The following is a 144,179-nucleotide window of genomic DNA, read 5'->3' on the forward strand; positions in this document are numbered from 1 at the left end:
ATGGCAATATGTAAATCAATGGATGTGTAACTGATGTGATTCTGCAATCTGTATACGGGGTAAAAATGGGAGTTCATAACCCACTTGAATCAAAGTGTGAAATATGATATGTCAAGAACTATGTAATGTTTTGAACAACCAACAATAAAAATTTTTTAAAAAACAGTAAAAAAATTTTAAAATATTTTAAATATAATAATATTTTAAATATTTTAAATATAATAATATTTTAAATATTTTAAATATAATAATATTTAAAATATTTTAAATATAATAATATTTAAAATATTTGGGGATATGGCTCAGTGGTCTGCCTCTGGGTTTAATCCCTGGTACCAAAACAAACAAAGTTGGCTTTAAAAAAGACTAGTGGCTGCTGGACACAGTAGCACATGTCTGTGATCCTAGCTATTCTGAGACTGAGGCAGGGTATCAGAGGTTTGAAGCCAAACTCAACAACATAGCAAGACCCATCTCAAAAGGGTTAAGGATTTAGCTAAGTGGTAGAGCACTTCCCAAGCATGTGAAAGGCTGTGGCTTCAATCCCCAGTGCTGCAAAAAGCCTACAGTGGAATTTCCACTTCATACCAAGAGAGTAGCAGAGACTAGCTTTATGTTCCTCCTGAATAAACTAAAAACTTGGGTGAAATAGATGAACCAATGGTTATCTAAGACATTGGTTATCAGGCAATGGAAAGTAATCCCTGTGAAATGAACAAATTAGGTAAGCATTTGCCCTAGTTTATTGCCTTGTTTATCTCTAGATTACCATACAGGGAAGTGGGAGCCAGATAGAGAAAGTAAAGAAGGTTTCTGGGAGATCAAGATGGCAAGAGTTTGTAGGTCAAAGTGCCAGGAAAGAGCTGCACAGAGACCAAATCTGAATATGTGCAGGGGATTCTCTTCCAACTAGACTAAATAGAAGACTTCCAGACTTGGAGCATTGAATACAGAATTCAGAATGATTTTACCTCAGTGGTAATAGTAATTAGCCCTTCTTTACATGCTGCTGAAGTTGTACCTAACTAATCTTAAAAATTAGACCCCAAAGGATCAAACTCCTTCTAAGTAACTGTCCCAGAGCAAAGCCCAATAATAGTTGTAGAAATAAAGTAATATCCGGAATTCAACAGGGTGAAACAATGTCTCATTCAATCAAACTTATCAGGCATACAAATTATAAAAATATGACTCCAATTGAGAGAAATCAATCAACAGAAACTGGCATAGAAATAACAGATGTTAGGATAAGAAGAGTAGACCATAAACATAGCTATTTTCGTATATTCCATATGTTCAACAAGTTAGAAGTATTAAATATGTCAAGGAAAGACATGGGAAATATGAAAAGAAGCCAAATAAGCTTTTAGATAGAAAATCTATAGTCTAAAATGAAAAAATACCCTAGATGATATTAGCAACAAAATAGACTTTGCAGGAAAAAAAAAAAAAAAAGATCAGTGGACTTGAAGACATAATAGTAGAAACTATAAAATGAAATGCAATTTCATTTTTGAAAAATGAAGCATGAATTTTAGTAGACTGTGGGACAACTTCAAGCAGCCTAATAAATGTACAAGCAGTTGGAATCTTAAAAGTGGTTAGAGGGGCTGGGATTGTAGCTCAGTGGTAGAGCACTGGCCTAGTATGTGTGAGGTACTGGGTTTGATTCTCAGCACCACATAAACTAAAGGTCCATTGACAACAATTTTTTTTAAGTGGATAGAGGGGGATGCAGGAAAGAATACTTGAAGTGGCCAAAATCTCCTCATACATGATAAAAAGTCCTAAGTCCACAGATCTAAGAATCTCAAGCTCCAAATGCAAGAAACACATTGATTAAAACCAGTGGTAAAGAGAAAAATCTTAAAAACCAGAGGAAAAATACCTTAGGTATATAACAAAGATAAAAGTATGACAGCAGATTTCTTACAAGTGAGAAAATAGGTGTAGCATCTTTAAGAAATAAATTGTCAGCCTAGAGTTCTATACTCAATGAAAATATCTTTTTTTAAAAAGACCATAGAATTAGAAGAAGAGGAAAAGGGAGACTAAGTATGGCAAACTGTGAAAAGTTCTGAGGTCTGGGTTAATGGAAAATCATTATGCTATTATTGTTTGAAAACTTTGATACTACAGAGTTTTAAAAATGCTAATTTGAGTGTCTCAGACTGCAAGCTCATCATTCCCAGTTATACCACTTCCTTGGCTTTTTATTTGTTTTTGAACTCTTAGGGAAATTTTTAAAACTTATTTTAGTATTTATTTTTTAGTTGTAGCTGAACACAACACCTTTATTGTATTTATTTAACTTTATGTGGTGCTGAGGATCGAACCCAGGGCCTCACACGAGCTAGGCAAGCGTTCTACCGCTGAGCCACAACCCCAGCCCCAGGGGAATTTTTAAAAAATTTCTTTCCACATCTTTATTGGTGCATTATAGTTGTACATAATGACGGGATTTCTTGTTACATATTCATACATGCATGCAATATAACTATATAATTTGGCCAATACCATTCCCTAGAATTTTCCCCCTCCTTCTACCTTCAGGCTTCTTTGGCTTTTATGCGAGGCTATGTCCCAATTCTGTTACCTAGCTGGCTCCAGAAGGTATTTAAATTTGTATGACATTTAATAGAGCTTGAAATGACTATTTCTAAACACTGAAATTTACATTTCATTATAATAACTAGTAGTCCTATAAAACATTTTGATTGCAAGGACTTAACCCTAAAGCTTTTTGTTTTTATTCAGAAGGTTATGGTGGATACAGGCTTGCTTTTTGTTGTTTGCTTGCTTTTTTAAGTTTCCATGGATCATTGTGATGATAAACCAGGTTTAGAAATCACTATATTAAATAACTCATAAAATTCTTTCTAAAATGAAGGGTATAAGTCTTAAGATGACAGACTAATTGTACTGTTAAGCAATGGTTTGGGGAAGTGTATTTAGCTAAATTTTTAGTAAAATATTTTTTTGGGGGGGAGGTTCATCAGTAGTAGGAAGAGTGAAGAATAAAAAGAATAAAGACCAAGCAGCTCTTTACTTTAGGCCTAGCCTTAGTAGGTCATGCTCAACACCAAAGAAGGAAGATTTTTTTTTTTTTTTGGAAACAATTATGAAGTAAGTTATTATTTTGAAAATGTATTTTATCTCTGTCTCTCATAGATGAAAGTTTTAAAAGTAAAGATTTCTAAAAGACCTATTAAATATAAGTAGACAAATGAGTTTCGAGAAGCATTACTTTTTAAGTCTTTATGAACGAGATTGTACTATCCACTTGGAGAGGAAATAGTACAGAAAAATAGAGCCCCACACCAAATCATTCCCTCTCTCATTAGTACAATATGCATATACCAACATAACTTTAGAGTCTAAATGAGTTCAGAGAGCTCAGTCCAATTTATTAAAATGAGGTTTTATGTAAGTCATTAGAGATTGCAGACTAGGTTATAACTGTTGAATGTTTAATACTGATTGTATTTATGGAAGATAATAATGCTTCTATGCTTATAAATATATAATAGCATAATGGAAGCCCTCCATTAAATGTTACTAGTCTCTATAGCATGTACCTGGAATGTGCTTTGTCCCAGAATTCTATGATATGGTGGGAGGAAAGAAAGTGAAGAGGGGCATCAAAGAAGATACTTGAACACCTGGAACAAATGTCTTTTCCTCCACTTCCTTTGTATTTTGTAATACTGCAACTCATCTCAGTTGTTTCACTATTATCTGAAAAGGGGACAGAAATTATCTACTGAGGAAACTATTGAAAAAATCTAACTTATGGGCAATATTTTATCTCAAAGACTGATTTTCTTATTAACATTCTAGGTAATTAAGCAACTTGGATTTAAACTTCAGGACACCTAAAGTTATTAACCTTTTCCCCTTAAACACACACTATAAGATCACAAGTTCAAGGCCTGCCTCACCAACTAAGCAAGGCTCTAAAGCAACTTAGGGAGACCCTGTCTTAAAATAAAAAACAGCAGGAGATGTGGCTCAGTGATTAAGCACTCCTAGGTTCAATCCCATGTATCAAAAAAAAAAAAAAAAAAAGTGGAAGGGGGTGGAGCTGAGATGTGACTCAGTGGTAAAATGCCTCTGGGTTCAATCGTTATTACCACCCCGCCCACCCCTGCAAGAAAAAAAAAAAAAAAAAACACTACCTGCCTCAGCCAATTGAGGCCAAGTGAGATACTAGCCCATTTTCAAGTCTTACTTCCACCCTGTTGCTCCCTGACTGTGTACTTATTACAGTACTTATCACATTGTACCATAATTCTCTATTTACTGTCTGCTTTACCAAAAGAATGGAAATGCTTAGAATATATGACAGTATATGGCTTGTTAAACCTCTCGTGGGGAAAGAAAAAAAAAAAGTGCCAGGAAGTATCTCCCAGATCTGGTTCACAGAAAAAAATGCCTCAGCCTTACTGTCAAAGGATCTAAGAAAATGCCTGTGAGCTCTATTATCTCAATTCACTAACCAGTCCTAACAATGTATAATCAGTTCTATCAATGTAAACAAAAATTTAGGGCTATCCCCATTCTCCTGGGAGTGCCAACATATTTTACAGTCCAGAAAATCTTGCAAGTTTCCTTTCTCCATTCTCGCCTCAGAGAGACAGGAGTAAGCCAAATTACTTGGACTGTGATTTTGGCTGTCCGTGTATACCAAAGTCCTTTCATGATCTCACAAAAACTGGGCCACTGAATATAAGATTTATGCCCTAACAAGTAAACTGGCTTTGGAGTTGTACCACTACTGGTACCAAGTAACTCTTCAAAAGAGCCCTTGAGTCTGTAAGAAAACAGACACACCAGAGTCCCTACAGAACTAAGACACATTTTCCCAAGCCAGGATTCACCTGCAAATCAGGCTTAGATTTTTACCTAGAACTAAACAACCATTTCCTGTCTTTGAGCTGCCTTCCTCTGAGCTCCCTCAACGTTGGCACACTTTGCTTCTCTATATTGAAATTGCCTATTGATAATATTTGCCCTGCCAAACTGCACCATGTAGTTCCTGAGCATCAGGGAACTGAATCATTTTCTGTTTTAGATTCCCAATGCTTACATGGTAGGTGCTAGCTAACATCTGTTGCATTGAACAGAACTGAATTCTTCTAAGCAGATTTCTCTGCCCAACCTCTCAAGGCACTGGAGAAGTAAACAATCAAGACTCCACACCCAGCAATGACCCTGTTCTGGTGACCTTTAGCAAGCCATTCCCTATGCTGGATCTAATTACTATGTATCACAGGAATCATAAAATTTCCACTCAGATCAGCAGAAACAATAAAAATAATGTGTACCATTCTATAAAGTGTCCAAAGCTCTTCAGAAGAGAGGAAGGAATGTTCAAGCTTTCTATAAAAAGGGGGACAGTATATCAGACAGCTGAGCAGAATCTCACAAATAGGATAGGACTTTACTACATTGCTCATGCTTGCTTTTTTAAAAAAGTAAACTTTTTACATGAGAACAGTTTTAGATTTACAGGAAAAAAAAATGCAGAGTTCCCAAATACCCTTGGCCCAGTTTCTTCATTATTAACATCTAATATTAGTGTGGGACATTTACTATAAGTAATGAACTCATATTGATACATCATGATTAACTATATTCATATTTACTCAGGGTTTTTCCTGGTATTCTTTTTCTGTTCCAGGACTGCATCTAGGATACTAGCTGCTTTCAGTCATCATGTTTCCTCTTGGCTAGGAGAGTTTTTGAGATTTTCCTTGTTTGGATGCCTTGGACAGTTTTAAAGAGTACTGGTCAGGTATTTTGTAGAATGCACATCAACTGGGATTTGTCTGCTGTTTTTCTCATGGTTAGATTGCAGTTATGGGTTTGAAGGAAGACAATGACAGAAGTAAAAGGGCATTTTCTTCCTTTCTGCTTACTAAAAGTCCTGTGTCAATCCCACCCCGTGCTCCCGTCCATTGCCCCAAAAGCTCTTATTATGTCAGTAGGGCCTGCTAGGATCCAGGACAGAAGGCGTTATTGCAGTGTATATTATGGAAAGTCATGCTTACCCTGTCGGATATCACTAGCAGCAACACAATCCTCAGAAAAACTTTCCTGAAGGGCTGACCTTAGACTCTCAGGCCAGAGGTTCTCCGTGGCTTTTGATAGTGAGCTGAGCTGACAGGCACCCCAACCAAAGGCAACAAGCCTCTGGCATGGAAGACCCAGCAATCCTGCTAACTAAAGTGGTAGAAAACAATCCTTTCTAAGTGATGCAAGACTGGAGTGTGGAGTAACAGGGACATTAATATGACCACAGTCAAAAGCACCTGGCAAAGAAATACACTCAGGTGCAGCAGAGTGGCAAAGCCTTGAAAAGTAAAGGCAGAAAATTTAAGGATATACAGGGGAAAACAGGTGGTGTCTAAGAACCTGGACTCTGACTTGGCTCTGCCACTGCTTTATCCAGTTACTGAGTCAGTCACTTCACTGTTTGGGCCTCAGCTCTGAATAGTGGGTATAATAGTACCTTTGCCTTGTAGAGTTTTATGAGGATCAAAGAGATAATAAGGAAGCACTGACAGGCTGCCTCATGCCAGTGCTCAATACATATTAGTTGTTATCACGATTATATTAAGATTGGAGTAGAGCTAATCTCCGAGGCATGATAGAGTTAAAACCCTAAGATTCAGAAGTTTCTAGATAAACTAGCTGGGGGAAAGAATTCAGAGCTCTTGAAAAAATTCAGGAAATTCATTTTAAAAAGCAAAACACAATCAAACAAAAAACTTCAATTACAACCCCCCACACACCTGCTGACACACGGACTCAGTCACTGGGAGAAGGCAGATGCTTGGCATTTCTTGGATGGCTGAGTCATACTTCCTCATGTCCCCTCCCACACAATTTCAATTTATAATCATATTTACAGGGCAATTAAACAGGGATAAGTATGCTGCACTGTCGAGGGACATGAAACAGATCCAAGCCAACTTGGCCCTTCTTGAAACAGTGTACTTGGATTCAAACTGTAGAGGCAGCCAGCTAATGATTTGCCACTGCAAACAAGCTTCTACATTTACTTTCATCCTGGAAAGGATTAGACCAATTCAGGTATATTAAAGTGCTTGTAATCTGTGAAGTAATTTTAATTGATAAACACGGTAGGTTCTGTTAAAATCTCTGGCCAGGTCTGGGACTGAAGAAGGTGGTAAGAAATGCAGTGATTTTTTTTCCCTCTTCATATATCTTCTGCAAATTTGATAAAAATAATAAAGAGGACTAACTGAGCCCTCAATTTGTGCTGGTTACAGTTCTATGATCTTTACATGTATTAACTCATTTAATCCTTGTAATGACTCTGAGTCGATACTGTTATTATGCCCCTTGTTAAAAATGTAAATAACTGGGGTGCAAAAAAAGTTAAGTGAATTGTTAAAAATCAAACAGCTAAATGTAGCTATTTCAGCTGGGACTTGGATTTGGTTGTATGTAACATCAAACTCAACATGGCTTAAACAACTTATAGTTTAATTTTCTCTTGAATAAAAGAAGGAGGGAGGTAGGAATCAAGAGTTAGAGTGGCAGCTCCACCAGTTACACTCAGACTCATGTCTTTCTTCTCTCATCTTCTTACTGCATGATGTCCAATTTTAGGTTCTCCTCAGTAGCCCAAGACCCTGTGCCAAATAGCAGAACTGTATGTCAGTTGAAAGAAAAGAAAGAGGGAAAAAGAGGGCCTCTTGGCTTTTCCACAAGTCCCACCTTAGAACTTCCCATAACATCTCATTAACTACCCCTTCTGCAAAGAAGGCTGGAATATACATTTTTAAAAGTTGGGCACATTTGTCAAGGTTCTGTACCAAAGGAGGAGGATCCATGCACCATAAAACACTGCTTCTCAGACTATAACTGTGCTTTTGGTTGGCAGATGAAGAGAAAGCAATATTATTGTCTTTACTTCCCACTTGGAGTAGTCACTTTGAAAATACAAACAAGGTAGGGCACACAATTTAAAAAATTAGAACTTTCCCTTGTCCACAATTTACTCATAATTGATTAAATTCTGTAATTTCATAGAACTTAAATGGTCACTTTAGAGTCTTACAACCAAGATTAAAGGAAAGAAGTAATATAGCCAGATGTAGTGGTGAATTCCTATAATCCCAGCAACGCATGAGGCTGAGGCAAGACGATCTCAAGTTGTAGGCCAACCTCAGCAATTTAGGAAGAACTTATATCTCAAAATAGAAAATAAAAAAGGATTGAGGATGAGCTCAGTGATAAGTGCCCCTGGTTTCAATCCCTATTACTGCAAAATAAATGTATTTGTGTAAAATAATTTTCCCCCATATTTTTATTCTGAAATTTTAATCTGAAGCGTACCACCCCTGCAGACATTAGTCTCAGATTTCTCTTTCAAAGAGTAATTGTCCAGTTTTCATTTGTCTTTCTAAGGGAGAAAAAGGAAAATAATATTTGAATTATATATTTAGAGAATTTCCAAATTGAGTTATACTAAATTATGGCTAAAACCTTTCTTTGACCTCAGTTTCTTCAGTTGTAAAGTACATATATTCATTTGTTCATTTGTTCATTCATTAATTGAATAAATACTTATTTGGAACTTTATAGATATCAGATATTTTATATTTGATAGTCATTTTTGTTTTACTGTTAACAACATAATGGGGTAATGTAAATAAAAGTTTGTTACTTCTATAAGTATTTTTATGGTTAAATAGAAAGTATTTCTTTTCATACAAGTAAACCAAACTGGTCTTGATGGTATATTGAAAAAAGAAATTTAAAATTTCTCTTGAAATTATATGACATAAATATTTCAACAAAATATTTTTACCCAGAAAAAGTATATTTTATATTATGAATCTTTACATATTAGAAGATAAATATTAACAATTTTCTTTTTTAAGAGTTAACATACTGTGAAGTGCCTTTCTGAAACACAAAGTTCTCCCCTAGCAAGCTGATGCAACTCTAGAATAAATATATTTGCAGAAAACAGTTTTCTCATTTATACTATTATAGCCATATCGCTTCTCTAAGGAAATATAAATATTGCTACTATGTGCATAAATGTATTAGGAAGAAAATCATAGTAGAAGAGTTGCCTATGATGGAAAATGTAATAAAAATGTTTCCCCTGATAGAATTAAAAACTATGCATGTCACTGTAAATGAAGAGAGAGAACTTCAGAATCAAGAGTTTGGGGCTATGGCTGGGGTGCTGTTGATTATTCTTAGTTTGTTACTAATTCTGATTACCTTCAGGCACTAGGGTAGTCACACAAATAATTGAATGCATCTTTCATTTGCAGAGTTCACAGTTCACAGCGACTGTGGGAAGAACTCAGAGCACCTGGATACTGTAATACCCCAGCCAGAGACCTATGACCTGGTGTCGGCATTGGGGGAATGGGTCCCATAAATGGTTGGTGTTCTTAAAATACAGTATGTTCGCTTCAATTCACAAAAAATCAAACCCCCCATTTCAAATGTGGATTCCAAAAAAGAAGCAAATATTGTAAATCTGAGTTCATGAGGAAAGCTTCAAGAACAAAGTCTTGTAGAAAGGGAATAAATATAGCAGTTATTTTTTAAAAAGCAGACACAGGTTAATACAATTTTCAACATGTCTTTCCTTTGTGTCCTTCATATTATTCAGAAAAGGGTTATTTAAAAAAAAAAAAAACATACCATAGCTCTTTATCTTGCCTTGGCTGACCCACTTATAGTTTGTAAACAGGTGAAAATGTGCCTGGCCAAAAGCTTGTCCTTCCTGTTCCTCAAAGTCAGTATTATTTTTATGGTATGATGCTTACAGACTCCCTTTCTTAGCACTTTTTCTGCTTTGTGAATTTCTTCCCAAATATTTTCCCTTCCCATAATGAAAGAAAAGTCCCCAAGCCCTACCAAATACTTGGTTTAATCAATGAATCATTAGCCTGTATTGATGGTGTTCTTAATTTTCACTTAATGGCAAGATGAACCATGTGCCCTTTGTTGGGGAGCTCTGCCACAGAAGAAGGAATTTTTAAAAGTATGTCTCGGAAGTAAAATAGAAAAAATAGTCATGCTTAATAATGTTTGCGCCAGCTAATGAATTCCATATTTAATAAGTAGACAGTAGCCAGTCTTTTACTAATCAATACTTCCTAGTATATCCCATCTCCTTACTTAATGCCCCACTAAAAGTATTACTAGATCTGAATCTGAGATACTGTAAATTATCCCTCTTCCCTCCTCTCCATAGCATCCTTCCACCAACACTTACAAAGCAAACAATATTCTAAAATAAGTAAAGAACAACTGTAAGTGGGTTCCTAAAATCAGCCCATCTGTCTGATTCCCAGCACTTGTAGGTAACTTCCTTTATCTCTGGTTTAGAACTCTCAAAGCAACAATGCCAAAATACTTCAGAATGATTTTTTTAAAAAATTATGCTTATCTATGAAGCAGCAGAAGTAAGAAGTAGACCAAGTAAGACTGTAGACCTTTGTTCCAGGAAGATGACTGAAGTTCTGCTGGAAGATTCTTCAGTCTTGTGGAGTGAACTTTTGTGGCAGTAACACAACCAGGCCTGATGAGAAAAGCAGATCAAAGAAACTAAAAGTGGAGTCTGTGGTTCAATTATTTATGATGATACTGCAGCTGTATTGATCAGAGGCAGTTTTCTCTCTTGCCTTCCAGAAGCTGTCTACCCAGAGAATTGTGCTCCAGTCTGCAAATGCAGGTGGTAGCAGAGAGGTGTGAGTAGCTAACCAGGACCTTAGTTACAAGAAGACGGGTTACCCAATATAGTTCGACCATATCTAATGACAAACAAACTGATGATCTCTCCACATATCTCATTTCCTAAGAAAGAAATGGTATATCATTTCACCTTGTACCCTGCAGGAAAAAAAGGTTCTGCCCTACCTGCCAAGATCATATTACCTCAGCATCAAAAAGCTCAATACAAAATGGAAGCTTTCAAAACACAGCATGGGGGCTGGGGTTGTGGCTCAGTGGTAGAGTGCTTGCCTGGCATGCATAGGCACTGGGTTTGGTCCTCAGCACTGCGTAAAAATGAAGATATTGTGTCCACCCAAAACTAAAAAAAGAAAAGCCCACAGCTTGATATTAAAAGGACAGTAAGATTTTGCAAATTTTATTTATTGTATTCCCTGCTGAACCTTTACTGCCAGGCACACAGTAGGTGGTCAGCCATGTTTAATTAACTATTTATTTAATGAACTATAAAGAAATGTTGTTGGAATATTGAGATTTTAGGCACTAAAGGCCTAAATCCTTGTCTCACAGCTTGTCTTAGGAGGCCACTGGCTTAGCTACAAGTAAACCAAACTGGTCTTGATGGTACATTGAAAAAAGAAATTTAAAATTTTTCTTGAAATTATGACATAAATAATTTTTTATCCAGAAAAAAAGGCATATTTTCCATTATGAATCTTTACATATTACAAGACAAAGGATAGCTGTCCTAGCCTTCCTCCTAGGCAAAGTCCTACTTGCCAGAGGAATAACTTACTCCTGCAGGCTGAGGATGAATATAGGATAAGTGTACACAGTTTCCACTTTGCCATTTCAGAAACCTCTAAGGCAAGGATTGATCCTTTGCATTGATACAAACAGTCCCAAGGAATTTGCTATCCTCTTTGAGCCAAAGATTGGGATAAACCTCTGAAGAAAGGGAAGTATTAGAAGATACACTGTCATTTTCATCTCAAGGGAAGGGGGTTTTGAAAACTTTGTTCTTAATGCTACTGAGGTGATTAGCATTCCATTATTCTATTTGGAAGGTGAGGTTGAGGGGAGTTCCTGTTCTGAAGTAGAAGAAAAAAAAAATGTTGGTAGCTGACCAAACTGATTTATTCCAATAGGGAATTCTTAGAATTTACTCCAAATGATTTTTGGAAAACCACCTAGGGAAAGGCATATTGTGATATATTTCTATTGTAGACAACTTTGGCTAATGTACTGCCTTTCTTCCTAATAAAAAGCACCTTATGGAGTTAAATAAACAACCACATTATAGAAAGAGGAAAACATAGGTGTTCCTGGTGTTCTGATAGAATTTAAATTGAGTTAAGAGTCCAAGAAATAATCAGTTTCCAACAAAAGCCTATAATGGCATAAATTTTGGATCTTGAATCAAGATGACCGTCAAAGTTCATGCTAATATCTCTGCCTCTCCCACTAAAATTTCAACAATTGATGGATATTTAATTTTTAAATCCATAGCAGTACTAGAAATGCAAATGGAAACACTGGTTGGGACAGAAATTTTACAAGGAATCCCTAAAATATGTGAGGCAGATGAAATAATATCAACAGATTTTAATATATAAAAATAATATATAAAAATAATATATATAAATTAATATATTTTAGCTGGATATTAATAATACTCACCTAAAAGTGGTGGTGCTGACTCAGAAAGGGTACAGACAGAAAACAGCAAGAGCCCTGGGCTGCCAGAAAGTGGTCTCTAGACATTGAAGCAAAAATGCTCCATCCATCAGATTGAGGAATGTGTTATAGAATTAAAAAACCAAGAAGGATATAAACCAGGTGAAATTACACTGGAAAAATTATCAGTATAACACATTCTGTTTTTAGATTAAAAATGGAAACCATACAATCATGTAAATAGATGTTCCAAAAAGACATTTGATAAAATTCAGTATAATAAAAGTTTCGTTCACATACTAGGCTTACAAAGAAACTTCCTAGCCCCCCAAAATAAATGAATATATATTTAAATATATAATTTTTTTTAAATGGTATATAATTTTACCCCATGTTCAGCAAAGAACCATTTCCATTAAAGTCAGAAATAAAACAAAAATGGCTACTATGGCTTCTGCTATCCAACATTATATCAGAAGTTCTAGCAAGTAAAATATGGCAAAACATGTCTTCAAATATTGGCAAAGAGGAGGAAAAAATGGTCTATATATAAATTCAGATTATATAATTGTCTTTTTAAAGAATTTCCAGCAGAATCAACTAAAAACCACTAGAAATAGTAAGATTCCAACAAGAGGACCACAAACCAGATCAGCAGGCAAAATCCAGAGCTTTTCTAACCACTAGCACTTTCCATAAAGCTACATACTGAAAAAAATATCCTAGTAAGTTATAAATACTAATACTTGAGACCTTCCCTAAGGGTTATTATTATAACAGATGACCTGAATAAAAAGATATACAATGCTATGTTATTGGATAACAAGACACCACAGAGCAAACATCTATCTTCTTTTGTTTAAATCAATAAGTCTAAGATATTTAATTAATATCTCCCTTTCAGAAAAAAGTTTGCTGATTCCCACACTATACCACAAAAAGTCTCAATGTTTTAAAAAATATTGAAATCATCCAAAAGATGGTCTTTGTTTAAACGACTGGGTTAAAAATCAACACAAAAAATATAAGAAATCTAAAGAATTTGGAAAAATTTGGAAATTAAACAATGGACTTGTAAATAATCCATGTGTAAAGGAAAGATCACAAAGAAAAACTAGAAAATATTTCTAACTGAATAAAAACAAAAGCAAAACCTATGAAAGTTTATGGAATATAGCTTAGCTACATTCATATTACAATATGTAATAATAGAGAATGAATGCTTTTACCCCAAATTTTGGAATAAGGCAAGGATCTTGCCACATTCACTCAATATTGTACTAAATGTTCTAACCAGAGCAATAAGGCAAGGAAAATAAATTAAAAGCACCCATATTAGCAAGGAAAAAACTTAATTTTTCTTTAATCACAGATGATATAATAATCTACATATTATTTACTCCCAATAATATTTAAAAGAATAAAATAACTAGCAATACATAAATAAAAGAAGTGTAATATCTGAACACTAAAAGCTATAGGTCATTGCTGAAAGACAGTAAATAAAATCTCAATAAATGGAGATATTCCAATATTTAAAATCAGATTATGAGATTGCGTAACTCCACAATTTAATTATAAACACAAAACTATACACTTTCAACTGATTAACTTTATGATAGTAAATTATATACCTCAGTGAAACTGTTAAAGAACAGAGAAATATCTTTTAGCTTTTAAAAATGTTTTTATTAGTGCATTGTAGTTATACATTATAGTAGAGTTCATTTTGGCATAATCATACATGAATGGAATATAGTTTGCTCCATTTCGGTCTCTTGTACTTCCTTCTTCTCTCCTATACTTCCTCCTCCTATTTCCCTTCCTCTACTGGTCTTCTTTCTAGTTATTTATTGTTTTTTTCAATTGGTGCTTTACAGATATAAAGGTGGAATTCATTGTGATATATTAATATATGTACACAGCGTAATTTGGTTGATTTCATTCCAAAACTCCTCCATTTTCTTGTCCCTCCTCCCTTTTCCTCAAGCCCCTTCCTCTTCTTCACAGGTTTTCCCTCTATTTTTGTGGCATCTACCTCCCTCTTTTTCCCTCTTTATCTTCTGCATTTGAAAGAGAACATTTGACCCTGGACTTTCTGAGTCTGGCTTATTTTACTCAACATGGTAGTTCCACTCATTTACCAGGAAATGCCATTATTTCATTCTTCTTTAAGGCTATATTTACTACATTTTCTTTATATATTCATCTGTTTACGGGCATCTTGGCTAGCTTCATAACTTGGCTATTGTGAATTATGCAGTTATAAACATTAATGTTATTGTATAACTACAGTATTCTGATTTTAGCTCTTTTGAATAGATATCAAGGAATGGGATAGCTGGGTCATATGGTAATTCCATTCCTAGTCTCTTGAGGAGTCTCCTTATTGCTTTCCAAAATGGTTGTACTAATGTTCGTTTCCACCAACAATACATGACTGTATTTTCCCCCCACAGATTCGTCAGCATTTATTATTATTTGTATTCTTGGTGATTGCCATTGTATCTAGAGTGAGATAAAATCTTGATGTAGTTTCAACTTGCATTTCTATGATTGACAGGGATAGTGAACATTTTTCATATGTATTTTGGCCATTAAATAATTTTTATAGGTACTAGAATGTATTTATATTTTGAAATAAAAACTGCAGTAAGTGTGAGGGTTTATGAAAACTAAAATGTTTTAAGATTTCTTGTTTTAATCTCTTTAAAAAGTTAAACATTGATCAACATAGATTTTAACCTTAAAATCTTCACAATACAATTTCTTCATTTGATGAAATTTTCTTCATTTGATGGAAATTGTCAAGGAGCAGATTTTCCACAACAAGGAACCCTTTAATATTTTGGTCTGCTCAGTGTGAAAAATTCACACATCACATAATCCCTCTATTAACTATCTTCCTCTTAAGTGGGAAGTTCCCTATGAAGCAGCATCTGTTATGTTAATTTCATTGTTTTTTGAGGAATATGAATTAACTTTGGGTGAAGTAAAATAATCTATATGATATTAATTTTTGTTCTTAGAAGAAAGTGAAATTAAAAAGCAACTTTTATTGAATAGCTATTGACTGACCCTATGTCTTTGAAATCCATGCAAAGAATTTCAGGATAGATTTCAATGTGGTCTTCATTTTGTATACCTGTCTTTATTTATTTATTTTTTGGTACCAGGGATTGAACCCAGGGGGATTAACCACTGAGTCACATCACCAGTCCTTTTTATATTTTATTTAGAAACAGTGTCTCACTAAATTTCTTAGAGCCTCGCTAAATTGCTTAGGCTAGCTTTGAACTTGTGATCCTCCTGCCTTAGCCTCCTGGTTTTTGCTGGGATTACAGGTATGAGCCACTATGCCCAGCTACCTATCATCTTTGAAATGTCTCTAATGCTGTATGGTGTTCTTCACACACTGATGAGAAGATACCACCTGGTATCTGAGTAAATGCTCAGGACCAAACCTGTATTGTAACTTCTGGACACTGGCATGGACAATTTTATTGGCAATTTTCTGACATTGCAGCAGTTGATTCTAAAACTTTTTTGGCCTGGTGGAAGAATTTAGGCAACTGAAAAGGATATTTTGCTGGAGTATTTCCTAGAAGCAAGTGATTAGGTAGATAGCCCTTTTGTAATAGCATCTTCTTCAGAGAGGAGAGTGGCAGCTAGTGCTGCCAGGTGGCAAAGGGAACTTCAAATCAGATATCTTAGCATTAAGAGCAGGAAGTGGTTAGGACTAGTCAAAACCAGCCATTTTACAGAAGAGAACACTGAAACTCACAAAATTAAATGGACTTCACCCAAGGTGCAGCAGAAACTAAGTTTCCTATCCAATGTCTGTCTCCCCTTCTTCCTCACTAACCTAACTATTGATGTTGTTTCAGAGTGACAATATTCCCAGAGTACAATAATTACCCTCCCAGCCTTCCTTACAGCCAGGGGTAGACATATGACCCAGTTCTTATATTGAGGAGATGTAAGATAAGGTTGGATGTGGTTTGGGGGAAGTTTTTTAAGGGGAAACACTTGTTCTGTGTGACCTTGTGTCTCTCCCTTCCTCCTGCACGTAATATAAACATAAGAATAGCTGCTCAGATCTAACACAGTGTCTTTAATGATTCATTCTGGTTGTGAAAAACCTTTGCTTTTGAGCAATACCTCTTTCTGATAACCCATCAAGTATTGCTAATATTGGAAAGAAATCCATTTCACGGATGCTACAGATTGTTTATGAATTCTGCTGTTTTCCTTATGGAAGCAAGAGCACAAAAATTGAGAAGGACAAGAAAGATCTAAGCTCTAGTCCAAGAAACACTGCAATTGTGTCTTACCTTCCACAGGGCCCTAACTGTGAACATCCAGCACACTAACTGTTGTTGCTTGCTCTAAGAGGCTGTCAGCTCACAGAAGGGAGTAGCACTCTGAAGAAGCAAAGTTCTGGTAGAGCATTTGAGCAACATTACTGGAGCATTAAGGAGAAGGGTACTAAAGGGGTGAGGGGGTAGGAGGGGAGGAGAGGAAAGAGTATCTGGGCCAGAGAGGGAAAATTTTAAAAATTACCAAAAGAAGAAGCAAAACAAACAAACAAACAAACAAACAAAAAAACACCTATGATTCATTGAGCCTAGGAAACTCACAGGTGCCTGTAAAATAGGTCGTTTCCACACACTACCCTGCTTTCTGATGCCCAGCCCAGGGCAAACTCTGCCAACCTGCTTAAGAAAAGTGGTTTCACTCTTGTAGTAAATCTTGCTCTTGTCTAATCTAATTATCGCTGGCAGTTTTTTCCTTTTAATTAAAACTCAAGCCCTTATCCTTTTCTCCTTTTCAAGAAAGATAAGAGACTGCCCAGAGCAGAGTAATAGACTAGGGTTACTGTGTTTAGCCTTTTCTTTTCAGGAGAGGCAAAGATTGGCAGGTATGGTCTAAGAGGACATTTCAGCTGTAGTCATCTAGGTAGCTGCTATTATAAACAGAAGTATAAAATATAAGAAACTGCTTTTTAACTTAATCAACAAAATGATTGGAAAAGTGAGTGGACAGTAACTGAAGGTGAGAGCGTCTAGGAGCATTGCTGTCATGATTGTGTGTGTGTGTGTGTGTGTGTGGCTGTCGTCAAGAGAAAGTCGAGTATCAAGAGGATATGGAGATACTATCGACCTTACACACTTAGAGTGTTTAAAAATACAATCCTTGTATTTGTTCTCATCTCAGAAGCCCAGGGCTTGGTCTTTGTTACCTATTGGATTTCAGGAAGGTTGACTTGAGATGCGGTGTTGCCATTTCCTGAGCTTTTTTTTTTTTTTTTTTTTCCCGGAGCCAGCAGCCAGTTCCTTTGTTGTGTCTCCTCTGCCATTCATTCTTCTCTGCCCTCGCACCTCCAGACAGTGTGATGGAGATGTTTCCTGATCTTTTCGCTGGGAGCCCAGGACCATCAGCTTCCCTGGCATTCGATAAAGGACCGCTTTTAAAAGCCAGTGAATGTCGGGGGCTGGGTGCGCGCCACGCCGGGAGCCGACCCGCTTTGTGAGCGCGTTTGTTTGTCTCCACCGCGGTAGGACCGCTGGCGCTAGGCGCGGGCCGCGACCCCCAGGAGGCGGGGCCTCTGCGCGTCCGGCTCCGCCTGGAGAGGGTTTCATAGTCGTCGCCGCCCTCATTTGTTCGGTTAGATCGCGCTGCCCCGACGCTTCACCTACAGCCTAGTACACCAGACAAGGCAGCCCTGGAGTCCGCTATAACCTACATCCCACCCGACCCCTCTTCGGACTCTCGTCCTCCGCTTCTTCACTTTTCCTCATTAAAAGCGTACTGGAGGAGCGCTTGGCAAAATTCAAAGTAAAAACAGAGAAAGGAGAGGGAAGAGAAAAAATTCGATGAACCCTTTTTGGTTCTCCAGAGTTTGTGAAGGGTCGTAACCATGTCGGAGTCGGGGGAGATAAATGAATTTGGCTACATCATGGAATTGCTAGCCAAAGGCAAGGTGAGTGCTCGGGGGGCGCGCGGTGTCATGCCACGGGTCCTTACTCTGGGTACTGCCCGGCCTGGAGCCTGATCCGTTTTAGCGTCTGGGGAGGACGGGGGCTAGATCCCATGGTTCACGCCCGCAGCCCGGGCGTCCCAGCTGCTGCAGAATGCAAAGTAGCAGCCTTTTCTTTATTGAGAGGCGTCTCTGAAATGAGCTGTGGGATACTTTAGAGCGCGTTAGGAGCCAGCTGGGCAACAGCCCACTGTGCGAAGACATGGGGACGATGACCACACGTTGGTCAAGGGGACTCTCCCTTATGCACCTAGGGCTGCCCAAGCGTGGTGAGTTCGAGTGGGTGACCTAGTCTGACCAGGCGCGGAAGCGGAGGGAGGGTCCGAATAGGCCGGGAAGGCGGGGTCGGGCTGAGCTCTCCGACTGTTGTTGTGGAGGATAAATAGCAGCCAGCAACACAGTTTTCCCTTCCATTGCGTTTTCGGCGCTTTTTCCAGGTCTTTAGGCACTGCCCCAGGCAGGGAACATTTCAAACCGCCTTCTTTAGTGGGGAGAAGGGATGCTGGAGGAACCAGATGTCAGCCCCGCACCTGTCCTGAAGCCTTTTGGGGGCCCTGGCTGGCGCGGTGGGTGGCGCTCCACGACCACGCCCTCACCTCCGCGGGGAGGAGCCTGCCGTGGGTAGAGGACCTTGCGAGAAACCCGGTCTGGGCAGTATGCGAAAAACTGCCCAGAGAGGCTTCTAAGTCGTTTGCAAACTGTACGCGTCGGGAAATACCGAGGCAGCACCGCTCACTACCCACCCGACTCCGGTGATGAGAAGGTGGTAAATGGCGTTTGCTTTTGCCTTTTATGCCTGAGCTTCGAGAAAAGAGCAGAACCCAACTCCTTGCGCGTAGTCATCAGAAACGAGAGAGATGATTCTGTAGTCCTGGTCTGAGCCCTTGAAACTTCAGTTCCACACCCCATCAACTCCAACAGCCATTATAGAGCAGGGAGTAGTTTTACTTTCAGACCAGATAGTCCTGTGGTCTGATGGTCCTAAAGAGTCCCAGGTGAACTAACTCCTCCCTGACTTCTATTCTTCAACAACTGAATGCAATCATCTGAAATAGAATACTCGTTAACATTTCAAAGGTGTGGGGAGAGTGCTTCAGGGCGCCGCTTCAATTTAGAGACCGGGCAGAAGTACAAATGGAGGATCCTTGTTCTACTTCTTTTCCATCCTGAACCTCAATCTGTGTGTGCATGGGAACACCCTGGCCCGTCACAAATAACCTTTTGACCATCTCCAGACCTAGAATGTGCACGGCAGCCCCCTCCTCCCTCTAGGGAATGGACCCAGGGGAAAGAAGTACAGAAGAAAGGGTTGGCTCCTAGCGAGGAGGAGCACAGCCAGAGGAAGGCCAGAACGTGACCCTCTGGAGAGCAGGATGCACAGACGAACCCGGGCTGCCCAGTTCTAAGTGCTGATGCCTGACAGGAACATCTGCTTGGGAGTCACGGGTTGGAGGATGCCTTTTGTTTGTTTGTTTGTTTAATCTCAAACAAACCACTCTTGATGAGATGGGGAATACGATGATAAATTGGTGAATTTAGGTTTGTGTTCAGGCAGTCTTCAAAAGAAGCCAGAATTGTAGTAGTTGGTTAACTCCATATAATTGCATCCAACTAATCAATTGCATCCAAACCCAGAAATTCTGAGAGAATATTTCTGAGGTGGGCCTAGGGATGGGCATGTTGACAACACCCTGGGTGACTATGAAGCCGCTGAGCTTACCATAAACATTAAATGGAGAGGTAGGGTGAAGCATTTATGAATCTTGAAACTTTAGAATAAATTGAGGTACACAAAAACAGAAACAGACCCCTCAGAATAGCAATGTGTTCATCACAATATGCTCTTTGTAATGAAAACACAAAATAACTTTCTAGTTTCCTGCACTGGATTCCTCTGCCTCTCACTCTTGACTAATTAGAGCTTCTCCAGGCTTTAGCAGTGAGCCTGCATGAACATTCTTGCCTGACTTCCATAGGTGGAGAGGCCAGGTGTCCCTTGGACATCTTACAGGTTTTCCCAGTAAGAGCACTGGAGGGATCAAGAGTTGACTCCTAACCATCTCCACTTAAAAACCCCCTATTTTGTGTATGATTATATAGACTTTGGACACCTAATATTAGCCATGAAATAACCTTTGAGACTCACTTGCTTTATTTTCCTCTGGGGAGTTATATTTCACTTTGTAGTTCAGGTTTCTAATGTAATGAATAATGTGAAGCTGGTCTAATTATGAAAGTAAAAAGAGATCAGAGGCCTGTAGACTGCCAATGTTCTCCTGAGTCTCTCAAAGTTGAGACCAGTGCCTGACATCAGCATAATTTCCTTTACTTTCCCTCCAGATGTTGTTTAATCCTCGTAGGACTTCTCAAACTGTACATAGATTAATTTAAAATACATGGCTTTAAAATCTTACAAAATTAATACTTGCTTCTAGCAAAGTATCCTAACTTTTCAGAGGCTTTACAAGAGGAAACACTGGAGATTCATTCCCACTTCCAATCCCCTGCCCAGTGGCAGATATTTATGTGACTATTTCAAATAAATTAGTTTATTATGAATTCACTGATATGGGAGGTGAGCCTTTCCTCTTTGGGTAACCTAAAACCCACACACTAAACTTGATCAGCTGATTTTACTCTTATTGTGATATGCTTACTTTAATATTTAAAGTACACAGTAATCTCTATCATTGCAATCTTTCAGCTCATCAAACTATATAGGCACACAGTAGCAAATACTTATTTTTCAAGAGTTTTAAAAATCAGCATAAATGCATTTCCTTGTATTTCACTATCAGTGAAACTTTTACCATTTCTGAAATCTGTTTCTTTTGCAACTCATCTCTTTGGACTAAAGAAGAGCTTTTCAAATCTGTGGTCAATATCCAAGATTACTCAGGCAGTATTTTCAAACTGCTTTGATCTCTTCAAAGATTTGCCTCGTTAATTTTTTATCATCTTCATATACCTCTTCTCTTAGACTATCATGCATTATTTCAGATTCAAATAATGAAAATTTGATGATGAAGAATAAAGCAATTTAAGTTTAATATACCTCTTTATATTTCCAGTATTTATCATATTTATCAGTACATATAAATGTCCAAAAGTACTTCTTGTCTCCTATAGTTTAATAGTTACTGTTTGGACACATTCAAGGTTTAGAATAGTGTGAACAAAATTAAGGGGTTTTGGAAAGCTCACATTTAATTTTGTTAGAGAAATACATGGTGAATTATTAACTTTGAACATCTTTGAGGCACATAAAGTTTAATAATTTTTATAAACACAATATTGACTCTAGAACAAGAAGACACTTATACTCTGAAAGAATTAGGTTTAAGATATTCGTAAATCCAGAATAATGTAAAGTCTTAAACATCTCCTGGGACCAAAACAAAAATACCACCAAATGAGCTGTGTCAGAAGGCTGAGTAGATAGGCGCTCACACAACTGAAATTTAAACTGGGGTGATAATGGTAAGATTGTCTCCACTGTAAAGTATTCTCCAAAATATTTTTTTAATACATTGGGATTGAGTGAAATGTGGAGGGTAGGGAAGAAGATTTAGAGTTTTGCAATATAATTTGAAAATAGCTAATTTCATGACTATCATAATTTTTCTCTTTTTAAACTACATTGTTCTAAAAAGTTTTGAGGAAAAAGGGATCTCGTAAACTACACTGTAAAAGAATGAGCCAGATATTTTGTGAAATTATAAATTACATCTTTTATACATACCTATGGGCAATGCAATAAGGATGCTAGAGTAATATCCAGTTTTCATCCTGGGTGTTTGATATCTAGCCTTGCAATTGTGAGCATATTACTTAATCTCTGGGTAGAGGTGGGGAGGATTGGTGGTTGTTACCTGTATCTCTGAAGAAAATTATACCTGTTTCCACAGGATTATTACAAGGATTAATGAATATGTTATATGACCTTCCTATTATTGTTATTGGCACATAATAGGCCCTTAGTAAATAAAGGTTGTTACCATTAGCTATTATGATAACAGGGTTATATCTTGATATAACTTATATCCAAATTGCATGATCATTATTAGCAAGTGGAGGTAGAATTTCCAGATAAAATACAGAATATAAAGTAAAATTTGTATTTAATATCAACAACAAATAATTTTACTACTACAGATATGTTTCATGCAATTTCTGGGATATACTAAAAAATTTTATAACATCTGAAATTCTAGTTATACCATGTGCTTTGTTTTTATTTGCTGACTCTACAACTCTGAGGAGGGATGATAAGATTTGGTGAAAGGCAACCTTAAAATATTACCAATGTTGTTCACCTCAAGTTCATCAAGAGACCCCTTTGCCTACCAGTTATGCAGCAAGTACATACACTCTCACGATTATCAGAAAAAAGTCTGCAAGAGCAGCATTGTTTCTCCCATTTTCCCAATTTCAAATCGGTGGTCTGGTGCTACTGTTTAGTAGCTAAATGCCTACTGGATTTTGTCTTAAATAAAAGCTTAAATGGTCAGAGAGACGACTTACAAAATGTCAGACATCAGTGATATGAAATAAACAGTATGTAATTGTGTTAGCAGGAAGACCCTTAAGTGCTAAAGGGGTTACATTAAGAGACAATCAATGTAAACCAGATTAATGAAGGAGGCTCTAGAATCGTAGCTTGAAAGATGAGTGGAATTTGGTCAGGCAGTGGAAATCTGAACTTCCTGGCTCTCTGGACTCCTCTCCCCTGATTTTGTTCCCATAGAAACACTTTATGACCGGTTAGTTGGCATGTCAGAGGTTTGGGTCAACAATTGATAGACAGTGCCATTCATTGTGCCTTCACCTCTAACTTCCTAATTCCCAGCAGTATGAACAGTCTGTGTGCCAATCTACTACAACCCTGTGATTTACTTAATTTCTATTTTCCTTATTTCCCTTAAGAATCACAAGGACAGCATTGCCCGTATAGGAAGTCATCTAAATATCTAAGAGTCTATTGCCCTCTAGGCATGCAGAGAGGAGTCTCAGGTTGGGCAGGAGAAGCTCTCTTGATTTTATACCAGTGTTGCGGAATAACTAGGGATTCCTAACAGGGGCAAGGTGTAGGGGTCTTCTTACTTTGCTTCTCTTTCTTGCAGGTTATATTAACAGAACGGTACCCTGATTGTCTGATCTCAGACCAAACAGTTAATATGGGAAGAGACTAGGTCAGTTTAGTGAGTAGTATATAGCCTACAAGGTAACAAGTATGTATTTTAAATAACTGAGCCTCTGTTTTACCAAAAACTAAGTGGTGTGTTTATGTTCTAGGCCTAGAGGCCTAGAGGGGCTTGTTGACTTTTTGGACTTCATGAAGAAGGTAGATGTGAGACAGCTCACACTCCTGTGATGGAAGAGCGAATAAGTAACACCAACAAGTAAAAAGACATCACAGTAAATTCAAAAGTTGAAAGTCTGTGGACTTGGTGAGTGATAGGAATGGGTTAGACTACCTTCTCATGAATTTTGATCCAGATTTAAATTATGATCTATTGGGGTAAAAGGTGCTAGAATACTCCTAACTGGGAAGGGGTAGTTGCCAGGGGATAGCCATTTCTCTGTAAAAGCCTTTAAAATCTTCAACATCTACAGAAATCATGGTATTCCCAGCCATCTATCCTTTATCAGACTTATGTTATTGCAAGTTTACCATCCCTCCTAAAAACTCTGCCACCAACATACATAGGTATACACATACATATGTATCCCTCTCCTCCTTACATTCTGAAACCAAGCTGCTTGTGGTCCAGCACTATAGCTAATTCTGCCTCTGTCTGATTGGAATCACAAGGACAGCATTGCCCATATTGGAAATCATCTGTAAATATCTGAGTCTGTGGCCCTCTAGGCACGCAGAGAGGAGGCTCAGGTTGGGCAGGGGAATTAGACAGGAGGATGAGAAAGAACAGAATGTGAGAAGAAAAAAAGTATGATTTGAAGCCTGACAGAGGTAAAAAGGAAAAAAGAAAGGATGTTCACACACGCACACAGGATTTTAACTGAGGAACTGGGAAAGGTCTTGGTGCCTGTATGTGGGAAGCTAGATTGTATGGCAGTAGAGAGAGAAGTTGATGGAAGCAGGATAGAAACCCTGAGGGAACTGGGAAGTGGAGGTTTTAAATGGTTGTTTTCACATTTGCTGTCATCTTACCAATATATTCCTTCACTTTTTTTTTTTTTTTTTTTTGGCTTTAAAAAGTATATAGATTAGCTGGGCTGGGTGGCTCAGTGGTAGAGCGCTTGCCTAGCATGTGTGAGGCACTGGGTTCAATCCTCGGCACTACATATAAAATTTAAAAATTCATCAACAAATAATAAAAATATTTTAAAAAACCTTTTAAAAAAGTATACAGATTAGGGACTGGGGCTGTAGCTCAATGATGGAGCACTTTCCTTGCATGTGTGAGGTACTGGGTTTGATCCTTAACACTACATTAAAAAAATAAATACAACTACAACTAAAATTTTTTTTAAAAAAGTATATAGATTAAATACAAAGGATTTTTTATATAAAATGTTTTAGAAGCTAGCCATGCACATATTAATGCAAATACAAAAGTAAGCCCTGCACTTCTGACTCCATTCCCTTACTTCTCTGCAATAATATGAATATTTCTTGTGCTTTAGAGACACTTATTTTTATTTAGCTGCCTGTACAAACATATATACCTGCCTGAATGTTTTTGTCAAGAGCAGCAGCATACAGAATTCATATGACTTTACATTTTTAAAACACTGTATTTTAGGCATTCTTTATCATTGGTACATTCATTTTATCTCCTGTATAGTATTTTATGGTGTGAATGCTGATTACTATAAGTCCCCAAATAAGATCTTTGTATGCATATTTATGTGTACACATGCAAGTATTACAATAGGAACATTCTTAGATAAGAATAACTTTTGTCAAAAAGTTATTAACAATTTTTGCAAAATTTCCCTTCAAATAAGCTGTACCATCTATACTATCACAAAAAGTTTGAAAGTGCCTAGTTCCCCACATTGTGGCAAGTTGTTTTTTTTTTTAAGTTGTTCATGGACCTTTATTTATACATGATGCTGAGAATTGAACCCAATGCCTCACGCATGCTAGGCAAGTGCTCTTCCACTGAGCTACAACACCAGCCCTTGGCAAGTGTTTTAACATAATTTTTGGAACTTGTAAATTAGGTGAAAATGGTTCAGTGAAGTTTGATTTGCATAATGGAAGGCCTTTAAAATTTATTTTCACCAAGTATTGTCTAAAGTTTATCTTTAAATATTTTACATGAAATCATCCAATCTCTTTTACCTTTAAAATTAAATTAAAATTACCTTTAAATTTTTGGACCCACAACACTATTCAGGTGTTCTGATGTGAAACTACAGCTGATGGGGATTTATTTAACCCAAGAGTCAGTATTAGAAAGTCTTATTATTTAACTGGTTGAGCCTTAAAAAAAAAATCTATGTAGGCACTAAATGACATAGGCATTTGCTGTTTTCCTCATTTCCTTGTTGAATAGGATTCTTGGGAACCTGAGGGAAGGAAGAAGCCCTCTGGGGTCTAACACCTTCCGATATGTATCTGAATCAGAATAACCCAGTCATTAAGTGGTCAGGCACTTATCCTCTCTACCCGTCACCTGTAAACTGAGGATGTTCCATTAAAGATAATTGCAATAGCTCCTTGCTGTTCTCAATTCTACACTACTGCCGTCATTTAGCTGCAGGGTTGGAGAAGAGGCTACCACTGCTGACTCAGCTGTGGGAAGACGGTAGAACTTGCGACAGCAGAAACGCTCCCAAAGAGGAAATTAAAGTGGGAAGGCATTTCAAAACCTAAATATGCGTCTCTATAGATCTGTGGTCCCTTCACTCAGTTTAGGACTCTATATGATATTGAAAGAGATAAGGGAAGCTGGAAAAGCAATGGTGTGATCTAGTAATATACTTTGCAAATAACCTAGGTTAACTGATTCTCCGTGCGAGCTGGAAACATTTCAGAGGAAACGTGCCTGAATCTTGGCAGGTGAAATTAACTCCGCTAAGTCTCTCCGTGCATATGCAGCTCAGGACCCTCTGCCCTCGGTTCTCAGGGGAGAAAAACAAGGGGTGCTGCGGGGTTGTGGGCACTCCCTTGCCCCTATCCCTTCAACTCAATTCTTGGCCAGCACCCTGCAACCGAACTCCCTACCCTGAGGGCTGGACCCTTGCCACTGGGTAGGAACGTGTGGTGCGTGACGAGACCACGCCCAGGTGAGAAGCGGCAGGAAGCCGAAAGCAGTGTTCATTGATCTCTAGGGGAACTTGAAGTTCCACCCAAAACCAATCAAGTCGCGAAAAGAGGGTTCGTAGACCTGCGGTGGGTGGGGGGTTGCGGAATACTCAAAAAGGGCCTTGCAGCTGGTGGTAGGAGTGGGAGGTAAATCGCTCTGGTCACCTCCGGAGCGCGGCTCCGCGGTGCCCTCGCCCCCTCCTCAGAGCTCAGAGCCAGGAGATGTTGCTCTTTCGTGGTGTCTCCAACCGCGCTTTGGGAAAGCAAAATGAAGCGCAGAGGGGCCGCGCCAGGCGGGTGGCGAGGGATGCAGCCGGTTGCATCCTGCTGCAGCCCCGCAGGACTGCAACACCCGGGCCCCGCCCCGGCCCCGCCCTCGGCTCCACCGCCCTCACTTCCGCTCCTCGCAGCTTCCTACCCAGGCAGGGGGCAATGAGTCACGGCCTGGGTGGGAATGAGGGGCTAAGGAGCCGGAGAGGTGAAGGCGGAGTGCGCCCCGAACCCACGCGGAGCCCCACCCACCGCAGGCCCGGACCCTCACACCTGCCCCGGCGCTCCGAAGGCCTGCCGCCCCGCCCTCTTTGTGCGGAGGGCGTTGTTGCCTGGGCGACGGCCCCGCCCCGGCCCCGCCCCGAGGCGCCCCGCCCTGGTCTCCGCGCCGCGGTCGGCCCAGCTGCAGTCCGCCGCCGGCAGTGGGGCGGGTTTCCCGGGGCCGTGGCTGGGAGCAAAGCTGAGTCTCCCGCGCCTGTGCTTTCGCCTGCCCGCCCCGGCTTGTTCCTCGCCTCGTCGGTCCGCTGGCCGGATCCGGCTGACCAGCTTGCCCTCCGGCTCTTAACCGAGGCACCACTGCCGCCGCTGGGACCCGCCCACCAGACCCTGCTCGGGGCCGCCAGCCAGCCTGTTTAGACTCTGCCGTTGATGACACCTGGCAGAAGGCTACCATGGAGGGGGATGCTTCAGACTCTCTGGTGAGTGAGGGCCTAGGGGCTGCCTCCTCTCGCCCTGGTGGCGGCGCGCGGGGACCCCCGGGGCTTTTTCTGCCCTCCACCCTGAGCCGGGAGTGAGTCTCTCCTCCCGGAGTAGCCTGGGCTGTCGTGTGGTGGCTCCGCTTCCTCATAGCCTGTCCCCACCAGGCACTGGTTTCGCCACCCCCGCCCTTTATTAAACACGCTGGGAGGGAAGGACTGGTCATCCCCTGGGCCCCGAGGAGGGCGCGGGTCGGTGATTGCCCACCTGAGCACCTCGGGGAATCCGACTGGGCTCTTTAATGGGATCCAAGCTGGAGAATTCGCTTTAGCGAGGCGGGTGCGTGACCCATCCTCCTTTGTCTGGGAGCGTCTTAGGGCTCCCGCGGACTCTGACCAGGTGCTGCCGCAGTGAGCGAAGGCTGTTTGGCTTTGCCGGCTCGCGGGGTGGGGCCTGCCAGAACCCTGGCAGCCGTCGAGGTACTAGAGTTTTTGTTTGGAGATTCGTATGTACACTTATTCCGAAGTTTTCCAATGAACCCTTTTGAAGAGCGAATGAGCCTCCACATTACATTTCTTTTTAGATTGTGTCTCCTTCAATAAACAAAAAATGGACAATTAATTTTTCTTTCGTGTAAGAATTATTTTATTGTGATTATAAAGCTAAATTCAAGACAGTGAATGCTTCATGTACAAGAAAAATGGTTGTTAGATCTTCTTCCAATGAGAGGTAGACCTTAATTAAGGGTATTGTTTTCTACACAAATGGGGTATGAAAATCAATTTTGGACATTCAGTACAATATTTTCCTTTGAATTATTGTCGAACTCTTTGTGAAATGAGATAAACTGAATGTTCTGTATCTTTGGTGTGAATTGTAGGTGTGGTATCTCATTTCCAGATTTATTAAAATCCTGACAAATGGGCCTTTATTAAATATTTGACTGATGCAGCAAGAGAACTACAATGAAAGTGATAAAAGCATTTGTCTCTAGTGTTAATAAATCATTAAGGATTGTTAAAATTCTTTGTGACATTTTAAGGGAAATAGTTTAGCATACATTTTTGTTTAAGATAAATTATACTACATGCATATGTAGTATGTCAAAATACACTCTACCATCATGTATATCTAAAAAGAACAAATAAAAAAAAGATGTTAAAAAGGATGGGTGTATTAATTACATTTTAACTCTGTGTATTTCTACTAGTTGAAATCATTGTAAGGTTAAGAGTTGAAATGAGGTTGAGTCCTTTAATGTTGGACATCATTAAAATTGCAGAGATGCTGACTATAGATTCATAACATTTAAAATTCAGGTTACATGAGAAAACACATAGGCCAAGGAAGGGAAAGCAATATGAAGTAATTCAACTTTTTAGTTATAAGAATCTAAAATGTTTCTCATTTAAAATAAAGAAAGGAGGCTGATTCATAGTGAAATAGGCAGCGGGAGCATGGGAGGAATAGACGAACTTTAGAGGGCAGAGGTTGGAGGGGAAGGGAGGGGGCATGGGATAATTAATGATGGTGGAATGTGATGATCATAACTATCCAAAGTACATGTATGAACACACGAATTGGTATGAATATACTATGTATACAACCAGAGATATGAAAAAATGTGCTGTATATATAATAAGAATTGTAATGCATTCTACTGTCATATATAAATAAAAAAATTTACAAAAAGAAATAATGAAAGTCTATAGTATTGAAATACTTTTAATGGTGCCTTTTAATCCTCTACATCCTTTTAGTATTCATTAAGTGCTTTTATGGTAACGGCTTTGATATATAGCATGAAAGCATTAAGCATTTTAACTGCATTACAGCATATTAAAAATGGTGAAAAAATTGCTGATAATTCCACTTGTAAATAGATTTCAACTAGGATTCTGTGAACATATAGGCTAGCCTAGTTTTTATCAGCTTTTGTTATTTGCCACTCTCAAAACAATGTACCAAGTAAGAATACAATCTGTTCTTAGTGTTATATTTAAACTCCTTTTTTTTTTTTAAAGGAGAGAGAGAGAGAGAGAATCTTTTTTGTAGATGGACACAACACAATGCCTTTATTTTTATGTGGTGCTGAGAATCGAACCCAGGTCCCGCCTGTGCTAATCGAGCGCTCTACCACTGAGCCACAATCCCAGCCCATATTTAAACTTCTTTATTGAAGTAATTTTTTTAGAATATTACCGAGTTCCTAAATCATTGAGTTATTCATGATGATTTGAATGACTTTTTATTTTTTGATAGACTATTATGGTCTCCTGATATTTTATGCCAACTTCTTTTATACTTATATTTCTTTTTGTCTCGTGTCTGATCAGTTTTGCTTTTTCCAGTACTGGGGATTAAGCTTAGGCTGTGGCATGTGTTAGGCAAGTGCTCTACTGTGAGCTACATACCTTGGCCTTTTTATATTTTTATTTTGAAACAGGGTCTTACTACATTTCCCAGGCCAGACTTGAACTTGAACTTCTCCTGCCTCAGCCTCCTTAGTAGGTGGGATTACAGGTGCCTGCCCCCCTTGATTCTGATTTTTGAGCTATGGATATTGGAGGACAGTTGATGGCATAAAATTGGGTAGTCTGAGGGAGCTTCAGATTTTTAAAAATCTCTTAACTTTTTAAAGCATATGCTTTTCTACAAGAGCTATAAGCATAATAAAATACTGCCTTCTGTGAGCTTTTGACTCTTGATTTTGTTTTATTTTAAGGTGTCTATTAAGAATATCGAAAGAGAGCTCATTTGCCCAGCATGCAAGGAGTTGTTTACCCACCCACTGATTCTCCCTTGTCAACATAGTATCTGTCATAAATGTGTAAAAGAACTCTTATTGACTCTTGATGATTCATTCAATGAAGTGGGATCAGACAACTCCAATCAGAGCAGTCCTCGACTTCGGCTTTCCTCCCCTAGCATGGATAAAATTGACAGAATTAGCAGACCAGGTATGTGGCAGAACCTTGGTTGGGGTTGGGGTGGGGTACTTTCATGTTTAGGAATAACTGTGGAAAGAAAATTGTTTTTATCATTTTAAATGTTAAATTTTTCCAGGTGGATAAACTAAAACTATAATTATAAGAGATTACTCCCAGTTAAAATATGAAAATGAATTCTTGTTTTTTGATATGCCCTTAAAGCATATATTGGATATTGAACCCTATCTTTGTGATAAACCTCTTATTAACTGTGTCTATATTTAGGGGATATTCTGACCCTATGGTGTCTTTGATATGATAAAACATTGGATTAGTGATATACTTACCAGAGAAATATCCATATATGTAATACCCAAATAAATACTGCAGAATTAGAAATGGAACTACATAAAGGCAAGTCCTAGAAAACTTTATTTATAGACAAATTATTGGATATCATTTGAGAATTTTCTTTAACCATTCTTAATCCATTTTAAAAATAAGAATTTTGAACATCGCAAACAGCAGAATTCTGTAATAATATATAAAGTAGATCTGATTTAATATAGAGCACATATACTATTACTTTTATCATATTACCAACATGTAAATTGTTTCCTGTTGATGTAGTGTTACTTTTTCTTAGGTAGCTATTACAGGATTAACTTATTACAAAGTAACTTAAAAATCACTGGAGTTGCTGAAATTCTTTTTTGTGGGGGGCGGGTACTGGGGGTTGAACTCAGGGGTATTCTACCACTGAGCCACATCCCCAGCTTTATTTTGTATTTTATTTAGAGACAGGGTCTCACTGAGTTCCTTAGTGCCTTGCTTTTGCTGAGACTGGCTTTAAACTCATATTCCTTCTGTCTCAGCCCCCCAAGCTAGGATTTTGACTGGGATTACAGGCATGTGCCATTGTACCCGGCTAATGCTGAAATTCTTAGTACACAAAATTCTTGGTACTGAGGTCTGAGGTGGGTAAAAAATATGTTCTTGGTAGTATTTAAATGGCCATAAATTTCAGATCTCAGAGCTTCAGCTCTGTCCAGTTTGAGCTTTGAGATTTTAAATTTAATCCTTCTGTCAGTTTCTTTCTCTTATAGTATTAGGAGTAACTTTTTAATGATGTAAACTTTTTTCTTTTCCCCAGAGAAGGATGTCTTTCTCTAAGTCGCATATGTTAAAATTTTAGGTCACAAGCATAATAAACACAGAACAATTTTTCACTTTACCTTTTTGGTATAGAAATATTGTATAAATAGAAATATCATATATATATATATATATATATATATATATATATATATATATATATATTGTAAAATATTGTATTGTACAATACAATATAGATGCATTTTCATATTAGCTTAACCATTATAGGAAAACCAGCAGCCAGTTGATTCTAGACCTTCCTGTTGGAGACAGTGGGCCTTGGCTAGGATTAGAATGCTTGCCTTGTCAAAGAGGGCAGAAGCTGCTTGGCACCAAATGAATTTGTGGAATTGAGGGCACCAATCATCAGATTTACTATTTTGTCACAAACCTGGTAATGGTTTTTAAGTGAAAACATTGGCAGTTAATTCAAATTATTTAAGAATATTGTGCCAGCTCAACATAGTGCAGGACTGCTAAAACATGTCTTTGGCTCTGACTCCTCCAGCTTTTGTAGGTCATCAATGTATGCAGTCTTTATTTTAAATAATGTATGGGTGACCAATATCTGCTAGTATTGTAGAGGGGGATTCTGCTTCGAGCAGTGTGCTGAGCAAGTTCTGTCAACTGCCCGATTTCTCTAGCACTGAAGTTCTTTGCCTTATTGAATACCAGCTATATTCATTCAGTCAACAAATACTTTGAGTGCTCACTGGTTACCAGGTAAGACTAATTGCTGAAGAGGTAAATAAAATAGACCTATATTATGAAAAAGTGTACAATAACTAGCCTAGCATTGTACAATGGTTCATAAAGGATACCAGATTTAGAGTATAATTCTTTGTCAAGCACTCATACTGAGTAATTGAATAGATAAACTAGAGGACCCAAAGGGCGAGAATGCCTCAAATATGATAATCATTCCTGAAAGTTTGTATCGATGAATATAAATTTTAGGATTGTCCTCCACATGATCACATGATCATTAGGTTTAAACTAATAGAACTCATTCTATTACAGATGTAATGTTACTTATCTTCTGTTTGGACATTTGCCTGTAGTATTTTTTTGGACAGATTTATGGATTCATGGTTCAGTAATATCACTGCCCATCTTTTTTTCTGACAGGGTTTTTCTTTGTTTTTATCAGTTATACATACTTGAGAAGGAAAACAGAAACATTATTCACAGGTATCAGAAGGGGAAGAATAGAATTCTAAAAGTTACTTTTGCCGTTGGTTTAATAAAGAATTAGATTTGTGCTGTCCCATGTAGTAGCCATTAGCAACATGCAACTGTTGAGTGATTGAAATGTGGTTAGTCTGAAGTGAGATGTGCTGTAAGTATAAAATGAATTTTAAAGACTTAGGGTAAAAAAACATTAAAATATTTATATTGATTACATTTTGAAATGACAGTACTTTGAATATAGTGAGTTAAATAACATGTTATCAAAATTAATTACACTTGTTTCTTAATTTTTTTATGTGGCAACTGAAAAATTTAAGATCACATATATTTTAACTTTGGCTCCTGTATTTCATTTGGATAATGTTGCCTTAGACGTTTGATAGAGCTTTTTAGATAAAAGAGTTCCTTAAAAGGAGAGTAAAATTTGTGTGTAAAACATAATTGCATATTTTATAAAAAGAGCTATATTGTCTCATGCTTCTGATCATATATGTACAAGTTTTCTCTTTTTTAATTTTCCTGAAATAAAAAATGGAAAAAATATATTCAGTGCTAATAATGTTTATTTACAGAAAAAGATACCCAGTTTTAGTAATATTTGGGTCAGTAAAAGACAAACTTGAGAATTTGATTTACCTTTTTTTCTAACAGTTACCAGAAATAGGATTGTTTAAAAACATAAATGTATAGAACAAAGTATAGGTCCCTTAAGCACTGCACCAACAATGATGAATTCTGAATTCCAATAACTTGAATGTTTAAAAACCATGTGTACTGGGAAAAACACATTTTTACTGTTAATTCAATAATTGTATTATGTACAGGACACAGTTACTGCTTTATCTTTTGTTAACAAGTTGTGAATCTTCTCTTTGAAATTAAATTCTAAATCCAGCTTTCTGTTCATTGTTCACAGCTTCACAACGGAGATCTTTGGGGTGGAGAGGTAGAAAATGCTTTATTGCTTTTGTGGCCAAAGGCAGTATAGTGTTAAATTTAGATTATGTTATCTTGTGTATATATAAGGTTATTTAACATCAGTGGTCAAGTCTTCAAAATTATGTAGAAAATGAACAAATTGTGCTGAAACGACTTAAAGGTCAACATGACTAAAATTTCAAGCAAGTTCTGATGTTTTGAAGGGGGGAACACTGATTATTAGTGCTTGCATTTTGTCAGTATGCATGCAACACCTTTTTGAAGGAAATGATAAGTATTCCTTTTGCTTGTTCTTTTAAAAAATATATGGCACCTGAAAATTTCTTACATTTACTTAGTGGAACAAAGCTTAATATAGGAACATTGGGGAGACTAAATAAGCCAGTACTTTCTCATGTATTGGAAATTTTGATTACTTTGTTGATTATTTTTGCAGTTAATAACAATTGTTTCTTTTTTATGAATATGATGTCTTTTTATGTTTAAAGTATTGGCACCAGAGTTTTAACACCTGAGGTCTTAACCACTTGAGGTAGATAATGTACCCTCCTTTTTTTAGGCTTTCTGAAGTATTCTGTGTGAAAGATGGACCAACCTATCAAAAAAAAAAAAAATATTTTTTTTTTTTTTTTTTTTTTTTAAACTCTAGTTGACCTTTAAAGTAAAACGGACTACTTTTCTTGTGTAATGCTGGTGGTACCCTCTTGCTCTTTGGAGAATAAGAAAGACCTGAAATGTTATCCCTTTTCTGTTTTTCTTGCCTTCTTTTGCATCTGTTGTAAAGTTTTATAGCCATTCTTCAGTGAGGATTTAGTAAGTCTAAGACCATTTTAAATGTTGAAAATTAGTAACTAGAAGGAGAGAAATAGTTTTCCTAAAATAATTTTTTTCTTTGTTTTTTATTTTTGTTTTGGTACTAGGGATTGAACCTAGGGGAACTTTATCACTGAGCTCTATCTCCCCAGTCCTTTATTTAATTTTGAGACAGGATCTCACTAAATTGCTGGGGGTTTTGCTAAGTTGCTGAGGCTGGCCTCAAACTTGTGATCCTCCTGCCTCTGCCTCCTTACTTGCTGGGATTATAGGTCACCACTGTACCTAGCTTAAAATAAGTTTATTTCTTATTACCTTTTTGATTCAGAAGGTAGCTGAGAAAAATAGTTTTTGCAAGTTGAAGAATTCTAATATAATATTCAAAGAGTAAAGGTAATCATGGACATCAGATGGTCAGTATATGCCAAAAGAAACATTAATGTGGCAGTGTAAGGTATCAGCTCATTGCCAGACACCAGAAGCCCAACATGAATGCCTGGTGTGGGGAGTGGTAGTATACCAGTTGTTGGCTAGGTGTAATAGTGGGGAAGTTATATGCAGCCAGACTGTGGAAGAGGATGGTAACTAGCAGAAGTTTGGAACTTTTATTAATTGACTCTTTTTCTTTTGAAATACTTTATTTTCTCTTTGGTATTTAAATGGTAAAATATATGACTGAAAGTTGACTGTTTTGGAGAATTTGCTATAAATCAGTTTGCTTACATTTAATCAGTCTTTGAAGTGAAGATATATATATACAGGGAAAAGAATAAATTTTGCAAATTGATAGTATTAATATAATTTGCAAATATTGTGGTGCTACGAATTGACTATTGCTTGGCCTCCAATACTTCCTTCCCATTGCAAGCCATCATTAGTTTTCTTTTTCATTATATCATGCAATAAAGCAATATTGTAGTAGTGAGAATTGTCATTGTTTGGTTTCTTGATTTGGAAATCAAGAACATTTCTTTTTATGATAATGGAAATGTTCAGATTTGCACCATGCAATCTGGTAGCCGCTAGCCCCTAGTGCTCTTGCATATTCAAGCTGCAACTTGTGCAGCCAGAGAACTGAATTTTAAATTTTATTTAACTGAATTTAGATATCCACATTGGTTAATTACTATATAGCTATAGAAAGTTGAAAGTTGACTGTATGACATTGTATTCTTAGTTCCACTGTTTTAATTTTTTCATTAGGTTTACCTCCCCAGAATACCCTTGAATCTGTCCTGTTTAATTTTTTGCCCTAAACATATATTGCTTTTATCAAAACAGTGGTAGAAGTATAGGACAGATGAAATAAAATGTAAGTTTTGCAGCATTCATGAGAAAAAATTGAGAGCTTTCAAGATCTATATAGAAAAATAGCCAACATTTCTATTCAAATAAGTTAGGTTAAAAATACTCATGCCTTGATTTAACATTTTACCTGATTTAAGAAGTTCAATGTGATGCTTTACCCTTTCTTTTTGACTGCAAAAGTAAGTTAACAGGTATACAGAAAAGGGATGAAACATCTTTTTTGAAATTTCTAAACACGAAGACCAAAAATCTGAGTATCACCAGTAGTGTACATGTTAAAGCATGATTTTATTGTCATGATTTAATTTTGTTTTATCTCATTAATTGATCACAACCTTCATAAAACCAATAATAGCCTTCTTGTAAAAATAAAAATATTGACTATTGAGATAATTTATCCATTCATTTAAATTCCCATCACTTTGCTCATGTGTGGAAGCATGCAATTAATTGTGAATTTACATTTGTTAAAACTTGACCACTGCACTATACCTCTTCCAGAGTTGTTCAGTTTGTTTTTTAATTAAATGAAATTTTCATCAGCATGTGTTTTAAAAACAGCTTTGCTGCTTATTTCATTATATGCCTGCTGTGGTGTGAAACATCCTGGACTGAATTGCATGTTCTTAAAATTATTATAAGAAAATATATTTGGGTGGAAATTTCAAATTTTTATGAGAGATAAAATGCATATGTTTTCATATGCATTAAAGTTAAAATATCATTAGAGATATTAAAATATTCTGCATGTTTGTTTTATAAGTAGATTTGGGGGGCCTAATGCCATTTTAGCATGGTATTAAGTCACTTCAAATAAGTATTATTGTGGGCTGATTGTTATATTTTACCTATAGTGCTCTCATGCCAGGCATCAAGAGAGTGAGCATAATCATGTGCAAAGGCAGTATTAATGTAGACATTAAATGCGATAGACTGAGTTTAACCATTCATTTTCGGTATTAGATACATTGTAGTGTATAAAAGGATGCTGTAAATTATGAAGTTTATGTTTATATTAAGTGAGTTATTTTGTGGTCAATCAAGCTTACATACTTTAAAGAATAGGCTTTTAAATGAGAGGAAGGAATGTGGTGTGCATGCACCGATGTTCAGTGGACAACTGGATTTATGGGACCTAATTGGCGGTGAGAATTGTCATTGTTTGGTTTCTTGATTTTTTAAAAAATCAGGATGATAATATTAAACAAAATATGTTGTTTTATATTATAAAATTATTTGTAATATAACCCTTATATTTATAACAAATAAGTAATTTAATGATTCTTTGTTTCAGGTTATAAGAAGATAATAAATGGTTGGTTCCTCTTAAAGTTACTAAATTCTAGGTCTATGAATGAGTTTTTTACTCTTCTATAGATTGCACTCACTTAACCTAATGATATTGCCTAATGAATTTTTCTAGATAAAACAATACTACAGTGGGAAACCTTCTATTGTAGTGGTTCCTAAATTTTTGTGATCCATATATTCCTTTGAGAATAAAATAAAATTAGATTGTTCATATAAAATATGTATAAATAAATAGATGGGTGGAAAATTTTGTACATGGTATCAAAGAGTTTGTGGATCTGCCTGGAGATTTTCCATGGGCCTTAGCTTAAAGACCTGTGCTCTTTTTTGCATCCACCCATTTCCTCTCAGCTAAGACTGTGTTCATTTAAATGCCTTTGGATATAGTATATAAAAGTAACTGTATAAATGTCAATTATGTAATTTCAAAAGATCGTCCTCCCATGTAGTATTGTATTATGTTTTATCTTTATACCTGTATTTGTTTTAATATAGGTTTTATATGGGATTTACTGTATTTTCTTTTTCTCTTTGATCTGATAGCTATTTAAAAAGTTGAGCTTGTATTTTGCATATCAAATAAAAATAGTTTTTAGAAAAGAATGCAAATCAACTCAAATGGAACCATTTGGGGTATTATGCTTTTGGAATAGATTTGTAGATACATCTTTCTAAAACGTGACTCCTCTTTTCTTCATTTCAATCATTTTGCTACTGATGTAACTAAACAAGGATTCACTAATTATACAGGCTGGAAGCGCAATTCATTGACCCCTAAGACAACTACTTTCCCTTGCCCTGGCTGTGAACATAATGTGGATCTTGGAGAACGAGGAATCAATGGTCTGTTTCGAAATTTCACTTTGGAAACTATTGTCGAGAGATACCGGCAGGCAGCTAGGGCAGCCACAGCCATTATGTGTGACCTTTGTAAGCCACCACCTCAAGAATCCACCAAAAGTTGCATGGATTGTAGTGCAAGCTACTGCAATGAATGCTTCAAAATTTATCATCCTTGGGGAACTGTAAAAGCTCAGCATGAGTATGTGGGCCCCACCACTAACTTTAGACCCAAGGTAAGTTAGAATGTTATAAAATATTTAATGTTATAAAAATATTATGAGGACTGGGATTGTGGCGCAGTGGTCAAGCACTTGCCTGGCATGTGTGAGGCCTTGGGTTCGATCCTCAGCACCACATATAAATAAATGAAGTAAAAAAGCCATTGGCAACCAAAAAATATTAAAGAAAAAAAAAAGGTTGAGTCTGGAACTTGACAGAAAGAAAGTAACATTAAAAGGAATAGTACAAGAATCTAAGACCCAGTCCACTTATTTGGAGTTATGTAGTATGGGGCTAAAAATCTCCCTCTTAGAAGGCCAACCTTTAGATAAACTTGGGTTTCATTCTATTAGAATCCAGTGTAATCCAATATAATAAGTGAATCTTCATACTGATAACTCTGAGTAATAGGGGAAAGATATCTCTCTGATTGGAATGTTTTAGAAAGCTTTTATGCTTTAGTGTGATAGACTCAAAATTGCCCATAAGTTTTGGTTTGGAAACACATTTTTTTTTTTCTGATATTTGTAGTTAGCTTAAATTGTGCTATGAGTAAAGGGCAATTGCAGCTTGATATTCTCAATATTCTGAAGTTTAAAATATCTCAGGTAGAATATGCATTGTCTTAAACATTCTGGATAATTTGTTTAATAATGCTCACAAGAACCTTGTGATTTATCGTATGTTCTGCTATGTGACTATGTGACTGAAAAGCAGAATGGTTTTTGGATATCTTCATTTTCTGATTTATATAGATTTAAAAAAAACTTTAATTTGATTTTTTTTTTGGGGGGGGGGGGTACCTGGGATTGAACTCAGGGACACTTACCACTGAGCCATATCCCCAGCCCTATTTTGTATTTTATTTAGAGACATGGTCTCACTTAGTTGCTTAGTGTCTTGCTTTTGCTGAGGCTGGCATTGAATTTGTGATCCTCCTGCCTCAGCTTTTTAAGCTGCTGGGATTACAGGCGTGTGCCACCACACCCAGCTATAATTGATTGTTTTAAAAAATTTCTTACAGCATAGTAACTTGTAAGAATATGAAAGTATAATTCCATTCTTAAGTGTAAGACCTTCAATTTGTGTTAAAAAAGAGAAAAATCTCCAAAGTTATATGGAAACTATGAATTGTTTCTTTTTTTTTTTTTTTTTAAAGAGAGAGAGGGAGAGAATTTTTTAATATTTATTGTTTAGTTCTCGGCGGACACAACATCTTTGTTTGTATGTGGTGCTGAGGATCGAACCCGGGCCACACGCATGCCAGGCGAGCACACTACCACTTGAGCCACATCCCCAACCCCTGAACTGTTTCTTAAATAGTGTAGGACTGGTAGAGTAAAGCAGTAACAATCTACGCTTCCACATTTTGAATGACTCTTCTCAAACTTTCTCATTTGGCAATAGATTTATTAAATAGCTTTTTGTGTTCTTTATCTCATTTTAAACACTCAAGGTCATTGATTTTTAAAGATTTTTGAGTTCAACATGGTGTTTTAATATTTCTTTTAAAAGATTAATTAAATCAGTTAATCTATTCTATCATAAAAGGACCTATGATTATTAAATTAATTATATTTAGCTTGAGTTTTTGTGAGTTAAGGATTTCATTGTTTTGAGCATAAACTACATTTACCATATGCTGAAAGATTGATAAGAACCAGAGAAATATAAGTAAGGTTATATTGAAAAAAAGTATTTTTTCCCTTAGTAAGTGTATAATTTAATATAGTATAATTCTAAAAGGGGATGCATTGTGCTATAGAATATTTGCATTTAACTTTCAGGGTTTTTTCCCATATTTTTAGTTATAAATGGACACAATACCTTTATTTTATATGTGGTGCTGAGGATTGAACCCAGTGCCCCACATATGCTAGCTACCACTGAGCCACAACCCCAGTCCCAACTTTCAGGGTTTTTTTTTATCATTTCTTATAGAAAGCCAAACTTTGTATTTTACTTCATGTGTAATGATTTTTGAGAATGTAGGAATTTGAATATTCTGAAAAGCTTTGAGATATTTTCTACTGTTTTTTCTCCTGAATCTATATCAGTATTAACGTTTTCCATATTGTACTTTTTTTTTTTTAACTTGTAAGTTATCGGACCAATTTTCGTTTGCTAAAATCCAGTCTGTTGGAACCATAAACAACTTTTTAATTTCATTTACACACTAAAAATACCCCCTTGTTTGAAATGAAAATAATTATTTTACATAAAATTTCAAAAGTATAATGATAAATTACAAAATAAATAAAAATGTAGAAATGTGTAGAAAACACAGTTGGTCAGTGTGATTGTAATTGGTTTATAAAAGCTAACACATTGGAAGATTACATCATAATGTGTTCCAAGATTCTCTTAGCAACAGACTTTTTGTAGGAGTGGTCAGGCTATAGATTCTCATAAGTTGTTCTGGTGTCTTATAGAAATATCCATCAAGGTCATTAAGAATTGCCTCGTCTGTGTGGTTGGAGGGCCTTTCAAGCTTGGTTAATCTTTCTGCTAGGAGTGAAACTTTCATTTTCTTATCACCACATTTAAGAGAAAAAAAATCTCTAGATTTAAACTGAAAAATGGTAATTTAAATACAGAAATTTTTTATTTTTTAATATTTTTATTCACTAAGTGAATATTTACTGATTTTATAACACAAATGTTTATATTTTGGGACTTCATTAGATTACTGAAACCTAGATGCTTAATCATAGTTTATTCCTTACTCAATAGGTTTTAATGTGCCCAGAACATGAAACGGAGAGAATAAACATGTACTGTGAATTATGTAGGAGGCCAGTTTGTCATCTCTGTAAGTTGGGTGGTAATCATTCCAACCACCATGTAACCACTATGAGCACTGCCTACAAAACCTTAAAGGTAGGACTTGTTTGTTGTTTTGGAACTGAATTTTGATTCTTTGTAACTTTACCTTAAGCCTTTAAGTTTTTATTTATGAAATTATGGCTTGCAAAGTGAGCCATTTTACAGAAATGAGTTAACAATGTAAAGTATTACTTAATAATCTACTGATTGAATTACTTCCTATTAACTTTTACACATGAATCTTATAAAAACTTGTAAAGTTTGATTAGTAACAAAGTAAGCAGTGGTGTAGCCTCTTTTTTATTTCTTTTTTTCTATTAAGCAATATATTAAAGAGGAATTAATTCATCTATGAAACTACCACTCATTTTAATTATCACCTGGTTTTTTTTTAATATCATTATTATTTTTTTTTTAATGTGGTGCTGAGGATCAAACCCAGGGCCTCACGTGAGGCAAGCACTCTACCACTGAGCTACAGCCTCAGCCCCTTATCGCCTGTTTTTAACACTATGTATATATATTTTTTGGTCTATATCTAATTGCATATATACACAGTTTTATACTTTGTGTTTTATACCTATATCACACTTAGTATTCCCTCTGTTGTCTTTGAACTTGTAGAAAACAAGTATACTTATTTTAATTCTTTTTGTCTACTAATTCTCTCACCTTTGTTATGTCTAGGTTTGTTTTAATTGATTTTTCTCATTATTCTTCATATTTCCCTTTGATTACCTAGTAATTTTTATTGGCTGCCATGTATTGTAAATTTTACCTTGGTGTTGGATCTTTCTGTATTCTTAAAATAGTCCGTGTGTGTGTGTGTGTGTGTGTGTGTGTGTGTATGGTGGGGGGATGCTGGGGGTGGCCTATAACATGCTAGTCAAGTGCTTTACCACTGAGCTACATTCCCAGCCTCAAATATTCTTGAATTCTTATTGGGTATGTGATTAAGTTACTTGGAAACTTGCTGTTAAACCTTGTTAGGCAGGACAGAATGGCATTTTGTTCTAAGGCTAATTTTACATGGTTATAGAGGGTAAAACACTTTGGTTACCCTTTCTGATGGCCTATAATTTTGAAGGTTTTTAAGTTTAACTATTTTGTCTGGGTGGTGGGGAACAAGCACTACTTCCAGCCTTATGTGAGTTCCTGGAATTGTTCCCTCTTTGATCCTTTGGGTCATATTTTCCTTGTCCCCTGGTAATATCTTCATACACGAGTTGATAGATACTCTGTTTTGTACATTTCTTTACAGCTATCTCTTCTTCAGTATTAAGCCTTACAGACATGGGCTTCCTGTACTTCCAGCTCCATCTACATTCATGGGAGTCCCTGGTCCCCTTTTGAGTTCTCTTCTGTACTAGGCCTTAGAAACCTCCAGAAAGTAAGCTAGGGCAATTGTGGGCTCGTCTTTGTGACCATCTTTCAAGGAAAGGTTTTTCTTTGTTTTTGTCCAGTGTATTGAGCGCTGTTTTATATTTTGTTAGGTTGTTTCAAGTGGTAGAGTAAATCCATTTTTTGTCACTTTGCCTCCATAGCTTTCCCCACATATTACTATCTGTAATTAAATTTAACACCTTTTTAAAGGTTTCAATTTCTTGTTTTAACCTTACACAAGCTGTTCAAATTTTTTTTCTATTACCTGGAATCAGTCTTTAATAATAGCATACACTTAAGCTATTATGTTAGAGCAAACTGTGTTTCTCCTCTGTTTTCTGGTCAGAGGTGGGTTTTATAAACTTTTCACGCAGAGTTTGAAATTAAAGAACACAGAGGCTCATTTCAGTTTTCTCATTACAGAGAGTTGGTTGGCTCATCTTTACTTTACCCTCTCTACAGCTATATCTGCAATAGGTAATGGACATTTTACAGAAGAATGTTTCCTGAGGAATTTTTGCTAGTTTTGTTTCCCATTGATTTATTTCCTTTCATTTCTAAAGGAGGAATTTAAGAATCTTGTTCCTGTACTACCATCTCTTCTGGTTTTGATTTTAGAGAAGTTATTAACAAAGAGGACCTAGAAAAGTAAAAAATGCAAACATCCTTGCAAATAGTCCTCATTGAATCAGGAAGTAAATAATACTGCATTTGTGTTTTAGGGTATTTTATTTATACTGTTTTTGTGAAATTTGTGGTGAATAGTATTGTTTTCTGAAATAGCTTTGGCACTTGACTAATTGTATCATTGTATACTCTTTCTTCCTACCATTTTGTTTTGAACCTTTTCAAAGGTAGAGCAAAGCCATCATCTTTAAAATTGTAGAGCTGAGAGCAGGGACCATCCTAGTTATGTATCGTTTCTACATAAAGATATTCATTGTATTGAATGACTTCCCCTTCCTCTCATCCTTCTTTGTTTCTTGTCTCTAATGTTTCTATAGTACCTTTCATTAAGGACGTGATTCAAAGAGGAAAAGAGTGGCTCTCAAACTTTTGGGAGTGTTAGCCTCACCTGGGGCACCTGGTTACAACTACAGAGGCCAACTCTGTACACTTCAAGGGCCTTAGGCCTCTATGTTCTTTAATCGTGCTCAGGAGACTCAGATTTGAACCACTGTTCAGAGGAAAGCTTCTGAGAAATTGTGAGTCCTAGAGAAATTAGCCTCCGACCAGTTCCTGGAGAACTGGAATGTGGAGTTGTTAAAAATTACTTCCACTCTTGGGTAAGCTTCCTGCCTTGCCATTTTACATTTTACTTTTGTTGTCAATGTCTGATTCTTTGTTTGGAGGCCTATGAATAAATGATATATAACATACTGATTCTTGGTTTAATACAGTCTGCCTAGGTCTGAGGGCATTAAAAAAGAGTAAGGCTATCTCAGAGAAAGGATGTAATTGGCTGTAGACTTTTTCTAAGCCTTAAAACTCAGTGGGTGTGAATGATGGTGCTCTGAGACTGTGTTTCTGAATTTTATCATCTATTCTTGTCTGGTCCTTACATCTTTGGAAGAATCAACATTTGTTATCCCAATTAACTTATCTTAGTCTTCTTGTAATTTAGGCTGTCTTAGAACTTAGCCTCACTTGGATTTACATGACCAAATTCAGCTCTTTGCCATTAAAGTTGAAGAAAAAAATGAGTACCATCCACCAGTACTTAGTACTTCTGGTCCCATCCTGGGCCCAACAGGGACAGTATTAGAAGAACTGCTATTTGACTTGCAGCTTGGTGCTGGAGAAATGCCCCTCAGCCCATGGAATAGTGATTGGTGTCCTATGCAGTAAGGGGGTTTCTAGTTCAGTTATTGATTGTATGATGTGCTTTTATGAGCTTTTGTTTCCTCATCTGTAAAATCCTGGGTTAAAACATAAGAATTTATGTATTTTCTTAAATCCAATAATTTCTGGTCTCGTTCTTTCTTTAATGGCCAGAAATCTTGTTCCTTTGCTTAACAGGTCAGGTCCTCCTTCTCTCCAGTGAGCCATTAAGGACACTCACTGTGTCTAATTCCTCTGAAATAGAGATATGGGTCCTGCAGAACTCGTCACTTTTATTTTTGTATACGTTCTCTTTCCTTGTTATGTGGTCTAAGGAAAAAAAAAAAGAGGAAGATGCTGGGGTAGGAGACTCACTTCTTCAATTGCTAAAAGTGATCTGTCCCTCTTCCTTTCTTGCCTACTCTTCCCATTTCAGATCATCAGCAGTGACTGAGACACTGAATTGCTCAAATCCTGTCAGGCCAGCAGCTTGTGAGATGTTTCCTGGTTGTACTTATTGTTTTTCAGACTTCGAAAACTTTATCCAACTTTTTATGCTCTGGTGCTTTCAGGGCTTTTTTTTTTTTTTTAAAGATATACTTAAGATATAATGCATAGTATCTTTTTTAGGCTAGACTAGGGAACACACCAAAATCTATGGTGTTATTTCTATGGAAAATGATAGACTCCCTTGTAACTAATTATTCAGTAAACTTTGGGAATTGACTATTTTAAAAATAAATCTGTATTTTCATTATTGTGTAATTATTTAATGAATATGTAGGCTGGGTTAGGCTAGGAAGATTACTTTGAATTGTTATTTATTGCTTTTTCCATTATGGATGGGTGGGTGTGAGTAAATTATAAAATCTGATGGAAAACAAGACTGAATTTCTGCCCTTCCATTTACTTAGAGACCTTAGGAGGAAGAGTTCTGGGATTGCTAATGAAACAACAAAAATGTACTATTTGTATATTTAGAACTTTTAAAATTATGTTTAGAATTTTTGAATAAGTATCACTTTTATTTTTTCCAACTTGATTTTTTTTTTTTTTTTTTTTGTGGTGATACTAGGGATACTCTGCTTTTGAGCTACATGCTACATCCTAGCCCTTTTTATTTTGAGACAAGGTTCTGCTACATTGTCCAGGCTGGCCTTGAACTTGTGATCCTTCTGTCTCAGCCTACTGAGCAGTTGAGATTAGAGGTGTGTGCCACCATGTTTGCTTCCAACCTGATTTTAATCTTCCCCGTATCATTTGGCCTCTTTGCTTAAATGCTAGTAACTATTTACCTTGGGTTCATAAGGATTACCACCAGATGACTGATTTTACCACCTGTTCATCATAGAGGATGAATACTGTTTAATTTTTAAAAATTCTGCAATGCCTTTGGTAAGCTTGTTTTTGTACATTTATGTTATGAATATGTTTCAACAGGAAAAACTTTCAAAGGATATTGATTACCTTATTGGTAAGGAGGGTCAGGTGAAGAGTCAAATTTCTGAACTAAACTTGTTAATGAAGGAGACAGAGGTAAGTGACAGACTGGTTTGCATAGTTTTCATTTATTCATCTAGGCATTCATTTATTTGTTCATGAATTCCTGACAGTGTTATGTGAACTGGGAACACATAAAAGTTGTATTAGATCTCATTCCCACTTTTCTGGGACTAGCAAAACAAATGTAATTATAATTTATAATGTTACATAATCAGTGCTATGGTAGTGAGTGAGTGATATTGGAACAGAGGAAAGAATGATTGTGGGACACATAAGGTATCAAAAAATGATAATAATGGAAATATGATAGCTTTTACAATTATCTGTATTTTAATAAACTTACAGATAGCATTTGGAAAATGTAGTATGCTACATTGCATGGCTATATATTTTATATTGCATGGATAGGATCATTTGTTTAAAATTGCAGGTGTTCCTGAGTACATGCTCTGCATTTGTTTATGGAAAGATAGTATTTTGGTGTTTGTGGCTCCATAGTTTGTGATAGCCAGAAAGTGAAGATTGCCCAAATACCTGTTTCAGTAGTGAAGTACAAATAGCAATATGAGCAAAGGATCCAATAACCACACACAACAGTGTAGAGCAATCTAGCTATAATATTGAAAGGAAGATGCCGGATGCAAAGGAGTATATACTCTATGATGACATTTATAAAAAGTACCCCAATGGTGAGACCAGACCACAAGTTTAAAATTCAGGGTAGTCATCAATGATAGGGGAGAGTTAATGTGTGTGGAGGTTTCAAGGATAACTTCTAGGATGCCAGTGATGTTCTTTAATATGGATGTGATGTTAGTTGCATGGTGGTGTTTGTAAAGATTCATCTATCTTCATATTTTTTTGTAAATCTGTTTTTATATTAGGTTTCATTAATAAATAAGAAAAAGTTATAGTGAATTTAAAATATAGCTGAAGAGGGTAGGACTGGATTATTTTAAAATTCCGAATATTCTTCATTGGCTTTGATGTATACCTGTTTCTCTTCTCTATTTTAAACAAAGCTCAGAACCACTACTCCTGATCACTTTAAAAGTTATAATTGCTGGGTGTGGTGGTGCACACCTGTAATCCCAGTGGCTCAGGAGGCTGAGACAGGAGGATCTCAAGTTCAAAGCCAGCCTCAGCAAAAGTGAGGCACTAAGCAACTCAGTGAGACCCTATCTGTAAATGAAAAAGAAAATAGTGATGGGGATGTAGCTCAGTGGTCAAGTACCCTGAGTTCAATCCTGGATGCAAAAACAAAACAAAAAAAGTTATAATTAAAAATACCCTGCTAGTATGGGACTGTTACTTCTCAGAAATTTGTTTTTTTTGTCTTTGGTCATTTTGCCTTGTAGATTCTTTCAGTCATGCTGCCCTTCTCATCAAAGTAAAGGGAAACCCAGTATTTGTTTTGGGGTTTATCAGTAGATAGAAAATCGAGGAACTTAAGCATCAGGTGTTCATGTTGTACTGATTTCTTAAGATCCTGGGGAAATGGGTGAATGTTTTTCTATTTTTGGCTTATCAGTAAGAATCTTCTGCAATAGAGAATTTGTCTCTGTTTTTGACTTTTACTCAGTGATCATGTTGGCACTGTCTTTGTATCTACAATTATACTTGGCTGGAAAAAAGTCTTAATCTTTGTATAATTGTATTTCTGAGTTTAATGTTGTGATACGTCATGGAAATTCTATCAAACTGTCACTATTTTCTGCCCCTTCACTTTTTTAGTAAGTGTAACTTCTGGGGTTAAGGAAACAGAGGAAATCTGGAAAAAATTTTGTTCTATTATAATTGTTGGCCAGAAGCCACTTGAAAGCACACAGTGCACTGTTACCATAGATCACTAGCTTTTAAGAATGTTCTGATAGACTTCTTTTGGTTGGTTCTATTATTATAAGTGATCTGCTGTTCACTTTCAAAATTCTCTTGAGCTTTTGAATTCACAAATGTTTTAATAAACACTACAGATGGGATCATTTTATGACAAAGTACATAAAACTATGTATACAATGATAAGAATGTTTAGAGTGTGTTACGTTGTAGTATGCATTTTATGTAAATAATTTAGCTTTTTGTAATCTTCACAAAAAACAACAAAAATTACTTTGGTGGGGCAGGGGAGAGGCTCTGGGCATTGATCCCAGGGTCTAGTACATGGTAGGCACATGCTTTAACACTGAGCTGTAACCCCAGCCAGGCTCACAGTTTTCAAAAGAGAAAAACTCATGCATAGAGAAGTTAAATAATTTATATAAGGTCACATAGCTGTCAGGATTTAAATTATTTTTAAATTAATTTGAAGAGGAGACTTACGTTTTAGTTTTGTGGCTGTGATTTAACTTTAAGAAAATTAGAGTATTATAGAAAGGGTTAAAAAAACCTCTGAATTCAAAACTCTAGAAGTGTGTTTTCTTACATATTAACATATTTAGTTAAATCAGTTCATTTCTGCTTCAGATTTCTTCCTTTATATGTAACTGAAAATTATGTAAATTTATGTAAAAAAATAAATTGTCTATTGCTGGACTTCGGAGGGAAAAAGCCTAATGAAGTACAATATTATAAAATTACAAAGTAAGTGTAAACAAAATTTGTCAGTTGTTCTTTGCTAAGTATATTTGATGCCAAACTATTGTTTTGAAAATTTCAGAAATTTTTTTTCTTTGTAATATCTGGATTTGTTCTGTTGAATTTTGATAATTTCTTCATCATAGATAAATATGATTATGTAGGACTTTGTGAGAAGACATTTGGGTTTTGCTGATGAAGTAATGGTGTAAGTAATGCTTGTTTGTTTTATAATAGTGCAATGGAGAGAGGGCTAAAGAAGAAGCAATTACACATTTTGAAAAGCTGTTTGAAATTCTAGAAGAGAGGAAATCATCTGTTCTGAGAGCAATTGATGCATCTAAGAAACTAAGATTGGACAAATTTCAGACTCAAGTGGAAGAATATCAAGGACTTCTAGAGAACAATGGGCTTGTGGGCTATGCTCAGGAAGTGCTTAAGGAGACCGATCAGTCTTGCTTTGTACAGACAGCGAAGCAGCTCCACCTAAGGTATTTTCTTTTTCTGGTACTTTAGAATCTCTTTAGTAATGTCACTCAATGCCACTGTGTATTTCCACTTTGGCTCCAGAGTGATTCAAATGCTGTGTTAATGTGAAGTAATGCCTTTCTTCATTCTTAGCATGAGTGTTGAGTGAAGTGTAAGTTTTTCTTTTGTTCATCACATTGCAGATATTTAGTCTGATTTGCCTTTTTAAAGAATCATATTTATATAAGATGTATCTGTCTGCAGAATACATAAAGCTACAGAATCTTTGAAGAGCTTTAGACCCGCAGCTCAGACATCTTTTGAAGACTATGTTGTTAACACATCTAAACAAACAGAACTTCTTGGAGAATTGTCATTTTTCTCTAGTGGTAAGTCTTAGCAAAGGCAAAACATAATTTTAGTCTGAATTTACACTGTAAAGAAAAACACAGTTCTTGCCAGTGTATGCCTCTAATCTCAGTCACTTGGAGGGCTGAGACAGGAGGATTGCAAGTTGAAGACCAGCCTGTGCAACTCAGAAAGACCTTTTATCAAGATGAAATTTAAAAAGGGCAGGGTGTAGTTCAATGGTAGAGTGCTTGCCTATCTTGTACAAGTCCTGGGTTCAGTCCTCAGTACTACAAAAACAACAAAAACCACCACAATTTTCTTTATTTTGACATTAAAAAAGCAACATCTCAGTTGCCCAGGATTATTAAGTCCTGAAGTTATATCCCATTTATGTTTTTATGCATAAAAATATATTCTATTAGCTAATATGTTTTTAAATATTGGATAAATGACATCATGTTAAGTATCCCTTTTTTAAGTTGCTTTTTAAAAAATTAAGTTTAACTTATTAACACATGGAATTTCTGGTTCAAAGTTGTATATGTTTATAATATTTAATCAGTAAATAAATCATTTCCCTACTGAGAGACTATTTGTTTCTACTTTTTCTCTATTATAAGTGATGCTGCGTTGAATGTCTATGTGTCAGGCTTTTTTGGTACACATATGTGAGTTTCTCAAGGGCAGAAACCTAGAAATGGAATCTGGCATTTAGGTGTTTATATTGCTGTGTTGTTTTGCCGGGTCTGCCACAACACAGGGCCACAGATTAAGTGGCTTAAACAGCAGCACTTGGCTAAATGTCTAACTCCAAGGTGTTGGTAGGGTTGGTTTCTCCTTGGCTTATGGATGGTCATCTTCTCTCTGTGTCTTCACTTGGTCCTCCCTCTGTACAGGTCTGGGTCCTAATTTTTCCTTTTAAGGGACACCAGGGCCCAGTATAATGACCACATTTTAATTTAATTTCCTTTTTAAAGACCTAATCTCCGAATGCAAAAAAAATTTTAAAGACCTAATCTCTGAACGCAATCACATTCTAAGACCTGTACTCCATTCTGAGGGTTAGGACTTTTAGCCTTTGAATTTGGCAGGAACACAGTTTAACCCATATTACTCGCTTAGTTTTTGTTTTGCTACCTTCTCAGGAAGATCTTCCTTTTTTTTTTTCCTTCCCATCTTGTTTCTTTCCTGTCCTTCAGCTTCTAGTGATGGTGAATGATCACAGTCCTTAAAAAGTTTTAGTCTATTTGCTCTGCAGGTATAGATTTGTGGATTTGTACATTCAAAGGAAATTTGATTGTTAGATTACCGTTATCTCCTTGCTTTTTGAAGGCTATACTGAATCTGATATTGTTTATTATGAGTATCTTATTTTTCCAAATGGATATTTATTATTTCAAATGCTGATTCTACTTCATCCACTGTACTCCCTGCTTCTAAACTCTATACCTAAATTGTTTTTATGAGTTCAAGATCTTTCCTTTCCTCTGGATCCAAAAACTAACTAAAAGGATGAGGTTGCATGTGGATAATCTTGGATTATCCCCAGTGTATAACAAAGGCCCACTTAAAGGATGGGTGAGAATGAATAGTAATCACCCAGCTTCCTGTTAATGCATGTTCCCTTAATTTCTCCCTATGTACACATTTGTTTTTTTACAAGCTATGCTTCTAGAAAAGAAATGAAAGGCTATGGATATTTATGCTATTCTGTAACTTGTTTCTTTTTTAAACTTTGGAATGTATTTTAGATAATTATTCCATATCTAATTGTGGCTGTATAATGTTCAGGTGTATAAATGCACCCTTCACAGACATATTTATATGCTGCTTGTATGTAGCTGGGGAATAAAGAGAAGAAACTCTGTTTTTCATTTCATGTCCTCCTCTTGTTAACAAGTTGTCTGTGTGTGTGTATGTAGTGTATATAAGTGCATGCATGTGTAACTTTTATTGCATATTGTTCTTTTATCTTCCAAGTTTATAAATTTAGTCTTAGAATTATACTTATACACAAATATTTAACTGTAATATTTTAATCATTGCATTTTTAGTGAAATATTAGAAACCTGTTTCCTGAAGTAAATGTTAATATACCTATACAATGAAATATTTTAGAGCAAAAGTATGGATAAAAAACCATACAAAATTGTGATTATCTTTGAATTTCCTAAATTTTTTTGTTTGTTTTCTTTAATTTTTAGTTTTCTTGGTATGTATCATATTTGTACTAAGAAAAATTAAATTGCTTTGCAGTTCTGCAGAAGAGGATATGAAAGGAAATTACATAATGTCCATTGAGAATTTGTTTGAAATAGTCAGCACTTAGATTTCAAAATATTAGAATAATCGTTCATGGGAGAATGTATTGAAAAATGTCAAGTCCAAAGCTGTTATTTAGTACAGGGAAGGCATATAGTTAAAATATTTAGTTTATCAGAATTAATAATGATAATAAATGACTGAATCAGTAATTCAGTTTTAATTCTTGTCTTTTAAATTTTTCTCATTTTAGTTATAAATACACATACCTTCATATATATATATATATATATATATTTTTTTTTTTTTTTCTTACACATAGTATTAAAAAATTAGAAAATTCTTAGACAAGCTGGGGCTGGTGGCACACACCTGTAATTCCAGCTATTTGGGAAACAGGCAAGATGATTAGAAGATTTTAGACCAGCCTGGGAAAATTCTTGAGACCCTTTCTCAAAAATTAAAAATAAAAACGTCTGGGAATGCCGCTCAGTGATGATAGAGAGCTTGCAAGGTCCTGGGTTCAGTCCTCCGGTAGCACAGGAAAAAAAAAAAAATGCTTGGATGGTACAGAAGTCCTTATCCAGTGCAACATTTTTACTGGGGAAAAATACAGGTTTGGAAATATCAGTATTTTAACATTGTTTTCTATTTCATAATTCTTTCAGGCATAGATGTGCCTGAAATCAATGAAGACCAGAGCAAAGTTTATAACAATGCCTTGATAAATTGGCACCACCCAGAAAAGGACAAAGCTGACAGCTATGTTCTTGAGTATCGGAAGATTAATAAAGATGAAGAAATGATGCCGTGGAATGAGATAGAAGTGTGTGGCACAAGTAAAGTTGTCTCTGATCTTGAGGAAAACTGTCACTATGCTTTCAGAGTGAGAGCTTACAAGGGTTCCATCTGTAGTCCCTGTAGCAGAGAACTGATTCTTCATACTCCTCCAGCTCCAGGTATTGGGAAAACTGAGAATTTTAAAAGGGCAGACTTGGATGAGACCTTGATTGTATCAACTAGTCAGTGTCTCTACCTAGATAGACCTACATTGAAACCACCTTTTGCTTTTAAAAGACTATAGACAAGCTGGGCCTCGTGGTGCACACCTTTAATCCCAATGGCTTGGAAGGCTGAAGCAAGAGGATTGTTGAGTTCACAATTTAGTGAGGCCCTAAGCAACTCAGTGAGACCCTATCTCTAAATAAAATATTTTAAAAGGGCTGGGGATGTGGCTTAGTAGTTAAGAGATCCTGTGCTCAATCTCCAGTACCAAACCAAAAAAAAAAAAAAAAAAAAAAGGACTCCAGACAAGTAGATTCTATACCCAGCTGGGATTTAGAAATGAACTGAGTAGTTGAATTTCACCTTTTCACCTGGTTAGGCTGAGAACAGGATTAGATTTTGACTGATGTCAGTCAGAGAAAAACATGAAAGGAAGACATTTGAGTTAGCAGGGCTAAATTGAGGCTAAAATAGCATCAGTGCTACTTTAAAATCTTAAAATAGTCTAATTCTATTTTTGAGTCAGTTTATGAAAAGCTTTACCATGTAGGATTTAGGTACATATTTTTCAAATTTATTGGTATAGTATCCTGAAACTGAATTTCAGTTTAATCTGATTCAGAGTTGCCTAGGTTTTCTAACTCAGTGTGATTCTCAGCACATAAGGATGGGAGGCATATATTAGAACCACATGGATAGCTCCAAGTTAAAATCCACTGATACTACTTATAAAGATTTTCATGAATTAAAATGATTTACAGGCTAGTTGATGTTCATAAAGTGTGTCCATGGACGAGAGATTTTACTACTGAAGTTGCACTGAGTTTGGCTAGCAGGAAAACATTTTGCCCTGTAAGTCTCTGCCTTAGAGATTCTTCACTTGGTTTTTAGAATTCATTGCCCCTTGCCCATATTTGGTGGCTTATATACTTATATTTTTTGCACTCAGTCTTTCCTTTTTTTGACCAAAATAGAGAGGATAGCAGTGCAATATACATGCACCTTGTGACTTTAAAAAAAAATTAGAATACATATACATAGGATTGGCTTAATTTTTTTCATTAATTTTAATAAAATCTGATAGTTTTAGTCTGAATTTGCAAGTATTAAGTAAATATTTTAGGGTTATGCTATTTCCTCTTTCTTTTCTAGTGTTTTAACTAAAACTAGAAGAAAAAGAATCTTGGACATAGTTGCTGTATTCAGTGATGTAGTTGGGTGGGGGAGGAGGAAAGGAATTGGTAAGGGTCATTGTCTTTTCCTCCAAGAAAAGCCACATGAATAAGGTGACCCTTTAAATGTATTGTGCAAACCTGGGGGCTTTGTAGATAGGAAGCAGGAATAATTATGCTAGGACACTAGGCATTACCAGAAAGACTGGTTTGCCTATATTTAGGGAATGATTTCAGCTTGCTGGCAGTAATTTTTAAAAATTGTGGTATAACAGAAAATTTACCATTTCAGTCATCTTTCTAAATGTACAGTTCACACTGAGTACATTCACAACATTGTGCAACTATCACACCTCATATCATCCCAAACTGAAAGTCTGTACTCACTGAATGATAACACCCTGTTGCCCCTCCTCCTGGAGTTGGTAATCTCTTACTGTCCATCTATGAATTTGCCTGTTTTCAGTACATCATATAAGTGGAACTGCGCAATATTTGTCCGTTCACATCTGGGTTATTTCGGGTTTCATTCATGTTATTGCAGGTATCAGAATTTCCTTCCTTTTTAAGGCTTGATAATATTCTGTAGTATATGTCCACCACATTTTTCCCCATTCATTGTTTGATGGACATTTGTGTTGTTTCTACATTGGTTATCATCCAGTATTATGCTTAATAGATTTAAGTTGATAAGAGATTATGAGAGTTATATTTTCACCATTCCGTAGGTCAGAAAATTAAATTTTAGGTCAAATGTAGCTAAATGTTTGAGCAGGGTTGCAAACCTAGGTCTCTCTGAACCCAAAGTTTTTTCTTTCTTCTTTTTTTTTTAATAGAAACTACATTTCTTATGTTTGCCATAGTGATTCAGTAAGGAAAAGGCCTTATTAAAATAGCAAAAAATTTCCAAATTTTAAAATTTGGAATAGGTATTTAAGAAAATGAGTAGATTTTTAAAAATTAGAGCTTTATAGCTATTACATAGTAGTTGCGATCATCCTGACAAACTCATACATGCATGGATATCAGTTTCAGTTCACAATCCTCCCCCTTCTCTCTCCCGCTTTTCCTTCCCATCCTCCCTCCCCTCTCCCATTCTTGTTCCTCTTTCTAGTAGATTCCTTTTGTTCATCTATTAATTTACATTTGATCGGTTCTTTATGTTATCCTATCCTTCTCTTCCCCCTTCCCTTTATTTTACTGCAACTTTCACATATGAGAGAAACATTAAACCTTTGAGTTTCTGACGTTGGCTAATTTCACTTATCCATCCATTTATCAACACATGTCATAATTTCATTCTTTTTTTTATACCCAAGTAGACTCCATTGTATTATATGTACCAATTTCTTAATCCATTCATCTATTGACTGGGTTGATTCCATAACTTGGCTATTGTGAATTGTGCTGCTATAAACATTGGGTTGGCTGTATTGTAGTTAGCCAATTTTCGATCTTTGGGGAAAATACCAAGGAGTGGGATAGCTGGGTCATGTGGTGATTCCATCTCCAGTTTTTTGAGGAATCTCCATACTGCTTTCCAGAGGGTGGTACTTAGTCTGCAGTCCCACAGACAATGTACAAGTGTGCCTTGCCAGCATTTATTATTTTTGTATTCTTGATCATTGTCATTCTGACTGGACTGAGATGAAATCTTAGTGTAGTTTTGATTTGCATTTCCCTGATTGCTAGAAATTGTTGAACATTTTTCCATATAGTTGTTGGCTATTTGTACTTATTCTTTTGAGAAGTTTCTGTTTAGTTGTTTTGCCCATTTGTTGATTGGGTTATTTTTAATTTTTTCATTTTTTTTGGTGTTAAAATTTTTTGAGTTCTTTAATAGTCTGGATATTACTCTCCAGTTGAAGGAGCAGCTGGCGAAGGAGCTCTCCTCATGCTCTTAATCATTTCCTTTGCTGTGCAGAAGATTTTTCGTTTGACATCCTACTTAATCGAATTATTGGTTTTATTTCTTGTGCTTTAGGGATCTTGTTAAGGAAGTTGGTGCCAACACCTATATGATGGAGTGTTGATCTACGTTTTCTTGCAGCAGTTGTAAAGTTTTTTGTGTAATTTGATCCATTCCAATTTGAGTTTTGTACAGGGTGAGAGAGATGGGTCTAGTTTCATTTTTCTATACATAGATATACAGTTTTCCCAGCATCATTTGTTAAAAGGCTGTCTTTTCTCCAAGATATATTTTTGGCATCTTTGTCAAATATCAGATAGCTGTAGGTTTGTGATTTGTCTTTGTGTCTTTATTCTGTTCCACTGGTCTTTGTGTCTATTTTGATGACAATACCATACTGTTTTTGTTACTACAGCTCTGTAGAACAATTTCAGATCAGGTATTGTGATATCTCCTCCTTCACTTTTCTTGCTTAGTTTTGCTTTGGCTATTCTAGATTTCTTATTCTTCCAAATGAATTTAAGAATTGTTTTTCTTTTCTAATTCTTTGAAGAATGTCATTGGTATTTTGATGGGGATTGCATTGAATCTGTATATTGCTTTTGGTAGTATGGCCATTTTGACAATGTTGATTCTGCCTTTTAAGAACATGGATGTCTTTCCATCTTCTAAGGTCTTCTTCTATTTCTTTCTTCAGTGGTCTATTTTTTTTTTTTTTTTTTTTTAGGTTATTGTGAATAGGGTCGTTTTTTCTGATTTCTTCTTGGCCCAATTACTGTTGGTTTAAGTATGTTGATTTTGTATCCTGCTACTTTGCTAAATTCATTTATGAGCTCTAGAAGTCTTTTGGTGGGTTTTTGTTGTTGTTGTTGTTGTTGTTGTTTTTCTAGATATAGGATCATATTGTTGGCAGCAGAGATAGATTGACTTTTTTTCCAGTTTGTATCCCTTTGATTTCCTTTTCTTGCCAGATGGCTCTGGCTGTTTCAAGGACTATATTGAATAGGAGTGGTGAGAGTGGAAAGCTTTGTCTTGTTCCTGAATTTAGAGGAATTGTTTTAGCTTTTCTCCACTTAGTATGATGTTGGCTTTGAATTCGTCATAAATGGCCTCTATGATATAAAAGTAAGTGCTTGTGAATTCTTATTCTTATCGTGAAAAGTTTTTATTTCCCCCTAGAATTTGAAACTGAGTTTTTCTGGCTATGGTAACTTTGACTGGCAGTTGTTTCTTTTAGGGCTTGAAATGTCTCATTCCATCCCCTTCTTGATTTTGGTGTCTGAATCAAAAAATCAGAAGTGAGAGCCTTATTGGTTTTTCATTTGACTTGGTCTGTTTGGGGTCTTTGAGCCTCCTGTATGTGGATGACTATGTCATTTCTTATATGGGAAAAGTTTTCTATAACTATCTTTTGAATGTTTGAAATTGCATAATGCCTTTGGTTTGTATCTTCATGTTTCCTTCTGTCCCAGTGATTCTCAGGTTTAGTTTTTTTGGTGTTCTTTCAGAGTTCTTATATATTTCTGGTCATGTTCTATATTTTTCCCTTTATTGCATTCCTGGGTACTCGAGATCATATAACCTGTCTTAAAGGCTTGCAGTTCTGTCTTCAATGGCTGAGGTTCTATTTTCTACACAGTCTAATCTGTTAGTGGTGCCTTCAGTTGAGTTTTTAATTTGACTTGTCTTTCTAGGAATTCTGCTGCGTTTCTTTTCATTGTTTCTATTCCTTTATTAAAATGTTTTTTTATAACCTGTAATTGCTCTCTTAATTCCTTCCCTAGATCGTCTAGTTCATTGAACACTTTAATAATTTGTTTTTCATGATCTTTCTGTGAACTTTAGTTCACCTCACTATCAGTGGTATCCTTTGTTGGGAAATTGTGGATTTCGGGGGAATTTTTGCCTATTTTCTCATGTTTTCCGAGGTCTTGGACTTGCACATCAGTTGAGGTGGATTCCCCTACCTGTTCTCTTGTATGTTTGTCCTTTTGTGTGTAATTATCTCATTTGATCTGGGACTTCTGTTTTTGATTTATGAGTAGATCCCAAGGTTTGGGACCTGAGGTTCCTCTCTGACTGTTCCTCTGAGTCCCTGTTGGTGGTTTGGGGCTTTTATCATCTTACTTCTTTAAATTGGAGTAATGTCAGAGAATGTTTAGTTCAGCATCAGAGAGTCTAACCTGTGAACCCTTACTGTCCCTGTAGGTTCCCAGCACCTTGCAGAATTGGATGAAATAAATAATAGTAACAACTATTGCAAACAGTACAGAGTATGAAAGTGAAATACTCAGGGCCTACTATGGGTTTAATAACTTTGAACGGGCAGTTGTTTTCTTTTAATGTTGAAATTATTCATTTAATGACCACCAATAAACAGGAATAATGGGTTCAGGAATTGTGAACAATAAAAACAATAACCATGAACTAGATCTGGCTTTAAAGCAGAGTCAATTATATAATTCACAGCAGTAATATAATTGTATCAGCATTTCTGGTATAAGGGCATGAGTTATAAAGCAGTTAGTCCTGAAATATGGTAAAAATAAAGCTAATTAGGGAGAAAGAATGTGACAGAAAGTTATAAAACAGTTTATAGTTTCAAAAAGTGAGTTAGAGAGATGCAGAAGAGATGTAGCAGGTGATTTTTGATATAAAGGAAAGAAAACAAATACAAGTACTGGGAGAGAGCACAATAGAATTTGGCCATTAGCAGGAGAAGAGAGAAAGAGAAACAAGAGAAATAAGCAAATGAAAATAATCCAAAACCAAAAACCCTGAACCTTCAAAAGACAATGCTGGGAAAAAATAATTACATTAAGAAATACTAAAAATGAGAGAAAAATAAACTAGTAAGAGTATGTATATATGTCTCTGAACCTATCAGTACAACAGGAATTTATATGCGCACATGCACACACAGAAAGAATAAAAATAAATTTTAAAAAATCAAAATTTAAAGAAAAATTAAGAAAGAACAAAGGAACCTGCTACTGAAGTGGTCAAAATAGTTGACCATATTGGATGGTCACTGTCTATGCCCAACAGTCTTTCTTTCCAATTCTTGGGTTGTACTGATAAAGCAAGGGGTAGAGGTTATTAACCCCTTCTTGTTTTTGGGTTGCTCTCGAGTTGCCAGTTGGAGTGTCCTAAGATTGAAACTGTTTGATATGATTCAACTTTCCTTCTCACCAGAATAAGATGGGAGGGGTTGGGAAGTACTTTCAGTGGGAGTTTTGTTCATTTGAACCAGTTTTTGTGCACTGCCAGTATAGTGTTCTGCATCATTCTGTGAGGGGGAGCTCCAGTTTGTGATACTGACATCTGAACAGGTCTCAATTGCTTTATTGGGTGGTGCCTTCCTTGCAAAGACTAGAATGACCTCTGCCCCTAGGACTAGACAGTAACCAGTTTCTTATATAGGTCTGGTTTTCAGGACCCTCCCAAGAAATCCATTTGTGGGGCAGGGGGGCTGATCCTCCACTCACTGCTGCCCAGGTTCAAGCCTTTCTGGAATTAGTCCCTGAGCGTATTCACCCCACATGCTCATATTCCCAGTTTGCTTTAGTTGGTCATGTGAGCTGCTTCACATGGAGGCGGTATGGCAAGGAGAAGCGGGTCTGTCTCCTTCCCCTTTGCCCTTATGACTTTAATCCCCCGCCCATTATGTCCCATCAGGCCCAGTCTAGGTCAGTCAATAGACACCCACTGGGATCTTGTGGCTGTTTGTTGTTGTTGTTGTTGTTTCTCCTGATCCTCCTGCCCTGTAGTCATCATTGTGGCAACATCACCCCAAGATGACTCCTGCTTCTTGAGTGGCCAGTTGAGATACGGAGTATGCTTTTCAAGCACTAGTGTGCAGTGCAGTTTCTGGATCAGCTAAGAGTAGGCAGCATTTTTAATCTCAGACCTTTCCGTACCTAAACTGTGTCATGTCCCTATTTCCCCAACTCAATTGGGGCTAATCCACACTGGCAATGCCCATGTGGCAGTCAGGCGTGCTCTTTGTTCTTCATTTATTGTACCCATACTTCTGAGTCTGTAAGCCACTTTGTCCAATATTGAATTTTAGTGAAATCCCTCTTTCAACCACCTCTCTGCACACCTGCTTGCTTTGCACTACTCTGCCATCTTCCAGGCCTCATGAGTAGATGTTTATGAAAATGCAGTGCCTCTTAAGGAATAAAAGAACAGATCCAGTAAGTGCAAATATCTATGATAGACTTGATGCCTCTTTTCCAAAGAGGTGCATTCATAATTTTCACATACATGAAAATACTTTCTCCTGCTTTTGAGATTTCTGAAGATTTTCAGATATAGAGAATGTATTGGAAATTGTTGGTAAGTTGGGGTTTTGGGGTGACATAGTTGTCTGGGTGGCATGACACTTTTCCCATTTCTTTTCAGTCATCTCTGTTTTCAAAACTTATTGAATTCAACCTTAAATCATAGAAATGCTAATAAATAGTTTGCAGGCTAGTTTTACATTAACTTTAAGCTTTCTTTAGTTTTCAGTTTCCTGTTTGATGAAAAATGTGGCTATAATAACGAACACCTCCTGCTGAACTTGAAGAGAGACCGGGTAGAGAGTAGAGCTGGATTTAATATTCTGCTGGCCGCGGAACGAATCCAAGTGGGTTATTACACAAGCTTAGACTATATCATTGGAGACATTGGAATTACAAAAGGAAAACACTTTTGGGCCTTCCGTGTGGAGCCATATTCATACTTGGTGAAAGTGGGAGTCGCTTCCAGTGATAAACTACAAGAATGGCTCCATTCTCCCCGGGATGCAGTTAGTCCAAGGTAGATCTTTTATTGATGTAGAATGTGATAATGTTTTTGAAAGTAATTATCCTTTAAGGCAAGATAAGCCTGAAAATAGACTTGGGTTTATCTCTTCTACTTGGAGTATATATTTCTTAGATTCAGGTACTTTGGTTGTGGTTGGGTGGCTGGCTTAGGAAAAGAGTTAGGTTATCTCTCATTGAATAATGAGAGCAGCAGTAAATTTTTGATGCTCCAAGTATATAATCTTGTTTTAGATGCTTTGATTATGATATCACCTCACAGTTTTAAATTTTGAAAGTCTCATACATACCTTAATACATTTTATGATAAATATTACCCACATATATAGAGAAATGCCTCTAATTGCCATACTTCATAGTTGATACAAGTTGTTCTTTGATTATGGGACCCAGTTTCTTTAAGCTTTCCCATATGTCCTTAACAAAATTGGGTCATGTTATAGACATGTTTTATAGCTAAGAATTCTGATTTCTTAAGTGATTGAATAATGGAGATTGAACAGTTTAGTTTCTTTTGGATGGGATAAAATTGTTGTTGCAGTGTGATCTCAAATATATGAGATGCTAGCTATATAGGTAAAAAAAATGGAAGGATCTCAGGAGGCTGAGGCAGGAGGTTAAGCTCCCCTGGGCTCAATCCCTGGTACATAAATAAATAAATAGATAGATAGATAGAAAAATAGATAGATAGATAGAAGAAGGGATCATATACCAACATTTTTTTCTATTTTTATTGTTTTATAATTGGGGGAAGATTTTTTGATGTAGAAAATTTAATTATGAAATAGAGTTCTCAAGGAGAATGACACATGCTTTTTTTTTCCCCTATGTTAGTTTGAAGTGCCCATTTATTCCATGGCCTGGTAATTCCTTGGATTAGGGCGTACATCTTGCCTTTGTGTTTTCTTATATATGACTGTGCCATGGATATTTAATCTTTGACCATTTGCTTCACTCCCCTCCCCCTTATTTGTTAAATAATTTTTAGTTCTCACTTGTGTGTACATATAGGTAAAATGTATGATGTTTTATGACATGGATTTGGGGGTTGATTATGCTTTTATATATTTTGTGAAAATGTTTTGAAGATACTTGAAGACTTAATGGATAAAGGTACAGATACTGTGTTTGTGTATTATGTTTTAGATATGAGCAAGACAGTGGGCATGACAGCGGAAGTGAAGATGCCTGTTTTGATTCTTCACAACCTTTTACATTAGTTACTGTAGGCATGAAGAAATTTTTTATACCCAAGTCACCTACTTCTAATGAACCTGAAAATAGAGTTCTTCCTATGCCAACAAGTATAGGGATTTTCCTGGACTATGATAAAGGCAGAGTGAGCTTCTATGATATGGATCATATGAAGTGCCTTTACGAGCGCCAGGTGGACTGTTCTCATACGATGTATCCAGCATTCGCATTAATGGGCAGTGGAGGAATTCAGCTTGAAGAACCCATCACAGCAAAGTACCTGGACTACCATGAGGACATGTAGTTGAAACATCCAGTGTGACTGGGATGGAAAATGTTAAAAAGCAATGCCTTGATGTTAGCCTTTGTAACTAATTAGACACCACCCAAGACTTGGTCACACATTTGTTTGTAGTGCCTGAATCTTCTTAAAAGACGGAAAACCTAAACAGTCTCGTGTCTTCCATGTTACTTACTGTTCTGCCTTTCACAAACGACAGAGTGAAGGCATTCTTTCCTGGCTAATACTGAATGGTTAACTTTGCAACTGAATCATATTTCTCTTTATGTATAGGGAATCTAATTTATTTATATCAGCTGGTATTGCTAATACTTACATTCCTTTTTGGGGTGGTGGGGGAGGTGTACAACACTATTATGTTTTTTGTGTTTGCTGTTTCATTTTTATATCATGGTTATGTCTTAAGATAGTTTTAAATGGTTGTGGGTAGAAATGAGTAGTAAACAGTATGTCTTACATTTGATTTTAATAACAAAGTTATATATAGATAAAAAGGCCATAAAAATGGTAACATATTTAAGTGGAAAATTATATATTTCAAAGTGTATTAATTGTATGTAGCCTGGAAAATGAGCACTGCTGTTATTTTTTTCCTTAAGACCACACAGTGTATTGATCAGGACATCTAAAAGAGTTCCTTTAGCTATAAATGCCCATTAACTGGCATGTGTAGTAAACATGGTGTCTGATAGAAAGCCATGAAATTTTTCACTCATATAATTTTTTTTCAGAAAAAAATTATCTTGAGTTTTTCCTCACTGTCTGAAAATATTTGTGTTTACATTAAATAATTACTTTTCAGAAATGTTAGTTAAGATGGACTGATATTGCCGTCATGATTCTTTTGCCCCTCCTATTGTGTCTTGTGATTTTCATTTTTTGACACAACTATACATATCAGGTTTTTCTGGTTTGTTAACGAGTTTGAAAAGTTTATGATATGTTTTTAGTAGCATTGAATTATATTGCAAAATGTGGAGTACTAATTGTTCATTTGTATGGCGTTTTCTATGGTTCATTGGTAACAAGGAACTAAACCCAAATTTAATTGTTAAGGAATACTAACTAAAATCATAATGACTGTGTATGCCCTTTTAAAATTTGCATTCTTTTAAATTGAAGAATTACATTTTCTCCCAATTAGATGTTAATTTTTGAAAGATGTTCTTTTAAATAGGTGATTTTTTATTTAAACTGCCTATTTTTTTTAAGTTAAAATGTTTAGAAACTAAGACTGTTAAATCTTTAGCACAGATCACTTATGGAATGCTATTGACATATTTTAATGAAGTAACCAAAACTCCATGGGATCTATTTTTTATTTTTATTTTTTAGTGGAAATCTCTTATTCAGGCTAGTAGCACTGCATAAGTTCCTCTCATCCCACCAAACTACATAGAAAATATAGTGGAGAATTTAATAGTCTTTGTTACTTTCCCATTATGAATAGCACTTTATCTCATAGGCTCAACTAAGAAAATATGCAGTGTTATGTGGATCACTGTGCAATGAAGCTGCTGAAGTTGTACGTGCAGTTAAGTTTGACACTCTTAAGCCTTGTGTAAGCACATATCACGTAGGCATTTTTAAATATAAAGCTTTAACAGGAATAAGAAAGCTGTTTCAAACATTGTATAGTTATATATAAATTGTTCAACAGAATTTCATTTTTAATAAAAATTTAAAAAGTCAAGTGTAATTATTCAGATTTGTACTTCAGGAATTATATGGAAAATTGAAACAAAATATTAAAACATGGATAGCTGCATGTAGTAACAGAGCTAAAGTTTTGTATGAAATTATTTTGGATGGTGGTTTATTAGCTTTAATCCTCTTGTGGGAGGTGATCATGAGAAAAGATTAACATGAAATTAATGTATATCAATTGTTTAGTTGATCAATTTCTCTAATATTTCTTTTCTGATTCATGGTAGATTAGGTTTTGCCTGGATGAGTGACCGTTTACTTCACATTTGTGCTCTTGAATTATGGGGCTCTGGTAGTTGGGTTCAGTGGTAGATCATAAGTTGTTACAAATGCTTGATTGTTTTAATATTTTTAAAAAGTAAATTCAAGGCTTACCCCTATGATACTGTATAATAACTTAATTCTCATATCACAGTTCCTTTAAAAAAAATAGTAGGAGTCTCTACAATCTCTATCTCCTTTTTGGGATTAAACATAATCTGGACCTTTTAAATCTTTAGTCAGGTACTATAATCGGTTGGGTTCTGGGAGTATGTTCCATGTGGGAATGTTATCAAACTTACTGCTGTAGAAAATTGTGAGAATTACTGTCATAGGCAAGAATACTTTAAATGAATTATGTTCTCCAATTTAAAGAAGAGTTTATCTAATATTTATGGAAACAGTCTGACAAATTGGAGTTTTTCTTGGGATTATTTTGCTTTAAAAAATAAACTCAACAGAATTTAGTTTTTTTAAAACTTAGGTTTGGAACTATTTCATTCATTTTTGTGAAACCCTTAATTCCTGCTTTCTGTAGACATTGAGCTATATGCTGGGTATAAAGAGAACAAGGCAGTTTATCTAGGTTCCTTCCTTCATGGAATTTAACTTCTAGCATGGAGAGAAGACCAAAATAAGGAAGGTGCTAGAGAATGCTTGACATGGGAGCTAACATTAGATTTGGTGATGAGGGAAGCCCTTCAAAGGAGAATGATAAAAGTTTAACACCAAATTGCTAAGAAGTGAGCCAGGACAAACTGAAGCAAAGAGCATTACCAGTAGAGTGGACAAGAACAAAAGCCTTTGGGATGGTGAATTCTTTAGCGTTCTAGCAGGTAATAGAATTCTCCCCAGATGGTTCAAATGAAAAGTTGTAGAAAGTATTGCTTAACGATATGGGCAATGAGCAGGCACTGGAAAGACTAGCCATAGCCTGTAGCCACTACTGCCTTTAAAGCCAAAAGGACAGGGGTGAAGTACTGCTACTGCTACTTAGATCTTAGTGGGAATTAGGGTCTTTTTCTTTTCCACAGTTTTGAATTGATGCCTTATAGTTGTACATAATGATGGGATTTTTGTTACATATTCATACATGTGCACAGTATAACGATATAGTTTGGCCAGTATTTGTCTCCATTAGTTTCTTCCTCCCCACTTCCCACCTCTTAGTCCCTTTTCTCTACTGATCTTTCTTTGATTTTCATGAGGTCCTTGACCACTGCCCTTCTTTACTTTTTTTCTCTCTAGCTTCTGCATATGAGAGAAAACATGACCCTTGACCTTCTGGGTTTGGCTTATTTCTCTTAATATGGTCTCAAGTTCTATCCATTTTCCTGCAAATGGCATAATTGCATTTTTCTTTTGGGCTGAATAAAATTCCTTTGTGAATATATGCCACATTGTGTATCCATTCATCCATTGATGGACACCTAGGCTGCTTCCACAGTTTGGCTACCGTGAATTGTGCCGCTATAAACATGGATATGCAGGGGCTGGGGTTATGGCTCAGTGATAGAGTGCTCGCCTCGCACGTGCAAGGCCCTGGGTTCAATCCTCAGCACCACATAAAGTTTTAAAAAAACATGGATATGCATGTATCACTGAAGTATGATACACTGTACTATGAGTGACTAATTCTTTAGAATAAATACTGAGGAGTGGTATAACTGGGTCATATGATAGTTCCATTCCTGGTTTAAAAAAGGATATTTATGATCTGAAGTGTCAGAACATATGCAAATAAAAGGAACTGACTTGAAAACTCAGAAAGCTGTGCAACTTTTCCTTTAGCCTTCTGTATTTTTTCCTTTTTAAATATTTTTTTGGTTGTAGATGACACAGTGTCTTTATTTATTGCTGAGAGCCATAGCCAAGTAGGAATGACACATGGCATTTTGGGTTGAAAGGTGACCCTGCTCAGGGATTAGGGCGGCTCCAGGTTTAGGGTGGATCCTGCTGGGAATAGGGCGGCTCCAGGATTAGGGCGGATCCTGCCGGGAATAGGCTGTATCCTGCTGCCTCAGGCGCCCGCTCCTTTGGAGTTCCCTTTGAGTTCTCGCTGGGTTCTGAGAGAATTGGTGGAGGCAGGGTTTTTCGGGAAGTGTGAGTAGAGTGTCGGTGAGAGTTCAGGAATAAAGAGTTGCTGTTTGAATCTACAAGGCTTGTGTGGTGGCTCGGTTATTTTGTGCCCAGCCAGACTACGGCATTTGGTGGCCCGTACGGGAACACCTGAAGCTTGGAGGTAAGTGAAATTGCTCGCCCCTGAAGGAGAGCGAAAGAATGGGTGACCATTTCAAAAAACAATGTGTTCTTGTTTTGATTTATTTTGTTTTTATTTCAAGTTGCCTGTTCCTAGAACTTTCTCAGGCAAACTGGGGAAAATGGTTGACTCAAGGTTTGAAGTTGTTCGCCCCCGAGGAAGAGAAATTGTTAGAGGAAGGAGGCACCCCAGTAAGACCAAGAACAGTTAGGGCATATGTTGATACAATACAAAAATATAGCCCATGGCTTTTTATTTTATTTTATTTTATTTTATTGTTGGTTGTTCAAAACATTACATAGTTCTTGATATATCATATTTCACACTTTGCTTCAAGTGGGTTATGAACTCCCATTTTTAGCCCATATACAGATTGCAGAATCACATCAAATATACATCCATTGATTTACATATTGCCATACTAGTGTCTGTTGTGTTCTGCTACCTTTCCTATCCTCTACTATCCCCCCTCCCCTCCCCTCCCCTCCCCTCTTCTCTCTCTACCCCCTCTACTGTCCTTCATTTCTCCCCCTTGTATTATTTTCCCCTTTCCCCTCATTTCCTCTTGTATGTTCTTTTGTATAACCCTGAGGATCTCCTTCCATTTCCATGCAATTTCCCTTTTCTCTCCCTTTCCCTCCCACCTCTCATCTCTGTTTAATGTTAATCTTCTTCTCATGCTATTCGTCCCTGGCTTTTTAAAGACGAGTTATTAAGTATATCAATGGGACCATCATGGTATCCTGTAGAAGGATTTTTCTTCAACAAGAAAGAGATGGCTAGTTCTGTTTACTACATTTGTCTAAGATTTTGGTTTTTACAGACATCTGATTAATTTACAAAGCTAAAGTGTTAAAATATCAACCACTAAATATAAAATCAAGTACTCTTACTTATTAAGTTACATAAGGTAATATATTTAAACATTATGTGTGTTTTCATAAATTGGTAAATGAAAAAAAAACAAAAGTTTAATATTGCTTTGTGTCTGTGTCTTTGCTGAAACAAGGTTACTAAGAGTTAAGATTCGAGAAGATGGCGGCGAGGGGAGTGCATTGCCCCCGTGTGCCGCGTCACTGTGTGGGAATATGACGAGTCAGGACGGCTAAAGGCTATCTTGTTAGGAATTTCCAGCAATAGTGGGGTTCTCCGGAACCTGGAGGAAGGATTTCCATCGCACGAGGATCGGATACGGGGACTCAAATGCGAGAGATTTGTGGCATGGAGGGTAACACTGCTTATTCAGCAAATCGCCCCGCGGCTAGAGTCTGCAGCGCACGCTGGAAAACGAGGAGGAGATAGTGGCTCAGGGATACAGCGCTGCAGTTTCTGCCAGCCGTGCAAGCACTGTAATCAGTGCTGAATTCTGGGTTCGAGACGGGGGAAGGAAGCGGTCCATTTCGGTTCTGCACACCAGTCAGACCACAGAGGAGGCCAGCGGCCACCATCTTGGAGAGCTGACATCACCAACCCTGTTTTCGACTGAAGGAAGCTCATTCAGCCATAGAACAGGTAATTTCAGGCTGCCATTCGCCTGCAGCTTGCAGACAGATTACTCAGGCTCAGTGCCTGAGTGCTTCTTGGAGCCTGCTCTTATCAGAGCATACACCGAGCACAGAGCGGCCGAGTTCCCACTCCCGGAACTGCCCTGGCCCAGGGCTAAGGAGCCCACGGAAACTGCTTCTTGGAGCCTGCTCTTATCAGAGCATACACCGAGCACAGAGCGGCCGAGTTCCCACTCCCGGAACTGCCCTGGCCCAGGGCTAAGGAGCCCGCGGAAACTGCTTCTTGGAGCCTGCTCTTATCAGAGCATACACCGAGCACGGAGCAGCCGAGTTCCGGCTCCTGGAACTGCTCTGGCCCAGGGCTAAGGAGCCCGCGGAATCTGCTTCTCAGTCTGGGACCTGCTGAGGGCCGGTCAGGACTCACCCGTTGCTTTGGTTACCCGGCAAAGGGAATGAAATGCTGCCATTCGCATAGGATACCAACATGGCAGAGATCTGATGTCATCAGAAAGCGGCGGAGGAGAGAACTTCATCAATACCAGCGGCGACAGAAACAGTTGATCTCCTGGTAGGGAGGGTGAGGCACAGACACCCGAGTCTCTCTCCATTTGTCATCGAGCCGGGCCGCCGCCCGCGCCCGGAGCAGGCCCAGTGGCTCGCCAGCGTGCTGATCGCGTGACCCCAATTGGAGAGGGGGTGGAGCGGAGCCGCCACCCGCGCCCGCAAGGTGGGCAAACCCGCGACCCAGTGGTACACGGGCGTGGTAGGAGGGGCAGGGCAGAGCCGCCGCCCGCGCCTGCAAGGTAAGCAGACCTGCGACAGACTGGCCGGTCAGGCCCAGCGGCCTGCCAGCGTGGTACACACGTCACCCCAACTGGAGTAGGGGCAGAGCAGAGCCTTCGCCCGCGCCCAGATCAGGCCCCGCCGGTGTGGTGGTCACGTGACCCCAATTGGAGTGGGGGCGGAGCGGAACCACCACCCGTGCCCGCAGGGTGAGCAGACCTGCGACCAACCTGCAGATCAGGCCCAGCAGTCTGCAGGTGTGGTAGGAGGGGCAGGGCAGAGCTGCCGCCCGCGCCTGCAAGGTAGGCAGACCTGCGACAGACCGGCGGATCAGGCCCAGGAGCCTGCCGGCGTGGTACACACGTCACCCCAATTGGAGTAGGGGCAGAGCAGAGTCGCCGCCCGTGCCAGGAACAGGCCCAGCGACCTGCCGGCGTGGTAGTCACGACACCCCAATTGGAGTAGGGGCAGAACAGAGCCGCCGCCCGCGCCCGGAACAGGCCCAGTCACCTGCCGGCGTGGTAATCACGACACCCGAATTGGAGTAAGGAGAGAGCAGAGCTGCCGCCCGCGCCTGCAAAGTAGACAGACCGCCGCCCGACCCTGCAAGGGAGACTTTTCAACTCTACAAGAGCAATATAAATATATAGGGGGAAAAAATTTCAAAAACACAACAGTTTCACCAAGCAGAAAGAAACGCAAGCGGTATGAAAAGACAAGGAAAGAAAGGACCACAAGCAATGCAGGTCAACTCAACTTTAGAAGAGGTAACAGCTGCAGCAGATGGAATGTCAGATAAAGAATTCAGGATATACATGCTTCAGATGATCTGGAGTATCAAGGAAGACATTAGACAGCAAAATCAGACAATGAAAGATCACTTCGACAATGAATTACACAAACAAATCCAGGAAGCAAAGGATCAACTATACAGGGAGATAGAGGTTATAAAAAACAAACAGAAATCCTAGAAATGCAGGAAGCAATAAACCAACTTAAAAACTCAATGGAGAATACTACCAGCAGAGTAGAACACTTAGAAGATAGAACATCAGACAATGAAGACAAAGTATTTCAACTTGAAAAGAACATAGACAGCTCAGCAAGACTGTTAAGAAACCATGAGCAGAACATCCAAGAAATATGGGATAACATTAAGAGACCAAACTTAAGAGTCATTGGGATACAGGAAGGTACAGAACTCCAAACCAAAGGAATGAGCAATCTATTCAATGAAATAATACGAGAAAACTTCCCAGACTTGAAGAATGAGACAGAATCCCAAATCCTAGAAGCCTACAGGACGCCGAATGTGCAAAATCATAAGAGATCCACAGCTAGACACATTATAATGAAGATGCCCAACATACAGAATAAGGAGAGAATTTTAAAAGCTACAAGAGAAAGGAAGCAGATTACATTTAGGGGTAAGCCAATCAGGATAACAGCTGATCTTTCAACACAGACTCTGAAAGCTAGAAGATCCTGGAATAACATATTTCAAACACTGAAAGAAAATGGGTTCCAACCAAGAATTGTGTATCCAGCGAAATTAAGCTTCAGGATGGAAGATGAAATTAAAACCTTCCACGATAAACAAAAGTTAAAAGAATTTGCAGCTAGAAAACCATCTCTTCAAAACATCCTCGGCAAAACATTACAGGAAGAGGAAATGGAAAATAACAATGAAAACCAACAGTGGGAGGTAGGACAGTAAAGGGGGGGGGAAATAATCAAAGAGGAAAACAAACCATGTTTAGTAACAGAAATAAACAAATATGGCTGGAAGAACAACCCATATCTCAATAATAACCCTAAATGTTAATGGCTTAAACTCACCAATTAAGAGACACAGGCTAGTAGAATGGATCACAAAACAAGACCCAAAAATATGCTGCCTACAGGAGACGCATTTGATAGGAAAAGGCATACATAGGCTGAAGGTGAAAGGTTGGGAAAAATCATATCACTCATATGGACTTTGGAAACAAGCAGGAGTGTCCATACTCATGTCAAATAAAATAGATTTCAAGCCAAAGTTAATCAAAAGGGATAAAGAGGGACACTACATACTGCTTAAGGGAATCATACACCAACAAGACATAACAATCATAAATATATATGCCCCAAACAATGGTGCAGCTATGTTCATCAAACAAACTCTTCTCAAGTTCAAGAGTCTAATAGACCACCATACAATAATCATGGGAGACTTCAACACACCTCTCTCGCCATTGGACAGATCTTCCAAACAAAAGTTGAATAAGGAAACTATAGAACTCAATAACACAATTAATAACCTAGACTTAATTGACATATATAGAATATACCACCCAACATCAAGCAGTTACAGTTTTTTCTCAGCAGCACATGGATCCTTCTCAAAAATAGATCATATATTATGTCACAGGGCAACTCTTAGACAATATAAAGGAGTAGAGATAATACCATGCATCTTATCTGATCATAATGGAATGAAACTGAAAATCAACGATAAAAGAAGGAAGGAAAAAGCATACATCACTTGGAGAATGAACAATAGGTTACTGAATGATCAATGGGTTATAGAAGACATCAAGGAGGAAATTAAAAAATTCTTAGAGATAAATGAAAACACAGACACAACATATCGGAATCTATGGGACACATTGAAAGCAGTTCTAAGAGGAAAATTCATTGCTTGGAGTTCATTCCTTAAAAAAAGAAAAAACCAACAAATAAATGATCTCATACTTCATCTCAAAATCCTAGAAAAAGAAGAGCAAAACAACAGCAAAAGAAGTAGAAGGCAAGAAATAATTAAAATCAGAGCTGAAATTAATGAAATCAAAACAAAAGAAACAATTGAAAAAATTGACAAAACTAAAAGTTGGTTCTTTGAAAAAATAAACAAAATCGACAGACCCTTAGCCATGCTAGTGAAGAGAAGAAGAGAGAGAACTCAAATTACTAGCATACGGGATGAAAAAGGCAATATCACAACAGACACTTCAGAAATAGAGAAGATAATTAGAAATTATTTTGAATCCTTATACTCCAATAAATTAGAAGATAGTGAAGGCATAGATAAATTTCTTAAGTCATATGATCTGCCCAGATTGAGTCAGGAGGATATAGACAACCTAAACAGACCAATACCAATTGAGGAAATAGAAGAAACCATCAAAAGTCTACCAACTAAGAAAAGCCCAGGACCGGATGGGTATACAGCGTTTTACAAAACCTTTAAAGAAGAACTAATACCAATACTTTTCAAGCTACTTCAGGAAATAGAAAAAGAGGGAGAACTTCCAAATTCATTCTGTGAGGCCAACATCACCCTGATACCTAAACCAGACAAAGACACTTCAAAGAAAGAAAACTACAGACCAATATCTCTAATGAACCTAGATGCAAAAATCCTCAACAAAATTCTGGCGAATCGGATACAAAAACATATCAAAAAAATTGTGCACCATGATCAAGTAGGATTCATCCCTGGGATGCAAGGCTGGTTCAATATACGGAAATCAATAAATGTTATTCACCACATTAATAGACTTAAAAATAAGAACCATATGAATCATCTCGATAGATGCGGAAAAAGCATTCGGCAAAGTACAGCATCCCTTTATGTTCAAAACTCTAGAAAAACTAGGGATAACAGGAACATACCTGAATATTGTAAAAGCAATCTATGCTAAGCCTCAGGCTAGCATCATTCTGAATGGAGAAAAATTGAAGGCATTCCCTCTAAAATCTGGAACAAGACAGGGATGCCCTCTCTCTCCACTTCTGTTCAACATAGTTCTCGAAGCACTGGCCAGAGCAATTAGACGAAAGAATTTAAAGGCATAAAAATAGGAAAAGAAGAACTTAAATTATCACTATTTGCAGGTGACATGATTCTATACCTAGCAGACCCAAAAGGGTCTACAAAGTAACTATTAGAGCTAATAAATGAATTCAGCAAAGTGGCAGGATATAAAATCAACACGCATAAATCAAAGGCATTCCTGTATATCAGCGACAAATCCTCTGAAATGGAAATGAGGACAACTACTCCATTCACAATATCTTCAAAAAAAATAAAATACTTGGGATCAACCTAACAAAAGAGGTGAAAGACTTATACAATGAAAACTACAGAACCCTAAAGAGAGAAATAGAAGAAGATCTTAGAAGATGGAAAAATATACCCTGTTCATGGATAGGCAGAACTAACATCATCAAAATGGCGATATTACCAAAAGTTCTCTATAGGTTTAATGCAATGCCAATCAAAATCCCAACGGCATTTCTTGTAGAAACAGAGAAAGCAATCATGAAATTCATATGGAAAAATAAAAGACCAGAATAGCAAAAACAATGCTAAGCAGGAAGTGTGAATCAGGCGGTATAGCGATACCAGACTTCAAACTATACTACAGAGCAATAGTAACAAAAACAGCATGGTACTGGTACCAAAACAGGCGGGTGGGCCAATGGTACAGAATAGAGGACACAGAAACCAATCCACAAAACTACAACTATCTTATATTTGATAAAGGGGCTAAAAGCATGCAATGGAGGAAGGATAGCATCTTCAACAAATGGTGCTGGGAAAACTGGAAATCCATATGCAACAAAATGAAACTGAATCCCTTTCTCTCGCCATACACAAAAGTTAATTCAAAATGGATCAAGGAGCTTGATATCAAATCAGAGACACGCCGTCTGATAGAAGAAAAAGTTGGCTACGATCTACATTCGGTGGGGTCGGGCTCCAAATTCCTCAATAGGACACCCATAGCACAAAGATTAATAACTAGAATCAACAAATTGGACTTAAACTAAAAAGTTTTTTCTCAGCAAAAGAAACAATAAGAGAGGTAAATAGGGAGCCTACACCCTGGGAACAAATCTTTACTCCTCACACTTCAGATAGAGCCCTAATATCCAGAGTATACAAAGAACTCAAAAAATTAGACAATAAGAAAACAAACAACCCAATCAACAAATGGGCCAAGAACCTGAACAGACACTTCTCAGAGGAGGACATACAGTCAATCAACAAGTACATGAAAAAATGCTCACCATCTCTAGCTGTCAGAGAAATGCAAATCAAAACCACCCTAAGATACCATCTCACTCCAGTAAGATTGGCAGCCATTATGAAGTCAAACAACAACAAGTGCTGGCGAGGATGTGGGGAAAAGGGTATACTTGTACATTGCTGGTGGGACTGCAAATTGGTGCAGCCAATTTGGAAAGCAGTATGGAGATTTCTTGGAAAGCTGGGAATGGAGCCACCATTTGACCCAGCTATTCCCCTTCTTGGTCTATTCCCTAAAGACCTAAAAAGAGCATGCTACAAGGACACTGCTACATCGATGTTCATAGCAGCACAATTCACAATAGCTAGACTGTGGAACCAACCTAGATGCCCTTCAATAGACGAATGGATTAAAAAAATGTGGCATTTATACACAATGGAGTATTACTCTGCATTAAAAAATGACAAAATCATAGAATTTGCAGGGAAATGGATGGCATTAGAGCAGATTATGCTAAGTGAAGCTAGCCAATCCCTAAAAACAAATGCCAAATGTCTTCTTTGATATAAGGAGAGTAACTAAGAACAGAGTAGGGACGAAGAGCAGGAGAAGAAGATTAACATTAAACAGGGATGAGAGGTGGGAGGGAAAGGGAGAGAGAAGGGAAATTGCATGGAAATGGAAGGAGACCCTCAGGGTTATACAAAATTACATACAAGAGGAAGTGAGGGGAAAGGGAAAAATAATACAAGGGGGAGAAATGAATGACAGTAGAGTGGGTAGAGAGAGAAGAGGGGAGGGGAGGGGAGGGGAGGGGGGATAGTAGAGGATAGGAAAGGCAGCAGAATACAACAGACACTAGTATGGCAATATGTAAATCAATGGATGTGTAACTGATGTAATTCTGCAATCTGTATATGGGGTAAAAATGGGAGTTCATAACCCACTTGAATCAAAGTGTGAAATATGATATATCAAGAAATTTGTAATGTTTTGAACAACCAACAATAAAAAATTAAAAAAAAGTTAAGATTCTATCAGGTGTAATTTATATACAAAGAGTATAAGAAGTTTCAGTTGGGTTTCAATTACAGTATTATAGTACCATAAAAAACATGAAAGTATTTCATCTTTTTAAAGTGGAGTAATTTGTCTAAATTCAAAAATTTTATAAGGGTTGTTTCAGAATGTGAATTCATAAAAAGGGTTAACAGCTAAAAAAGAGATATAAAAAGATTCAAGATGTGGAAATATGTTTTAGTATGAAAGCTGAAGAAAAAAGAAATGTTTTTAGATGAGATAATCTAAGTGTGATAAAGTAAAAAGTTGTAAAATGTCTAAGTAAGTTGCAAAAGGCTTTAAAAGGTTAAATTGAAGGTGGTTAAGATGCCTTCATGACGGAGGAAAGATTGCTTCATTCGAAGCCTAGTTAATCTTAAAAGCATTACTTAAAAAAAACATGAAAATGGGAAGATAATAGGATAAAAGCAATTTGGAGAAAGAATATTAAAAATTTAAAGTGAAAAACTTTGAAGACAGAAGTACAGGAAGGTGAAAAAAAAGATAGAAAAGATGTAGGAAGATAGAAAAGATGTAGGAAGACAAATTTTAAACCCACAAAAAAGGAAACAAAAGAAAACTAGGAGAAAAAAAAAACAACTATGGGTGAATGTACAAACCTTAGGGGGAAAAAAAAACTAGAAGATAGAAATAAGATAGAAAATGGTTAAAAATGTCAAGTAAAGGTATTTCAGATAGAAAATGCAAAAAGCTAAGACAACTATTAGATACAGACATTCAAGATAAAAAAAAGGTAGAAGAAGTTTAAAGTCAAATATTGGATAAAATAGAAGAACAAGGAGATTATTAGTAATTTTTTTCAAAAAGCCCATCAACTTTAATTTCTGGTGGTGCAGAAATTAGAAGTCTCAGATGAGGGTGTTAAAATTTATAGACAAGAGCCAATTAAAAAAAAAAACTAGAAGGAAATTGGTTTAAAACCACATCAAAAAATTAAAAGGACTAAATTCTAAAAACTAAGGCAAAATGCTTTTGGAATACTTAAATTTAAAAGGATCTTTAAATTTCCAAAGGATGCATATAGGATATTTTGTAACATCATCCCTAAAAAAAAACCAGTTAATGTTTTACTTAACAGGAATCCCATACAATCCACAGGGATAAGGCATAGTTTAAAAAGCTCATCAAACTATTAAAATGTACTTATTAAAGCAAAAAGAGGGAATTGGAAAGGGGTATATATCCCCCAAAGATAAACTTAAAATAATGCTTTTTACTCTAAACTTTTAAAATTTGGATTCATCAGGGCTTAGTGCCTCGGAAAGGCATGTGTCCAAAAAACGTACATAAGCCTAAGGTACTTTGGAAGGATATTCTAACAGGACAATGGAAAGGTCCTGACCCAGTGATTGTCTGGAGTTGGGGTTCTGTTTGTGTGTTTCCACAGGGAGAACAGCAGCCAATTTGGATTCCAGAGAGACTAAGCAAAGCAATTTCTACAGACCAAAATGAAGATGATATGACTCAAATCCATAACAGCTGATATCCAGAACTCCAGCTTGGCTATTCTTACATCTGCGCCAGTGATTAACCAGGATGCTTTTTTCAATATCTATTTTTTTATTGCCTTTTCCCACATCATAAAGTTCTATTTTATTTTTTGAGCTCATACAGACCTAGGTTAATGTTTTTCTGATCAGTTTCATAGTGATTAACCAGCATGCTTTTTTCAATATCTATTTTATTATTGCCTTTTCCCACATCATAAAGTTCTATTTTATTTTTTGAGCTCATACAGACATATGTTAATGTTTTTCTGATCAGTTTTACTGTGGAGTTTTTAAAAATTGCAATGGAGATTTTTTGACTCTGGAGTTTTTAAACATTGCAATGGAGATTTCACCTAGATAAAGCTACAAGGCCTTTACTATTGTCTTATGTGTTGTATGTTTGTGTGCACACTTGTGTTTTGTGTTGTATGTCTGTGTGTGCGTGTGTCCATATACCATATATGAGGAGCGCTCATGAAAAAATGGATCCGAATTTTTTATTATTCACGTGATTTAAATGGTTTAATTTTAATTGGGTAAACAGCTGTTGAGGATTGTTTTAATATGTGTACAAATAAAGAGGTTGACAAATCTGTTTGTTTACTTTCACCTTTCCTTTTCATTATATTTAATAATTCTGTTCAGGATAATGTAAATTGTTCAGAAAATTGTTTTCTTAGTACCTGTTGGAATGTTACATATTTTTTTTAGCATCATTGCCAGAATTCCTATCTTCATCCCAGTGCCGGTGAAGACAAAGATAAAACCAAACTACAGCTTCTTCGATAGTTATCACAACAAACTGTATAAACTGATGCATCAATGAATAATAACTCAACAAGTAATGCTCAATCAAGGAGTTGATTTACTTTGGGAGGAAATGGACATATTGATAGACTCTATCGCTTTGAACTGCAGAACTTGCCTGGACTATGTATCACTTGTATACATTGTGAACTATCGTTTGGTGCAGCGAATTGTGGTAGTGCTGGCGTATCTTTGCTGATGGTGTCACCGGTGATACAATTTTTCCTAAGGAGCCCTCAATTGGCTTGGTATTGTGGCATTTCTGTATCCTCCTCCCTTCTGCTAGTGATGGTCTAAAATTTGGGGGCCAACAGAGGTGAGGCAAAGAACCTCACCCCCCCACTGGCACCAAGGCCAAATTTGGGGGCCAACAGGGGTGAGGCAAAGAACCTCACCCCCCCACTGGTGCATAGGCCTATCCACAAGTATGGCTGTATGCTGGACCGGTAGTCAGTGACGGGTATGATCCAATTGCAGTGGTACCAACCTAAGACAGGAGGCTGATGCCTAGAGGTCAGCTCATCCGATGATGGGTAAGGACCATATGTAGTATTGGACAGCCTAACAGGCACAGTCCCTAAGCCACATTGCTTGTTGTTTAATTAATCAGAAGGGGGGAGATGCTGAGAGCCATAGCCAAGTAGGAATGACGCATGGCATTTTGGGTTGAAAGGTGACCCTGCTCAGGGATTAGGGTGGCTCCAGGTTTAGGGTGGATCCTGCTGCCTCAGGCACCTGCTCCTTTGGAGTTCCTGTTGAGTTCTCACGGGGTTCTGAGAGAATTGGTGCGCGGAGCCAGGTGGAGGCAGGGTGTTTTCGGGAAGTGTGAGTAGAGTGTCGGTGAGAGTTCGGGAATAAAGAGTTGCTGTTTGAATCTACAAGGCTTTGTGGTGGCTCTGTTATTTTGTGCCCAGCCAGACTGCGACAATTTATTTTTAGGTAGTGCTGAGGGTTGAACCCAGTGCCTCACACATGCGAGGCAGGCGTTCTTCAGTGAGCTACAGCTCCAGCCCTCTGTTATTTTTCAGTTAACTGTTTCATGTGGATATCATCTGTGAGATGAATGATGGGTGCTTTTTGAGTTTGCCATCCTTTGTCTTCTATTTGGAATAGAAAAGAATAAGAGCTATGTGAAGAAAAAAGCATACTTAAAGTTTTGGCTAGACTTAACTACAATATAGAAGATTATAGAATATTGTCAAAATATATTGAAATGTGCCATACACGAATTGTAGCTGGTGCTGGGGATTGATCCCAGAGTGAAGCGCTCTACTACTAAGCTACTTCCCCAGCCCTAGATTCTCTTTCTTAAAACCTAACTAAACTCAATGGTTGGTTGGTTTTCTACAGGCCACTGCATGCTTTTGAAAGACTTTAACACAGTCCTTGGTATGTATATTGGCATGTGGTTCAAATTTGTCAAGAGTCTATACTGATTGGCCAGATATATCACATAAAGATCTGCTTTCTTTTTTTTTAATTGATTTTATTTTTTAAATACATGATAGGGGAACATATTACAATTCTTATTACACATATACAGCACAATTTTTCATCTCTCTGTACATAAAGTATGTTCACACCGATTCATGTCTTCATATATGTACTTTGGATGATGATGTCCATCACATTCCACCATCCTTGCTAACCCCCTGCCCTCTCCCTTCCCCTCCCATCCCTCTGCCCTATCTAGAGTTCATCTATTCCTTCCATGCTTCCCTTCCCTACCCCACTATGAGTCAGTCATCTTATATCAGAGAAAACATTTGGCATTTGTCTTTTTTGTCGGGGGATTGGCTAACTTCACTTAGCATTATCTTCTCCAACTCTATACATTTACCTGCAAATGCCATGATTTTATTCTCTTTTTTTGCTGAGTAATATTCCATTGTGTATATATGCCATTTTTTAAAACCATTCATCTACTGAAGGGCATCTAGGTTGGTTCCACAGTTTAGCTATTGTAAATTGTGCTGCTATAAATATTGATTTGGCTGTGGCCCTGTAGTATGCTGTTTGTAAGTCCTTTGGGTATAGACCGAGGGGAGGGATAGCTGGGTCAAATGGTGGTTCCATTCTGCTTTCTTAAGTCTTGAGCTCCCAAAACAAACAGTCTTAGCATAGAGGTAATATTCTTTGAAAATACTATATCTGCTTTATAATCTTAAAACAGTTGGAGCAATGTTGTTTTTCTAACTTTTGTATTAGCACTATGAAAGAATTTTATAATCTCCTAAAAGTAATATGGATATATTGTAATTTCTCTAAAATACTAAATAGTTTATAAAAACTGATAATGACAAAAGATTCATCAAACAACATCAGAATTCCAATCCTCCATTTACATCCAACCCCTTAGTGATATTAACTCTTTTTAATTTATTTATCTCTATATTAAGATTATTTATTTTCTAACAGTATCATTTGCCAATATCATATAATGTTAAATGATTATTTTAACACTAAGTATTGTTCAATATTCAGTCAAGTAGGTGAATTATGACTGTATTTCTCATCTTTTTTTCCTTCTTGGTGTTAAATTTTCTATGACATTTACTTAGTTTCTTTAAATATGTTCTCCTACACATTCCAAAACTCTATAAAATCTTTTCAGTAAGTCATTTACAAAGTGTTTCTATTTGTTTGTCTTGCAGAATCTCTTTGAGAGCTTTTTGTCATCCTATTCAATATGGACTGGTTGGTTCCTGGGCCTGCCTTTGAGGGTTTCCTTTGTCTTCTACCCAGGAATAACTTCCCCACCTACCAAATTGAATCCTATTTTCTGGATCTCATGCCTTTCTTTTAGTTGGTTTGTGACCTCATTGTAGTAAAGCATATTCTCTAGTCAGTATCTTGTGAGGTTAGGGGAACGTAGAATTTTTAAAATTTTGCATGTTCTGAGATTTCTTTGTCTGATCTTTTTGTTAACATTCAAAACCATTTTCCTGGGCATAGTTCTTCAGGGTATAGTTGTGTTGTCTACTAGCACCCTGCGTTTGTTTCTTTATATATTTATTTATGTATTTACAGTACTAGACATTGAGCTCAGGGTCTTGCATATACTAGACAAGTGCTTCACATTGCCACCCCCTAACACCTAGTCTTGTTTATTGAGTCTGATGCCATTTTGCTTTTTTTTTTTTTTTTTTTTTTCTTCCTTCTCCTAAGTACTAGGAATTGAACACAGGGCTTTATGCATGTTAGGCAAAAGTTCTACCACTGAGTTACCTTCCTGGCTTTCATTCTTGATTCTTTGCATGTGACCTTTTTGTCTTCTTTCAAAGCTTTCAGCTCATTTTTTTCCTATGGTGTTTTGAACTTTCATAATATTTTTTAGTGTAGGTTATTTGTCTCTGTTTTAGGGATTTGATAATTCCCTTCAGTTCTGGGAGTTTTCTTGTGTTATTTCTTTGGTGATTTTTTTCCCCCTTCGATTTCACATCACTATCTTTTTGGAGCTCTCCAACTAGACAGATACTAGACTGCTTCACCTTAAACATTTTGATAGCATGCAACTTTTGTTTCATTGATGTTGAATTTTTTTTCTTGCCACTCTTAAACTTTAAATTTGTGTAACAGGAGTTTACTTCATGCCTTGAATATAAACCTTGCTGCTCAACCACTAGGGGCTTATTTCCCAATCACAAACTGCTATACACATCCATATACAAGTTTTTGTGGATATAAGTTTTCAACTCTTGGATAAATACCAAAGAGCTAGATTGCTGGATCATATTGTAAGAATATGTTTAATTTTCTTAGAAACTATTCAGCTGCCTTAGGCTCTCCCCCTACCCTGCCTTCTGTCTGTATTAAAGTTTGAAGAATTAAAGACTGATTAGTAACTGTGTGTAAGGGCTTACTATCAGCCTTCATTATGGCATAGTCAAGTATGAGGTGGCTTTTCTTGGATCCTCCTCACAATCCCGGATCTATAGGTCTTTTCTCTGGGATATTAACTTTCTCTAATGAAAGATCCTTTAATCATTTCACTGGATAATGGTCCCCAGAACTGAACTAGGGACTAAACTGAACTAGGGACTATCACTCAATAAGTAAATCTTCCTTCTCCTGACCTTTCCTATGGACTTGGTTCCCTTGAGTAAGGAACATCTCCTGTTTTCTGCAGAATCTCTACCTGCTATCTTCTTTGTAAGTTACTGGTGATGGTAAGAACTCAGGTGGAGGGGAGAGGTAAATATCTGATAATATAGGGTGCAGCTAGAAAATAATAGGTGAGTTTTAAATGTTCCATATCAGTATCGGTTGGCTCTACTTTTAAACATTCAGGATCCAACTTCTGTTACCTCTACTGTTACCATTAATCTATTAACTAGCTTACTAACAGGTCTCTCTTCATTAGCCCTATATTAGTTGATCAGCTAAGTTCCGCTAGTAACAAATCCCAAATTTTTTAATTTGTAAATTTAACCAAAATTTATTCTTGTTCTCTCAAAATCTACTGTAGATCAATAAAGTCTCTCCTCCACTGGTGGTACAAGTTCCCTTCATTTTGTGACATCACCTGAGCACGTGGTTTTTGAAGTTGCTACAGTAGATAAAGAACCTAGAGGAGTCCTAACAGCTACAAGTACCTTAATACATAATTTGTACTCATATGTTTCATTGGCTGGGACTAATCACATAGCGCTAATTAGTAGGCATGGGAGTGTTACCTGGTGAGTGCCCAGGAAGAAGAGAACCAGATAAAGGTGGAGCACTAACAATTTCTCTCTCAAGACCTTGCCCTGTTACTTTCTTTTCTCAACTGAAAAATCTGAGTGATCCTTCTAAAAATGTATATGCTAGTTCACATCACACTTGCTAGTCCTGATATTCATACAATTCCTCACCCTTTTGTCTTTTTTTCATGTCATATTTTTGGTAAGAAACATCTAACCACTCTATTACAATTGTACCTGTTCACCCCCATTCTATTCCCCTTCCCCCTGCTTGGTTTTCCACAGGACTTCTTTTTTTGTTTTGTCTTATAGTGCTGGCAGGGAACTCAGGGCCTCATGCGTATCAGGCAAGCTATCACTGAGCTACATTCCCAGTCCCTCCATAGGACTCCTAAATTTCATTTTGTTAATGTTTTATTCAACTTTTATTGTTGCTGTGATCAAAAGACTTTATGAGGACAATTAGAGAAGGAAAAGTTTGTTTGGCACTCACAGTTTCAGAGGTCTCTGTCCAAAGATGGTGGGCTCCATAACCCTTGACCCGAGGCAAGGCAGAACATCATGGAGAAAGGGTATGACAGTGGAAAGCAGCTCAGAACATGGCAATCAGGAACCAGAGGGAAAACTCTACTCACCAGGGACAAACTACCCCGAAGGCACACCCCTGGGGACCTATCTCTTCCAGTCACACTCCAACTGCCCAGTTAATCCATATCAGAAAATTAGTGGCTAAGGCTCTTATAACCCAATCATTTCACCTCTACATTTTCTCAAGTTGTCTCATACATGAGCTTTTTTTGGAGCAGGTATTAAACCATAGTAGTCTACTTTCATAAATGTATAAACTCCACAAAAGCAGGATTTTTTTTACCAAATTTTTATCCCTACTGGACATGAATCTCCCTTGGTTTTCAGTCCTGTGACTCACCTCTACCCTTGTGATACGTGGGTACCTGCAATTCCTGAGCTTCTCAGGACCTGGGTGGATATGTTGACTTGATTTTCATGAGCTTCTCCCTCTTTGGGTTTTTAGATTTGACCTTCATTGCCATTCCTTGATCTCTCTCTCCATTGTAGTTAACAGGTATAGATGTCTCCGAGTTGCATGGTAGTTGGGGATTTCCTTTCTGTTCTTGTTTACTTTTGGGGTGATATTCAAGAGGAAGAAGGAGATGGATAGGACTTGACCATTTTGAAACTGGAAAAAGTATTTTTGGAATGGTAATTTTAGCTAGAAGATAGGGCATTAAATGTTTATTCACTGGGTCTATAATAAATGGAACTTTTTCTAGATCTTCATTTATGACACCCTAGGAGATAGCTCCTTGACTCTTAAAAAGCCATACCATGGGTTTTTTAAAAATTTTTAAATAATAGAGCTATTGTATAGGGTAAAGATGTTCCATATATTTTGCAGAAGATTCTTTTTTTTGAAAATAACTTAAAATTGAACTTCTATTGTATTTGATGAATGGAATCAATATTTAATAATATCTACTAAGGGTCTTTTATGTATGTTTGTGATGCTGGGGATTGAATCCAGGGCCTTGCACATGCTAAGCACATACTCTACCATTGTAGTATACATCCTAGCCCTCTATCAAGAGTTTTAGTGTGCTGTTAGCACCTTAAATTGTCCCTGCATTTTGATTCTTTACACTCTAGATGATCCCTTTCTGTTTTAAGCAGAGTACATCTGTGCTATGTAGAAGCATTTGTGCCCTAGAAATAATTTTTCTTACAAAATTTGAGTTACCAGTTTTGCCAAAGGCTTTGATATTTGAGTGTTGAAAATCCTTTAAGCATACCTATATATGTCTTTAAGTTGTCCAGTGACAGTGAATTTAGAAAAATCCTTAAACCTGGGTGCAGGGACCTATAGTCCCACCTACTTTGGAGGCCTAGGAAGGAGGGCCACTTAAGCCCAGGAGCTGGAGGCTAGCCTGGGCAACATAGCAAGACCCCTTGGGCAGTGGTGGGTGATGGGAAATTCTTAAGTTGTAAAGGTTAGTACATTATAGTCCACATCTAAAAAGTTGATCTCAGTAGTTTTCAGGTTTTGGGAAATAGAGAAAACCCTATGAGCAAATAATTTAGGTTATTGTTAAATTAGATATTTGTCTTATTTTTTACTATAGGAATTGTCACAGCATTTAGTGCCCATCTGACTTTGAAACTCACAGAACATCCTATAGAATATGTTGCACAAATAGTAACAGTGGTTAGTACAGATTTTTGGAACCTAAGTGGTTTTGATTCATCTTTTAGGTTTGTCATTTAATAGCTGTATGAATATTAATCAAGTTATTTTAAAAATATTTTTATTTGGACCTTTATTTTATTTATTTATATGTGGTGCTGAGAATGGAATCCAGTGCCTCACACGTGCTAAGCAAGCACACTACCACTGAACTGCTTTCCCTTAGTCAACTTATTAACCTGTGAGCTCCATCTTATCTGTAGTTTCTAATGCCAGGTACTTTAGGTAAATTTGATGAAGTATACAAAATATTTAGTGTCTGGTGTAAGTAAGTACTCACTGCATGGTGGTTTCTCATATACTACTTTTAAAAACATTTCTGAAAGTAAGATGTTTACAAATATTAAGGATACATTTGAATAGAAAATTTTACTAGGGAAATCATAAGAAGTACGTTCAACTGCTATTATTTGTATAGCTATCTACCTTCACATGACTGCTGCTGTCATCATTGTCATAACAGCCTGCAGGTGACCCTGACACACATTCCCAAGCCCTATAGCACAAATTAAGTTATTAGGGTAGTCAACTGAGCATGATGTGTTAGCCACTGATGTCTGTACTGATTTCTAAATGATGTTGGATGTCTATTATTTCTGAGAAAGGCCAGATATATTCCAACTGGCTGCCACCTACCTTTGTGTAGCTCAACTTATAAATTCCTTTCTCCAGCCTTGAAGTGTACAGGGATCTTCCTAAATTGCTGCCACCCAAGACATGCTCTTGTCCATAGACTTTAATAATTTGTGCAGTATTGACTTTGCCTTTTTCTTCAGTCTCTGCCCCTTACACTTTTTGGTGAGTGGTTCAGGGCTGGATTTTTCCAAAATAATTTGCTTATCATCCAGCAAAACAAACCAGAGAGTTATATTAATAACTTGAGATATAATTCAGTTTGTCAGATAAAATAAACTTATAAGACAAATGTGGTCCAGGTGTGTTTCTTTGTCATTGAATAATAATGAACAAGAGCTTGTAAAATTCAAAAGAAAAGGGTTTATGTAATCTGTCAAGTTTCAGGGTCCAAAGTATCACTAGGCAGCCAGTACCTAGTCAGGGTAATTTTTCCTGCTCAGAAGGGGATGAGCCACCTGAGAAAAATAAAGTTTGAAATAGTGAAGAATTGAGACAGAGCCAAGAATGAGTTTTAAAAGCAGAGCGCCTCATAGTTTTTTCTAGCCCATACAGGAGCTGGAACAGAATATCAAAAAAATGGCTCTGACTCTTTATTTAAGGAACAGTACATCAAAGGCAGGGATAAGGTTTCAGTGGGTGGAGTCTTGCTTCTGGGTGTCAACAGATTGACTGGCACCTTGGCAAGCCACACCTATCTCTGAGAAGGCAGTGTGTCTACATGGCTGCTGCAGGTCACCCCATCTCCAGCATTGTGCAGGAACTTTGGCAAAGCTGGGTGGGCTTTCACATGTATTTGGGCCATCTCACCTGCAGGAGTGCCGCTGTGACTTCCCAGATACCAGACTTTCCCACTCAGTGGCTTCCATGTCGTTCTGGTCCTCGCACATTTCACGGATGGCTCTAGACACCAAAGTAAACTTAGTTCACAACAGATTGCTCCGGTGGCTCCTGCACCTGCTGATAGACTTGCTAATTTAAAAAGCAGTTTGTATTATAGAACAGTGATGCTTACACACTAGTGTGCATGTGGGTCACAGGGGGCTTGTTAAAATGCTGATTCTGATTTAATTGGTCTTAGGTGGGGCCTGAGAGCCTGGGATTTTTTAAAAAAAATAAGCTCCAGATCATGCCAGGGATGCAGAACTACTGATCACAGGAGTAACTGGGCTTTGGCGACCAGAACTAATCCCTCTGTGCCTGTATGGACTGGGAGCCTGGGTAGGAGTTTGGACAGTCTAATTTAGTTCACAATGAATATTTAGAAGGTTCAGCTGGAATGGGAACCATCATCTGAGGCAGGGTTCTTCGTATTTACAGGTAAGATCTAAATTATCTCTTCAAGAAGTTCCAAATCAGTTTGGGCTTTGGGTAAACATTTAATTGCCACTCCAAAAAATATTGTACAATATAGGACAGAGTTTGGACTTCTGAACCTTGCTGGGTTTCAGATCTTGGGAAACAGATTTGGGATCCTAGTAGGCCAAAGAAGATGCCAGCTGCAGTTGGGGTTGGGGATATGCTTTATTTGAAGGTGGCAGCACCTGGCCCCACCCAGTCTTTTCCATAGGCCTCTTGTATATGCAGGCCAAACAAAGAAGTCTCAGTGCCCACAGGTTATATAAGTGAGCGCATGCTCATGAGCAGATGTTATGACTTTTGGTACATAATAAAAACATAGCTGGCCAAAAGTCTAGGGAGGGAGCCTAAGTATAGCCATCTTGGGCCTGCCCTACAACTTCCCAAATTAAATGCAGGGCTTATAGGCACCTCAGTTATTTAAAATAAACTGAGAAATCTCAGATCTTCCAGAATGTATGTGAGTAGAATTTGCTTGATCCTGATCCTTTTGTCTTTCATAATTTAGAATGAGTAAATTTCAAAATATTTCTACAACTGACTGAAAATTTTGTTAGAAAGGATTCACTATTTCAAAACCCTTGCCAATTGCTGGGCTGGGGATGTAGCTCAGTGGTAGAACACTCACCCAGAGTGTGCAAAGCCCTGGGTTCAATCTCCAGCACTATACACACATATACACAAATCACCATTTGTGAGTGGTGTGTTCTACAACCTATGATAACTGTTTTTTATAGATCTTACTTTAATTCTCATACAATCCTAAGAGAAATGTATCATTAACCCTTTTTACAGGTGAAGAAGACTGACCAATAACCTGCCTATGTATGAAATCTCATGAATGGCAAAGCTGAGATTTTAATTAACAACTAGTCCCAAAAATCTAAATTTTGAACTATTATCCAATCTTCCTGTTAAACCCATTTAAATTTTGAGAAACGTTTATCAAATATGTAATAAAGATATCAAAAATAAAATTTCTACTATTAGCTTTTTGGGGAGGTGGGGGTGGGGTAGTATGGGGTGCTGGGCATTGAAACCAGGCTCTTAAGAGTGCGAGGCAAGTGTCCTACCGTGAGCTACACCCCTGCTCCTAGGAAACAAGTTTTTAATGATAGCATAGGATTTCAGTTAGGTCTTTGCTCTTATAAATGTTTCCAAGAATGTCATTGACAGGGGCCACTCCTGAGGGATGTCCCTACACATGTTTTGTTCCCTCATCTGTAAATGTAACAAATACCTATTTTGTGAGTGGGTGGGTGGGGGGAAGCTTGTTTTTAAATCCTTTCTGCTTTTAGGCTGGGCATGCCCTTTCATATCAAGTTCATTTCACACCTGTTACTTGCCCTGCGTTTGGAAGTATTTGAATTATCTAACATTCACACATAGTTTTGAAGAGATATATAGCATATTGGAAAGATGAGAAATTCCCAGTCTTTTGAATGTCTTTAGTAGACTCAGTTTTTGTACTTTCAAAGGAAACCTGTGAAGTTGGCAATGCAACAGTTTGAAAGGATTCTGGTGTTCAGAAGTCATGTTCATGGGCGATTTTCAGATTCAAATGATTCTCCAGCAAGGAGAATCCTTTAAGGTATAGAATTATTCTCAGTAACACTTTGTCCAGTCATTAGCAGAGATGTGTGAACTGTTGTCATACCAAATCTGTCTTTATTCATTATTGGCTTGTCTGTTCTATCTTTTGCCTTTTGCCTTTACCTTTATCTTAAATTATAAGTCATTTTAAAAAATAATTTTAATGTAATGTGTGAACAGTTTCATTTGAGTTCCACTTAGGACAATTTCTGTTAATTCCTCCAAGGGTTGTGTTTTTTTTTCTTCATCAGTTTTAATTCAACAAAGAGCTGTAATAACCTTTTTCCAGAATCCTTTGACATACAGATTTCAAAGCTGGTTTCAACCTATCCTCAGTTCATTTGTTTATGATTTGGGAACTAAAATTATTTGATGCTTTAAAGGGTTATTTATGGAACTAGACCATTTCCAATGTATATTAACCATCTTCTCTCCATAGTTCAGGGTTCTGCTTACATGTAGTCCAACTTCGGGCAATAGAAATGAAAGTAGCACTGATTTATAAAAAATGACTATGTTATTTTCTTGATGGAGATAAATAAGGTTCAATTATTTGAATCAATTGTGTCAGCTGCTAAATTAATCTAGAATTGAAATAGACTCATCTAAACCTTATTTATGGATTTTGTTTACTATTTTGAGATTATGATAATCCATGAGTTTTTTTTTTTTTTTTTTTTACCAATTGGTGGTTTTTCTAAGGCTATTCCTAAGATTTTACAACCTGAATTCCTTGCGAATAGGGATGTTGTGCAAACTTTGGCATTTAGATGATTATCCCCTTGGAGCTAGACACCTGTGAAATCTAGCATTAATGGAAGAAGCAGATATGCTGTGACAGAGGAGGACTGAAGGGTTAGGTTCTTATGTGTACTATTATCTGCGGGCTGGGGTTATCACTCAGCGGTAGAGCTCTAGCCTAGCTCCTGCAAGGCCCTGGTGCAAGGCCCTGGGTTCAATCCTCAGCACCACATAAAAATAAACAAAATAAAGGTATTGTGTCAAATTACAACTAAAAAATATTTCTATAAAATATTACGTGAAATAAGAACAGCTATCCTAGTCTCTTTCATTAAGAGACCGGATTGCAAATATGAGGAAGTATTTTACTTAAAGATCAGATCTCTTAGAAGCAGATGATTTTAAGTCTGTAGAGGAAGATTAGAGAATCCAGATAATTGCATTTTTCTCATAACGACATTCTGGAGAGAATTCTGAGTCATCTTAGACCAACTGTGTTTGCTTTCAGGATTTTAGGATTTTTTTCATTTCTGTATATTGATTGAGTAACCACTACCAACATTGTGGAGCCCTCTCACATCAACCTACTCCCTTAGCTTCTCTCATCTTTGCACAAGACTTCAGTAACCACCTGTTTCCCAGCGGTTCCACAGTTTCCTGTCTCCCTCCTCCCATCTATTTATAAAACCACCTACGTCTGTAGCAGTGCCTCAAAAACTGTCATTTCCTAGGTCCTTAACCCTTGTTTTCCCTAACCAGGGACTTCATTAAAAAAAAAAAAAGCTATTAACAATCTTTTGAAAAAAATAGTGGTTAGAAGAGATAATTTTGATAGAGTCCTTTTGGTATCCTTGATTGGTTATTAAATACAGCAGAAAATTGTGTCAGCAATTGGTTACCAATCGGCTTTTATTCTGAATGCCTAATGAGTCTTAGATAAAGAATAACAGCTTTTATGGCAGATTCTCTCAACCCCCACTCCTGTCAGTGTCATTTAAATTCAGGCTCAGTGGCTTGCCTGGATTTTGCCAGCAGTGTTCGTATTTGGCATTCTTTCAGGACCCACTGCCTAGGGATCTTGGTGCCTTTCCATCCAGGTGAACTTGGGCTCAATTTACAGCTGTTATTACTAAGGAGTAACCTTGACAAAGCTTCACAACCCGTTGGAGACTGTTTCCTTATCTGCAAGTGGGGGAGGGGAGAATACTTATTTCATAGGGTTTTTGAGGATTAGATGAAGTAATGTCTTACCTGGCATATACATAAGCAACACATATTAATTCCCTCCCACCTTTACAGACTGGGAAAAAACTTCACAAAGCAACAGTTTTTTTATAAACCCTGGAGTTTATGGTTCTCTCACCAGGTGGAATTTATTTGCTAGCTCCCATCAGTAAGTAACAGGAGCATTTCCTTTGATCTTGTTAGATGGAGGAAGTACTTTTTTCCTTTTGTTTTCTCCCCGCCCCCACTTTCTGGTGATTAATTGCCCTGTTCATACAGAGACCTTTCAAAGGAAAAGAGAAAAATTTTCCTCCTTAACAAGTTTTGTTGTTGGTTGTAGTGCTGGCATTGAACCCAGGATGATCTCCAATTCTGAGCAAGCAATAAACCACTGTTATACCTCCAGCCCCTTGGCAGTTTTATTTATTTTAAAATTTTAATTTATACATTATAATTACTCATCTTATGGATTTGTTGTTGCATATTCATACATACATACAACACAGTTTGGTCAATTTCATTCCCCACTGCCTCTCTGTTCCCTCCCCTCTTCCCTCCCCCTGGTCCCCTTCCTTAACTCTACTGGTCTCCGATTTTCATGATATTTACCCCACTCTCTCTCCCTCTTTTCTCTCTAGTTCCACATATGAAAGAAAACTTTCTGAGTTTGACTTATTTCACTTAACATAATGTTCTCAAATTTCATTTTATTTTTTTGAGCTAGACCAATAGATAAGGTGATAAAAATTCGTCCTTAAATTGTTGTTTTTCTTTGTTCACAATTACCCTGAGGCTGCCTTTGAGGTGCGATCTCTCAGTAGCTTGCTTGGCATTGTATCTGGCATATAGTAGGTGCTCAGCAAATATCAGGCTCCATCAGCCTGTGGTGCAACTGTTGGCACTTCAACATTCACATCTAGTTTATTATGATGACTTTTTACTGTAGACGGAGACTCCCAGATGCATCAGATCTGTCTTCAGGAAGAGGTTTGCTCTAATGATCCCCTCTGCTGTCAGTGACTCTGGGGAAATGCTATTTGGTGGTGCCAGAACTGCTCTGTGGTTCCTAGCAGGGTGCAGTGAGAGCGGTCCCCTCTGGCTTTTGTCATGTTTTGCTACCTGGTTCCAGAATCATCACTGCTGGTGTCCATAGTTTTCAGACTATTTTTCTGGGGTTGGTAGCTGGGGAGGGAATAGAAGAAATGCATTATTACCTCCCCTCCCCGCAAACAATCATCAGTTTATTTCCCTTACACTTATCAAGTGTCAAAGTTCCCTGCGTTGGTTTCCTAGGGCTGCTGCAATAAAGTAACACAAACTGGTTGACTTGGAACAAAAGAAATCTGTTGAAATAAGGGTGTCGTTGGGGCCAAGTTCTCTCTGAAATCTGTAGGGGAAGAACCCTTCCCTGTCTCTTCTAGTCCCAGGTGTTCCTTACTTCCTTACAGTGTGCTTGCCTGGCATGCATGAGGCCCCTGATTCAACCTCCAAGACTGCAAAGGAAAACAAAAAAAGACTTAAATAGGCACATCACAAAAGAAATTCAAAAGGCCAATAAACAGATGAGCAAAATAAGATCACTTTGAGATAGCACTAACACATTAAATTGACAAATTTATTTTATTTTTTGATACCAGGGATTGAAACCGGGACACCTAACCACTGAGTCACATCACCAACCCTTTTTATTTTTTGAGACAGGTTCACACTAAGTTGTGTGGGCCCTCACTAAGTTGCTGAGACTGGCCTCAAACTTGTGATTCTCCTGCCTTAGCCTCCCTGGGATTACAGACATGTACCAGCTTGGATAAATTGGCAAAATTTTTAAAGTCCAACATAATCAAGTATTTGCAAGGATGTGGACCAATGAGAACTCATTCATTGCTGGTGGGAGGATACATTTGGAAAATTGTCTTTCATCTAGTAAATTTGAAGATTTGCATACCCAAGGTTCTAGGAGTTCTCTGCATAGGTGTATGTCCCAGAAAATTTCATGGTTATGTGCATCTTAATTCATGTACAAGAAAGCTCATAGTCCCAACCTAGAATCCAGATGAACATCAGAATAAAGAATAAACCATGAAACACTTGTGTAATGGGATACTATAGGCAGCAATGAACTACAACTACATAAGCGCATGAATCTCACAGTGTCACACAGTGTTTTATATATGTATGATGTTGGTATCAGGTTTTACTTTATTTAATATATATATATATATATATATATATATATATATATATATATATATATATATTTTATTATTTTTTTTTTAACCAAGGATTGGCAGCCACAACAAGATGGCAGGTAGAGGCAAGGAATGATTCCCCTAAGATTTCAGAGGAAGAACGGCCTTGCCAACACATGGATTTTGGACTCCTGACTTCCCAAACTGTGAACAAATAAAATTTTGTTGCTTTAAAAAAATATATTTTTTAGTTGTAGTTAGACACAATACCTTTATTTTATTTATTTATTTTTTATGTAGTGCTGAGGATCGAACCCAGGGCCTCGTACGTGCTAGGCAAGTGCTCTACCACTGAGCCACAACCCCAACCCTGGTATCAAGTTTTAAAGCAGACAAACACAAAATTTTTTAGAACAATAGTCCCAAGGGAGGAAGGATATTTATTATTATTATTTTAAATGTTTAGAATAGAGCCTGACATATATTAGATGCTCAGCAACTATTTATTGAGTGACCTCAATTATATTGCTTAGTAATGTATATGTGGGAATAAAACATTATCATAAAAGTTGAGCTGGGGTTACCTCTAGGGACGAGGGAAGAAGTGTGGCTGGTGAAGTGTCCTCTAGGGTCCTGGTAATTTCCTGCCTTGCGTGGTGATTATATGAGTGTTTAATTTACCCTTTAAACTATACATTTGTTTTATGTATGCAATATTTCACAATGAAATAGCTAATATCAGACTTAACAGTTTATTTGGTCACCTTTTGTATACTTATTTTGGCATATAGGTGAGAGGAAGGTGCGTGGGGAGTCATCTGGCAACCAGCTGTGCTCACTGGCACTGCAGGTGCCTGTGTGACATTGGTGACCATAGAGCTTTTCATTTGTTTGCACAAGAATATTTTGGTACTGGCTTACGGTTGTGATGGTAAAAGGTGCGACTTATGCAGTCGAGGGGGAGAAACAAAGAATGTCTACGTGCTTCTGCCCTTGTCAACGCTTTATTCACTCAAATCACTCAATACAAATTTTTAATCAAGAAAACAACAATCTTTAAAGCTAGGCACTGCAATAGACATAATCAATTCACAGCAAACAATTCTAGATTAATTTTAAGCACGGCAAACACACTTAATCATGACAGGCTCATGACAGACATTTCCTTTGCATGCTAAGTTCAAATGTCAGATCAAAAGTCTCAACCTTTAGGCTTTAAGTCCAGCAGATGCACACTCACTCAGATCATGGTGACCAGATCCAGAACCAAGGCAGGCTTCTCCTGGGATGGAGCTGATGGCTGGTGGAGGAGAGGGTCATAGGGAGAAGTTGTGGCTCTCACCAGAGTCAAGATGTGGCTGTAGAGTTTGAGAGTGGTGAGGAAAATGCAGAGGATCAGGCCAACGACCAAAGGTATTGACATATTGGTCCAGGTCCAGGTCCTCAACAGGCTCTCAGCATGAGGGCATCGGTGTTGGCTGGCTGAATTCATTTGCTCCATTATTTATACCAAATTTCAGGGGATGACCCCCCTTTTAATCTTTATGAGCTGCCACCAGGTCTCTCAGTGACATTATTTACCCTGGGATTAAAACATCTGGTCTGGTGGGCCCCCGTTCCCCACATCTTTTCGCCTTTCCCCCTTATTGGGGTGAGAAGAACATGACAGAGGCTTTACTCTGAGCTTGTCAGAGTGGGGAGAAGTGACTTGTTTGTGCCTGAGAGCCATACTGGAGGGCTCTGTTAGGCATTAGGCATGCCTAGTGAGACTGGAGTTTTAAAATGGAGTTGCTTAGGCTCAGGCCTTAGGCCATCCTTACACGTAGGCAGTAAAGCGAAGTGGATTTCATGTCCCCCTTTAGCACTTACTGCCTATGTAAATAGAAGACTTGGAACTAAGCAGTTTCCTCAACTGTGAAATAGGTCTCATCAGAGGTACCTCATAGGGTTGTAGCGACTAAATGAGGATTAAATAAGATAAACCATAAATGGCATTTCCACTGTCAGGGCTCAGCTGTGGTGCTTTTGTGTGAATTGGAAGGAGCCTTGCTGCTGTTAGAGACTGCCTCAGGGATACTCTGCTTGGTGAGCAGATGACCCTATTGGATCAATTTAAAAGGGCATCTCTTGCAGGCAGAGGTGACCCATGATTTGGGCCCCATCTTACTCTGCTGAGCTGAGTATGTGGTGTGGTGAATAAGCAGCAGAACCACGCAGCAGCCTTGGCGTTTGCAAATAGTAAATATTTAAGATAATTTTCATGACATGCATCCCAATCCCATCCCTTCAAAACATGAGCTGTATTGAGGGAATTGGCTGAGCTGCCAAGGTAGAAATAGAGCCTTGGTTCCTCCTATTGGGAGAATTTCAACTTTTTATACCAGCCAAAGGAATCATTTTCTGTTGTTTTTATTGTGTTTTTAATATAACTTCACTGGAAAGAGCCATGTTTTGTGACTTCAGCTCAGCTCTCAGAGCTGGGTCTGAATGGTAACTCTCCAAGATCAGTTTCCTTAACTTCAAAATGTTTTCTGTACCTTGCTGGGTGAAGCCAGGGGTGTTTCAGAGTTAGCAGAACAAGATATGATATGGGGGTGGTGGTAATGAATGGATAAGCTGAGGCTCTCCCTCCACCATCCTTCCAACTTACAGACAGAATTATTTTTTTAAAATTTGAGATTCTGGGTAGCCTTTATTTATAGGCAGTTTTCACTGGACCCTGGTTTCTTTTTCTTTCTTTTCTTTTCTTTTTTCCCACTCGAGAGATTTATTGTCAGAGCATGGAGCAAACTGACAAGGCTGTCCCTTACAGAGCAGCTTTATAGCCTACAAGAGGAATTTCACAAGCATGCTTTAGGGGTTATGTCATGGGCTAGGGTGGGGTCCACCCTTTAGCAGGCACCTGTTCTATGGGAAGCTAAGCAACAGTGCCTCAGGATCTCTAGATAAAGTGGCTCCTAAATCGAAACTTAGGAGTCCCTAGTTTAAAATGGCTTCCAACCTTAAATGGCGGATCTGATGCCAATAGTACCGGAGATTGAACTCAGGGGCACTGGACCACTGAGCAACATCCCCAGCCCTATTTTGCATTTTATTTAGAGACAGGGTCTCACTGAGTTGCTTATGCCTCGATTTTGCTGAGGCTGGCTTTGAACTCATGATCCTCCTGCCTCAGCTTCCAGTGGATTCTGCAGTCTGTATACTCTAACATTCCGACTCTTATGATTTACCAGTGACAGCAAACTATAGAGTGTGGGGGTCAGGCTGGGCTCCATTCCTCCATTTTAAAGAAATGACCTTATCAAAGGACAGTTAGAAACACCATTATTGAGGGTTTGAGGCTGTAATTTAAGACACATGGTTTGAGATTAAAGGAGTTAAGTTTTATATATATATAAAATTTAAAAAAAATGACCTCGAGCAAGGTATTACCTCATGGAATTCAGGGTTGCTATGAAGGAAAAATGAATAATTCATTTAGTAGAAAAATAAATGCCCCCCAAATATTGACTATTTTAATTGAGAATTGGATGGAGCCCTGTATCATACATTTCAACTTTACATAAACCTCATCGTTACACTCCCAAGATAGTTTTCCCAAAGAGCAACCTGACCTTGTTCAGTAGTTTGCTGAGGAGCCTATACTTATGCAATTTTAGACATGAGGGAAGAGCCTGCTACTCTGGAAAAATTAGATTATGTGTCCCCAAGCATTTGGGAAGTAGGAGGACTCTGTTCCTATGATTCTGCTAATGAAGCTTAATTGACAAAGTCCCCGTCCTCTCTCCTTTGATACTGCCGGTTATCAGTTATCGATGACAAGTTCTGCTTCCTCACATGTTAAAGTTTGAACATTAGAGAAGCATGCCGAGGCAAGCATATAAAGTAGGGTTTATTTAAAAGGGGTAACATAGACTTTTCCCGGGAGGGAGAAGACGGCCATCGCTGGTATCCCGGTATCCTAAGAAACGAGGTGTTCTGCCCTTTTAATATATCCTAGGCTTCCTTTGTTCTCCTGCTCTCTTCCCCCTATCTCTCTCCTTCCTGAGTACTTGACTAGCCCAGGAATGCTCAATGGGAAGGCCAAAAGGTGGGAAACAGGTGGGCTGAAGGGGGAAGGGCAGGATGGAGCAGCCAAAGACACATTAATTAACAACCTTATAGCTCCCTGTGGGGAGGGGCAATTCCTCGGATCGGTAACCTTAGCAACAGATTGGAGCAACAGCAGGTTCTTGGTAAGGGTGGAGGAAGGGCTCTGAAGGAATTAACATTTCAATTCATCAGGGGATGGTCTTCAACTTCCAGGACTCACTCAAAATTGGCCTCCTTATTCCGACCTGACTTGATTCACTTATCTATACTGACTGTCTAATTCTGGCTTCACTTCCCTAATGTAGAATAATCCTGTGTTTGACGACATCTGGAAATGTTAGGCAAATAAGCTCTTCCCTTTTAAACCACAGTTTCTGGATGAAATTTACTTTTCCCCCCTCCCAGTGCCGGGGATAGAACCCAAGACCTCATGCAAAACACTGAGCCAAAAATACACTCTTCAAAAAACAAAGTGGAGCTTTGTTTTGGTGGCTTCTTGATAGGCAGACTACAGCAGAGGCTGATGAAGGGTTTGAGCTTTGCTTACAGAATTAGTCACATCTAAAGATGTAAGTTCTAACAGCTCAGGCAAAAATTAGAACTAAAAAATTACTTTTGGGGTTTAAAAAAAAAAGTTGGTGATCAGATCTTCCACAGCCCCTAAGTGAATTCTGGATGGCTTCTAATTTCATGTACTATTTGGATTTTTCCCTTTAAGTGAACTAATTCCCTAACTGGGAGTAATAAAAGCAATAATGAAAATTAGTTGTGTGCAAATGGAGAGTAGATTCTAAATGAGAGTATTGCCCTCTAGTGCAGAAATGTAGCCTAGTCAGGAGCACCCCAAAATCATATCCAAACACTCTTGAGCTTTCCATGTTTGTCCCAAAGACCCAGATTATTGTCCTGATTTTGATTTAGTTGTGGGTCCTCAAAAGCATTAACCATATTACATGGTGTCAGACCAACATGCAAATAACTATTATCCTTTTGAGTAATGTTTGGAAAACCTCCAGCGACTATATTTTTATGTAAGTATGAGGTGGCACCCTTGGAAGTAGCTGCTGTTTTTAATGAAGTGGTTTGGTTCACAAGAATTTCTTTCACATGTATGGTAAGTGGTTGCTTACCTTGTTGTGTGAATCTTGTCACTAGGATGTAGAACTCATTGTCTTTCATAGACAATATCTTCTTATACCTTTTATGTACCTTGGCTTTAAACTGGTTTAAATTATGGATATAATGTCCGGATATGGATTCATTGCTTTAATTCTGCAAACTTGAACTTGTCCCATGTGCCAGATAAAAGATTTTTTTTGGGTTTTGTTACCAGGGAGAGAAAGTAGGTTAACGTGGCTCCTCTTCTGGAAACTATTGGTCAGGGTCCAACCAGGAGACAAAAATCACAAGGAAGAGTTAAAGTATTAATGATTACCAGAGATTGGAGTAACAGGGAATTGCTACCAAGGAGTCAAGAGGACTTTAAAGAATATAGGAATAGAGAATATAGGAGATCAGTCTGTGCTCCAGGGCTGAGAAATAGAGCACCAAGGAAGGAGCAAACCTCAAAGGACCATTCCCAAACCCCCTGCCCTAGAAACCCTATCAGGTTTCCTCACTTAATTGCAGAGGGTGCAGCCCAGCCCTTTTGATCTCATCAATGGTGGGGGAAATGTTGAGGTGCCATGTTGATAGACCTTGTTAGAAATAGACCTGAGATGCTAAGGGAGGCTCTTCAGCAGGAGGTACTATGGCTAGGGACAGAAGTGAATGTCACAAGAAGCTGCCTACAGGGAGCTGCAGGAGACTATAGGCTATGGGCTGCCTGCTGCCACATGCAGCCTAAGCCCCGTCATGGAAACTGAATGTACTTCAGGAGGTTTCTGAAGAGCATACCAGAATCTAAACCAAATCCTCTTCTTCCTTCTGCAGAGTTCCTTTCATGCCCTCTAATGAGAAAGTCTAGCATAAAGCTTGCAAGCTGGCAAAAGAAATATGCATAGGTTCCTTTGTTTTATTGTGGAGCAGGCAATGAAGGGTGAATTGGGGTCTGAGAGTCAACAATTGATAGATAACTGACATACCATGTTTTCTACATTGTTCAATATTAGAAAGTTGCCATTTTTGAAGAATGCATTCAGGCTACAGACCTGTCATCCTGGCAATACAACCTCTGCCCCACTTCCCCTCACTGCCCCAGATAAGCCCCCAGTGCCAGACACAGACATTATGAACACAAATCAAACATTTTCTGACTTCATTCTCAAAGATTCATGGGGAGAAGAGCCCCCTCAATGAGTAACTAACCCTAGCCAGAGGAAGCCCATTGGTAAGAGAATGGGACCTGGGGAACTCTTTGGGAAGAGGGACTAACATGTGAAGACGAGTAAGTGAAAATCTTCAGGAGGTTGATGAGCTAGTAGTGCACTAAGGCTGGAAGGCTGGGATGCATGCTAGGGATGGTGAGAGGTGAGCCTAGGAAGACAGGGAGGGAAGGCCTCAGAGGGCTGTAAGCAAGGGAGAGACAGGGTGTTGTAGAGGCCACTCTAACAGTATGTGGAAGAGGATTATTTCAAGAGTCAAGGTGAGAAATTTTAGAGTCTGGGTTGGGGTTGCTCTGGATAGAAGCAGCTGGGCTAGGAGGACCCAGGAATTCTGCTGAGAATAGAACAATGAGTTTTCATGTTGTAGGAGAATCCACTGATTCTAGATGATTTAATGTGCATATTATACTTCACTCTTATTTTTAGCATTTTTATATGTTCTTTAATTTTATTGTTTTCTTTGTAAGAAAACTCATTGCTATTCTTGCTTGTTTTTGTGGTGCTGGTGATTGATTCCAGGGCCTTGATCATGCTAGGCAAGTACTCTACCATTGAACTACACCTCAGCCCCTGAAGATGCAGCTTTGTCATTCTCAAAATCTTCAGTTATTTCCATTTGTCCCAATTATGTTTATAGAACTTAAATTTAACATAAGTATCGATCATTATTTTATAAAAATATGAAAAGTAGCTACCTCCTAACTAATTAACACAAATAAATAAAGATGTCCAGGGATATCAGTATGCCAAAGACTAGGGGGAAGTTTAGTATGAAAATCCATAATGATTGAATTCTTCTTGTCCTTATTTTCCCAATTAGTTATGGAATAAATATTAAGATGAATAAGTATGATTCCATCTCTCCTGCCATCTCTGATTATTAAAACTGGCCTCATAAAGTGAGTGAGAAGTGTTCTGTTCTATAAGAGTTTTATGTAGGATAAAATTCTTTCTTTATTCATATTTAAAAAATTTTTTTGGTGCTAGGGATTGAACTGAGACTATGGAGTCTCAGTCATGCTAATCATGTGCTCTATTACTGAGCTATACCCTCATCTTTGTATTATTTCTCATTTTAAATTCCTGAATTCTCCTAAACTCTTTAGGTATTTAGTAGAATTTACCAATAAAATTATCTGGATCTGAAGACTTTTTTTTCTAATGGGAAATTCAGTTTATTTAATTGATATAGTGATATTTAGCTTATCAATTACTTTTTCAGTGAGATTTAGTGGTCTGTGTATAGTAAGATATATGTCCATTTCATCAATTTTTAAATTTATTGACATGTTAATATTCCATTTTTTGATTTTTATAATATTTGCACTTTTTTATTTTTGCTAATTAGTTGTACATGACAATAGAATGCATTTTGACATATACATAAATGGAGTATAACTTCTCATTCTTCTGGTTATACATGATATAGAATTACACCAGTCATGTAATCATATATGCACACAGGGTAATAATGTCCAATTCATTCCACTGTTCTTACCCCCACCAAACCCCATCTCCTCCCGTCACTCCCCTCTACCTAATCCAAAGTAACTCTATTCTTCCCTAGCCCCATTCTTTATTGTGAATTAGCTGCACATCAGAGAAAACATTTGGCCTTTGGTTCTTTGGGATTGGCTTATTTCACTTAACATGATATTCTCTAGATCCACGTTATGTCATTTTGTTATGTCGTTATGTTATTTTCATTTACCAAATGAAATGACATGATTTCATTCTTTTTTTAAGGCTGAGAAATATTCCACTGTGCATATATGCCATATTTTCTTTATTCATCTGTTGAAGTTTGGTTCTATAGTTTAGCTACTGTGAATTGGGATGCTATAAAAATTGATGTATGCTGATTTTAAGTCCTTCGGGTGTAAAGCAAGGATAACTGTGTCAAATGATGGTTCTGTTCCAAGTTTTTTGAGGAATTTCTATATTGCTTTACAGAGTGGTTGTGCCAGTTTGCACTCCCACCAGCAATGTATGCATGTACCATTTTCCCCCACATCCTTTGCCAACATTTATTGTTGCTTGTATTCTTGATAATTGCCATTCTGACTGGAGTGAGATGAAATCTTAGAGTAGTTTTGATATGCATTTCTCTAATCACTAGATATGATGAACATTTTTTCATATATTTTTTGATCAATAGTATTTCTTCTTCTGTTAACTGTTCAGTTCCTTAGCCCATTTATTAATTCGGTTATTTGTTTTTTTTCCTGGTGTTAAGTTTTTTGACTTCTTTATATATCCTGAGGTTAATGTTCTACCTGAGGTGCAGGTGGTAAAGATCTTCTCCCATTCTATAGGCTCTCTCTTCACATTATTGATTGTTTTCTTTGCTGTGAAGGAACTTTTTAGTTTGATTCATCTTGCTTATTGATTCTTGATTTTACTTCTTATGCTTTAGGGATCTTGTTAAGGAATGCGGTTCCTAAGTGATATGGTGGAGATTTGGGCCTACTTTTTCTTCTCCTAGGCACAGAGTCTCTTGATTCACTTTGAGTTGAGTTTTGTGCAGTGTGAGAGATAGAAGTTGCTAAGGATTGCTTTGGATATTCTGGGTCTCTTATTTTTCCAAATGAATTTTATGATTGCTTTTTCTATTTCTATGAAGGATGTTATGGGGATTTTAATGAAAATTGTATTAAATCTGTATAATGCTTTTGGGATATTGCCATTTTGACAATATTAATTCTGCCTATCCAAGAGCATAGGAGATCTTTCCATCTTCTAAGGTATTCTTCAATTTCTTTCTTTAGTGTTGTATAGTTTTCATTGTAGAGGCCTTTAACTTCTTTTGTTAGATATATGTTCAAATATCTTATTTTATTTTATTTTTTGAGGCTATTGTGAATAGGGTAGTTTTCCTAAATTCTCTTTCAGTGGATTCATCACTGATGTATAGGAATGTATTTGATTTATGGGTATTAATTTTATATCCTGCTACTTTAGTGAATTCATTTATTCTAGAAATTTTCTGGTGTGATTTTTTTTTTGGCTCTTCTAAATATAGAATTGTATTGTCAGCAAATAATGATAGTTTGTGTTCTTCTTTTCCTATTCATATCCCTTTAATTTCTTTCTTCTAATTGCTCTGTCTAGAGTTTCAAGGATGATGTTGAATAGAAATGGTGAAAGAGGGCATCTTTGTCTTGTTCCAGTTCTTAGAATGCTTTCAATATTCTCCATTTAGAATGATATTGTCTTGGATTTACCATATATAGCTTTTATCATGTTAAGATATGTTCTTACTATCCTTATTTTTCTAGTGTTTTGAGCAAGAAGAGGTGCTGTATTTTGTCAAATGCTTTTTCTGCATCTATTGAGATGATCATATGATTGTTTAAAAGTCTATTGATGTGATGAATTATGTTTATTGATTTCTGTATGTTGAACCAAACTTGTGTCCCTGGGATGAACCCCACTTGATCTTGGTGCACTATCTTTTTAATATATTTTTGTATGTGATTTGCCAGAATTTTATTGAGAATTTTTGCACCTGTGTTCTTTAGGGATATTGGTCTGAAGTTTTCTTTCCTTGATATGTCTTTGTCTGGTTTTGGTATCTGGGTGATAGTAACTTCATAGAATGAATTTGGATTTTGAGGAGTATTGGTGTTATTTCTTCTATGAGTATCTTGAGGAACTTGGCTGAGAATTCATGTGTTCCAGGGCTTTTTCTTAATTGGTAGGCTTTTGATGGTATCTTCTTTTCATTGTTTGAAATTAATATATTTAAATTGTGTATGTTCTCCTAATTTAGTTTAGGTAGGTCATACATCTCTAGAAATTTGTTGATGTCTTTATAATTTTCTATTTTATTGGAATATAAATTTTCAAAATAGTTTCTGATTATCTTCTGTATTTCAGTAATATCTGTCATAATATTTCCTTTTTCATCACAAATTTTATTAATTTGAGTTTTCTCTCTTTTTCTCCATTAGTGTGGCTAAGTATTTATCAATTCCATTTCTTAAATTTTTCTTAATTTTAATATCTATAGAATTTTTGATGACATTCCTCTTTTTATTCCTGACACAGGTTTAGTATTTCTAACCTAAAAATTCAAAATCTAAAATGCTTTGAAATCTGAATTGGATTTTAAAGTGTTTCAGATTTTGAATTTCTGGATTAGTGGTGCTCAACCAGTACAATCTATGCAAATATCCTCAAACTTGAAAAACTCTGACTCTGAAACACTTCTGGTCCCAGGAAGTTAACTAAGAGGTATTCAGTTTGTACTATCTTTTCATTTTATTTTTTCCCGTCAGTCTGGCTATGGGATTATCAATTTTATCAATCTCTTCCAACAGCAAATTCTGGTCACACTGATTTTCTCTATTTTTTTTGGTCCAGTTTTTACTTCATTGATTTTTGCTCTTTTCCTTGTAATTTCCTTCCTTCTAGTAAATGAAATGTGGACTTAATTTTCTTTTTCCCCCAGTTTAAGTGGCAGCTTAGATCATTGTAGACCTTTTTTCTTTTCTAATTTAAGCACTTATGCTATAAATTTCTGTAAGCACTGCTTTAGCTACATTCCATAAATTTTAACATGCTGTGTTTTGACTTTCATTCAGTTAAAAATATTTTCTAATTTCCTTTGTGATTTCTTCTTTCATCTATTAGTTACTTAAAAGTGTATTCCTTAATTTCCATATATTTGGAGATTTTCCAGTTATTTCTTTTAATAATTCCTAGTTTAATTCTCTTGTGGTAAGAGTATATACTCTGTATGATTTTAATTTTTATATTTCATTGAGGAATGTTTCATGTTAATTGAAGAGAAAGTTGATGGATGGAATGTTCTATAGATTTCAAAAAGGTCAGGTTGGTTGATAGAGGTATTAGTTTTTGTATTCCTATTGACTTTCTATCTACTTGTTCTGAGAATTACTGAGAAGGGAGTATTGAAATCTTCAAGTATAATCTGGATTAGTTATTCAATTCCATATTCTGAGCATGGTGCAACCTTAGAAATGCAGGTTCTGATTCAGGAGAGATAGGGTACAGTCTGATAATCTGCATTTCCAACTTTTAGTCTACTATTTTCCAATTTCCCTGATGATAAGAATTGCTTGGTTATTAACATACAAATTTTGGGGCCTTACTGCAGGCACAGCAAAGCGGCATTTCCAGATAAAAGCCCTGTCTAATCAGTATATGATAATGCACATCAGATAAATTTGAGTGGGTAGAAGGTAACTGTGTAGTTAATTCCCATTAATACCTATTTTCTGTTTTTTTTTTCTTGATTATGTAACTGCCAGTTTTTCTTTGGTATAGAGATAACTATTCCAAGTTTATCAGACTTCTTGTTTGATTTGGGCATTCTACAATTAATTTATTTTTCTGTGAGGTATTTGGCACACCACAAAGTTAGGAAGGCACAGAGGCCTGGTTAACTGAAGTTAGTTGAAAGTTAGCATGCACATCTGAAATTCAGACTCGGGCCATTCTTCCCTTTGCTCTAACAGTGTATGCAACTCTGAGGCTGGTCAGAGTAATCCAAGTGCCCACATCAGCTGGGCCACTGGGAAAACTAGAATGTCTGAAGCCCAGTGGACTTGAAAACTAGAATCGTTCTCCTTGGTCTCTGATATTACTGGATGTTCCCATAAGATTTTGATTGAATAGGTTCTTGTACTAAAACAAAATCAGATAACAATAGCAACAATTTAAAAACCTGTGCCAGAGCTTATTAAAATGCAATTATTTTCTTTGTCCATATTGCTAGTACAGAGTAAGTCTGGCAGGCACCAGGAAAGGCTTTTCTGGATTCCCAGTTGCATTTGGTTTATTTACCGAGTTCTCATGTTATTCATCATGGAAATCTCTGGAAGATGTGATAGCCAAGGACCTCCACACAATTGGTGTGGATCATTCTGTGTATCATTTCCCAGTTATTCTTCCTTACATTTTCTTCTTTAATCTTGCTTTTCCCATTACCCATCCCTTTTCTTCCTAGACTACACCTTTGGAGCACTGTCCATACTTGCTACTTCTTTTCCTCCCAATTTCTTAAACATATTTAATTCTAGTTTTCACCTTCTCCACTGAGATGGATGTTGGTTTTGAATCTTGAAGCTTTTACAGGACAATTGTTTGTGGGTAAGGAAACCTCTTAAAGATGATCAAATTATGAAAATAAATATGTGAAATGATAAATTAAGTTATAATAAATTTTGAAAAGGCTGATAAAAGTCACAAACATTATAAAAATCCAGAAAAATAACTGGTTATTTTTTATTAAGTGCCTGGCACACCTCTGAATAGCTTTTCCCTTACATTTCGTGACTGTGTGCTCTGTCTTATCATATGACAAAATTCTATAATATAGAATGAAAAGATAAAATAACCTTTCCTCTAGTATAGATGACCAAAATTAGTCTTTTATTATTGGTAATTGAGATACATATAACTTTACAAAAAGAAATCCTTTTCATTTGTATTACTGTTACAGATCTGTACCTAAAAACAGGAATTCTAATAAACCATGTTTTACACAATTCTCATAAAAAAAGGGAAAAGAAATCATGTATCAATAATTGAATTCACTGCATTATCAAGTATTTTCTTGACAGGAGGGAACTTCAATTTTGACAATGTGTTGATGAGAATAATTATGAATTTTGCATAGACTACTTCTCACTCCATCAATTAAGTCTCTCTCTCTTCCTCTACCCATCTAGAAAGATGGCAGATACCTTGGGGCATGTTCATACAAATAAGACCTCTGGTCCAAGAGATTTTTGTCACTGTACAAGGTAGTCACCACAGGGGTGGTACGAGTACCACTAGAAGCCATGCATATTCCATAATAATGGATAGTAGCTATTACAGAGGAAAGAATTATGAATCGTATGTATACTCTGTCAAACCCAAAGTAAATGTGTCCCCAACACAACTTATCTTTAGTCAATTCCAAAAATGCCCTTGGTCACTACAGTGTCACTTGATATGAGGAGGAAGTGAGAAGGGGAGGGGTGGGAGTCAGTGAGAAGAGATAGCTGTCTTATAATGTATTTTTCCTTTGAAAATTTTACAAAAACATATGAACATTTAAGCATACTGTTGGTGCCCTTTCTAGGACCTCTGAAGCTTCATGCAAGTGTGGGGCTGTAGAAATTGAGCTTCTTAGCCTTATGGTAAGTCTACCTCTGGCTACCAATTCACCTAAATGGCACAGTGTGCTGGTTACCAAATCCTGTGGTCACTCTCAGTTCTTTTTAAAATCTAAATGTCATCAGAATTGGGTAAGTCCCTTTCTCCTCCTTTCTTCTCCTCCTCCACCTCCCTCTTCCCTCTTTCTCTCTGCTTCTACTTCCTCCTCCTTTTCTTTTGAACCCAGGGCCTTGCACATGTTGGCACAAACTCTACCTCTGAGCTGCACCCTTAGCCCCAGTCACTCCCTTTTTATGGAAATTTTTTTTTTTTTTTTGTTCTCTTGGTTTCCATAACCTGATACTCTCCTGGGTTTTTCTGTTTCATAGCCTCTTCCTTCTCTGTCTGTTCTGTGTGCCATAGGGCCCAATGCTTGGTCTATTTCTGTGTTCACACTCATTGTAGTGATCTCATCTACCTCATCATATACACCACATATTAAGTGATGCTGCCCAAATTTATACCTCTGGTCTGGACATCTCCCACAACTTGAGATGTGTTAGTTGTCTGCCTACTCATTACTCCACTGGAATATCTATGGGAATCTAAAAATTTAGAAACAATCGTGTTCAAAGTCAAACCAAGAGCAACAATTCCTCATTTGTGGTTTGGAATTTGTTTTCCAAGAGTAACAATTCCTCATTTGTGGTTTGGAATGAGGAAGAACATTATGTGCTTAAAAAACTCAGTTCAAAGCAGTCAAAGCAGTTCTTTTCCTGAGGTGGTCACCATTTGGTGACTTTACATGTGCTTTTTCCTTTTCTGGGAAAAATGTTCTTGCCTTTCCCAAGGTGGTAATTCATCTGTGACCAACTCTGCTTTCACTGTTAGAACCCAGCAAGTCATGCAAATACAGAAAGGGCATGCAAAGGCTGTGGGGAAGGTGGAGTCCACCAGGTGCAGATGTCCATTCCGTGGGCAGCATCATTTAATACCTGGTGTATATAATATGAGGTTACATATTAATCCTAGGCAGTGAGTGGAAGAGATCTGCTAGGTGCTAGGACCAACTGTGATTGAACCTTTCAGCCAGGTCTCCTCAGGGGCCTTCATCCAAGCCAGTGACACCTTAGCCTATTTTAGAACCCAGGTGTGTTTTTCCCCACCTCTATGCTGTTCAACCGCGCCTGTGAACATGTGTGGCCAGGACCGTGCTAATTTTGGCACCACTGGAAAGGCCAGAATGATATATTCACCCTTCATAGTCCTTTTGTTTTTTCTTTTCTTTTCTTTTTTTTTTTTTAAATTTAAGTTGTAGAGGGACACAATTTCTTTTTTATTTATTCACTTCCATGCAGTGCTGGGGATTGAACCCAGTGCCCCACATGTGCCAGGCCAATGCTCTACCACTGATCCACAACCCCAGCCCTACAGTCCTTTTCTTTTAGGGGGTCCCCATCACAGTCTAAACTCTTCTTCCCCAGGCCTTGAAAAACGTCTTCCCCAAAAGGTGATAAAGATGACTTTATCCTTGTCTCTGATTGCTTTGGCAGCCGAAGGTCCTTGAGGTCTCAGCTGACTTGAAAGTCACCTGCACTTTGGTGGAGGAGGCCAGGGGCATGATGTCCACTGCAGCCCTTCTAAGGTCCTTAATTGTAGCTTTGGCAGCTTTGTTCTTGTGTGGCTCTCAGTCCCCTAGGAATGAAAGGGATTCCACTGATTTACTTTGCTCTTTGTGAAATCTGGGCTTTTGTTGTTTTTATTTTTTATCAAAAATAATTATTTTATTTTATGATTTTTTTCAAGCTTCCTAAAACAAACAAGCAAAATACCCAACCAAACAAAGAAACCAAATACTCCCCGTGGAATTGTCAAAACATTAACTTGACTAAAACACAGCTACTATTGAGTGATTCTTCTTTTCTCTGCAGCTTGGTAGGACTTTGTGAACTTTGAGGAAACTCCAGGTCACAGTATTATAATTCGTTCTAGAGTTTAAACTTGCCAGTTGAGCCCCACTGTAGCACTTCCCTTTCCTTCCTATGCTAAGTGTGAAACCATGGAGCCCAGGGCAGGCTTTTCTCAGATTCCTCTACAATTTCTAGCAGTTTCACTGCCATTGATAAATGCTGATCTCTCTAACCAGTAAAGCATTTATATTTTGCTCTGGAGTCAGCATAGAATTTCAAATATCTGCTAAGAACGGACAATCTCTTTCATGGCAAATATGTTGGTGAAGCTTATGAATAAAGATTGCTAACCCTTGTCTCCTGTGTTTATTTATTAAGGATATCAACCCTTTGCCATATATATTTATATATTACCAGGCTTTTTTTTTTAACCTTGTTTATCACTTAACTTTTTTTTTTTTTTTTTGTAGTTGTAGATGGACAGAATGCCTTTATTTTATGTCTGAGTAGGTGATTTTGAGGTAAGTGCTTCCACATGCATATAAAATTTCATAGTAAAGGAGTTGTATCACACAATTTGTTTAGTTTCAATAGAAATGTGTTTTATCTAGTATTTTTCTAGAAAGCATGATTTTGGTGTGTGGGACATGGAAGCTCATCAAAACTAAAGGCTTAGGATCCAACTAAGACATTTATTCACTTAAAGATAAGTCCTGAACACCAGATTGGATAGGGAGAGATCAGGGCAAGGGAGGGGGGATGGGAATGGGAAAGGCAGTAGAATGAATCAGACATACTTTCCTCTGTTCATATATGAATACACGGCCAGTGTAATTCCACATCAAGTATAGCCACAAGAATGGGAAGTTATACTCCATGTTTGTGTGATATGTCAGATACATTCTACTGCCACGTATAACTAAAAAGAACAAATTAAAAAAAAAAAAAAAAAAGATGAGTCCTGAAGCTAACAGAAGAAAGAGGGCAGTGCCACGTGTATATATCTCTTCGCTAAGTTTCTGAGTCTCTGTGAATTGTTCTCTACTGCTGAGTGGTTAGAAAATCTGGGCAGTTTTTTCAGGTGGGAGGTTTTTGGTTGGTTCAAGCTAGAGAAGAGTGAGTGAAGTCAAAGGGTTAATTGCCTCTGTATGACAAGAACAAAAGAATTAAAAAGCACTAGATTAGCCACCTCCTCACTTCCTCCACTTCCCATCCCTGCTTTCTTCTTCTGCTTAGGGCAAACTTTCACTTTTTCACTAAAGAAAGCACTTACCTCTCATTGGCATATCCAGATTGCCAGCAATATGCTCCTTGCACTTTACGCCATTATTAGGGAAAATAACGGTTGTTTGAACACAAGCACTATGATCCCACATTGGCTGATCTGATAATAGAGACAGCTACAAAGTGGCTAATGGTCAAGCAGCATAGATGTGCTGGATAATGGGGTGGTTCATGTCCTGGGAGGGACCCAGAGGGCACTGAGAAATTTTATCATGCTGCCTAGAATGGGGTGTGATTCCTTGATGAGTTGTTTATTTCTAGAATTTTCCATTTACTATTTTTAGATCTCAATTGACCAGGGGTAACTGAAATCAGAGAGTAAAAGTTTGAAGAAGAATGGACTATTGTATGAGTTGTTTTTTTTTTTTTTAAAAATAAACAACATCATATGTATTTATTGTGTGAATATGGAGTTTTTACTGCTGCTTTTAAATGTATCAATTTGATATACCTATAGACCTCTGTGATAGCAATTTAGATTTCTCTTCTTCCCTATTTTCACTCTTCTAATTCTCCTTGTATTTATTCCACAATAGATTAAATCAGCAATGATTGTGATAGAATTTCAACTAAGCAAATGATTAGTGTCTATGCTGTTTGAGTCCACAGTGATATACAGACCTGGCATCCGGGCGGGGCAGGTGAAACAGATGGTTAGGTTCATTCTGAATCCTCTTATTGTCCCTTCTTAACTTTTTTTTTGACCTGATGCTTCTTGGGGGTCCCTCTGCTATGATTGGTATCACAAAATTTTGAGTGTCTCAGGTTATTTTTCCCAGAGAATAAGCTCAGTTTCTAGGACGGGTGTGGTGGGGTACCCAATGTTGGGTGGGGAAGGTCTCATCTGACTCTACAGGAATGGGTGGCAGAAGGAACCTGGATGCCAATGATTCTATCCCTATACTTTCAACCATTTCCTTTTTCTCCAGCCCATCACCCTACCACTGCCCCCAATTCCAGGTGTTCCCAGGTTCTTAAGGCTGAATTCATGTATTTCTCAATAGCACCTCTCTCTGTGGACTGTTAGGTAGAAATGCCATTGCCCTGTAAAATTTGCTCATCCGGGATTTCTGAAGATGAGTTTATATCTCTTGTCTGTTATTATCTTCATTCCCATTCTCTTTGCCTTTGTGAATAATGTCTTTTTAAAATTACGTTATTGTCATTTTGAGCGTTAGGCAATCTGTCATGATTAATTTGAAATTCACCCACTTTTAAAACACAAAAGACCCCAAAGTTGAAAATTTACTTAAAACCCATCTGGCATATTTCATGTCCCACCCCCAACTTCTGACAACTGACAGGGGCGGGAAATGAGGAGGACTGGTTGGTCTTTATTCTTTATTGTCATCCTTTCTCACGATGTAGAGAAAATTGAGGTACAGCTAAAGCTTGTAAAAGAGCCATTTTTGGAAAGGCTCACTGTTTTGTGAGAAGCTTATGATGTGAGGGTGAAATTAAGACATTGAAATCAAATTTTCATGATTTGGTTTTGATATATGTTTAATATTTTAAAATCGTATAATTTCATATGAGCTTGGTAAGGACATTATTACTTTTAGAAAACTTTCCGATTTGAAGATTGTAAAAAATGTTAATAGTGGGATTTAATTTGGGCTTTGCATGTTTTAACCTTCAATCATTTGGACTCACAGGTTCAAGTTCTGGGAGAGAGCCGAGAGCTGCTGTACTGCATGCTTTGTTCTCTGTCAGTGGTGACACTGTGTGCTCCTGTGCCCTTGATGTCTGCTGACAGACTGAGTTGAGACACTCTTCGTTGTCTGTCTTTAGGAATTGCCACTGGGAAGTTCAAATTTGCTCCTTTGTTCGGATACTTTTCCTTTTTGTACGGTTTCTTTTATTTTTAAAAAGCTCTTCCTAATTTTTCCAGCCTTTCTGAGGTATGATTGACAAACAAAAATTGTATCCATTCAGGACATACAGAGTGATACTTTGATATATGTCTGCCTTGTGAAAAGATGACCACAATCAAGCTGATTAACATATCCATCACCTCACATGGTTTCTCCCATTCCCACCATGGTGAGAATGCTTGAGATGTACTCTAAGCAGATTTCAAGGATGTAACACAGTATTATTAACGATGGTCACCATGCTGTGCATTGTGGAACTAATTCATCCTCCAGCGTCTTAGTGGAAATTTCTGCCCATGAAGGGCATAAAGACCATTAGTTTGTTCACACTGTCTCTTTAGGGAGATAAAGACATGGACAGTGGCTTGGGGTGAGCACCAATTTTGCTCCCAGGCTTTCTGTAGGTGTGTGGAAGACCTGGACTTTGAGAGATGAACCTTTAGCAGAGGGCAGCTGTCTTGTTCAACCCCTACCATTCTTCTTCTGTGTTCTTGCTCCTGGATTCTAGCTCCTGCTTTTTGCCAGTAGGTGGCAAGCTAGGCCTGAGAAAAACAGCCAGGCCTGGAGAGTGCTTTGATCTTACAGAATCCTGTTCCCCCTGACAGCAATGTGCAGAGGTCTCTGAAGGAAGCAAAGGGTTTCCTTGTAGGATTCTGCTCAGTCTGGACCAAGGGTCATCTCTTATTAGTTTTTCTATTTTTTAAAAAAGATTTTAATGTGTATGTGTCTATGTCTAACATACTCATACATCTTTAATATGAAAACTGCACGAACATTTCTTGCATACCAATTGTTTCAGGCACCCAGTTCACAAGATGGTGTTGAAATACAATATTTTATTTTTTAAAAATTTTTATTTATTTCTTTTTTAACTCTAATTTGTTATATATGACAGCAGAATGCATTACAATTCATATTACACAGTAGAGCACAATTTTTCATATCTCAGGTTGGAAATACAATATTTTCTAGTCCAGACACATTTTGCCCCATTTAGGAGAAAAACATAAATAGTCAGAGAATTCCCAGATATATTTTTAAGTAGAATAAAGAAGCTGCAGAGTGGAGGGAAGATACCAGGGAAAAGGCCATTATTTCCCTCCTTCTTGGCTTCCCATCTGTTTTAGTTAGCTTTTGTGTCTCTTGTGACCAAGATACTTGATGATAACAACTTAGAGGAGAAGTTTATTTGGGGCTCATGGTTTCAGAGGTCTCAGTCCATAGACAGCTGACGCTATTGCTCTGGACTTCAGGTGAGAGAGCATATCCTGGGGGAAGGAAAGTTGCTCAGCTCATGGCAGACTCAGGACACAGAGAAGGTGGCAAGAAGTCACACACTCCTAGTGACCCACCTCCTCCATCCATGCCCCACTAGCCTACAGTTACCGCCCAGTCAGTCCGTTCTAACTAGGATGGACTATAGATTACAGCTCTCTTAATCCAATCATTTAACCTCTGAGTATTCCTGCATTGACACAGGAGGTTGTTTTTGCAGGGGTGGGGGGTACCAGAGATTGAACTCAGGGGCACTCAACCACTGAGCCACATTCCCAGTCTCATTTTGTATTTTATTTAGAACAAGGTCTCACTGAGTTGCTTAGTGACTCACTTTTGCTGAGGCTGGTTTTGGACTCGTGATCCCTGTGCCTCAGCCTCCAGAGCTGCTGGGATTACAGACATGCACCACTGTGCCCAGCTGACACAGGAGCTTTTGAAGGGACACCTCCCATCCAAACCATAACACCATCCTATCTCTAGCTTCTGGGATGAAATCACCTATTTCACCCTCATACCAACTTAACCTTTGGGAAGGTTTAGAAGTCTCAGTGGATGGAATTGCTTTTCTGTGCAAGTAAGTGTCATAGCCAGTCTTTAAATTCTTACGTTGACTTGGAATATAGGAATTCTGGTTTTTAAATCCCATACTGCCAATTCCGTTGTGTTCCAAATTGTTGGTACTCTTCAATTAGGAGCAGACAATGAAGGTCAACCTGAAAGTTTACATCTTTAGGGGGAAACTTGGTTTTCCTCCTGTAAATCATCTGCTGGATGGAACAGGTAGGCCTCAATGAGACCGAGAGGGAGGATTCTACTCCTAACAATAGCTTCTGCTCCTAACAATGGTTGTTCCATGACCACGGACAGGGTCCTCCTGAATCCAGACAACAGAGGTGTGTGGTTTAATCGTAAAGACGCATGAAGATGAAAGCATGGGAGGTGAATCCAGGCCTCACGGAACAGTGACTGTGACAAGATTCAAGACACGTCAGTTGTGGTATTTGTTTATATGAAGCCTAGCACCCTCAGTTAAAATACGTTCTTTTACATTTCCTATTTACTTTTAAAATGTGATCATATTGAATAAGTTCTCTGAAAATGTCACTTCATATCAAACCAAACTATTTATGGTTTGAAAAGGAGGTGGATTGCTGACTTTTGACGTAAAAATCCTGGAGAGAATTTATGAGAGTGGCATCTCTTTTGTTCTTTAGACCAAAAACTCAAATGGGAAAGTTTCTGATAAGCTAGAATATTCCTAGGTAACTGCTAACTTTGGTACAGAATTCCCTGAAACCATAAGAGAACTTGAACTGGAATGTTGCTTCCCAAGTTTTCTCTCACTAAACCCCCTTTTTATTACTCTTTGACACCGGAACCTCAATGGGAAGCTATGTATATGAAAACATTTATTTCCTTTTCTATTTGTTCAAATATCTTCAGCTGCATATGTAGCTAAACAGCAAAAAGCATTAAATATACTTGTCGAATACACTGATTATATTTAGCATCTTTGCAGCTGTGTGATTGGTTGGATATCTACTGAGATTTTATATATATATATATATATATATATATATATATATATATATATATATAATAGGACTACTTGTATTAATCTCTAAGGGTTCAGGAATCTCAGTTTGGGGAACTACATGTTCAGTAGATGCTGTGTTCTCTTGGTTCTTCCCACAGCCTCTAGCAATAAATACATTAGTTACTGAAACAACACTTTGGATTCATGATCATAAGACATTTGAAATTGAGATAGTCTTGGAAATTCTTGGATTCATGATCCTGTTAACCAATGTTCATGAAAATATCAAGATATCTAAGAATCTTAACCATAAGCTTTATTATTCATTTATTAATAAAAGTAACAAAAACTATTGCTGGTATTATTGAGAATTTGCTATGTGTTGGACACTTGGCTGAGTCTTTTAGATATTTTAATCTAATATCTTATAGTACTTCTACAGTGTGGAGGTCAGTTTAATTTGCCTGAAGAGGAAACTGATGCTTCAGTCCCCTTGGTAAGCAGAGGAAGAATTGGAACCCAGTTCTGTCTAGAGAGGGTATACCCTGAGCTTGTCCATGGTATTGCTTCTACATAAGTGGGAACCCAAGAAATCTCAGGTTATGAAGGGGAACTCTTGCTTTTGAACTTATTTCTTTCAAAAGAGAGGGAGGAAAAACGTCATTTGTTTAAGTGTCCTTCTTAACTTTTGGATCTGCTTTCTCCTCCAACACTGAATCTTCATCTGCCAAAGCATCACATCAGGGTCCATGAAGCCTGTTGATGGGAGACTGTGTTGTTCCAACCAAACACGTACTGCCTTATGTGGCTGTTGGATTTTTCATCCAATAATATTTGAGAAGAAAAAGATTTCCCCATGAAAACCTCTGGGGAAGCATGTGAGTGCTATTTGGTTTGGCTTCAAGTGTTCTCCACCTGATAATATTTGAGAAGAAAAATATTTCCCTCTGAAAACCTCTAGGAAGTAGCTCTATGTTACATGTTAGGATTCATATGTCCCCCCTTATTTGTCTACAAACTTGCAATAACTGTTTTCCAATTCTCTGCTGATTCTGGGATTGAGGATATATGTACTTAATATCAATGCTTCCTGACTGGAAAAGCGTCACTGTCTCTCTCGTCTCAGAGAAGGCTGATCCAATATTACTTCCCATGACAGAATTTATTTGCTGCTTAGAGAGTAGGGTCAGAAAGCAATACTGGCGTCTGGATGATTCTGAACACTGGTGAATTACTCTTATTTGAATCAAAGTAGCTTCTTACATTCAGAATAGTCATCTTGTCTCCCTACCCGCATCTCGTTGCCTGAAGGACTGGGTTGTGGCTGTCCACTTTCACATGGCCTTTTTATTCTCCTTTTGGAAAATCCATTCTGTTGTGAGGGACTTTCTGTGTCTTTTGTGTGTGGAAATGGCTAGTTGGAGGGTCAGGGAGAGAATTGTGGAAGAAAAAACAAAGGAAGAAAAGAGGATGTCCAAGAGCGGCAGAGAAACACATTTCTGTTTCTTACAACCCATCACTTCTGCCCTCTCTGAGACAACTGGACTTATTTTTATTTAAATAGGGAGTAAAAGAGTTTCAAATGACTTTGATCTTAGTCCTTTCACTAAATAGATGAAATAATTCTTGGTTCATGGAGCTGTGCTGGAAAAATAAAAGTGCAAAGTGGCACCCAAAATGGCCAGACTTACCAGCATTGTTCCCAACCACAGAAAACTGATTAAAAAAAAAGTCCAGACTCTAACTGTAGGGCAATTGCTTTTTATTGATTTTTTGTTATTTTTTCTTGATGTTTTTGCTTGTGGAGCCCAGTTATTAAATTTAGAGACAGATGATGGACTTAGTTCATAGCTTTAAAAATCACATTACAGGTTTCACAATTAAGAAAGACAAGAGTACATTTATCGGGATAGAGCTGTAAGGATACTTATCCTACTTTCAGCATCAAGTGCTCATTTAGCTCTAGAAAAATCACCAAGAGTCCTTTTTCTATTCTCCGCATAGTTATTTCTATCAGGGGTGTAGTATGTCTCCTTCCCCATCTTTACCACAGACTCTAAACCAAGAGCAGCAGAGAAAGGCTACAAAGCAAAAGATACCTCCATTGGCAGGAACTGGACACGGCATAATGTACATAGAAGTAGAAATAGAGTCTCATATTCCTTGAGTATGAAAACCACCAGCAGTTTGAAGAACTGTAACCTTCCTGTGACCTCTTTGCATCTTGTGTACCCATACTAATTGCCGGACTTTCACGTCACTGCCTTTTTTGGGCAGTTTAGGGTGGGAAGCAAATGCCTCTCTGGGAGTCTGAGAATATCCTAATAATATTTTATGAAAGTGAAGTATGTTGCACCCACAGTCCAAAGATGCTTTTCACCCACATTGAGTGCAGCCTGTACTTGGCTTTTCCAGCCATAGTGCCCACTCTAGATGTGCACCCACACCTAGGAACAGTGGCTCCCAAGGCCAGACCAAGAGCAGAGTCATGAGTACAGAGTGCCTCAAAGAGCAACAAAAGATCAATATTCTGAAGAAAATGTCCCTGTGGTCTTGGTTTCCAGCCAGGCTGTACAACTCAGGCAATTTTGTCATAATTGATACCCCAACTCAAAACTTCATTGAACAATATATGTGTACGAAGAAGGAAATATGGAGAAACTACTGTATTTTTAGGGGCCTAGAAAAGTTGATTGAAGATTCAAATGTTAGACTAAAATAGAATTTATGATGCCAAATCTAGCTAACAAATATGGCTTAAAGAACTCCAATTACCCAAGACCTACACATTGCTTTTTTTTATATAGTTTTTATTTTATCTTTTATAAATTACTTTTGAAGGCAGAGACTATAAATAGAATAAAATATTGTGTCTCCACGATGCCAAATAATCTGGATGGAAAATAAAACAAATCAGATGGGCAAAGAATTTCAGTCTGCTCAGGACAGATATTGGTGTTTTTTACTTTTGTAATTTTCTTATCTTTGGTAGCTGGCCAACTACTGAGTTCATTGTTCTTCAGGGAATGCTGAAAGTGGAGTTGATTGGAGTCAGGTTAGGCTTATTATGTTTTTATTTGTCTTTTGCTGTGGGAAAGGAGAGTGTATAGGGCAAGAAGGGAGGGTGGATAAGTTTATTAGAATGATTTCGAATTTTAAAATAAAGCAAAATGCAACATAATTCTTCACTGGGAAGATGAAGAAACTGTTCCGTGGGTACACAGGTCTATCTGTCCCTGGCTTTCCTCTGTGCTGGGTTGTCCAGGAGGCCTCTTTTATGGAAATCCTGAGGCCAGGGGGCAGGGCAGCCACAGACATACATGGATTTAATTTGTTTCAATTCTTAAAGCTTGAAGTGATCAGAGACAAAGTGATGTACTCAAAGTCATATGATGAACTTGCAAGTCCAAGTAAACTGATTTAGCATCTCCTTTTCTCCACCTTGATGGAAACAGCCCTATGTAGACAAGGATCAGCACTGTGGTCCAAAAGACACCTTTTCCTGAAAGTATTGGTGAGGTACCAAGTACTTAGGGAAAAATTCAGCACAGTCTCTGAGTCAATGACATTACAATTTAGGGTATAGAGGGAGTCATGATGATGATAATACTAAATACAAGAAAAGTGCCAGATAAAGATATATTCAAAAATGATGTGAATGCCTAGCAGATATAAGTGGTATATCTTTGTTGAATGTGTAAATGAATGCTGAATTTAGGCCATTAGTACAGTTGGGTTCTCTGGGGAGAAGGATTTGACTTGGGAGGTTTGAAGGAAAAAAAAAACTTGGCTAATTGGAGAATGAGAGAATCTCATCTCAGGAAAACTCTGTGCATACATCTGTAAGCTCTAATGTATAGATCTGGTGAAGATACAGGAAAATATAGGCCATTCCCTTAAGGAGCACTTATTTATCATGAAGACAATTTCAAGCAACTTATACTCTGGAAACAGAATTTTTGAAGAAGCTGCAATACTGCGGTAGATGATACTACTTGCTTTGGGTGAAAATTCAGATGTCAGGTCTCCAGCAAGCAAATTTGGAAACCTGAAATAGAGAATGTTTTAGCAATGAGTGACCAGGCAAAGCCAGTGCTAATTAAAAAGCTGAATAACATTAAGTCTCCACATTTCAAATAGTAATAAAGGCAGCTAAATCTTAGGGGAACATTGACTATGTGCAGATGCTGTGCCACTTTTATTCATGTCCAATATGAATACATGAAGAGTGAGTAAAATACCCTATTGTACAGGTGATGAAGACCAAGAAAATTTAAATTACTTGTCCAAGGACACATATTCAGGGAAGCAGATCATTCGCCTAGATCATTCTGTTTCCAAAGCCCATGCTCTTAAACTCTTCTCATCTAGCCTCCTGCAGATCAGCTACTAGAAATGAAGTCTCATGGCCACCACCTAGTCAGGACCCAGGTGTCTTCTTCAAGATGGGCTGGGGTCAAAACTTTTCTCAGTTATTCACTCAGAGGATACACTCACTTTTCCTAATTTCAGGTTTGAAGTTCCCAAAGAAGCACAGTCTCTAAAAAGAGAGTCAGGCCTCAAGTGAGCTTATTCTTCTACCTTTATTTGAATTCCAAACAAGTCCTCTCTATTAGCACATTTATTAGCACGTTTGATGCAAGGGAACAAGCCTCTAGCTTCTGCTGTGCTGGCGGCTTTATTCAAAATCATCTGGCTTTTGAAAATAATTGCTAAGTGGTCTGTTTTAATTTAGTCCCTATTCTCTCAAAAATGATTTTCCCATTGTATTTTATTTTAATTTTTTTTCAAAAATAGGAAACCACTAAACATTCATTTGAGCTCAGAAATAGCTTTCAAAATTGTCACCCTGGTGTGTCACTTGTGTCAGAAAGGGCATTGCAAGGAGGGCTTGGAGTATAGCTGTGTTTATCAGGCTCTTCTGCTCCGGAGAGGACCTGTGGTCCTTACTAAACACACACGCCCAGGCCTCTGGAGACCTGGATTCAGTGAATGCAGAGTAATGCTGAGAAATCCGTATTTTCCCACCAAGTTTCCAGTGACACTGTGTTAGGCAATGTGAGAACCCTGCGAGGTGCAGAGGCTGTGGAGGAAGCTGGTGAACTTGGGCAATCTGTTTTTGTCTCTTTTTTCCTAAAATTACCACCATTTTAAGGGCCCCATCCCCATCTAGAGACCTGGCTCCACATTCCTCCCATAAGCCTGAAGAATTTCGATGATCAGCCTCTGAGTGGTTTTGAGGAAGACACATCCAGGGTCGAGGGCTTGTTTTGGTCCTTGTTTACTGCTCCATCAGGTGTCTCTTGGGTCCTTTCTAAGCTGGGGCCTCTGCCACCACTGCCGCGCCTCCCTTGGCCTTCCAGGGCCCTCTCTGTGCTACTGACTCTCTGCATCTACCAGGAGAGTAGCTTTGGCACATCCCTCCTTAGTTCAGCTGCCTTTATGGACTTATATAACCCCAAAGTGGGGGTCAATGTCCTCACAGAAGGACTCTAGTTTTTTCTTCATTTTCATAGTGTTGCAACTGGGGCCCTGACTTTCAGGAGTGCCACTCTCTGTGTGGATGTGAAAGCTGGAAACTGGTCCTACCCCGGGAGTCTTTTTTTAATTCTCTGCCAAGGAGTCTCAGGTCATCTGGCTTAGGCCTACTCACTGTTCAAGCAGAGGATACTTCTGTCCTTCCCTTCCGTGTTTATTGCCACAAGCCAGCAGATGATAATTGTGAACCCGAGCCCACTCGGGTTGGGTCATTTCAGTCCAATGCTGTTTACTGACATTTTGCTGTGGCGACTGGGCTAGAGAGATGAATGCATGGTCCTTGTCCTTGAAGGATTGATGAGCACAGATAAAAAGCATAAACTTTTCAGGACAGTCAGTTCTGAGTTTGAATGTCTGCTGTTTCTAGCTGTGTGACCTTGAACAATTTATCTGACTTTTTTTTGAGACTCAGTTCCTTCAGTTGTGTTGTGGGAGTAATGAAGGAAACTACTCTGTGGGGTCAATTGTGAGAACTAAACAACAGCACGCAGATGACACATGTAAAGAGTGCCTCGCATGCAATGGGACGTGATCACTGAGACTGTAAATATTGGTACGATCAGTGCTCCAGAGGCCGGCTCTCAATGCCCCTGTGTGAACGACACAAGATTAATATGGAGCTCAGAGGCCTTGCTTGAGCTAAGCAGGGTTCTTTTTCCTTTTATTAAATTTTATTTTAAACCGTCGGCCCACTGACTTTTGACTAACCAGCATCTTCTAGCATTGCTGCCCTTTCACTTTTATTTACCCTCTTCTATTACTTTCTTCCTTGCTGGGTTGAGAAAACATAAGATTCTCCCTAAATTGATCTTCCCTGGGAGCACAAACCTTCATCAAACTTAAAGAATAAGGAAAGGAGAATGCATAAAATTTATGTTGGACCCATTGCTTGATTTCCCTTAACCCCCAGACATGTAGTACCGTGCTTTAATGGGTGCTCCCAAATCCCACACTACGCTGTGACTTATTGCCTTGGCTTGGTGTGATGGGAAGTGTCAGTGTAGACAAGTGATCTAGCTATCCAGGCAGAGCCCTCTGGAATGTAGCTTGTGGATTTCTTGGAGCAACTCTGTTCTGGAGTGGCTTGTCCATTGCTTTGGGGATTGGTAAGAAAAGGCTCAGCTAGATGACAGCACGGGCTAATAAGGGGCCCAGAAAATCAGCCCTCTTTGTTGAGGATTGAGGAGGAGCTGCAGTATGTATGTGTCATCAAGGAATGTGCTTCATGAAACACTATGAACTAGAAATAAATTGAGGTCTATCTTCTTTTATGATTTTTTTTTTTGTCAGAAAAAGATAAGCAACTTTGGTTCAAAATATAAGTTAGGCTCAAGGAAACTAAAATGAATCTCTATATTCAATTCCTTTGGGAATTGAATGAGGCGTCATCTTTATTTTATTATATTTTATTTTGTTTGAATTTGATGAAGTGGCATCTTCATATAGTTTTTGTGTCTTTCCCCTCTCCGTTTCTTGAGCAGGCCTGACTTTCTATAAAATAAAAGATTTCATTGACCTTGACCTTCCCCTGCAGTAGTCTGGATTAGGCTGAGTGTGCTCTTGGGATTCAACAGCAGAAGGGCTCATGGTCAGCTTTTGCTGCAGCCCTGAGAGTGGGAAGGAAGTGACCCCTGGAAACAGAAGCTGAGCAGGTTCATTGTGGTGACTTGCTTCGCTGTACCCATTAATGTCTCTGTCCCTGAAACATGATGTGAAGATTTAAAACTGACTAAAGGGAGAGATAATACCGCCTTTCAAGAGCTTTGAATCTCAAGGTCTGTTCCTTTCCTAGATTCTCTTTCATCTTTGAAGGATTGTCTTGAAGGCTTTTTCCCTTGAACTCTCTTCATCAGTGTAGACGTCACTCGCTGTAAAGAAAGTGTCCTTCACATTTCTTTTCGTTATTATTGGAAAAGCTGTAGTTTTTTGGCCTTATTCCTGAATGCCACTCATGATATTTGAGAAAAAAAAAATAATCTAGGTGCTTGGGGGTTTCCAGTGAGTGGTGTTCTGATCAAGTTTTGCCAGCAAAGTAGAAGTGTCTTTCGGACATTAATGTAGTTTATGCAAAGAGAGGAGGGGACATGACTCCAGCTTCACAACCGAGTTGCTAAATGTTGTCACTGGGCAGTGGTTGCCTGTGCTTTGACTGTTTCTTCTTAGGCTAACTCTGTCCTCCTGCTTTATGATCTGAACCATATACTTTGTATCAATTCATAATAAGAAAGTCTTAGATAATACCCATATTGGGTGTGAATGGAATTAGGATGGGCCCTGGGTTGCGGGGAGAACTAGGTTTCAGGTCCTGGGCTGACTGTGGGGCAGTGAGGAGCTCTGTTTGGCACAGGTCACAAGGTCCAGTCTGGCAGGAGATGGCAGCAGGTACAGCACTTGGTGGTCTTGGGCCCCAGGTGACCTGATGAGTCCATATCAGGTCCTTTGCCATTTCCCACCATATTTACTTGGCTCTCCATTCCAGCCCTGTTGGCTTTCAGTTAGTTTTTTTTTCTTTTAAAATATTTTTTATTGATTTTTAAAAATATATGACAGCAGAATGCATTAAAATCTATATTACACATATAGAGCACATTTCTTCATATCTCTGGTTGTATATAAAGTTTTTCTATTATGACAAAATCATAGAATTTACAGGGAAATGGATGGCATTAGAGCAGATTATGCTAAGTGAAGCTAGCCAATCCCTAAAAAACAAATGCCAAATGTCTTCTTTGATATAAGGTGAGTAACTAAGAACAGAGTAGGGTCGAAGAGCATGAGAAGAAGATTAACATTAAACAGGGATGAGAGGTGAGAGGGAAAGGGAGAGAGAAGGGAAAATGCATGGAAATGGAAGGAGATCCTCAGAGTTATACAAAAGTATACAAGAGGAAGTGAGGGGAAAGGGAAAAATAATATAAGGGGGACAAACGAATGTCAGTAGAGGGAGCAGAGAGAGAAGAGGGGAGGGGAGGGGAGGGGAGGGGAGGGGGGATAGTAGAGGATAGGAAAGGCAGCAGAATACAACAGACACTAGTATGGCAATATGTAAATCAATGGATGTGTAACTGATGTGATTCTGCAATCTGTATATGGGGTAAAAATGGGAGCTCATAACCCACTTGAATCAAATTGTGAAATATGATATATCAAGAACTATGTAATGTTTTGAACAGCCAACAATAAAAAATTAAAAAATAAAATAAAAAAAAAAATAAAGTTTTTCTATTGTTTCAAGCTCTGTCTCAGAATCTCTGTTCTTGGTTCCTGTAGCTGTACTCTTTGACCTCCTCCCACCTTTTCTCTTAGCTTTCTGATTACCTCCTTTACTTCACTCCCCACACGTCAGAATCCCTCCTAGCATTTATGCACTTTTTCCTTCTTGGTATGTAGAGCAGTTGGTAAGTGTGTGTTAATTTATTTGGTTATTTGTGTCTATAAATCCATGTGGCAAAGACTGCCAGTTTCATCCCCCTTTGTAGTAGGAGAGTGCTTAGTGCATAGAGGGTATTCAGCAAGCATTTGTTGACTTTGAACAGACAATGGGAAGGAAGAATGGCTCCTTTGGTGGTCACAGTCATGTGATGGCAGAAACCCCTCATGCTACAGCCTGTGTCATTCCCATGGCTCAGTTGCTTGTGTGTTCAGCCACCCGCAGTGGTTTTGATATTGGTCAACTCAACTGGAGAAGTTATATTGTAGAAGGAAAATATACTGATTTAAAAAACTATTTTGGCCCAGATATACTTCCAGGCATTCCCATGAACTCCCGGAGAGACTTGTTAGTTTAAAAGCTTCACAGATGGAGGAACTGCAGCTCAGAAAAATAAGTTGAAAGGGTAAGAGCATCTACTTTTCAAATTTCAAATGGGATAACCCCAAAAGGGTGTTCTTTGATCCTAGGTTCTTTTTATCTCCAAAGCATGGGGCGAAGGACCTGCATCTTAAACTTGGAGGAACCCCGGACCCCATCTCATCTAGCTGCAATACTCTGCCTTTTCTGCAGGCCTTTGAGCTGGGCCTTTGAAGAGGACTGTTGTTCTTCCTCTCAGTGCCCACGAGGATGAGATCTGTCTTGGAATGCATTTCCCAGAAGTGGACCAAGAGGAGGGGTCTGCATGCAAGGGATTTATTAAGGAAGTGATCTCAGAAGAAACCAGTAAGGAGTGAAGAGGAAGGAGCTGAATGCCTCAGCTTGATTCTACAAGGGAACTCTGGAGTCTAACTTAACCTCTCAGAGTCAGAGTGCTGGGCTTTCATATTCCTTCATTAGTCACCACTTGGTAAAGGAATTCCTGGAAATTTCTGGTTCCAGGAGTTGTAGCCTCCTTCTAAGAGAGGTACAGGTGCAAACTAGTGAGGCCAAAGAACACAGAAGCCAGGGAGAGGCCCTTGTAAAAGAAAGAATCTGTGATGATCTGGGAGCAATGCACAGTATTCACCATGAGAAATCTAACAAGAAGAGGTAAGAAATGATGCTAAAATGTAGTCATACCCCAAATGGGACACTTTGTTGTTAAATTAATTCTAATAATAGATACTATTTATTTAAGGCCTATTCTATACCTAGCATTTTGCAAGTACATTACATCTATTACCTCATTTAATCCTTACAACATCCCTTTAATTATAACATATTATCTTTATTTTACAGATAAGGAAACTGCAGTTTTAAATACATTGAATGGTCTAAATTCTCACAGTTATGAGGTAGCAGAGCCAGTATTTAGGGCCAGGCTTATATGGTTCTAAAACTATGCTTTAAAGAAATACCTTAAGGCATTCATTACTTTCCCAGGCAAATTCAGAAGGATATGGGTGGACATTAGCAAACCTACAGAGGATCAATGATAAAGTGGTGTCTTACTCCTCCAGATGACTTCACAGGCCATCTGGCTGTCCATTCACTCAGAGTTTACAGGACTTGAGGGACATCTACTTGATCACAGAGTCCCCCAAGGAAGATCCCCATCCTCTCTCCTTTCTTTTCATCTTTCCTGAATCAGGACCATAGTATCATCAGGGTATAATGGTCAGCAAAACTGGACACCATTGATAGCCTCACAGAACTCATCATCTCATTTGTGGAGACAAACATTAGCCAAATAATCACCTAAACAAATGTTAATTTGTGCTTTTAAGAAGCACTGGAAGGAAGCTACAAAGAGCTCTGAAACTCTATAGTGGAGGATTTGCCTTATTTAGCTGGGGTCAGGAAGGCTTCTCTGAGGACGTGGAAGGTGAGGAGATGTTTCCCAGGTGAAGAGAAGGGGACAATAGGTCCAAATGGAGAGGACTGCTGTAAGCAAAGACTATGGTGCGAGGGTGTGTGGGCAGAGTAAAGGGAAATGGGGGTGGGATGGGAGGCCAGCATGGTGGGAAGAAGAGAGAGAGAGAGAGCCTGATTTCAGACAAAGCCAGAGAGCAAGGCCCAGACCAGGCCACATGTTAGATAAGGAGGTGGCATTACAGGTGGAATTTACTTTGCAAAAATGTTACTATGGTTGTTTAGGGGGAAGAATGGATAGGGGCATGCATGTCACATTTGGACTGAAATGTTCAGAATCCCTGGAGAATGAGGTGAGGGCAGGGTCAATGCATGTTGGAAGGACAATGTGATAGTCCAGAGAAGTGGCTGGGGATAGGGATGGAGGTGGTGAAGATGTCTGTTTATTCTAAAAATTCATTGTATTTCTTGTTCTGTGTAATCTATTTGCTATTTCCATATGATAATGCTATTTAAAAGTACTAATCTTTGAGAAGCTGAGGCAGGAGGATTGCAAGTTCAAATCCAGCTTTAGCAACTTAGCAAGGCCCTAAGCAACTTAGCTAGATCCTCTCTCCAAATAAAATATAAAACAGGGCTGGAGATGTGGCTCAGTGGTTAAGCAACCATGGGTTGAATTCCCAGTCTAAAAAAAAAAAAAAAGGTACTAATCTTGGAGTACCCCAGAAGGATGCTTTGGGCATGTGTATTCTGGGGTGATAGAATCATGTGCCAAGGAGATGCAGTTCCAGGGCTGCCACGGGTAGTGGCGTTGTTTCCCTGGGCACATTCCATTTGAGCAGTGCAGCAGTAAACTTATTACAATTTGGAAAAAAACAAAAAAGCAATATTTGGAGTGAATTGAGAAAGGGGTTGGAAATGATTTCAGTTTTGAAAGTATGTTTTATGATGTGCTACTCAGACCTATTTACAGTAAAGGATTTGCATCTCTGGTCCTAACATACCATGCCACTTAGTTGGTGCAGATAAAGAGATCAATGAAAAAGTCTCTCAAAAGCATGGTGATAACACTAGCTCAGAGATAATAGCTTGCATGTTGTACGTCATCTTCCAGGATGCAATGTGTATCCTAAATCAGCAATCAGTATATAGTGCTGCATCCCTTGGAATTAAAATACCTGGGTCTGAAAACCAAGAGGTAGAAGTAGAAGGTGACTGGTCCCTCTTCTCATCATGCCTGGTCCACGTTGGGGAATCTACATCTTGTTCCTGACACCCTGGGCTTTAAGCAGTTGGAAGTCCTGGGCTCCAGAATGGCATGTTTGCATCAGGATACAGAAGAGTCTCTTAACCTTCAAGCCATGGATACTATTTAGTTAGCTCAGGCTCCTTGTGCTAAGGTAGTATGAGCTAGTCACCGTCCTGGCAGGAGTAATGGCCTCTGGTCATCAGGAGAGGCCGTGTGGCGGCTGGTAACTCATTTCCCCCTCTTGCAATGGATCACAGTCAACTCCCCAAGGAGTGCCCTAGGCTGAAGGGAGCTTCCTCTTTAAAGGCTATGCCCTTCCCTGGGGGTAGCCTACAACTAAGGGCTGGGGGATCTGGAGGTATAAAGACTGATCCCTGTTACTCCAGTTTGGGACAGATTTGAGGGGTCATCCTTGCTCCATGTGGGACTGACTGACCTGCATCACAGTTTAACCTCTCCATTGGCCCCATCCTATAGCCTTCACCACCCCCTCCACAAGCTGTTCCTAAGAGCACCCCCAATAAACCACCCACACCCAAATCTCCAACTTAGAATCTACTTCTCAGGGAATCTGAGCGAAGCAAGGTGGCTCTGGGACATGTCAGATAAATAGCTGAGAATATGGGCTGGCATTTAGAAGAAAGATCTGTGCTGCAGATACAGACTTGGAAGTCATCCATCTAAAGACAGTGGTGAAACTGCTTGGATGAGATTGCTCAGGGAGAACGATGATTCTGATAAAGAAAAGGAGGAAACTGGTTATATTACAAGAGAAGTAAAAGTAGTATGCGGATCTACAAATGTTTGTATTTGGTAAGAGGCTTTGTAAACAGGAGGGAGATAATCTTGTAGACATCAGTACTTGACATTTTTAATTAATATCAAGATCAGTTTCTCAAGATGATGAATGAAAAGCTGAAGAATACATGAATTCTTGTGACCTTAAGGGTGAAATAAGTAACGGTCACATTTGAGCGAGGGCCAGAAAGGACAGAGGTCTCTCTCTATGCAGAGTAGGTGATATGGGCTAGGTTCCTAGCAAGCAGGGTTAGAGATCTTTTACCTTTAAAAAGATATTAAAATGAGTAAGCCAAATAAAAAAGAAAGTAAATAATAATTAGGAAAGGACAACATTTGCTCCAACTGGCACCATGTTGGAGAAGGGTCTAGAGAGGAATTCATTGGGAGGGATGTGAGGTGTTGAGGAGATGGAAGAGGTGACGGCCTTAGAGCTGTAAATAAAAGGCAAGGCCCTGAGCTTTCAACTTCTTGTATATACTGTTATCTTCCTGTCTCTTGCTGATCTGACACCAATGAAAATAAATTCCGTGTTTTTGTGTGTTATATCTTTCTCACTGGTCATTTTTGTTGCAGGAGATGAAACCCCAAGATGAGGAGAATGTGGAGGTCCTTTTCCTGCTGTGGATTTGGGAATTGATTTCAGTCAATGATGGTTATAGTCTCCTTGTTCCTTGTTGCTGCCAAAGAGGGTAGAACCTTCCCAGTGGAGTGAGGTTAAGTGGAGAAGAGTCAATAAAGAGTATGTAGCGTGAGAGGAGCAGGTGGCCAAGGATGGATCTCTGGGGTTGCCTGGGATCACTAGCAACAGCTGAAACTTAGTTTTTTTCTTTTTTCTTTTCCCCACAATGGGAGAAACTCTTGCCCTAAACCTAGTTTCTCATTAAAACGATCTTGTATTTTCACTTTCCAGTAAATTTTTGTTGCTAAATTTTCCATTTCTCTTTATTACTCCTCTCCTTTTTTGACCATGCCCAACTTCTACTTCCCAGGTCAATCAGATAAATTTGAAGGTCCGTAATTTTGCTGAGAAACCTCCTAGGTGAAAGGAAATGCATTCACATGCTGCTGCCCCATCGCCTGCCCCCCGCCCCCGCCCCCCTAAAAAAAAAGCATCGGGGCTGGTGGTACCACTAGGCTGGCTCCTATGGGATGTCACCAGTTTAATGATGTGGCAATGCCCAATTTCCAGTTCCAGACAAAAACAATTCAGGGAATTTAGGAAGACTCTACATTAGGCAGCTATGGGGATGGAACTTAGGAACTTCCTGCTCAAGAATTCTGTGGTTCTGCCACGTATTCTCCCGATAAGCCAGAAACACAGCCTGATATGGAAGTTTTCCACAGAGCATTAGACTGAGGTTACATTCCTGTTCTGCTGGTTTCACAAGGCTCTTCTCACCGACCTATTGTTTCCTGGTTTAACTTGAGGGTTATTGGCAGCGGGGGTCTCTGATTATCTACCCACTCCTGTCTCCCTTCTTATCCCCTCCTTCTGCCTTTCTATTTTGCTGCTGAGGTTTAAATCTGAAGTGACCTCTGAAGGCCCGTGTGTTAAAGGCTTGTTCACCAGCCTTTGGCACTCTCTGGGGATGGTGAAAGGAAGTTCAGTCATTTGGAGTGTGCCCTGGAAGGAGATATGGGGATGCTGATTTCTCTCTCTTTTTTACTTCCTGGCCTCCATGAGGTGAATGGTTTCCTCTACTAGGAGCTTCTTCTCTGATGTATGGTCTCACCACAGGCCCAAGTGACCATGGATTGAAACCCTTCCTCCTTTAAGTTGATTTATCTCAGGTATTTCCATCACAATGATGGAAAGCTGACTAAAACACTGGCTTTGATCAGACTTCGCCTTATGCGAATCGAGTTTGTTTATCGAAAGTTTGAAATGACTCGATATTGGGATAGCAGCAGTATAATCCTAGGAGTTCGTGGGGCTAAGAGTCTAACGAACACTATGAAGATAATTTCATCATACACATGCAAGACTGGATATGAGCAAATAGGGGAATTTATGTTGTCTTAATTTACAATTATTATCCTAAACTTTAACCTAAAATCTTCTACCCCAAACCTTTAGTAACTGACTCTTTCTTTGGTTTCAGTATTTACTTGAAGGTATTTAATAATGCTCTTTCTGTGAGAACAGATTGATGCTATAATTCAAGCTGCATCCATTTTTTAGGTTAATAAGATTTCTTAGTTCTCATATTAAGATTGGATATTTTACAAATGTTAAAAACACATTTCTGTACTTTAAGTCAAAACCCAAAGACAATATACCATATGGACTAGTCTACTCATTTTGAGTTGCAACCTTGGAGTTTCAAAGTTGAGCTGCTTAAAAAAATTATTTTTAACAGCTTGAACTACCTTTTCAGTTGTCAACAAAGTAAAAACTCCTCCAGATGCTTACCTTCCTTTTGCATATTTGGTAAAATAAGGAAAGGCTTAAAGCTTGGTAGAATTTATTTTGGGTTGAGAATGACAGATTTGGGTGATTAAGGTACCATATACAGATGAACGTAGGCTAGCTTTTAATAGGAAGAGGAACCTGATACCCCCTGAGTAGAACTTTTCTGAAGATTGAATAGATTTGTTTCATTTCAACCATACTCTTTCATTTGAGTATTTTTTGGGCCCAAAGTATGCTTTATGAGGTATCCACCTCAATTTAGCACAGGCTAAATTGGCCCTGGAATGTCAGGTAATATCAAATGTCAGATGTCAAAAGACATAGTATGTACCCAACAAGGATAAGCGGAGTGAAGGGAGTTCTTTTCCTTGTAGTTACTCAGAATCAGGCTGATGGGTGCCCCATCATTCTGTGGCTTTACTGGATGGAACAGTCTAATTAGTGATTACACACTGGGAAGAGGGGAATGGAGGATCACGCCAGATGATTTTAAGAGCCAGAGTTAAAAGTTTCCTGCTTGCCTTTTGAAAACATCCTGTTTGCTAAAACTCAGTCATATTGCCTTAACCAATTGCAAGGGATGCTGGGTATGCTCTTTCTACATGCTCAGGAAAAAGAAATTAGAATGACATTTGGAAAAACATGACATTGTCTCTGCTCCATTTGCTTTTCCAGTGATCTTTTCACAACAGAACATAACATCTCCCTAAGAAAAACTAATCTAAAGACAAACCCAGTCATGCCACCCAGTCCAAAGTCCAGGATTTATGGGTGACTTACAAAGTTTCTATTAGTTCATATTGACTCCTTCTTGATCCTATATATTAAAGAGACAAGATATTTGCTTCTTACCCCTGTATATAGCTGTGAAGGTATTTTATACTTCTATTTGGAAGAGGGAAAAATGATAGGCCTACAGTGTCACTGGTCCATAGCAGTTCTGAAATCACACTGAACTCTATGAAGTCTCTCTTACTTTGGAGGAGGATATCGTAACTTAAATGGACCCTGATATTCTTGGGTAATGTGTCTCTGGAGTGTTGGCTGTACTCATTTGTGGAGCTTTTAGTGCAGATGAGAAATGTCATTGCATTATGCTTCAGGAAGTTCATGCTGCCTGCAGTGTACATTTGGATGAGTGAAACAAGTTGGGAATTTATTGCAGAAGTTTAAGACATGGATAATTATCCTGGAATCAGCATGGTGGGTAGTGAGAATGAAAGGAACTGATAAATATAAGAGGCATGTTGGAGGCCAAATTCAAAGAGTTTGCCAACTGGTTGGAGCTCTGACTCTGATGCCTGACTCTAGAGCTTTAGAGATGATGAGAGTCATAGGGCAGTCAAGGGTAGGTGCTGACTTTGAGGTGATACGAATTTGGTTTTGGCCATAATTTTGTACCTTCCTCACACAGAGGAAATGAACTCATACCCTAACTTCTTTAATGCTCAGGAGCTTCCAGGTTACAAATTTTAGTGAAAAATATTTTTCAAATGTGGGAAACTTTAAATAAATGAATATTATAACATGAAAATCAAGTATTCATTTAACAGTATACATGACTAACTATGCTTGATGCCAATAATATCACATTATTATTAAAAGGACTTGATGTAGTGAAAAAGAAAATGAAAGGCCTTGAGTGTGCCCTCCTGGGGAAGCCTTCCTTGTCACCAGAGTTCCTTTAATGCTATGGGGTTCTGTGCTTTACATTGGAGCCTAACTGTTTTCTGGGAAATTCTACTTGTCAATAACTTTAACTTGATATTGAGCTGAAAAAAGTTGTTCCCCTGAAGCTTCTACTCAGAGTAACAATATTTTATCCCCAGGACTACACAGGTCTATTCAGTATTTGAGAATCTAGGAAGTGGCAGCTGGGCCCTATGCTTCCTTTCTTTGTGCTAAACAAAAACAACACTTGTTCCACGAGTCTTTGTTTTTATGTGATTTATAACTGGTAGGAACCTCCACAGGCTGCTGCTCGAGGTCTTGAAGAGGTGGCACCTGCAGAGGCTCATACTTGCCGTCTGGGAGGAGACAGCACTGCGGGTCCTGATGTTGGCGGACACCATGCATACTTTCTCCTGACCTGGAGGTCTCTCTGCTCTCTGGTGCTCTGCTTGAGAATATTTGATGAGAGACCTTTTGTTGCAAACCTTCCTTTAAAAGTGGGCTCTGAATTGAATAGGAATCTACCACTGAGAACATATTTCTTTTGTCCTCCCTTGCATACAGCATGATGAATGAACGTCTGTGGCAGGCTCTGTTAGTAGTCTGCCTACTCAGGACCGTTTTCTCTTTTCTTCTTCCTAACAGAGAACTGCATTTATTCAGGCATCCATCCCACTTTCACAGGTCCATGTGCTCCAAGAAGCTATCTCTGCTCCTAACCTCACAGTGGATCCTGATTAGTCTTTGAAAAAAATTGAATCCCAGTCCTGTTTCAAGTGGCTGCTTTCAGTGTGGTTTGGTAACTCAGGTCTGGTTAATCAGATGTGAGGGAAGATTTCTAGGAGAAAGGAAACTTCTGGGAGATGTTTTATCATTCCCAAGTACGAGACTCCAGGAGAGGTGACACTTTTCTGCATGTGAACTTTCCTGCATCTAGATGTGGAGCCTGGACCGCTCAGCTCTATAGCTACTGCCGGAGGATAAAGCCGACCCACAGAGAACAAAGTCAAGTGCATAACTGGAATAGGAGAGTTGGATTTCTGAACTTTTTGTTTTTTAAGATATTTCATATTGAGATAGTTTTGGTTGGAGTTTTCAGTTTCCAGGAAATGAAGGCATCTTAACTGATATGGTGGCTCTTTTAAAATGAGGCACTTGGAAGTCAACACAGTGCCAGGACAAGATCATCTCTGATGGTTCATACATTATACTTTAGGAAATGGGAGAGCCCTATAAGATTATTTTATTTTACTTCATTATTTTTGGTAACTACGTCACACATTTCATACTTACAAGTCTTAAGGAAATACCCCACAAATTCCATTTTTTTTTTTGTGTGTGTAAGATTCCTGAAAACCCCTTTGTTTTTGCTATAAAGTCAGGGAAATGGTTGGGAGTGTCCAAATTTGTGATAGATCAAGTCTGGAAGAGAACCCAATTTATGGTTTTCTGCACAGAAGTGAACCAATAGAGAAGGGGCCACTGACTACTTATGGAAATTCTTCCAGCGGAATATGCACGTGCGGAGATGCCAGTGGCTGCCTCAAATGCCTCTAGACACAGGAGCTCTGTCCAACAACTGTGAGCTTGTCAGGGAACTGCAGGCCTTCCCCCGCACCCTTCTTTCTATTTCAACCAACCATGCAGCCCCTATCCCAGACAGATGCGAGCTGTCTTACCCTTCCTAGGATCTACCTTACACACCTAGGTGTACTAGGATGTGAACAATTTCTTTCCTGTAAACACTGTCAATCTGGGATCCTTTCAGATGAGCGTCCTCTCCAGCCTGCTGGTTTCCCCTCTGTAATGATCTCCGTTTTGTCAGGACTTGGAGCGTTACTCCATTCCCTGAGCTGGTTTTCCTCGTGAGCAGGTGTCTGGGGGCTCTGATTCAAGGCTACAAAAGCATTTTCTAGTGTATGAAGACAATGAAAGAGGTGACAAAAGAGATCAAATCTTTGACTCCTTGACTTTTTAACTGAGAAGCTGTCCGCTGCTAAAGACAGAAACTTCAAATCATTTCATCCCTTTCTCCTCTCCTAGACCAGGAATGGTGGGCTTTGATGATTTTGTACAAAATTCAAATACTCATTTATTTGTATACTTGCTATTACATAACCCAGATGGTAGTGAGTGCCCTGAAAGAATCTCTGCAGAATCCTTCAGCAAAAGCACTAGAGAAATCAACAGCCCCTGGGTTCATAGCCAATTCTTGGAAGCCCTATCAACCATCTTTTCTGCTTCAAAGCCTGGGTCCTTTCTGTGAGAGACAATAGGCCCCAGAATGGGAGACATGTCTGCAGGCATGCTGGACACACTCCTGCGACTGACTTGTCCTTGCTGTGGCATCATTGTGCAGATGGTGGTGGGAGGACTTCTTGTAGGAAGCTGCTCAGTGGAGTAGCTACAGATGGGTATCTAGTGGCTTTTAAGAGTTGTTTTTGGGTTTGGGGATTGTGGATCAGTGTTAGAACACATGCCTAGCACACGTGAGGCATGGAATTTGATCCTCAGCATCTCACAAAAATAAATAAAATAAAGTTATTGTGTCCATCTACAACTAAATATATATATATATATATATATATATATATATATATATATATATATATATGAATTGTTTTAGTTGTTTTTGATTCTGCATCGTTGTTTTACCTGCACAGATTCTGAGCTTAGCCAAGCAGCTGAGGGAGGTACATGTCCTTTTGGGAACTATAATAAATAGCAATGATAAAGCACTTTTGTAGGGAGGAGGAATGCACCACTGCTTATTGTTATTGCAAAGAGTGGAGTGTGTCAAAGTCATTAGGTCTCCACTTCTGACATTATGAAAATTGTGCTTTCAGTACGAGTTATCAGAATGATCCCTTGGGTTTATGTGGCGGCTCTTTTTCCAAAGAAGTCAAATCTTTTTTGCATGCTTTATGCCCAATATTATTTTATATTCCCAGTTGAGGCCCAGAGCATCAAGTTTACTACTTGCTTATTAGAGGTGATGAATTAATGTGATGGGATGCAAGCATGTCCATAATCCATGGGCTGGGGGGGTAGCTCAGTAGTAGAGCATGAACTTAATGTATGCAAGGCCTGGATTTAGTCTCCAGCACCAAAAAGGGGAAAAAAAAAAAGAAAAAGAAAAAGAAAAAACAAAAAGAATGTGCATAATCATTTGCTTTCCCCAATAAGTTTTTTAAATAATTATTTTTAGTTGTAGATGGATGTAATATCTTTATTTTATCTATTTATTTTTATGTAGTGCTGAGAATCAAACCCAGTGCCCCACACATGCTAGGCAAGCGCTCTACCACTGAGCTACAACCTCAGCCCTCCCTATTACATTTTGAAGAAAAATAAATTTAATACACAGGAGGCAATGATCTCCAACTAGAAAGCAAAAGACTACCTGATTTTTTGCCTTTGACCCAGATCCCCAGCTTCTGGGAAGCTGGGCAGAATCACCTGGATGCATCTTTCCAAAGCTACTGAGGTGACCCACACATAAATTTTCAACCTGGCCACCAGGGCAGACCATTCAACATGCATGTTACCTGGCTGGTAGGGAGTCTGTGTGGCACAGAGGGAGTTGGTTTAGGCTGCCTGAGAACCTCAGCTCTTTCCACGGGGCCAGGCTATGGCACTCCCTGGGATGATTAGATAGGGGCTTAGGCATCTGCAAAGCTGGGGTAAAGAGAGGAAAGTCAGGTTTTTAAAATATTCCTAGAAAAATCTAGAAAGATGCTTTTAATATAAGCATATAATAGATCTTGTTTCATTTTGAAAAAGTTATTAGTGATTTTTGTAAAGAAATACTACATAGATATTAAACACTATTAAGAGTGAGTAGGCCTTATAAGGTCTTGCTTGGTCCAGCTAAGTTATTCTCTCCATCCTGTGGAGAAGAATGAGAACATCTACGAGGGAGTGCTGATGGCTTGCTACTCAGGATTCAGGGTATTAAGAGGGGAAGAGAACCATACTTAGGAACTGAGGTATGGTGTTTGTTTATTTGTTTTTTAAGTTCTGTGAATCAAAGTCAGGGTCTTGTGCATGCTAGGCAAATGCTCTACCACTGAACTACATCTCCAGCCCTGAAGCTGAGCTTTAACATAAAGAAACTTCACCTACTACTAAACATGGCTTATCCAGCGTTCCCATGTCTGCCTAATCCACACCAACTTCTTGGTGATAGAGAGATTGAAGGGGCTATGTTATAAAGGACATTATGAGGAGAATAGAGATCCTTGAATTCTTCTCCCTAGAATAAATCTTAATATCTTAAAATCCACTTGGAAAGCTTGTTAGAATAGAGATTTCTAGCCCCATCTCCATGGTGTCTGATTCTGTAAATTTGGGTTTGGTGTGCTTAAAGTCAGATATCATTTTTTTTTTGTTTTGTTTAATGCCTGAGCACAAAAGCGTTTCCCTCTTAGGATTTGCCATTCTGTCTAAAACCAATGAAGTCCAGCAGCAGAGGTGCCTGGAAGTTGAAGGCTCTTCTCTTGTGCTATCCTATACCAGAGAGGGATCAAAAGTTTATTTAATGTTGGAGAAAGAATCGACTTTGTCTTGACTACTTGTAAAGACTACTTGTAAGCTTGCCAAAAGGAATTTTGTACAATGCTGGCAGTATGTATCATAACCTCTTATTCTAATAATTTGCCTTTTCAATTTATTTTCATAGGAATTGTACTTAAATAAACCACCATGTTCTTATCACATATTTCAAGACTTATTGTACTTTAATAATTATCACACAGAAGCAGATTTCACAGAATAGTAACATAGCATGCTATTTAATAGGCAATTGTTACATTTTATTTTGGTATCTCTGCTATAACTATGATCACTAGTCTTTTCTGGGTGTTTGGCACTCTGCTTTCTACCATCACACATTCATCTTTGGTCACTTGTCAGAATTTTGTCAACTCCTTGTGGATCTCTAGTTACATAGCATAAAGTTTAATTGAAATGTAAATAAATTTGGGTTATTTTTTTATTTTTTAGCTGCACTTATGTGGAATTGTACACAGAAAATTTTCAAATGGCAGCAGGTAGACTCAGATGAACTGACACATTCCTTGCCCTCCCCCATGTTGTCACTGTTGTCTAGTGTAGTATTTCAGGTTAGAGAGTCAGTGAATGGAGAAGAGTTCTCTGTGTGGACGGGGGAGGGAGCTTGCAGGGGTGCAGAATGCCAGTATCTTGATTTCTCCGTGGAGGGTACCCAGGGAGGCATAATGCTGTACAGACTCAGCCCACCACGCTTCCCTCCCCCTGCTCTGTTAAGCCTTTTCCCTGTCTCCAAATTGGCTTAGGCTCTGCTTTTGTCATCCTGAGCACTCAAGATTATGATCTTTCAGGCACAACCATTGTTATGGGTTGGATATGGAATGTTCCCCCAAAGCTCAGGTGTTGAAAGTCTTGTTCCCAATGTAACAGGGTTCAGAGGCGGAGATTTTAGGCAATGAATGGGTCATGAAGACTCTGACCTCATCAGTGAATTAGTCCATAATGGATTAGATGGATTAATCTATTGATAGCTAGATGGACTACTAAGAGGTGGGACCTACCTAGCTGGAGAAAGTAGGTTCCTGGAGGGTTTATCTTCTCTCTGTTCCCCCCACTCCCGCCCCTCTCGCTTCTTCTGAGCTGCCATGAACTGAGCTGTTTTCCTCTGCTACACCCTCCTGCTATGATGTTCTTTCTTTCTTCTTTTTTTTTATAATACTAGACTTAATTTGCTAGTATTTTTTTTTAAGAAAGTGACAGAGAGAGAGAGAGAGAATTTTTTTTTAATATTTATTTTTTAGTTTTCAGCAGACACAACATCTTTGTTTGTATGTGGTGCTGAGGATCGAACCCGGGCCGCACGCATGCCAGCGCTACCGCTTGAGCCATATCCCCAGCCGGCTATGATGTTCTTCACATCAGCCCCAGAGAGTGAAGCTGACCAACCATAGACTGAGATCTCTGAAGCCATGAATCAAAATAAGCTTTTTTCAGGCTGGGGTTATAGCCTAGTGGTAGAGCGCTTGCCTCGCATGCATGAGGCCCTGGGTTCGGTCCCCAGCACCCCATAAAAATAAACAAGTAAAAATAAAGATACTGTGTCCATCTACAACAAACAAAACAAACCTGTTTTCTACTCTAAGTTGTCCTTGTTGAGTATTTTAGTCACACAGACAAGAATCTGACTAACATAGCAGTAAATGTCTTCATCCCTTCTAAAGTGGGCAGTTTAGCATTGGGCAGCAGATTTTCACCATTTGTGACAGGAGTTTATTTTTTCCTAAGACTTCTGGGCCTGATGGAATAGGTGCTGGTGCTGTGGACAGCGACATGGCAGTCTCTTCATTTCCAAACCGTCCTTGCACACAGACTCATCAGTCACCATCACAGAGCAGCCCTGTCTTGACATTCAGTCAACAGCCATCCTGTAGTGAGAGCACGGCACAGGTCTCATTTAAAAGGCTACTCATTTGCAGTTCCTTCACATCATCTTAGGTCTAGTTAGTGTGATATTTGTTTCCCTGACAGATAATCCAAGACAGGCAAACCTTGGAATAAATATTTATTAATTCCTAAGTACAAAGGCACTATGTGCTTACTATAAAAATTCAAATCCTTCAGACATCTACAGTGGAGAAAATAAAAGTTCCTTATAACGTCCTGCTCACCACAACAGAGGTCTCAGCTGTTAACAGTTTAGTGAAGGAGACTCTGCATTGGTTTTCTTCCATCGACCCTCACACTGGTTCTGAAAGTGTGGTACATGAAGTTCTAATGGGACATACTAGATATGACTTTAAGTGGTAGAGGATTGAACATTTTTAAAAATTTTTTATGGAGGATTGCATATAAGGTCTTGTGTTAAGCATTTACTCTACCACTGAGCTATAACCTCAGACCCATTTTTTTTATCATAGTACTCTTCATTTGTTTTCAAGTATGTCAGAAAACCACTAATATTGAACTCAAGATTTCATGAGTATTGTTACTTTTCTGTTAAAAATCAACTCATTAATGTAAAAATATTTGCTTATTTTAAGAAAGTAATTAGGCTGTGAATGTGGCTCAGTGGTGGAGAGCTTGCCTAGCATATGTGAGGCCCTGGGTTCCATCCTCAGCCACATAAAATTAAATAAACAAAGGTATTGTGTCCATCTACAATTAAAATAATAAATAAAAAACCCAGAAAAAGTAATTAATGGCATAATTGGTCCTCTAATGCCTGAAGCTATAAAATTTTATGCAGATATTTATCTTATTTTTAGTGTACTCATTTTGTGCAATTGTTCTATAATAATATTTATTTACATAAACTATATTGCCCTTGTTTCTATCTCAGAAAGTATTTCACTGTCTTAATGGACATATGGAATTAGTGCATGAATGCACCCAAAATTACCTAACCAGCACCATGTGATGGGTATAATGGTTATTTCCAATTTTTTTTCGCTAACCTAACTAGTGGCATCATGAATATGTTCTATGTACATGTATTTTATACATTCATACAGGTGTTTCTATAGTAAACAGTTAATTATGGGTTGGATTTAGACTAATTCCTGGAAATGAGAACAAAAAGATATTTACTCTGTTTTTGGATATTGCCAATTTCCTTCTGAAGGTGCCATGTGAATTTGCTCCCATCAATAAAATGTGAGATTGTCCATTTCTCTACACTTAACCCAAACCAGAAATGGTCAGTCTGGAGTAAAAGCAGAAAATGTTATTTTAATATTATTTATTATTGAAATGGTATATCTTCTTATGTACTTGTATGGACAGTTCTATTTTTGTGATTTTCAAGTTTACATCCTTTGCTCATTTTGCTCTAAGTAGTCCAGGCTTTCTTTTATATATCAAGTAGAGTTTTATGGATTTCTTCATAAAACACCAGTCCATTTATTGCTATGTTCAGTCCCAAATAATCCTTTTAATTATTGATGCATACATTGTAAATTATTGTAATTTTGGCAAAATTAGAGATGGGACCAATAAAACTAGATGGTTCTCACTAGAAGAATTTATCTTGGTGTTGTTAAATACATTTTTCAAGGAATGGATTCTAGGAATTTCTGTTTCTGTATATTTGAAGTCTAGAATCAAGATTTTACCAATGGGGGGAAAAGGATTTTACCAGTGTACCAAGAGGTGGTAGGTTTCTCGAATAGCTTTATTCAAATTCCATTCACAAGTGATTACTGAATAAACGAGATCATCAAATAAAAACCTTAGTATAATAATAAGTACCAATATGTAAATAATAAATAAGATATAAATACAAATAAACATTTATTGAACATCTACTATGCTCTGGGCACTGTGTTAAATGTGGAGAATGCAAAGGAGGTGACTAAGAAGTGGCACTACTTTCAAAGAGCTAATTCTCTAGGAGAAAGAGACTTACATTTCTATATGTAATTGCAATAGAATACTGTAGAAGTTAGGGTCTGAGGTGTGGAGCATTGTGTAGATACACTGTAGGGAAGGGTTCTTTCTTCCTATGGTGACAGGAAAGGATGGTGGTCAGGAAACTTCAGAGAAGAGGTGTCTCTGAGGCAGAGCCCTGGAAGATGGACCAAGGCAGGAATGTGTGAAACTGCATGGAGATTCCAGGGAGCCACAAAAGGTTGTAACTGGGAAATGGATAGGTTGATTGTAGGCAAGGAGGGCTTAGAGAGTGAATTTTTTTTATGCCATCAGTTTGGAATATTTCCTATAGCAATGGGGAGCCATTGGAGGCATTGAGCAGGAGAGTGATATGGGGACTATTTGAGTTTTAAGGGACTACTCTGACTTTAGGTGGTGGATGGAGAGCTATCGGGATGTAGCATGGATGAGTTGAAGTGATTTGGGGATGAGGGAGGAACAGAGCCCAGAGTCTTTATTGGGTTGGGTCATAATAGCATTAAGCTGCTTAGAGAAGAGAGAAACAAATTTTGGGGGGAAGATAGCAAGGTTTACTTCACGTATTAAATGTAAGATGCCTATGAGAAGCCAAGTGGAGAGACCTCACCATTGGCATCTGGTCCTTGCCTCTTGCCTCTTAGACTAAACCAGGAGGTTCAAAAACCCCTTAGCCACATATATATTTATACATGCATATGATATATAACAGATACATTTTATATATATATAAAATATAATTTTAATATATTATATATTTTAATATATGATTAATATATGTAAGAATTTTAATATACATTAATATTTTATATGTATTAATATTATATATATATAAAATTCTTTTGGTACTTCTAGCCATTCCTTGGGTAACTAATATCCTTTATATTTTTCCCTTTCCAAATTTTAGTCTCTACCTTATATGTTCACTTCGCTGTTTTGTGAACTGACCACATACAATACAGAAAAGATAGAGGAGTGAACTAATTTATTACTAAACTATACATTTTCAAATCTGAAGTTCATGCTTCACTTGCTTGTTTCAGATACATCACTTGCAGTAGGCCCACACATTTTTCCCTTAGAGGCTTTCCTCCCAGATGATCTTAAAACTGTACTAGAAATCTTCAGAGTTTATCTAGCAGTGTTAAGAGATGTCATAAAAAACAGACATCTATCTGAATACCCAAGGAAACTTCATGTATAACTTTTGTTACAAATGGCAGCATTAACAATGATGTTTACCATTTAATGTGTATGTATGTGGTCTATTGGGGACATTATATCTGAGTTATACCCATGTGTTATCTAATTCATAAAACAATCCTGAGGGGTACTATTGTTTGCATTTTATGGAGGGACATTTCCCTCTTGTATCTTTCCAAAAGCCCCTTCCATCCCTTAAATACTCATGTTTCCAGGTCATTCTTCTTTTTGTATACCATTTCTGAGCAGTTCCATCTGCTGCCTGCCTTCACCCATCTCTTGTATGCCAATGACTTATATCATTGTATGCCAATCTCTGTATGGAGCTTCAGACAAGTTATCCACTGCTTATTGGTCTCCTATACTTGTTGTGTCATTAGCACCTCATTTTAACACATCCAAAATTGAATTCCCTGTCCTTCCAAGATGTACACAGCCTCCAGGAGTTCTGCTTCTAGGAATGACACTGTTGTACAAGCCAGAAAACCGCAAGTAGTTCTTCCCATCCACTTTTTACTCTTCCATTCAACTTGTCTCCAGATTCTGTTGACTCTGATTCAACTCTCTCCTGTATGTACATTGTCCTGTATGTCCTCACTAACAAGGTCTTTGTCTTTTCAGGTCTTTATCTTTTGGAACAGCCTCCCAAACAACTTCCTTTCCACAAGTCTCCTATTCCTCCAGTTTCTTCTCTACACCTGTGCAACTGAGCCTTCTCATACAAACATCAGGTTGTGTTTTTTCTCTTCTGCCCAGTGGTTTTTCATGGTGCTTACCATTTGCTCCAGACACTGTGGGATAAGTAAAGCTTTGTTTCTACCTGATCTTCTGCCAGGGTCTTTTTTTTTTTTTTTTTTGGTGGTTATAGGGATTGAACCCAGGGCCTTGAGCATGCTAGGCAAGCACTCCTCCAATTGAGCTATATCCCCAGCCCCCCTGTCAGGATCTTCCTTACTTGATACCTTTCAGCCACATCAAACTTCTGCTGTACTCTCTCATCCTTTGAGTTTCTCTACATTTCTGTCCTCCACGCTTGGAATATTCTTCTATTGCTGGATTACTGCCCAACTCCCATTTCTCCTTTTATGCTTAGCCCCTGTGGTATGTTTTCTGGGGGAGCCTTCCTCTCAGGTCACAAGAGGTGCCCCTCTGTACTCTTAGAATTCTCTCTGCATCCCATCATCAAGGCACCTACCATGCTATGCTTGAATTCCACAAAGGTAAGGAGGGAAGATATCTTGCTTATCGTTGCAGCTCTAGCACTCATTGAAACTCTTGGTTTTCATGTGGTTGAAGCTCTGTGCTTACTGGATAAGTATATAATGAATGAATGAGTGAATCCAATAGCTTAGGTTAAAACCAGATCAGTATACTTCTTAAGTCCATATTCTGTCTACTTCCTGCATGGTTTATTTAGAATCTCCTACTTTACAGTCTTTCTCTGGACATAAGAGCAGCAGGGAATGGGGAGGATGAAAATTATGTTACTATAAGGTGTCACATATGAAAATACAGCAACTCACTATGACTCACTATAAAATGATGTTGCCCTGCACTTGGTAAAAAAAAAATGGATAGAGCCTAAAAAAAAGAGCTGGATGTTGAACTGGATAGAGCCTTAAACCCAGATGTAGATCTTTCACAGGAACCATATCAGAATCTCACTTCTAGGCTTGGCAGTAAAATGGCTCTACAGTCATTTAAGTAATTTCAGGGTGATTATAGAAGGATGTGTAATATAAACATTAATACCTTAAGCTCATTTTATAAAGTAAAAAGGGATAATATTTATTAGAAAATGAAAGTCATGTGAGCAGCCTGGGAGATGGACTAGGAATTAGTGTTGCAGCTGCATTTTGAACCAATTATAAGCTAGAAATAGAAAGCAGAGGAGGAGCTGCTAACAGGCTATGACAATAATCTAAGCATGGATTTTCTCTGGAGCACAGGACTGATTTTTTTCAGAGGGAAGAGTAGCTGTTTCTGAGTGCAGGACACTGGACCATCCTGACTGTGCTGTGCTCGGTACCCTCATCACTCGCTCTTGTCTATCAGGATCCCTTCATTGGACTTGGTTTCTCCTGCTCTTTCCTTTCCCCTGGCTTCCCAGCCAAGCCTACTCTCTTCCAAGTCAAAACTGTGGAGACAGCTACCAGGCACTGACATATATTTATTTTCTCTGTCCATCTCATGCTTCCACATTTTGCAGCCGAGCTTGCTCTAGACAAATTCCTTCTTTGGCAGATAGTAAGCTGTTCCCGTGCGGTCACTGCTTCATTCATCATTGTATCTACAGTGCCTAACCCAGTGTTAAATGAAACTGAAACAAAAGGTTCATCCAGACATCTTGATTGAAAATAAGCCAAAGCTAAGCTGACAAGGTGGAATGCAATGAAGCAATGGTTTCTATCACAGTATTTAGAATTTGTACACATGGGTGGAACTCAAGGACCTTTAAGCAAGTCCAGACAAGGTGAGACACAAATTATGTAATCAAGTTTGAAGTTCTTAAAGGTTGTATTGAAATGGTACCTAGAATAGAGGGAAATTGATGAGAGAAGATAGACAAGTACACAACTAGGTATAAAATGAATTATGTAGACAATATTTGCTCCAAGTTCAGGGGCCAGACCATTTTGGATTAAACTTATTAGAAAGGATTCAAGTGGGGTCAGGAAGAGTGGACAAAATTTGGGTGGAGGGAAAAAAGCTGGTGGTGTAGCTCAGTGGTAGAACACGTGCAGCACAGGAAAGGTCCTGGTTTCCATCCCTAGCATGAAGAAAGAAAAAAGACAGGTGAAGAAATAGAGGTTGGTGACAAAAAGGTATCTCAGATTAGGAGTAAGGACAAAAATTTTGTGCTGATTAAACCTTAACCAGTAGTCTAAGATCATAGATATAAACAGGTCCTGGGGTCTTTGAAAGCCTAAGGGAATGTAGGGAAAATGCAGTAAAATTTGATGTGCTTTAACTTTCCAAACACAAAGGTGTAAGGATTGTTTTAACGTAATGTATAATGTATAAGGCAGTTCTTACTTTCTTAAGAGATCATCCTTTTTTTTTTTCTTGTCTAATTGTTGACTCTTTGTAACAGCTAAACTATGTCTATACAGGTTGTATTTCCTGTTTGGCAGAAGTAATTCCATATGTTGTGCTGTATGGTTTATTATTTATCATCCTCATTCTGCTTTTTTCTTTTTCTAATACTTTCTGGGAAAAAATGAAGAGAAAAAAAATCATTTTTGGATTTTTATAGCAGGAAAATGGATCAGATTTAGCAGGCCCGGGGCCCGGTCTCCTTGTCAATCAAGGTGGGAATTTTCAAGGTGCTCTTTTGACCTTTGAGTTACTATTGTGACTCAGCCCATGCACTCCAAGTATGATTCCAAAGGACCCCAAGAAACAGCTAATTTCTCCCCCTTTACTAGCCTACATTCTCCCTTGATGGATTGTGTCAAACTTACAGCAAATAGTTTTGGAAAAAAAATAAAACTGTATTAGTTTGTCTTGTGTTGCTATAAGAAAACACCCGTACTTACATAAAAAAAAAATTATTTAGCTCACAGTTTTGGAGTCTGAAAGTCCAAGATTGGGTGGTCTTTTCTGTTCAGCTTCTGGTGAGAGTTTCCTTAGCTGTATCACAAAATGGCAGGCCAGAGAAACAAGGGAAGCGGGCTGTAAGCAGAGGGGCCAAGCATGTGGGTGGCCTTGCTTTACAACAATTCACTTTCTCAAGAACTAACTTGGGTCCTCTGAGAACTACATTGATCCCTTCTGAAAGTGCCACCCTTATAACCTAATTATAGTCTACTGGGCTCTTTTTTGTCACTTTCCTCAATTAGAAGCTTTCTTTTATTTTTTAAAAATTTTGAATCATTGCATTATAATCAGACATAATAATAGCATTCATTGTGACATTTGTACATGCACGTAACATAATTTGGTCAACTTCATTCTTCACTACTCCCCTTTCCCTACCCATCTCTCTCTCCCTGGCCCCCTTCCTCTAGTTTACTGGTTTCCGTTTTATTTTCATGAGATCCATGCCCCCATCCTTTTTTCCCCCTCTAGCTTCTACACATGAGAGACAATGTATGTCCCTTGACTTTCTCAGTCTGGCTTATTTCACAACATAACGTTCTCAAGTTTCATCCATTTTCCTGCACATGACATATTTCATTTTCCTTTATTGTTGTGTATACATACCACATTTTCTTTATTAATTCATTGGTTGATGGGCACCTGGGCTGGTTCTATAACTTGGCTATCGTGAATTACACTGAATATGCATGTATCACTATAGTATGCTAACTTTACTCCTTTGAGATAAATACTGAGGAGTGGTGTAGCTGGGCCACATGGTGGTTCCATTCCTAACTTTTTGAGGACACTTCATACTGACTTTCATAGTGGTTGTTATAATTTACAATCCCACCAAATGCATGTTAAGTGTTCCTTTTCCCTTACATTCTCACCAGCATTTATTATTATTTGTATTCTTGTTGATTGCCATTCTAATTGGAGTGAGATGAAATCTCACTGTAGTTCTGATTTGCATTACCCTGATTGCTAAAGATGTTGAAAATCTTTTCACATATTTATTTGCGATTTGTAGTTCTTCTTTTGAGAAGTGTCTGTTTGGTTCACTTGCCCATTTATTGATCGGGTAGTTTTTTGATG

General features: G+C 38.0%; 1 protein-coding gene and 1 long non-coding RNA gene across 3 annotated transcripts; one reads left to right on the forward strand and one right to left on the reverse strand.

Moving 5' to 3' along the window:
• Window positions 1–7,498: 7,498 nt before the first annotated feature.
• On the reverse strand, window positions 7,499–28,083 carry LOC124107687 (uncharacterized). The gene is made up of 3 exons (XR_006856506.2): window positions 27,969–28,083; window positions 10,500–10,585; window positions 7,499–7,664 (listed from the first exon to the last, which is right to left on the reverse strand). It is a non-coding gene; the product is annotated as an uncharacterized LOC124107687 (long non-coding RNA).
• LOC124107686 (E3 ubiquitin-protein ligase TRIM36) lies at window positions 27,394–63,683 on the forward strand. Of its 2 annotated transcripts, XM_058585983.1 has the most exons (11): window positions 27,394–27,703; window positions 30,427–30,661; window positions 33,894–33,923; window positions 38,099–38,424; window positions 41,144–41,290; window positions 45,881–45,976; window positions 48,755–49,008; window positions 49,250–49,374; window positions 52,267–52,557; window positions 60,193–60,490; window positions 61,642–63,683. In XM_058585983.1, the coding sequence occupies exons 1-11, from the start codon at window positions 27,677–27,679 to the stop codon at window positions 61,991–61,993; spliced, it is 2,181 nt and encodes a 726-aa protein (XP_058441966.1). In that variant the 5' UTR covers window positions 27,394–27,676; the 3' UTR covers window positions 61,994–63,683. The 2 variants fall into 2 exon arrangements, with proteins under 2 accessions (XP_058441966.1, XP_046321824.1); XM_046465868.2 differs by lacking the exon at window positions 33,894–33,923 and having other exon boundaries at window positions 27,396–27,703.
• Window positions 63,684–144,179: the final 80,496 nt, after the last annotated feature.

This window comes from Marmota monax, unplaced genomic scaffold, assembly GCF_021218885.2.
Source record: "Marmota monax isolate L192 unplaced genomic scaffold, Marmota_monax_Labrador192_F-V1.1 WCK01_AAM20220418_F8-fsc00097, whole genome shotgun sequence".
In the NCBI taxonomy this organism is placed as follows: Eukaryota; Metazoa; Chordata; class Mammalia; order Rodentia; family Sciuridae; genus Marmota; species Marmota monax.

What these genes read in the sequence shown, in the direction of transcription:
- LOC124107686 (XM_058585983.1), top strand. Translation starts at nt 27,677, where the DNA reads ATGGAGGGGGATGCTTCAGACTCTCTG. An exon ending in GAGATCTTTGGGGTGGAGAG is followed by an intron (nt 33,924 to 38,098) that starts GTAGAAAATGCT and finishes CTAATTATACAG; the next exon opens with GCTGGAAGCGCAATTCATTG. An exon ending in ATTGTCATTTTTCTCTAGTG is followed by an intron (nt 49,375 to 52,266) that starts GTAAGTCTTAGC and finishes TAATTCTTTCAG; the next exon opens with GCATAGATGTGCCTGAAATC.